This window comes from Pteropus medius, unplaced genomic scaffold, assembly GCF_902729225.1.
Source record: "Pteropus medius unplaced genomic scaffold, Ma_sr-lr_union100, whole genome shotgun sequence".
NCBI classification, from domain to species: Eukaryota; Metazoa; Chordata; class Mammalia; order Chiroptera; family Pteropodidae; genus Pteropus; species Pteropus medius.
Genome location: NW_024349800.1, coordinates 66,604,214 through 66,709,840, shown reverse-complemented (window position 1 = coordinate 66,709,840; position 105,627 = coordinate 66,604,214). Strand labels below are relative to the sequence as shown.

Sequence of the window (105,627 nt, the reverse complement as noted above, 5' to 3'; positions counted from 1 at the left end):
GGGGACCCAGGGCCAGCCACTTGGTGGCCTACTTCAGAAACAGTTATTCTGGAGACTCCCAAGATCAGAAGAGGGTTATAGGACAAAGGACTTATATTGGTGGGCCCTGCACCCACTAAGCAGCTAATCTAATCCATGGGCACTTTGATCCTCTAACGATGACAGGTCTGATTCTGAGATGCACCTAGTTTGTTGTTGGTGGTGGTGTTTCCCTTAGGCTTCTGTCCAGAAAGATTCCTTCCTCTCCACAATATTAGTAGTGAGGGGCTTGGGCTAGTTTAATCCAAATAACTTAGTGAAATGGAGTAGACATACTAGTGAATAAGTTTATTTAAAAAGGAACCTTCCTGCTTGGTAAGATGCTGTCAAACAGCACTCCCCAGCCCAGTGCCTTCAAAGGCCAGAGCCAGGAAGGTGAGAATTCCTGAACAGAGATCTCACATCTCAGCGTCTGCAAGTCAGGGCCACACAGAGGAAGGATTCTCTGCCTTCCCCTACTTCTGCTGCCTGAAGCCAAGGTCTTAGCTCAGGTATGACCATGCAGGTGTGATCAGTGGGAGTGAGGGGGTAAAATGCCAGAGACTGGGATTCTGGGACACAGAATAGTTACTGTGTACTAAGTGCCAGGTACCTTTCAGTTTTGCCATACTTGTTCGAATTTAATGCTTAAAACAATACAAATATATTATCTTACAATACAGTTCTGCAGGTCAAAAGTCCAAAATGGGTCACATGAGGCTAAAATCAGGGTGTCAGCAGAACTGCGTTTCTTCTGGAGGCTCTAGGGGGTCATCTGTTTCTTCGCTTCATCCAGCTTCAGAGGCTGCCCACATTCCTTGGCTCATGGCCTCCTTCCAGCAATCACATCACTCTGACCTCTGCTTCCAACCTCTCATCTTCTCTGACTGCCTCTCTTGCCTCCTTTTTGTATATTTAAGGATGTTTGTGATGACAATGGGCTCACCCAAATAACCCAGAATAACTACCCCATCTCAAGGTCCTTATAATCACATCTGCAAAGTCCCTTTTGCCATGTAAGTTTACAGGTTCCAAGGAGCAGGACATGGACATCTTTGGCGGACCATTATTCTGCCTGCCAGACATATAACCCTCGTGTACTTCTAGGAGTTGGCGTATTCTACAATTATCTTCATTTAACAGATAAGAAACTGATTTGTGGGGAGGTTCTGTAACTTGCCCAGGGTCACACAGATAATAAGTGGCAGAGCTGGGATTCAAACCTAAGGTTGTCTGGCTCTAAACCTTTCTTCACTGAGGTGAAAGGCATGAGACTGGCTACAATGGGAGAAGCCTGGAGCCCCACCATTCCAGAATCTGGCAGATAGTGGCACCAAGCTCATGAGGGAATTTCTTGGGCAGGTGGTGCACGGCACTTTTCTGCCTGGGGTCCCAAGTCCAGAGACCTAGGTTGTAAGTTCAGTCCTTCTTCCAATGCCCTGGAAATCAAAGACACTGGGCAAGTTCCTTTCGCTGTCTCCAGTTTCCTCATCTGTAAGACAGGGTGGGAGGAGGCTGGAGTAGTTGATCTCAAAGTTCCTCCAGCTTGGACATAAAGAAGTTCTGTGACTCAGGTCCTGTCAGTGACCTGGTGTTGGAGGTCCTGGACCTTTCAGGAGAAACCTTACAAAATGGTGCTGCAAATACCAACAAACACACAGCACTTTACATTTACAGGATCTCATGGGGGCCTCCAACAAACCTAGCCATTCTTGTCTCCACTTCACTGATAGAAAACCAAGGCTCAGAGAGATTACATAACTGGCTCACCATCCTCATCCAGGATTTTGCGAGTTGGAGGCAAAATAAAATGAGAAGGTAGTTCTCCTGCTACCTCTGGACCAAATGCATTTTTCCCACATCAGTGATCCCTCAGGGCTCACCCATGTGTGATCAAATATGAACCATACAAAGATATATGTATTCGATTTTAAGTGACTGTCCTTTATTCTGAGATTAAGTCCTATTTTGGTGTTAGCCAAAAAAAAGTTGGCAACTCTGTGTTGGTCTCTCTCTAGAATTTGGAAATATTAGAGGTCTCTGAAATCTCAAAGTCTGGGAGCCACTGAACACTCTCCACTCTCCCCAGGCAGCTCCCTAGCACCACAGGTTCCCTTTGGTTAAGGGTTTCAGAGTTCTGCAGGGGTCTGGAAGGAGATGTGGTGAACCTGTTGGGATTAGAGATTCAACAGAGTGCTGGTGGGAGAGCTGTCTTGCCCTTGTGGGGGCGGGAGAAGGGGGGAGGGAGGGGGAGATGTGAAATCATCTCCCTGGAATGTGAGGGGAGCATCTCCTAAGGAGTGCCTGCCTTGCCTGGCCAGTTTGTGGATTTTTCTTCCTTCCCTCCTCTCCCCAGCTGGGAAGCACAATGGACAATGGCTTGGAACACACTTCCCACCAGGGAGAAAGGGATGGGTTCAGCTGACCCCCCACCCTGGGGACCTGCAAGTCTGCAACCACCCTGTCTCACCCATTCTTGAACTCTTGATCCCTGGCCCTGCAGCCCCCGCAGCTTCCTGTTTGCGCACTCTATTTGCCCAGCCCCAGGGACAGAGCTGATCCTTGAACTCTAGGTTCCACATCTCAGCCGGGACCAGTGAGCAGTGGCAAAGCCTGGGCTGGACTTATCACCTTCCCAGCCCAGCCCCTGCTGGAGACATAAATAGGCCCAGGGAGAGCTACTGCTCAGCCACCGCTGAAAGTGCTCACTCCAGGTAAGTGCTGCTTCCTGCCCCAAGCTCCTCTGACTTCCCAAGCTCTAGCATTTGAATCTCAGACTCTGGGATAGTGGCTCCAGACTCTGCCTCATGCTGGAGCTCTGGGTACCTGAGGCCATCTCTCACTCCAAGACCTTCTTCCTCCTCTCCTGCCTGGAATGAGTGGGGGAATACAGAGTTCCTCCATGCCAGAGGCCCACCCACTCAGCCAGGCCCCTCTTCTCCTCCAGGTCACCAAGATGAAAGCTGTGGTACTGACCTTGGCCGTGCTCTTCCTCACGGGTAGGTGTCCCCCAACCTAGGAAGCCAACCATCGGGAGGTCCTTCTCCCTAAACCCCTGCAGTCTACCTGCCTGGGCACAAGGAGCAGGATCTCTCACTAGCCCCTGCCCCCTCTCCTGCCTTCAAGCCTGGCCTTTCAGCTCCAATCTTGCCCAGAGCTGGCCTGATCTGAGTCTCCCTTCTCACCCCTAGGGAGCCAGGCAGGGCATTTCTGGCAGCGAGATGAACCTCAGACACAGTGGGATCGAGTGAAGGATTTAGCCACCGTGTATGTGGACTCACTGAAAGACAGCGGCAGAGACTATGTGGCCCAGTTTGAAGCCTCCGCCTTGGGAAAACAGCTAAAGTAAGGACCCAGCCCGGACCCAGTCTGGGGTGTCTGGGGTCTGGGGTCTGGGGCCGGGGGCCGGGGCAGGGACTGCTGGTCTAAAGGACAGTATGGCCTGTAGGAAGATGTAGCCAGATCGATCGAATCCCCACTTGCTATTTGATGGGCCGTATAGAAGGCTGGGACGGGTAGCAAGCAACAGACCAGCACTGCCCAGTGAGTAATCACAGCTCCACGTTCTGCTTACGAGTGCAACGAGACCCTTGCCATTCTTAACTCCTTTCTCTGCTGCCCTCCAGCCACAGGGATGGCTGTCTTCAGGGCAGAGAATAGTCTGGAAGCATAGAGATGAGGTCCTTAAACGGCCCAGCTTTGGGGACAGATGAGACTGGATACCAGACCCAGCTGTCTCTCACTAGCTCTTCAGTCCACCTGTACAATGGGATGTGGTGGAGGGCGGGGTGGGGGGTGCATTAGGTGCCACAGTGTGTGGAAGAGGCCAGGCCCTGGTCTGACCCACAGCTACTGCATGTTCAGGGGCAGGTGTTGTCCAGGTCTCACCACAGGTAAGCTGCGGCGCTGGGTCTGCAGCTCCGGGGTGTCCAGGGTGCTTGGGAGGTCCCCTCTGAGGCCCTTTCTCTCCCCACCTCTAGCATGAAACTCCTGGAAAACTGGGACACCTTGAGCACCACGGTCACCAAGCTTCGTGAACAGCTGGGCCCGGTTAGCCAGGAGTTCTGGGATAACCTGGAAAAGGAGACAGAGGTGCTGAGGCAGGGGATGGACAAGGATCTGGAGGCGATGAAGGAGAAGGTGAAGCCCTACCTAGACGAATTTCGACAGAAGTGGCAGGAGGAGGTGGATCTCTACCGCCAGAAGGTGGAGCCGCTGGGCAAGGAGCTCCACGAGGGCGCGAGCCAGAAGCTCCAGGAGCTGCAGGAGAAGCTGAGCCCGCTGGGCGAGGAGTTCCGCGACCGCGCGCGCACTCACGTGGACGCGCTACGCCAGCAGCTGAACCCCTACAGCGAAGAGCTGCGCCAGCGCCTGGCCAGCCGGCTGCAGATGCTCAAGGACAGCGGCAGCGTCCTATCTGAGTACCAGAGCAAAGCCAGCGAGCAGCTGCGAGCGCTTGGAGAGAAGGCTAAGCCAGCCCTGGAGGACCTCCGCCAGGGCCTGCTGCCTGTGTGGGAGAGCTTCAAGGTCAGCGTCCTGACCGCCATCGATGAGGCCACCAAGAAGCTGACCACCCAGTGAGCCACCCGTCGCCCGCTGGGACTCCCCTTTGCATCATTCGGTTTCTTGGAATAAACGTTTCCAAAGCGGGACATATGTATTGGGTTGTATGTTTTTTGAAGCTTCAATTATGATTTTTAAGCAATAAAAAGTTCTCAAAAAAAAAAAAAATTCTCGGAAAAATGGGTATGGACTCAGAGCCCTTGGAGGAAACATCTGGGGAAGCCTGGGCAAGGGCCCTGTTTATTTTCTAGTCTGAGCTCAACTCTGAACATGGGCCTCTCAGGGTCTTAGTCAATGTTGGAGGAGCTGCTAGGATCTGGCTGCTTAGGAGTGAGGTAGTATGACTCTTTCCAAAGGGGTAACAGGAAGGAATAATAGAGTTCCAGGCAAAGCGACAGATAATCCAATGCTAAGTGTCCTGAAAGAGCCTTAAACAATAAATGCTGCAGCCCTGTCTGAGGAGAGTCCGGAGGCAGGGTTGGCTTTGCTGGGAGAAGTGGGTCCCCAGAGGTGTTCCCATAGACAGAAGGCAGGAGCTTCTCCCAGCTCTCTGCCTCTGGGGTGGCAGGGGTGGCCCTCAAGGAACCAGTGGAACTTGAAGGATTTGGGCAGATTTAAATGAAGACCGTGGCTCTTGCTCCTTCCTCCCTTATTAATTCAATAATGCTTAAACAAACACTTCCTTTTTATTTTTTCACACGGGCAGCCTGCCACTCACACTCCTACCCTACGCAGAAACAGCCTCTGTGTCCTTAGGCACAGCAGAAACAGCCTCTGTGTCCTTAGGCACAGCTGTGCGAGCCAGCCAGCCCACCCATGGAGCTCCAAGCCCTGCCCCCCCCTTCTTTCTGTGAGCGCTAGCCTGAGTCAGAAAAAATAATCACCACCTCTCACAGGGAAGTAGCACATTCTATTTTCAAGATGCTTTCAACATCCATCATTTCACTGCGTCCTTCCCAAAATTCTGGGTAGACAGCCGTTAAAACCATGGTACGGATGAATAAGCTGAAGCTTGGAGATGGGAAATCATTTGCCAAAGTTGAAGAGCAGGATGGGCTAGGTTGCCCTTTTCAGACCCATTTTTCCCCGGGCATTCAGGGTTATTTAAAACGAAACAAAACAAAACAAGTGTGTGGTCAGGCTCTCAAGTTTGTTGGGGTATGCACGTATGCACGCAAATACTTGTGTACATCCCTGTTCATAGCCAGTCCTTCTTCACACTCAGGTACTTATAGCCTCCTGTGCACGTGGCTTCACAGATCTTCAAAGACGTGGGCAGTGCCTTCACGGAACCTTCCCTACTCTGTCCCTTCAGGAGCTTTTGTCCCTTGGTGCAGGCCACTGATAATCACACCTCCTCCATCTCTAGTGTTTCTTAACAACTCTTGGATAAAGAAGCAGGCTTTTTAGCTGCTAACCATCCTGAGCTACAACAACAGGTATTAAGCCCAGATTTAGGTGAGAACATTTCACAGGTGTGGGTGCTGGGGTCCTTTGACAATTGGGCCAGAAGAGAAGCCCAAGTGGATTTCCAAAGAGAGAGCAGACATCTCTGAGTGGGGCTGGATGTGAGAACACCACCAAGCTCCGTCAGGTAGCTCTCCGACACCTGGCACAAGAGTAACTAAGCTTTATTTCTGTGTCAGCTGAGCAAAATAAAGACAGAGGTCCGGCTCTGCCGTTTGCTGACTCCGTGACATTGGGTAGGTGCTTTCACTTTTCTGAGCCTGGAATTCTCTGATGTGATCATCTGTTGGGTAGTGGGGACATGAGCGAAGCAGCCTCTGTGGGTAACCTTGCATTCCTTCTTAGTTCCCAGGACACTGGCTCCCCACTTCAATCCTGGTCCCAAGGGGACAGTCAGCTCAGCCTATAGCGATGATGACAACAATTTCCCAGGTACCTTTGATGTACCTGGGAAATTGTTGTCATCATCTTTGGTGCTACACTCTCATTTCATTCATTCATTCAACAAACCTATAATGAAGGGGGTATTATTGTGCCCACTTTACAGATAAGAAACAGGTTGCTATAACGTGATGGAGCCAAAACCAGAGCCTAGTTGTATCTTATTCCAACCACTATGCCAGAGGCCTCCTTCCCTTGAGTGTGGTTGAGATGACCAGATGACCCAGGTAGCTCAAGTCAGCCGCATAATTTTGATGAACACATATAATCACATCTCTCATGATGACATAAAAATGCCAGGCACAGTGCCTGGCACAGAATACATTCTCACATCATGTTGTACAGCGTTTGACAGTTTATCAAAATAGTGTCAAACCTATCATCCTGTTTGCTCCTCCACGTAAACCTGTCAAGGCAGGCAGGGTACGTGGTAGGGTTATTCCTGCCTTTTAGATGAAGAAACTCAGGCTCAGACACCACCCAGGCACTAAGAAGTGGGTAAGGCACTGGCCCCAGGCCTGCCCGAGTGGGAGTCAGTCCAGCGCACGCCCACAGAACAGCCCAAACATGCCCACGTCCAAACACACATGGCACCCATGGGATGTCCCACTCACAGCACGCTGCTTCTCGTCCAGCTTTATTGGGAGGACAGCATGCCTGGGAGCGGGGGGCCAGGTCTGGGGGTTGGAGTGGGAAGGCACTGAGAATGCTGTCTCTTTCAAGCGAACTTCGGGGGCAGCTCTGAAGGCTGCAGGACCCAAGGAGCCAGCAGGATGAATAGGCAGGCAGACCTGGACAGTCGAAGTCTCAGGCGACCAAAGAGGGTAAAACTGGTGTGGGTTCAGGGGTCGAATCCCAGAACTCGGAGAACTTGTCCTTAAGCGTGCTCCAGTAGTCTTTCAGGGAGCTGAAGCCATCAGTCATCCAGCCCCTAGGGGTTAAATCAATAAGGGAGAGCAACAGAGGTGGGGGTGAGAGCTCGTCTGTGAGCAGCAGCCACCACGGGGGCCCCCGACCATATCCACACTGCCTCTCGCCCACCCTCTCAACCTCACCCAGCAACACCCCTGAGACCTCAGGCAGGGTCCCCTATAGCTCCACCCAGGCAGAAGAGAGGCAGAAGGTGGTGATGGGGCCCTAGCTCAAGTCTAGCCCTTGTTTCTTCAGATTGGGGCAGACGTTTGTGTCCCCACTGGTTTGAGGCAAGCTGGAGAGGACTGACTGGGCAGGGCTGTCATTCTATTCTAGGCAAATGATGCCCACTAGAGTTTCACAACTTGGTGGCTCTTGAGTGGGTTGGAGCAGAGGGAAGCAGTCTCTCATTTGGAAAATCATCAGAAGATTGATTAGCTGTGTGATCGCGGCAGGTCACTTAACCTCTCTGAGTCTTGATTTTCCCAGAACTAGCTACCCCATAGCTAGTTCTGAGGACTAAGAATGTTTGTGAATGCCCCTGCTACGTAAATGCCGGCCAGTGCCAGTGGAGTGGAGGTGGCGAGAGGACTAGTGGGCAGGGGCAGGGTGGTAGAGGAAGGACAGACTCCTGCTCACGTGGAGCCCAGGGCTTAGAACGAGGCAGAAACACACACACACAAACACCATGGAGACTCCCGGCCAAACCTCTAGCCAGATTACTAGTAAAGGAAGATGGGAGTAAGGGCTAAAGTGGCCTTCCTTAGAGCCACGCAGGGCACCGGAGGGAAAAGGGAGGTACGACGAAGGGAGAAGAGGTCAGGAGGAAATAGATACCTCTGGCATCTCTCCAAGGCAGCCTGAAAAAGCCCTGGGAGGGACCCTTGTTTTGTAGACCAGAACATGGAGGCTCAGAGAGGCACAGGTCCTGGCTGGGTACAGGAGAGCCACAGCCCCACTACCGGGGCGGTCACCAAGTCTGGGGCAGGTAGGAGCTGAGGGAGCTGGAGCCCGGGATGGGGAAGTGAGAGTAGTGTACCTGGCCTGCTGGGCCACCTGAGACTCCTGTATGCTGGTCAGCGCGGCCTGGGCTGTCTTGCTGGCTTGCTGCACGTAGTCCTGCATGAAGCCCAGAAGGGAGGCATCCTCGGCCTCCAAGGCTCCTGAGAAGACAGCAGGGCTGAGTGGGGTGGATCAGCCTCTGGGAAGCCCGTGGCTCCTGCTCAGCCTCCGTCAGTGTCCAGGATCACCAAGCCACCTCCCAAGGTTCCCCCAGCCCAGTCTCCGCGAGCTGCTTACGGGCAGAGGCCAGGAGCACCAGGAGGGCAGCAACAAGGAGGACCCGGGGCTGCATGGCACCTTTGTTCCTGCAGGGAAGCGTCCTGTGAGTGGTGCCCCAAATCCTCCCACCTTTAGGCCCTCCCCAGGTAAGTGGTATGGCCCCTAAGGTGGAACCTGAGTCGTCAAGCCAGGCCGAGAGGACTGTACCCACGCTGGCACAGGGGTGAAGGGCTTTCAGATGGAGGCTCAGGGGGATCTGGACGGAGTGAGAGGAGTGGGATGAATGGAGAAGAAAACCCACCAGACTAGGAATCAGGACACTTGGGTTCTGGTCTGGTTTCTGCCACTAACATGCTGCATGACTTTGGGTGAATTTCTGCCCCTCTCCAGGCATTTTTTTTTTTTTTTTTGGTCTGGGATAGATTGGGGTGTCTAAAGGTTTCTTCCAGTCCTAAACATGCAGAACGGGGGGAAAGCGAACAGAACTGGAGCCAGTTTCAGTCCCAGGTCTGCAACCACACTCCACGTAGCTGTGGGTGGTTGACCTCCTCTCCACGGGACACAGTTTCCCCCGTGTGCAATCGGGGGTCAGGGTTACTCATCGAGCCCTAAGTCTTCCTTGGCTCTAGCCAACTCCTCTCCAGGCTTTGCTGGCTGGGCCAGCAGAGACCCTCCTCAGGCCCTCTCTATCCTGCTCTCCTGTCCCCCACCTCCCCCTGCGCAGGGGCATTACCTGGAGCAGCTGCTTCTTGGAAGGAACTGAGTAGGCAGACAAGAGGGTTCTGACCTGTTTTATATTATCCCCAGAGCGGCATGCAAGTCGGGCAAAGGTCACCTGCCGATCAGTTTAGAATAGGGCCTGAGGCAGGGTGGCCAGATGCAGCCAGGCCTGCTGGGAGAGTTGGGAAATCTCTGGAAGGCTGTGAGTGCCCATGCCACTTCCTACCATAACCGTAGCCCAGAAGGCTCAGGAACTGGGGATGTGTGGAGCCTGGGGAGACCCTGTTCCTTCTGAGCAGCCTGGCTCCTTGGGAAGAAGCTGGTGACATAGGAGAGGGGCTTAGGGGACAAACCAGAGGCCTCTGGTCCCACGTTAGCCCTTCACATTGATCCCTCCTCCCCCCACCCCCAAGTCCTGAAAACAGCCTGGACTGGGGTGGGAGTAGGGTTGAAAGGATAATGGGCTTCTTTAGACTTGGGAGCAACTCAGGGCATTGGGATTGGGGCGTCTAGAGTGAAATCACAAAAGGCAGAGGCTTGTGTGGGGAGAGTGACACAGTTGAGTTCACAGTCACCCTCCTCAGCTTCTCCATCTCTGGCTTCAATATGGTGCTGCTTACCCAGAGGCCTCCCTGAGCTGCCCCAGGTGAGAGGGTGGTGGGAGAACAGGCCAAGGCCACTCTGAGCCCAAGGCCTTTGTCCTGTCCCTCCTCCCCTCTCTTCACCTTGCCCTCTGGACCCACTGATAACATTCCCTAGAGTGGGAGCTGGGCTAGTGGCTGGGGCCTTCCCCAAACTGGCAGCTGTGATTGATTCACAGCGCTGAGTATCTCTCACCGCGGGCAGCAGTTTCTTCAGCTTGAAAATAGCAGCCCTCATAGCCTCCCTGGCTGGGTGGGCAACTGGAAGGAACCACGGCTGTGGAGAGGCCAATCTGGTGGGAAGAGGGCACAGAGGAGCTCTGCAGGGGGCATTGGCTGTTCAGGGAGACCTCAGGTCCTTTTCGGGAGAAGATATCCACTGGACCCACACTGGGAGCCATGGCTTGGATGGCAAGTTCAAGGGACTTTGTCTTCTGGGTGCTAAGACATCAGAACCAAGAAATTCAAGGCTTAAATGATGCCTTTGGCATTTACTCATATGACCCAGCGCCAGAGATTTAACACCTCAGAGCCTCAATTTTCTCCTCAATAAAATAAAGATAGAATACTGATATGCCAGAGCTATGGTGAAAAGTACAGGAGATATATAGAAAGCTAGTGGTCCACGAAGAGGGCTCGCTGAACCTCTCTCTCTTCCTCTCAAATACCTTGCCCTTCCCCTGACAGTAGAGTCAACAGGTAGAGGGAGCTTCCAACGTAGAAATTGAGATTTTGGCAGTCAGCCACCCTTTCAGGAAGAAGTAACTAACCCCGCAGTGTGAACTCAGAGGCCTGAGAAAATGGCCTGGCCCTACCCTCAGAATTCTTTATCCATGGCTGAGTCTTGAAATTCCTCTAATAGAGATTCATTGCTTTGGCTTAGACCTTGTTTTCTGTTAAAATTCAATTATTCAGATTCCTATGAAGTAGACATTAACTCTACTTTATAGATAAGAAACCTAAGGCTTAAGGGGTAAAGATGTACCCAAGTGCACACGGTCCATCGGTGGTAGAGACAAAACAAGAATCCAGGTCTTCAAACACCTGCTCTGGTACTAAACAGCTTGGAGACTTATCAGCCACTCATACATCAGAGAAAATCCTTTTTATATTTCTTTCTGAGCGTGGATTTTCGTGATGGGTAGGAAGGGAAGGAAAGTGATTAGAAGGTCACTGAAGGATTTGGGCATTGGGGAAGGTAGAAGGCAACTGTGCCCACTTTCCTTTTCTATTCTGGCCTGTTCCTCAGCCTCAGAGGTGAGGGCCACAGTGGGAATCCAGAGTCCAGGCTGGGCTGGTGGACAAATTCCTCCCCCCTGGGCATACTAGAATAAGATGGCTGGATCCTTTAACCCTGATACCTCCAACTCCTTTTCCATGTATGTGGAGGTCTAGAGGAGCCCGTGCTCTTTCTCCTGCATGGCAGTGTGCCCATGGAGTCCAGGGAGGCCAGCAGAGAAACACAGTAGGGTGTTCCCGAGCTGGGTAGAGAAACCAGGTGTGTGGGCCCATGCAGGTGGATCATGGCATGCCCTGAGGCCTGGGACCTCATCTCTTTCAAGTGCCTGTGTCCCTCCTAGCAGCTCCAGCCTGGATCTCTGCAGGGTAGGAGCCCTCTCAGTGGCCAGACTAAGCTGCCTCTCCTTCCTTTCTCCTCTCCCTCCCTCCTACCCGGCTCCCCTGGAACAAGAGACTGAGGAGACTGCTCGACGCTTGGTCCACAGATCCATTCTAGGGAGTAACCAGTAGGGACAGGGGGAAGCTTGACCAGCTGGGGCCATAAATGGTCCTCTGGGGTTGAGGTGACTCTCTTGGCTTCTGCTTGCATCCAAGTGAGGCTTTGTACATGAATTTCTGTGATCCTTGCCCCTGCCACTAGGCTGGATGGGGGCAGTTCTGATTCAGCCCTCCCAGCCAGAGGCCCCGATTCACCATGTCACTCCACGCTGGAAGTTCCTCCTAGTTTTTAGCCAGATCCTTCCTATCATAACATGAACAACCCCCTGTAATTCTGCCCTGGTACAAGGTTCGGTGTGGAGCATGTGGGGAGACATGTGTCCATGTGACTTGCCTGTCCCTGGCTGAGCCTGTCTCCGACTGGGCCTGAGCTGTCCCCTCCTGACTCCAATCTCTGGGCTAACCCCTGGTTTGACGCTTGTTGGGGGACGAGAGGGGGGCTGTAGGTGATGCAAGACTATCAGCCTGATTGCCTCACTGACCTTTAGGTCTATCTGTTGTACAAACAAGGAGATGAAACTCAAAGAGGGACGCAACTCACCCAACATTACACAGGCCCTTTGTGCTTACCAGTGTGGCCATCCCTTGACTCATAGGGCCCGGCCCGAAGAGAACCAGAGGCCCAGCAAAGGCAGAATCTGCTCTTTCTGTCAGCACTTGCCCCCTCTGAGACTGGGCATGGAGCTCTCATTCTCCTGACCTCCCCGTACCGCACCCTCCGCCCGCCAGCACTAATCTGTTCACAGACTGATACAAAACATGCCCACAGACTGTGGGAAATACATGCATCATTAATGGTATCCCACCCACCCAATATCAGGAGGCAGGCAGCACAGCCTCCCCACGGCTACAGGTACATGCACTGCCTGCACCAGTCCTTTCGCTCCAGGCCTTAGCTTTGTGCCTGCAGACGGCTAATATATCTGCACACTTATAGGAATCTGTTCACATCCTGCAGACACTCTCAGATACGCTCAAACGGGCACAGACACTCCCAGTGCATGTACTTCCTTGTGAGGGAGACGGGCAAACTCAACGTGTCACATGCTGGCGTCACCTGCTGCTCAGATTGTAAGTCCAGGAGGTCAGACTGCAGCTGAGGTGACTCACTGTCCTCCTCACCTCTGGCCTGGGGGCAGCAGGGAAAGGGATGGTGGCATTGAGCACCAAACTTTTGCTCACCCAAGCTGGACTGTGCCTGATTTGGGAGCAGGACTAAGGCCAATGGGTCTGTACCACAGGGAGTCAGTCTTTCAGTGGTAGCACATGGCTAATGCTCGATGGGCACTGACGACGCACCAGACACTGTTCCCAGCATCACACAGATTATCGCATGGAATCTTCATAGCCCAGGAGGCAACTGAGGCTGAGAGGTTAAAAGACTTGCCCGAGGTTACAGACAGTAAGTGGGGAGTCCAGATGCAAAACCAGGGAGTCTAACTCCAGAATCGGAACCCCTAACTACTGCAAAACAGTGTGGGCCGCTCCAGGGAGGAGGCTCTCCCTGACACTGGAGGTGACCATGGGTGGTGTGGGGACCCTGCAGAAGGGGTGCAAATAACAGAAGCCTTTTAGCTGTCTTCATCCCAAGAGACATCAAGCCTCTTCTGCTATACGAAAAAATGGAGACTTGGTAAATCAGTGTTAGCGCAATGTGTTCTATTCTAACGGCAGATAATTGGAATCCCATCGACCCAACAGTGCAGTGCAGTGGATTTTCATCTCATAGTCATGCAACGTGGCACAGTCCAGCACAGGGTGGATGTCTTTTTGTGATTGTGTATGTGACTTTATTTGGAGAAAACGTTCAAAGTCCAAGTAGAAGACCTCTTGGACACCCCCACCATCACCCCACCCCCAGCTGAGAGGCCCCCCGACAGCCTCAGGTCCTGTGATTCATCACAAGCTGACTACTCCTGCCCAGGGAGTGTGGCTGGGGGAAGTGGACAGGACTCAGGCCTCAGGCCCATCCATCACCCTGCATCATGTCCTGCAGAGGGTTGGGTCTAACTCTGCCACACTCACTGGAGGGGTGAACAATCTACTGTACTCCCTGCTTTAGTCCAAATCAGAAAAACAATGTTATTAACAACAACAACAACAACAACAACAACAACAATAACAATAACTTTTTAGTGCTTACTCTGTGCCGGGTACTGTACAACTCACTTCGCAGGAAACATCTCATTTAATATACCCAACAACTCCATTTTTCAAAAGAGATACAGGCTCAGAGCTAAGCTAAGTTGAATCACTAGACCAGGTGGCACAGTTGGCAGTGGTGAGACATGAAACACACTACAATTAACCCTTTCAATACAGGGCCCTGCCCAAGAGCTCACAAGTTCCCTTCTTCCTGGCTGCACCCTGACCAGAACTCTGGATTTTACCTTGCTAACTCCACCTGTGGCCTTGGGTGTCCCAGCCTGGTACTCGGAGATGAAGTCAGGATTGGGGGTTTTGGGAGTGGGGGTGCTCTCTCCTCTGGGGTAAACAGAGAAGGTGTGAACTTTGTCTGCTGAAGCCTGGCACAGACCCAGAGCTGCCAACAAGTTCTCTGGGGCATCAGTCCTGGGCTCAGGGGTTCTCTGGGCCTTGTCTCTCCCACAGCTTATGGCTCCCTCACTCTCCCTTTCATACTGGGTGGAGCAGAGAACAGCTGCTTCTGACTGCTGCCCAAGCCCCAGTCTGTTGTCAGCTTCCACATCTTAGTGTCATGAAAGTCCAAGAGGCCTCCTGGGAACGTGTCACCTTCCAGCGTGGAGTCACATGGGGAGGCGAAGCGGGGAGGGCAGCCTGGAGTGTGTTTAAATGTCTGGCTGGCTCTGAGCTTCAGTCAGTTCAGAGAGAAGCACAGGTGAGCCACCTGAGAACCTCTCCTCCTGCTCCCTCTGATTCCAGGAAGGATCCAGTGTGGTGACTCTTCCAGCTCAGCGAGGAGCCCAGAATGTCCCTGAAGGCTGTGGTCCTGACCCTGGCCCTGGTGGCTTTCACTGGTGAGTAGGCGCTGCCTTTGGATAGGGCTCTCACGCAGGATATGTCTGCTGCATTGAGTGGGTTAGGGTGAAGAGGCCAGGGCCAAGGCCAGAGGACAGTTCCGAGTGCCTGTCTGTCCCTAGCTGGATGCACGGGGTGGCCCAGTTGCCACCCAGCTCACAGGAGAGCTGGCCCATCCACAACAGTAGGCCTACTAGCATGGGTGCCATACATGTTTCATATGCCCCTGTGGTCTCTAACTAGACAAGCTGAAAGGGGAATTGGTGGTTGGGCTCCCCCACCATCATCCAGTCTGCAGTGCAGGGCTGGTGCAGGGGGTCAAGGAAGGATACGGGTCCTCATGAATTGCTCTGTTTCCTACCCAGGTGCTCAGGCGGAAGTCAATGCTGACCAGGTTGCTACTGTGGTGTGGGACTATTTCAGCCAGCTGAGCAACAATGCCAAGGAGGCTGTGGAACGACTCCAGAAGTCCGAACTCACCCAACGGCTCAAGTAAGAGGGGCACAGCTTGCAGGGTGGGGCTTCTTAAAAGCCATGCAACGTGTTGGCAAGGGCTGAGCTCAGAGGCAGGAGACCTGAACTTAGGATACCCACGGCTCTGCCACCAACTCACCGGGTGTCCCTGAGGTCTCCAGACATGGGATCCACATATGTAAACAGGGAGGTTGGACTGAATAATCCCTAAGGTGTCTTCCTGTTTGAGTTTTCTAGCATGTGACAAATAGCCTCACCTTAGCACTGAGGATCATGGAAGAAAAGGAAGGAGGGAATTGTCGAGCGAGCTGGGTTCTAATACATTCCAGAAGGACAGGCCCTTGAAGTCATGGGAAGGGAAGTTGGGATATTTGGGAAGCCTCTGAGGGTGGGCACATGCAAGGAAACCAGCACTTTGTATCACTAGAAGACACTGGAAGATGTCCAGAAAGTAACATTCTATTAGAGAATGTGATCAATGTCACAGCACACCTCAGCAAGGAAGGACCTTAAAGTCCATTCTTTACAGATAGAGAGAGGAAAGCAATCTGCTCGAGGTCACGTGATAACTGTGACTTGAACTCAGGGGGAAATCCAGAGATACAAATTCAATGTAATAATTTGGTTTATTACATTCAGTCTCTCAAATCATGATCCACCACAGGGAAAGCGACAGGAAAAAGATGGGTGAACCCTGAGCACTCCACCTGTCCTAAGCAGGTGTGCGTATAACGTGAGTGCTATGGCAGGAGACGAGGTCCTGGCATGTAATTACAAGTGTAATCGTGGTCCCCTTGTGCCCTTTCCCGGCAGCGCCCTTTTCCAGGACAAACTTGGGGAAGTGAATACCTACACGGTTGACTTACAGAAGAAGGTGGTGCCCTTCGCCACGCAGCTGCATGAACGCCTGACCAAGGACTCGGAGAAGCTGAAGGAGGACATTCAGAAGGAGCTGGAGGACCTGCGGGCCCAGCTGCTGCCCCACGCCAATGAGGTGAGCCAGAAGATCGGGGACAACGTGCGCGAGCTGCAGCAGCGCCTGGGACCCTACGCGGTTGAGTTGCGCACCCAGGTCAACACACAGGTGGAGCAATTGCGGCGCCAGCTTGCTTCCTACGCTCAGCGCATGGAGACCATGCTGCGTGAGAACGTGGACAACCTTCAAGACTCGCTGACGCCTTACGCCGATGAGCTCAAAGCCCAAATCGACCAGAATGTAGAGGAGCTCAAGGGGCGCCTCACTCCCTATGCCGACGAGCTCAAGGTCAAGATCGACCAGAACGTGGAGGAGCTGCGCCGCAGCCTGTCTCCCTTTGCACAGGACGTCCAGGAGAAGCTCAACCACCAGCTTGAGGGGCTGGCCTTCCAGATGAAGAAGAACGCTGAGGAGCTGAAGGCCAAGCTCTCGGGCAACGCTGAGGAGCTGCGGCAGAGGCTGGCGCCCGTGGCCGAGAATGTGCGTGGCAACCTGAGGAGCAACACCGAGGGGTTGCAGAAGTCTCTGGCCGAGCTGAGCAGCCACCTGGACCGGCAGGTGGAGGAGTTCCGCCGCAACGTGCAGCCCTACGGCGAGACCTTCAACAAAGCCTTGGTGCAGCAGGTGGAGGAGCTCAAGCAGAAACTGGGCCCCTATACGGGGGACGTGGGAGGCCACTTGAGCTTCCTGGAGAAGGACCTGAGGGACAAGGTCAACTCCTTCTTCAGTACCCTCAAGGAGAAAGAGAGTCAGGACAAGCCCTTGGCCCTCCCGGAACAGGAGCTGACACAGGCCGCCCTGGAGAGCTGAGCTGCCCTTGATGCTCACACCCCTCCCCTAACACCTGTCCTGTCCTGCCCCCTGTCTGTCGTTCTGTCCCAAAGCAATTCTTGTATGAGGTAGAGGACACGTGTCCTGTGGAAAATGACACTTCCTCTAGCTACTCAATAAAACTGCTGAGAAACTAGCCCAGGCGGGTTGCAGTGTGACTTCTCAGCATTGCTGGGCCTGAGGTGGGGACGAGATTGCTGCTTGGCAAAGCTTAGCAGGGGCCAGCGGGGGATACTTTAAGGGATATCAGGGCTGGGGAGATGAAACTGTGGGAGGGCCAAGGACAGGGTATGCTGGGAGGGGTGTGGGAAGTGCACTGAGGGGGAGATAAAAAAAGATGCCACACATTATTCAAAGACGAAATAGGCAAACCACTTGTAATCACTTAGCTAACAGGTATTTGTTGAGTGCCCTCAGTGTGTGGGTTACTACTGTTCTAGGCACTCAACAATGACCAAAACAGCTTTTGTGGATCATGGGTCTGACACTGTGCTTCACTATGATGGGGCCACCAAAGCAAGTAGGACATGGTCCCTGGCTTTGGAGAGCCCGTGGCACAGTGGGAGGGACCGTCTCTTTTTGAATTAGCTCTTCTGTGCCTTTAACTTGACATATTTATGTGAATTTTGGGTTAGTCCACCCCACCCGACTCCCATTACAAAATCTATTTGTGCTTATTTCAGAAATTTCTTGGCTGCTAAACCCATGGTTTCCAAAGTTGAGGAATGAGGCCTAGAGACATGGATGAGTCCTGGGAGGAGGGGTAAAGCAGGTGCCTGGGGCCTACGGGGCCCTTGTGTGCTCTGCCTAGGTGCCTCCTGCAAAAGGGCCTGCCTGTCTGGGGCTGAGGTTGCCAATCGCTGGGGTAGAAGGCAGAGAAAGGGGAGTTGGACGCAAGCAGTCTCATCAGCACATCCAGCTGTGGGCAGCTCCAGCCTCTGGAGTAGACTCTCCCACTACCCTCGGTCACTCACAGACTCCTCAGGGAGAAAGCCTCAGAGAAGAGCCCTTCCAAGCCTTTGTCCCGGATGACTTATATCCTGGCTGTTGCCTCTGACTCCAGGTCTGCAAGCGCAGCCCGACAAACCTTTCCTTCCCAGAGTGGGGTGCAGGCTTTCAAACACATCCAGAATGCACCCTGGGGGCAGGGCCCCGGGGAAAGTGTTCTGGGGTCTTCTCTCTCCATCCCTCCCTCCCAAGGAGCTCTCAGGACAGTGGCCCCCACAGGTACGGTCTGGCTCAGACCTGTCTTCTGCTGCCCTGCTGCCAGCCTGAGCATCTGTTGGGAAGGATTCTACTTGGGAATCAGGGAAACCTGAGTTTGAATCCTGGCTTTTTCACTGACCATGGAGTGATTTGAGACAGATTTTTCGACTTCTTTTGGAAGATAGGAATGATAATATTCAGCTCACAGAGTTGCTTTGAGGGTTTGGTGAAATGGCGCATGTTAAAACCACTTAGCACAATATTGGGCAGAATAAATGTGCAATAACTGTTTCCATGTTGATGCCGCCGCTGCTGCTGTACCACAACGGATGCCCAATAAATGTGACTTCTTTTCCTCACTCACTTCTTATCCTCTCTGATGCCAGGTCACATGCTCTATAACATGAGGCCACCAGAGCTGGCTAAGGTCTCTCTGGCCCCAGCTACTCTCACTCCCACATTCTGGGTCAGCAAGGCTGCTGCTGCCACCTACACACCTGGCCCACTAGGAAGTCCGGAACCCACCTGTGAAAACACTTTGACAAACCACCAGGTACCTAGAGGTTTACGGCTGGCCTTAGGAAAGGGCCAAACAGAACCAGGCACTAAAAGGGAATGGGACAGAAGGTGAGCAGGTTTCTGAGTGGGCCTGGAAGCTTCAGAGATGTTCTCAGACCTCACCTGAGGACTGCCTGTTTGAGTGCTGCCTCCAGGATGCCTGAGGCCTCAGAGTCTCCCAGGGCCTGGTCCTGAACATGAATCTTTGATAGTCTCCCCCACAGACTCCCCAGAGCCCTCCTGCAAGTCTCCGAGGGTCCTGCCATGGCCCTGGTTCCACCGCATAAGGAATGCCTCTCCTACACGTGGATTTTCTCAGTCTCCTGGGTACCTGACCTGGAAGATGTCTGCTCGTAGCGGCATCATCCTTGGCTGCCCAGCTTCTGAACCTCTATTGGTTTAGGGAGAATTTCTTGCTTATGAGTCTGGTGGATGGCAAAGTCTGCCTCCCATGAGACGTTAAAAATGCCAGCCTCTTGCCTTCCAGGCTCCCCTTCTCTAGGTTGTGGCACGGGGCTTACGCTCAGCGAATCAGATGTAGTGACCCAGACTCGGAATAAGGAGCTGGTGTAAAGAAACAGGGAGAGTGGAGAATCCTGGCTGCGATGAGTGGGGCAGTGGAGCAGCAGCAGCCAGTTTGCAGCTGGGCTATCTAGGCGTACTGGGCTATCCATGTTCAACACTGGCAGAGTGTTGTTCTCACAGATCTAGTTCTGTGGAGTGATGATCATGGCCATGTTTCTTCCTTAGCTCCCCTTATTCTTGTCTGTTTTCCAAACCAAGTACTCCAGCTTTCCTTTCCAAGTACTCCTCTCCTTTCTGAACTTTCGAGAAATATTTGAATAAATGCATTTTCTACTCTTATCTTCCAGAGTAGGTTTTTGTAGCTAGCAATTCAGAACCTTGATTGACATATCCCTTCTCTCTTGGTGATTTCTCCTGTTATGACCTTTGGAAGCTATACTCGATCCCTGACCTGTTCTAGTCATTTCTGTTGATTTGTCTGAGATATACATAGTAGTCTTCAGTAGGGCCGGCTCCATCTTTCAAGAAAGGCAGTCTTCCTCTTTTGTGCTAAGCTAGCATGTGGGCGGTTTCCTGTTCCTCAGTCAACCCAAGGGATGTCTCTAGCAACCAAGCATATTGGACAGCTGAGATGAGGAAAGGACCGTGCTGAGCCCAGCTTGGGCGGCCAACTCTATCCACCCTTCTCAAAGGTGCTCTGACAACCATGCTCAGGTCTCCCATGAGGTCCTTCGTTCAAGAAAAACACTCTGATTTGATTTGAGGAATCTGTATATGAGATGATGTCCGAGCTATATTAGGGGGGACAAAAGCAAGGTCCTGACTATTATGCATTATACCACCCCATTAAGAAACACACATGCATATTTGTATGTAAACATGTAAGGAGGTGAAAAGTTAGTTAATTCAACAGCCAGACCTAGAATTCCACTTAGAGAGAGAATTGTATCTGGTGGTCCACGCTGGCTGCTGAAGTGGAGGCTGAGGAACTGTCTTGAAGGAGACTATGAAACAGAGATGGCTTCAACTGTTCTGTGCCTTCCCTGTACAGGCATCTGTGTGGTAATAAATAGTGGGAAACGAGGAGAGGTTACAGAAGGGAAAACAGGGAATAGAAGAGGAGGCTGAGGTCTTCCCCACCTCCAAATGATGACCAATGAGGAACTTCTAGTGGCAGAAAGCTGTAGAACTTTTAAATGCAGGGATGGCAATAAAATTGACACTGGGCTTAACTAGTGCTAAGAGATTTTAAAAATCATGGTATGGGTACCACATCCACTCATGTAATCCTGACAACAGACGGTGACATCTAAGATACAGTAGGTAAGGAAAAGGTCATTCAGAATGGTGAGGCACATTATCTAGCAAGTGGTGGAATTGAAATTGGAACCTGGGCCATCCAACTACAAAACTTGAACTACCAGGCTCTGGTGCCTCTAGTCGGATGGGTGCAGCTTAATGGGGAGAGGTGTAAGTCTTACCAAGAACCCCATGGAGAAAGGGTGATGCCCACTATTGAAGGGCAGGTGGTTTCTGCCCAAACACATTTGAACCCCAATATATGGCTTACATAGATACCAACTTTAAGATAATGTTTCAGTATTACTTTTTGGTGTGGGAAAATATGTGTAACATACAAATGCCATTTTAACTATTTTTAAGTGTATAATTCAGTGGCACTAATTACATTCACAATGTTGTACAACCATTATCACTATCTGCAAAATTTCTTCATTACTCCAAACAGAAACTCTGTATCCGTTAGGTGATTCCCCATTACCACTCCCCCATGGTAATCTTTAATCTACTTTCTGTCTCTATGAGTTCGTCTCTTCTAGACAGTTCAGGTAAGTGGAATCAGACAATATTTGTCTTTTTGTGTCTGGCTTCTTTCACTTAGCATGTTTTTAAGGTTTATCCATGTTGTAGCATGTACTAGAATTTCCGTTCTTTTTGAGGCTGAATAATATCCCATTGTGTGTACATACCACATTCTGTTTATCCATTCATCTGTCCATGGACACTTGGGTTGCTTCCACATTTTGGCTATTATGAATAATGCTGCTATGCATATTGGTGTAGAAATATCTCTTCAGGTCCCTGCTTTCACTTCTTCTGTGTATATATAGCCAGGAGTGGAATTGCTGGATTGCATGGTCACTTCATGTTTGATTTTTTTGAGGAACCACCATATTGTTTTTTTACAGCAGCTGCACCATTTTACATTCCTACCAATAGCGCAAAAGGATTTATTTCTCCCCATCCTCCCCAACACTTGTTATTTTCCATTTTTTAAAAAATCATAGCTATCCTAATAGCATTACTTTAAAAATTGGAACTATAAATAAATAAATAAATAAATAAATAAATAAATAAATAAATAAATAAATCTTCACCAGAGCTTCTCTAAGATTCAGTCTATACTACCTGGCAAGAATAAAGCACTAGCATCCTGGAGAGTCACGCATAGAGTCCTCCACGAGTGCCAGGGAAGGGCGTTTTCTGGACTCTGGCACAGCCCACATCAATATTTCCCAACAGTTCCACCAGAGCTCAGCACAATTTCAGGCCTGAAGCTCCCCTGCTACCTCTGTCTCCTAAGGTGACCTGGAGATAACAGACTCCTCTGTGGGCAGGGGTTAGTGCCCCAAAGGAGTGTCAGCCAGCACCGGTGTGGGCCAGGCTGAAATGCCAGCCACCTCCTGCTAAAAGTCAGAGTCATCTGAGAACATCAGAGGGGTCACTACCTCTGACATGTGTGGTGTACGGAATGGCTCTGATTAGGGAGAGGAGAGCACAACAGGGCAAAAGGAGGGATCTGGGGCCCACCCTTCTCTTGTTTCCACAGAGTCTAGCTGCTATGGAGGGTTGGTCTTGGTTGGGTCAAATGCGGGTCCTGCAATGGGACGCTGTGTCCTCCTGGTGTTATCATCGGATACCCTGTGTTCTCAGGATGGGGCTCACAGGCAGTGGTATGTTCTGGAGAGAAAAACAACAGAGTAGGGCTGTCTATATACTTTGTGTCTGAAGGCACAAAGGGCGAGACCATGGTTATCTTGCTGTGTGATGACAAGTAGCTGATTATGGAGGGGCACAATTGGAGACCCCAGAACGCCCATGTCAGAGGAGTAAGAATTTGAACTGCTGGTTCTGAAATGGTGGCTTGATGATATAGTGATTAAAGAGCTAGTGCCTAGAAATACAAAATCAGAGACATTAAGATTGGAGGGAACTGCCTTGACTCTCGGTCCAATTCTTTTGACATCATCGCTAACAAATGATCATAACTCTGCACTAACAGCCTCTTGAAGTCAGGCACCCCATTTGTTCATTCATCATTGTATTTTCAGAGTGTGGTAGCCAGCCTCCAAGATGGCTCCAGTATTGATCTTCATTTCTGGTATTCACACCCTTGTGTGGTCTCTCTCATATTAAAGAGGGTTGACCTATGTGATTAATGGACTGTTGTGGAAGTCATGGTATGTGACTCTTAAGCATAGATCATTAAGAGCATTGTGGCTTCCACCTTGCTTTCTCTTGGGTCCTTGACTCTGAGGTACCACGTGTGATGACACTCAAGTAGCCCTGTGGAGGAGTCCACATAGGGACTGCAATTCTTTTTCAATTGCTAGCACCAATTTGCTGGCCATATGAGTGAGCCACCTTGAAAACACATTCTCCAGCTTCGATCAAGCTTTCGGATGACTATAGCCCCAGGGAACATCACGCTTGCAACCTCATGACAGACTGTGAATGAGAACCACACAGCCAAGCCACTGACACAAAGAATTTTAAGATATCATATGACACTAAGTTTTGAGTGGTTTGTTATGCAGCAACAGCTAATACACAGCCTCTAGCACAGTGCCTGGTACATGATCACCACTCAGTCGTTGAGTGAATGAACCCAGCTTTGTATTGGACACTTCTGTTGACGGCCAACTAACCATCTCCCCAAATAATTGGTTCTATCTTTGGACAGCGCTGTTAAAGATTATTAAAATTAAACTTTTTCTTTCTCAATACAGCTTTTGTCTTATTTTTACTCTTCTTTTGAAGCACGGAATATATATATATATACATATATATATATATATACACATATATACACACACACACATATATAATTATAATGTATATATATACACACATACACATATATATAATTATAATGTTCTTATATAATTACATATATACGTGTATGTGTGTATGTGTGTATATATTATATATATATATATATATATATATATATATATATATATACACATATCTATTTAACGGTGCAGATTTTAAAGCCTATTTAAAGCTCTAAGGTCATGAGTATTACTTGCTGACTGAGCTTCACTGCTGGGTGATCCACTGAAGTGTTTAGTTGTAATGTAAAAATATTTAGATTTTTTCTTTTCAGCTAGTCCTGTTTCCCTATGTATATATATATGTTCTGCCCGCAGGAAATATACCCAGATACTCCTTGCAAGGAACCTCAAATCTTGACAAAATTGAGCCAGGAAGGTGCCATACTTCACAGCTGCCTTGGGATGTAGAATCTTAGTGGTTTCTGAGAGGGCAGAGGTCTTGTCTAATCTTGTTTATTCTTGTATAGTCAGTGCCTAGCGCAATGACTAGAATGTAGTAAGTGTCCAATAAATATTTGTTTAAAAAGCGAATGAATTTAATGAATCTTTTTTTCTTGTTTGTTGTACAGTGTATGTATATTCATCTTTCTCAGGTAATGCTGAATGGTTTCCCAAGGTGATTGCACCACTTTCTCTTTATCTCTTTCAATAAGAGGACCTTCTTGGACAGGTTTTCTAATTTTCTTATTTTTTCTCTCATTTCTCCCATCTTTGCATGCTCTCCTTTCTGGGAGACTTCTTCACTTTCTATTCAGTTTTTTGTTTCTGCAATCATGTTTCTAATTTGCAAGAGCTTTTTTAAAAAAAATTCTGTGAATTTTTTTTTTTTTACAGTGTCCTGTTCTTATTTCATCAGTGTTTTACATTCTTTTAGCTCTCTGATGATATCAATGGTATTTTTAAGTGTTCCTTCAGTATAGTCTCAGTTTTCTTCAAGTTCCTTTTTATTTGTGTTTGCTTATTTTGGTCTCTATCTTTCATGTTAAAATCTTTCCTCAAATGACTGGTAATCTTTGCTTGTCTGCTTAAATTTAACAGTGCAGATTTTAAAGCCTATTTAAAGCTCTAAGGTCATGAGTATTACTTGCTGACTGAGCTTCACTGCTGGGTGATCCACTGAAGTGTTTAGTTGTAATGTAAAAATATTTAGATTTTTTTCTTTTCAGCTAGTCCTGTTTCCCTAGTAAGTTTCTCCCACCCTCCAGCTTGGAGAGTAAAGGCCCAGGCCCAGATCCCGGTGTTCTTGGGGCCAAGTGGAAGAAGCAGGATAAGTCTCAGCAGTCAGAGTATACTCTGATTTAATCCCTCTGTTTCTAGTACAGTACCCCTATCCTCAACTTGCATGGCATTTTCCTTCCATGGATCTTTGGTTTTTCCCTTTTCAGAGAATAAACCTCCTGTCTTCTGCCAAGGTGAGAAAGAGGAGCTAAAGCTTTACCAGCTTTTTAAATAATTTCAAACAGTCTTTCATATTTTACTACAGCCTCCTCGTTCACCACTACTTTCAGTGGTACCTCGTCTCTCCAGGTCAGGGATGTTATGTATGGTTGCACAGGCTCTGCACCGCCCAGTTCTGAGGGTACGTTTCTCACATTGTAGATGTTATAGAATTGCATATTTATTATGACAAATTTCTGGCAGAGTTTTTTTTTAAATAACTATTTTGTTATTCTCTTAAATATCACAAAAACCATCATTGTTTTCTTTGTAAAAAAATGAAGATAAACAACAAAAATTAAAACCAGCATCAGCTATAACTAGTATTAAAACCTATTGAAAATCATTTCAAACTTTTTAAAAATTAATAAATGTATGTAGGACTATTTGTAAAAAAATTATTAATAGACATTTTTCTTAGACCAATTTTAAGTTTACAGAAAAATTGAGCAGAAAGTACAGAGTTCCACCTCTCCACACACACACAGTTTCCCCTATTAACATTTTGCTTTCCTGTGGTAACTTTGTTATGATTGATGAATTAATGTTGATACACTGTTATTAACTAAAGTCCATAGTTTATATTTGTGCTAGCTCTTTGTGTTGTAGAGTTATACAGGTTTTGACAAATGCATGTCAAGTATCCGTGTGTGTATGTCAGTATCATACAGAATAGCTTCACCGACTTAAAAATCCCGGGCTCCACTTTTCCATCCCTTCCTCTCTTCCCGCAGAATCTCTGGCAATCACTAATTTTTTGTCTCCATAGTTTTATCTGGCAGAATGTTTTGAGAAAGGGGAGGCTATTTCTAATTCACAGACAGGTGCAACATGAGCTAACAGCAGATTTACTGCAGTTCCTTAGCCTTTTGCAAGTTTAGTGCAGCGAATCAGGTTGGAGCTCATATTTGCCTGCTGTCAAGTTATGATCAGCTTTCTCAAGCCTGCTAAATTAATTGCAACTGGTCTGTCTGCTTTCTAGCTTTCAAAATTTTGCTGTGATCTTTCTTCCATTCTTCTTGTCTCTACGTGTCTACATCTTTTCTAAAAAGACTCTTCACTATAGTTTGAGGGAGATTTCAGAAAAAAGTGCAATCAGATATATCCACTCAATTTGCCATGTGTATTTAGAAGTCCACAAAAGTAATATAGACAGAAGATCCCTGAAGCCTTTGTGGTACATTCTTCTCTCTAGAGTCTAAGCCAGCGGTCCCCAATCTTTTTGGCACCAGGGACCGGTGCTCCTATAAGAATCTAATGCCTGATGATCTGAGGTGGAGCTGAGGCAGTGATGCTAGTGCAGGGGAGTGGCTGCAAACGCAGATGAAGCTTTGCTTGCTTGCCTGCCTGCCACTCACCTCCTGCTGTGCGGCCCGGTTCCTAATAGGCCACAGACTGGTACTGGTCCACGGCCCAGAGGTTGGAGACTCTTGGTAAGCCATTGGTTCCGACATACCTGGGAGATCTTCAGTATTACTGCAAAGGGTTTGTGAATAGGAATGTACCTGTCTAAAAAATGTTCTTCCATTTAAAAATTCATGTTAAGTAAATAACCATGGAGCGTAGGTATTTAGCTATAAAGATGTTCATTGCAGTGCTGTTTATAATTTAAAAAATTAAAAACAAAACAATGTACAACAGGAAGAGATTGTTAAATTATGATATATCTATATTAATCTCCATTAAAAATCATATTGTGAATGAACATTTACTGATTCCATAAAAATAAATTTGGAAAAAATTTATGTAAAAATATGTAAATATATGCCTAGATTAAAAAAAATATGGAAGAATATATAAGTGCTGATGGTGGATTTATAGGTGATTATATATATTTTTGCTTATCTGTTTTTTATACTTTTTCTGCCTCGTACCCTTTTAAATATTAACAAAATAAAAAACTTTGTTAATGTTAGTTAATATTTTAATAGACAGTACTTCCTACTCAAAAATGTCAGGCATGCTTAATTCTATCCATAGACCTTGTCAGGTCACCAGAAACTTAGATATTTGGGCTACTTCACCTTGGTCTCAAGCAAAATTGCCATTCCTCAGTGAATTTTTAATACAATTCAAAGGTCCCTGTATTTAAAGTCTCACAGAGATATTTATTTTGAAATTCAATATTTGGAAAAACTTTATTTTCCTTATGAGTCTGGTGTGCTTTCTGTTGCTGATTATGACAATTATGGAACTGACTGAATTTCCCTCTTCATGGGCTTCCAGGAAACCCAAAGCAAATGTGAAGGTCAACTATTGCAACTTTGTCATCTATTATTTGCCTCTGTGGTTTTGTCCTTCAGGTCTTGTGCTTTGTCAGGTCATGATTTTCTGCTCTTATTTTTATTTGTACTGGTCTTGAGGCATCTTCTCTCTTTCTCTCTCTCTCTCCCCCCTCCCCCATCCCTTTCATCATCGTCATAATTATCATCACCATTTTGATTTTCATTTCCTCAAATCTGTGGTGATGAAGAACAGTACATGTAAGCAAAACTCAAAATAAATAAACAACTGAAATCATTATCTTTGTTGGCACATCACTGTATTGACTCAGAATGTGCTCAGTACATTTCGTGGTACTAGAGTTCATGTCGCTGGTCCCGCCTAGCTGTTGCACCACCAGCAGGTATTTTTTGACACAAACATCTAGCTGTGGGGCATTTCTCAGGCACGATGGATCATGGTCTGTGGAGGGTAAACAGGCCATAGTAACACAGCTAAAGACCTAAGGACCTGGTATTCTGGACATAGTTTGAGCTAGTTCTACCTCTGTAGGAGAAAGGAGAGGAAAGGAACTGAGAGGATCACATTTAAGTGTGAGATGGGACAGGGAGGGAGAGGTAGATTCTAGTCCCCGTGATGACTTGGCACCTGCCCTGGGCTTGGCTGTTCTTTCTCTGGATGGCCCTAAATTGTTGTTTTTGTGCTCAGATCAGATTACACATGGACCCTGGCTTCCCTGCATTTCAACAGCCCTCTTTCTCCCAAATCATAAATCTCTTGGCTTTCCACTGAGCACAGTGGGTCCCTGGCTTCTCTTAATAAGGAGTGTAGAGGCTCTTTTTTGGTTTTGGTCCCAGGAGCAGGGTTCTCTTATCCTGAGCATGACATTGTGTACTGGGCATGGATTTTAGAGTCAGACAGACCTGGGACTTGCCCAGGGAAAGACTTGAACATGTTACCAAATCTCTCTGAGTCTCATTTTCTCTTTAAGTAAAATGAGAATAACAATACCTACCTTGGAATATTACCTGAGCATTATAGATAATAAAGATAAATACTGGGCACATGGTAGATCCTCAATAGAGGGGTGATTGTTGTCGAGTCTTTTCAAATCCTTTTGGGCCAGATTCTGAGTGGCAGAGAGACTTGTAGGTATGCCCAGGCTACCTTCCCAGCCTTCTTCCTACCACTACTCTCTGGCCATACTGAGCTCCTCATTGTTTTCTCAATATGCTATGGATTGCATAGCTTCCTGCCTTCCTGCCTCATGCATACTGCTTCTTCTCTTCATCGCCTGGAGAACCCTACGTTTGCTACGTGTATAGCATTTGGAACATTCCTGGGCTTACAGTGTAAACTAGTTGGTTGCTAAGTGTTGCCAACTTCATCTGCAGGAACTGGCGGGGTGTCTGGCACACAGTAAGTGACCCCACCCTTCCAGGTTCCACTTACGTTGATCTCAGTATCAATTGCTACCTTCATCTAAGCTTTGGATTTTTTGATGAAATGTTAATTTCTCTCCTAAACCCTCCATGCCTCACATTTCTCATTCTTGGTCATAGCCCAGACGTAATGCTCTCTGCCAAGGTAAACTTTCCTGCTCTCTTTTCCACATTGTTCTTTGGTTATTCTCCCTATCCAACACCCGAAAATTCTATACCCTCTCAATTCTCCCACTGCCCTCTGGAACAAACTCCTCTGTGTCTTCAGCCTTGCCTAGAACACTCCTTCCACTTCCTGACCTTCACTGGAACCTGGCTTTTGCTCAGGACGCCTGTTCCCTGGTTTCTCCTGCAGCCTTTTTTCATGGCAGCCGATCATTCTCAGGTAGGTTGCCAATCCAGACAACCTAGCATATAAAATCTGGCTAGCTCACCACCCTTGCAAAGCTTCCTCCCACTATTCCCCTAGTCAACACTTCTAAGAAATGTAACAGCTAGGCTGGTGTGACTGCAAGAGGTGAGCAGGAAGGGAAATCTGGGAGATAAGCATTTGTGTTGCAAAGTTTAGTGCCCCCTCCCTATATGGAGAGTCGCAATGCTGGAAGATTAATTCTACTAAGAAAGATGGCAGTTTCTTAAAATGTATCAAACAATGTCAATTTTTGGCAAGACTTTTGGACATTATGCAGGGAAATAACATATATTTCCAATGAAGGCATCTGGTAATCACTACCTTGCAAAGTGATAAAACATAGGATCACTAATAGGGGACAACTGGACATTGCATGTCTCCTATGTGATGTAACATGAAGTTCCTACTTCACCTGTTAAGTATCCTTGCCAGAAATACTTTAAACTTAACTTGAACATAACTGAGCCTTTAGACCTAGATTCCAGTTTATGGGAAACATAGAAGATAGAGAAACAAGGTAAATGGCATTCCAAAGAAACAATCAGACAATTTAAGATGTGAGACATTCTACATGACAACTGGTTTGATATTTTTTAAAAAGTTAATGTTATTTAAAAGTTGAAACACTTTAGTAAAGATGAAAGAGTACTTAACGATTAGGGCAATGCATGAACCATGACTGGTTCTTGATAGAAAAACGTAATAAAACAATAATAAAAAGATTTTTAAAGGATAAATGGGGAAATCTAAGCATCGACTTTATATTTGATGATATTATGGAATTATTGTTGATTTTCCTAGGTGAAATAAGAATATCGTGATTTTGTAGAGGAGTGTCCTCATTTTTTAGGATATAAAACTGAAATTATTTAGAGGAAAAGTGCATGCTATCTGCCACTTACAAATGGTTAAGCACACATATAAAACATATATAGAGAGAGAGGAAGCAAATATGGCAAAATATTAACAATTACTGAAACCTAGATGGTGAGTACAAGGGTGATCATTGTATTGTTCTTTCAATATTTTTGTATGTCTGTAAATTTTCATAGTAAATTAGAAGGAAAAAAAGACTCCGATGTGAAACCTTGAGTCCATGGGTCACTTTAGGATGGACCATCTCAACCACAGAGAACTCCTAAAAGTGTTTCTTTAGGTCTACTTTTTTGGATTGGTCAAATTTCTCAGAGAAAATGTTCCAGTCTCCTTCCTGGACAACATTTTAGCCAAAGGGAAAGATCGAGGAAGGTGCCTCATAATTCAATTTATAAAGTTTTACTTAAATACTCCTTTTTTTGAGTACAAAAACCCTGGCCCCAAGCAACACCTTGTTTTCCCCAGGCCAGAGACCCATTCTTTTCCTCTCTCCAGAGAATAAACTTCTGGTTTCCTGCTCCTTTGGGGGATGGACAACAACCAGCCAGGTGCAGTTGGAGAGGACATCTACTTCTCAAACAGATGCTCAGACAGTTGACATTTTTAGCCCCACTGTCACCCGAACTTCCAGAAGAATCTGTTGCTGCTAATGTCTGAGCTTCTGAGGAGTTCAACTGTACAAATCAGGAGGGTTATTGGCTTTCTCCATTGCTGCTTCAAAATTCATCTTCTCAGGTGTGTCCATATGGGTGCTTTCCAGCTTCCAAAATGTCTTTTGTCTCCTCTTTGTGTGTTTACGTGTTTTCTTTTTAAACTGCACTTTAATGCTATTTTATTGGGATTTCAGAAAAGAGCAGAGGCTAATGCTTGCAATCAATCCACCATTCTTTACTAGAAGTCAGTCTGATGTTCTTTAGTCTTTTTTCCCCATATACTAATTTGAAAGTTATTCATTCTTTATACTCTTTTAATGGGTTATCCTTAACGATTGGCTTAACAAAGTCTAAAGATAATCAATACTCTCATTTCTTTCCGAATAATGCAAATTCTGCAGAATGCTTTAACTTTAATCTCTCCTTTCCCATCCTACTTTGGTCTAATATCTTAGTTCCTTCTTGTTTATAAAACTTATTACAAAGTGGTCCCTTCATCAGTATATACTTATTGAGGCCCTCTACCATGTGACAAACAATGTTTTAAGCACTGGAAATACAGCAGTGAATAAGACAGACCAAACTACATATAAAAATATTTTACGTGAGGTTGAATTATATGAAATTGCCATTATTTGACCAATTTTTAGTTATAAAAACTAATCTCATGTGGTTTAAATATATGTATATTTAAATATATAGACACACATATTTATATAAATACATATAAAATCACTAATGCTTTTTCAATCTACCCAAATGCTTACTAATTTTATTGTTTGTTGCTTCACATCTGTTTGTATCCCACTCCTTTCTGGGTTCTGTTTCCTTTTCAGAGCCTTAGTAGTTCTTTCAGTGAGTGTCTATGAGTGATACACTCTCTCAGCCTCTCAGTCCTTCTTTGAAATTAACTTGTTACTGTCGAATAATAGTTTACCCAAACATAATTCTTGGTTGGCCATTAATTTATCTTCAGTCTTTTGAAGATATATTGCTGTTAAGTCAGCTGTCGGTTTAATTATTTTCATTTGTAGATAATTAATATTTTCTCTTTGATTGACTTCATGATACTCTGTCTGATGTTCTACAGATTCACAATGATGGGTCTTGATTTGAATTTGTTTTAATTTAGCCTACGCAAGACTCAGGATACTTCCTGCAATGGAGGATTCAGGTCACATCTTTCTTCAATTTGCAAAATTTCTCAGCCATCATCTTTTGAATATTGCCTCTTTCAAAATCTCTTTTCTTTGCAGAAACTCTAGTAGATATATATTGGACCTTCCCATTTTATGCTCCATGTCTCTTACCTTCCATTTTATATTTTTCTTATTTTTTATTTCTATGACTCTTTCTGGGTGATTTTCTCAGACTGACCTTCTAGTTTACTAATTCTCCAACTATAGCTAAATGAGTTTTTATTTCAATGACTATATTTTTCACCTCTAGATTTTCTATTTAATTACTTTTTCTTTTTGACAAGTAATGCAAATAGTTTTTCAAAACAAACAGAAATGATTACATAGGTCACTACTTAACTTGCCTGGCTATTTTAATGCTGTGTTAAGCATAAATACCTTTCTTTTTGAAGTATATTTGAAATGTACATTTGTTTTTTTTTTTAATGGACTTCCATGAAGGCCTGGTGATAGAAGTATAAACAACGTAGAATAGATCCACAATAAATAGTTATTACATTCTACCAATGTCGCTGGTGTGTTCTGAGACGGAATCCAAGAACTGCTGCCACACCCAGTAAAGACTGGTGCATCACTGTTTACACTTGAGTTATTGGCAGGTAAGAATGAAGGAGAACAATTTGCAACAAGTTTTACTTACTATTTAGAATGAGGAGTCACTAATGTTCCTTTAAAGAATATTCACAAGAGAAGACTGTCTAGGAGGTCTTCTCGTTTGGTGCATACTGAGTTTTTATTTGAGATCCATATACTTGTTTAATTCATGTGTTTATAGCAAAACTGCTGCTACCTTTTCATTAGAGTATGGTATCTTTTAATTTTTACAAATACACCTTTTAAAATTCTTTTTACTCTACATCCAGATTATATCATCAATTCTTGGATTAAAAAAAACTTGAATGGGTAAATCTCTTCTAAAAAATGCAGCTGTCTGTGAAAACCATGATACTGAGCAACAGAGAAACAGTGAAGAAAAGGGAAGCACAAATAAGTACATGTGGAAATAATCTGGTTCAAAGCACTTCATAGGTGTTAGTTAGCCCTTCATATTGCACCACATCTAGAGGTACAAAATATCAGGTTGTCCCTCTATTTGGTGATGCTAAGTTTGATCACTTGGTTAAAATGATCCACCAGATTTCTCCATTGTTTTTACTTTTGAATGGTTTCGTAATTGATAAGTAATCTGTGGGGTGATACTTTGAAGGCATTTGCCCATCTTTTTCCAATATTTTTCACCTAATGATTTTAGCATTCATTGATGATCTTTGCCTGAATCAAATATTACCTTAGGGTTGCAAAATAGTGATTAAAAATTATATCATTCCTTTTACAGATATAGGCTGATTTCTTTCGTAAGTATGAGCTTTTAGGGAATTTGTTTTTTAATCCAAAGACTTGAATCAAAAATCTTTAACCTGAATCTAATGATGAAGAAACTGTCAAATTTAGAACATTTTACAAACTTCTCCCTGGACTCTTCAAAAGAAGTCAGTTTCAAGGGTTGGGGAGTACTGTTTTAACTGAAAAGAGATGACAGAGGTATAACAACCAAATGAAAAATGTTGGATCCCGAATTTAAAAAGAAAATAACAAGAAGAAAACATCTATAAAAGGCATTTTGGGAAAATGGGGCAATTTGAATATGTAGTACATATTAGATGATATTAAAGAATTATATTAATTTTCATAGGTGTGATAAATGGTATTATGTTTATGTAAAAATGTCCTTATTCTTAGGAGGTGTATGTTGAAGTATTTAGGATGAAATGTCATGCTGTCTACAATTATTTCAAATGATTCCACACACAAAGCACATAACACATACACATATACAAATACCTCCAACCAACTCAAACATTTAAAAAACAAAACCTATAAGATATCAACTAGTAAAGCATGAGTGTCTTGCATCTTCCTATTGTATTAATCTAGGTTCAGTCAGAAAAATAGAAGCCACTCTATGTATTTCAAATGTGAAAGGCTTTAATGTAGAAAATTAAAGGTTTATAAAACTGTTGGGAGGACTAGAAGACTGACATCTCAGCTTGCACTTGAAGGCCTGATTTTCCAAAGCTCACTTGTAAGGGGCTAAAAATGGGAAGCTCACCTAATTACAATAGTCACATGGCCCCAACCTAATTGTAAAGAAGACTGTGATTAATATGGAATCGGTCTGTCTCTAGAGCAGAAAAGGGTGAAGGCAGTAGAGGGCATTCGAAGTGATATTGGAATCGTGCAGCAGATCCTACAATTTTCCGCCCCGCCATTTGGGGGGACATTTTCTTCTTCTTCTTCCTGAGTAACACAGCTCTTTTCAAGCTGGGAATAAAACTATCCCAAATAAAGACTACATTTTCCAGCATCCTTTCAAACTAAGTGTATCCATGTGACTATGTCCTGGTCAATGGGATGTCAGTAAAAGTGGTAAGAAAATTTTCTGGAATGTGTCTTCGAAGGGAGTGAACATGCCCTTCTTTTCCTTCTTCCTGCTGGCTTGGAGGTAGACTTGACGGCTGGAGTTGGAACGGCTGAAACTTGAACATGAGTGTCTTATTGAAGCCGACAGTGCAATAAGACAGAAGGAATCCTGGTTGGCTTATGTTTACATGAGCGAGAGAGAGAAGGGGGATGGGGTGGGGTGGGGGGGGCGGAGTTCCATTTTGTTTAAGCTATTTTTCCTTTTTTTCTTTTTTTGGTCACTTGCAGCTGAGCCTAATCCTAACTAATATAAATTAAGTCTGAGAAAAAATGAATATAAGTTCCTCAAGGAATAGGATACTTTAAACAGAGAGAACTGCATGCACAAAGGCTCAGAGTTCTGAAAGAGGTGGTATGCTCAGGGAATACCAAGGGTTTGTGTGGCAGGTGGAGACTGGAAGTGGATGGAGATGAGCTACAGCAGAGGATGGACTGAATAGGCAGGGCTGCAGCAGAGAAAGTGGCTGGAAGCCATGGATGTGATCAAGGTGAGAAACAAATGGGGCTGTGATGTGACCTGTGGTGGAAATAGGGAGAGGGGATCAATTTTAGATACGTTTAAGGACAAAAATCAAGACATATATAAATGTGTGTGTTCAAGTATACGGAGTGGGCATGTCATCAGAGAAAAGTCTGGGCTTTTTGGCTTCCCCTCTTTAGAGGCCCTCTGTAGGTGGAGCTCAGCCTTTCCCCATGAGGAGACTCCTCCTCTTGCCCCAATTCTTTGGGTCCAGACTTCCTGGTCTATATTCTGCCTCACACCTTCTCATCTTCACCCGCTCTGACTTCCTGCTTGTTCCAGGATTATTTCATGAAGGGGAGGTGGGAGGGTCTTTAACCCTATAAATGCTGGCTCCCCAATGTTGCCTGAGTATCCTGTGGTAGAGCTCTCAAGGGATGATCAGGTTCTGGCTGGCAACTGGACATTGTCCTTGTCTGATTGGGGCATGGTGCCTCTGTGCAGCTGAGTAAGAGTGGGGCTCTCAGCAAACAAACAGACTTGATTCTGTTGGTTGGCAAGCCAGCAGGTCATGGGAAGGCTGAAGGTCATGGGGCTTGGGGGGAACAGGGGGAGGAGTTCAGCCTAGCTCCTTGTAAAACTTTCTAGGAAGCCCTTTTCTACTGGAGCAGTCTTCTGTTAGGAGGGCACTCATTAACTCTATGGGTGCCAGGAAAGGGCAGAGGTGAGCATTGGGAGGCAGCTGAGGTCATCCTTCTTTGAACCTCCACGTGGTATTTACTCAGGGCAATTGTCGCCAGTGGCCCAGGCCTCTGGAGTATAAAGTGGAATGTTTGTTCTCTGTGCCCAGAACTGAGCAGGTGAGCAGCTGGGGCAGAGGGATGTGGGTCAGAGTCCTAAAGGAGGGAATTGCAGGGGTCTCAGGAAAGAGCTGGGGTGGGAACTAAGGACATTGTCTTAGAGCACTTCAGCAGAATTGCTTCTTCTCCCTTGGGGTATCTCAGTTTTCCCAGCCATGAAATGGGAGGCAGACATGGCCTAGGGAGCATTCTCCTGCAGTCTGGGGAGAGTGATAGTGGGGGAAATTTTACAAAGCAGTTTGAGCTCCACACTCCATATTACGTAATCGACGTGAAAAAGGAGGCCCCTGGCCTTCCAGGAAGACATCCTTTTCCTCCCAGCCACACTCAGCTAGGTCAGTCCTCTTGAGCCTCAACAGCTCTGTGCTCCCTGCAACTCAGGGAAGATTTCACAGATTTTGGGCAGGTTGTCCCTGGAGCAGGGCCCCCTGGGGCAAATCCCTTGGGAAATGTCCCTTCCTTTGCTTTTTTCACCTTACCCAGGCCTCCATTTACCTTCTTTCTCAGAGTAGGTAATGGCAAGCATGGCTGCAGTTCTGACCTGGGCTCTGGCTCTCCTTTCAGGTGGGTCTTCAATTTGGAAGTGAGGGTGCAGGCTGGATTGCGAGGCCCATCCACCTTCGGGGAGGAACGCAGCCCCTAATCACCCATCCCTCTCCACAGCATTTTCAATCTCCCAGGCACAGAAAGGCTTATGGGACGACTTCAGCCAGAGCAGTGGGGACAAAGTCAGGGTGGAGCAGACCCAGCAGCAGAAGCTGGCACAGGAGCCCACGTGAGTGGCCCGGGCAAGGGGTGCAGGGGAAGGGAAGAGACAGCCCGGCAGTGGGATGATGCGCTGCCTCCGATTCCTCTGTCCCTCTCACTGGGACAGAGGGACAGAACAGTGCTAGTTCTGCCCTTTGTCCTGGTCTTCCTGGACTGTTCCGCGCCCTCTGCCGGCAGCAGCCCCCGCCTTGGCCTCGCCATAGCTGCCTTCCCCTTACCCACTGAGGAGTAAGACCTGAGATGACCCCACCGCGGCTCCCAGAATGAAAGGATCGTGTGAGAGTCCACGTGCATCTGTGATTCCGTGGGCAGTGTCGATCTGGATTTGCATACGCTATGTGTTTGTACTTCCCATATGAGGAAGTGCAGTTGGCCTGAGGCTAGGACTAGAGTCCCTACATCCTTGGTTTCCCCAGAGAATCAGTGAGCGATGTCTCGAGGTCAAAGCAGATGAAGGGCGCTAGCATTCTGACGAACTGGAGATCTGTTCACCTCCCCAGGAACCCGAAAGACAGCTTTGAACAAGACTTCAAACATATGGACAGGTTCTTGGAAAAGCTGGGCTCTCTGAGTGAGCAGGGAAGAGAGCCTCCCAGACTCCTACAAGACCAGGTGGGCATGCGGCAGCAGCTGCAAGAGGAGCTGGAGGAGGTGAGGGCGCGCCTGGAGCCCTACAGGGCGGAAGTGCACGAGCGCGTGGGTTGGAACCTGGAGGGGCTGCGGCGGCAGCTGATGCCCTACACCACGGACCTGATGGAACAGGTGGCCCTGCGCGTACAGGAGCTGCAGGAGCAGTTGCGCTTAGTTGGAGAGGACACCAAGGCCCAGGTGCTGGGAGGCGTGGATGAGGCGCGGGGCTTGCTGCAGCAACTGCAGAAACGCGTAGCGCACCACGCCGGCCGTATGAAGGCGTTGTTCCACCCTTACGCCGCGCGCCTGGTGACCGGCATCCGGCACCACGTGCAGGAGCTGCACCGCAGCGTGGCGCCGCACGCTGCAGCCAGCCCCGCGCGCCTCAGCCGCTGCGTGCAAGTGCTCTCACGCAAGCTCACGCTCAAGGCCAAGGCCCTGCATGCGAGCATCCAGCAGAACCTAGACCAGCTGCGCGAAGGGCTCAGCGCCTTTGCCCGCGCGGGCACGGACGGCGCGGAGGAAAGGGCCGACCCGGACCCCCACGTCCTGTCCCAGGAGGTGCGCCAGCGACTCCAGGCTTTCCGCCACGACGCCTTCCTGCAGATTGCGTCTTTCACCCGCGCCATCGACCAGGAGACCGAGGAGGTCCAGTTGCAGCTGGCACCGCCCCCTCCAGGCCTCAGCGCCTTTGCCCCAGAGTTCCTCCAAGAGGAGAGCAGTAAGGTCCGGAGCAAACTGCAGGCCCGTCTTGATGACCTATGGGAAGACATAAACTACAGCCTTCATGACCATGACCATGACCATGACCTTGGCCATCTGGAGGAGCCCTGAGGGTCTATATGCCCAGGCCCACTTCCCAGCTATTTGTCTGGGGAGGCCAGGACCCGATCCCCTAACATGGCTCAGTCCTTGACAACGGCCTATTGGGCAGGGGGTGGAGGTTCTCGCACAGGATAGCTGAGGCCACCGAAGAGGCTGTTGTCCACTGCATCTCCAGCCTCCTGCGATTCCCCAATCTGGATTCATTACACTTACCAGGCTTTGCAAACCCCCGCTTCCCGTGCTCATTTGGGAATCCTCATGGGTTGCTCCATTTCAGGATGATGGGAGTGGGAAGGGAGAGAGGCATTTTATGAGCAGGTAGTTGAGTGCAAGCCTGTTGTCATGGTGCTGGAAGCCTGTGCTTCTTCATGCCAGGGCCTGACTCTGATCACTTTTGGCCCTCTGATGGCTACTGCTATAGCAAGTCCACAGAGAGGAGCTCTTTCCTCCCCAGGGATGCCATGACGGCTTCTGTTGGGGAAAGAGAAAGGAGAAAGGAAGAAAATATGAGGAGAGCATGTGATGGGGTGTGTGTGTGTGTGTGTGTGTGTGTGTGTGTGTGTGTGTGTGTGTCCCTGCTGGCTCTGATGCTGGTGGGTACAAATGGTGGGAATTGTGATGGGAAAGAGCAGAGCTCATATTTCCTTACATAGCTCTACATTTAAACAGCTGACCAAACCCTCCAAACTGTGGGGCTTCTTAAACCCTCTGGGGAACATACTATGTACCCTTACATCTCTGGCCCCTCCCTCCTGACTCCAAGGCTGAAGTCTAGACTTCTGACTCAAATTAAATAGATGCTTACAATGGAAGCATATTTTTTCTGGTGTGACTGTTATTTAAACCATGTCTGAAAGCAGAGCCTCACCACTATCCCCAAAACACATCCATCAGCCACTTCAATCCCTCACTGTTCTTTCTCATTGATCCCCTCCCAATCCAGGTGTGTCAAAGGGGTCTGGCGCTGGCAGTGCTCTGCTTTAGATGAGAGCTGTCTGTCAAGCCTGGGAGTGCGTCTGGGTTAGAGACCCTTATCTGCACCTGCATTGTTCACCTGCCTGCTCATCATGGGACGGTATGCATGAAGTTCAGGCTCCTGAGATGGCCTCTCCCCTTTGTTCCTGCTGTTTCAGAGTTTGAATGTTCCTTTTTGTGACACTGACCCTCTTCTTGGGACCCCCAAACTCTTAAACCCCCATTCCTCACATACAGATTCACTTGGGGGCAATGAAGCTACTCTTAGATCCCCTGGGAACTCTGACATTGGGAGTGAGTGAAGTGAGGGGAAGAGGAAAAGGTAAACACACCCTGCACAGAACCATTAGAATGTCCTGTCCTGCACCCTTTCTTCCCAGCTCAGCTAGCCCTGCACAGGGTTCTCAGCACCTCCACACTCCCTGATAACACAGACCTCCACATGAATCTGGCTTTATCATGCCCCTCAGGCTGGACCTTTTCCCTAATACTTCAGACTTAGCAACAAAACTGGGAGAGAAGTGACCATGGAGAAGAGGTGCTGAAAGGTTTATTCCCCCAAAGAGGTGTTTTTGTTGTTGTTGTTAGGAAATTAAGAGGGGGTGAGTCAGTTGGGGTCGAATGTGGTAGAGATGAAGTAAAACCGAGGGTTGTGCATTTGAGGCTGGAATTTGGGAAGGTATTTTATGAAGACAGAAATAGGGAGTGAGAAGAACCCGAGTGATTGAGAGACTGAGGGACTAGAGCCGAAGCAGCATCTGGTCCAATCGTGGATTGAAGGAAGCCCAGGTCAGGGCGCACTCCTCAGTGATGCTGAGGGACAAGCCTGGCGCCTTGCTGTCAAGGCTTTTGTACTCAGACTTATGGCCAATAGTTAGAACCCTGTGCGATGGTGCTATTGCAAAGGAGCAAAGCAATGCCCTGGGTCTGGGAGGACGTCCTGGGAGAAGTGACGCCTGAACTGAGGTGGAGGCAAAGCCTCAATCCGGCTGGCTATCGAAGTCTAGGGTGTATAATCCTAGCAACAGGTAAACTCTTCATGGTTAGGGACCCAAAGTCTGCGGCCTCTTTAAGAAAGGGCAGTGAGGCAGCTACCGGAAGTGCCCGAGGAAGAGGTGGTGCCACGAGAGTAGTGGAAGCCGGAAGTTGCGGCCTGAACTGCGCGTGGCTGAGATGTCGGCCAGCGGGGCTGTGGAGCCCGGGCCCTCGGGGGTTGCTGCTGCCCCCTCGTCCGCCCCGGCCCGGGCTCCCGCCCCGGGACGCTTGTTCCGGCCTATCAGCGCCGAGGACGAGGAGCAGCAGCCCACCGAAATCGAGTCGCTATGCATGAATTGTTATCGCAACGTGAGGCGGGGGCGCGGCCGCGGGCAGCGGGAGAGTTGGGCTGAGGCGGCGAGGGGCGGGGGTCGGCGCCCGTCTAGGTAGGCCTAGTTGGGGACCCGGAGGCGAGGCACTCCTGGAGGGTCATTAGACAGGGAATTGGAGATTCGTTGGTTTTTATTTGGCTCTTTTCTTTTTCTCTAGGGTGTGACGCGCCTCCTGCTCACCAGGATACCCTTTTTCAGAGAAATAATCGTGAGCTCTTTTTCCTGTGAGCACTGTGGCTGGAACAACACGGAGATCCAGTCGGCAGGCAGGATCCAGGACCAAGGAGTGCGCTACTCCTTGAATGTCAGGGCCCCGGAGGTGAGAGGATCGCAGAGCAGGTACCCTGGTGTCTTAGAGAAAGCTTGAGGATTGGAGCCAGAGCTCTGGTCCAGGCAGTGGGACCTTGAATAGATCTCCCTAAGTGTCCAAGTCTCAGTTTTTCTCTTTGTAAAATGATGTTGGTGCTGTCGTCTGCTCAGGTGAGATAAGACTTGTGAAAGTGCTTTGTAAATTTTGTCAGGGTATCAAATGAGCAAGTAGATGTTATGAAGAGTACTCTCACCATTTGGGCAGCCTGGCTCACACGCCATATGTAGTATTCTGCAGTATTCCGTTTCCCCAGAGTGGAGAGAGGAAGAAATAGCTGCGCTGGCGTCTGATGGAGGGAGAGGGACAGGCTTGTATTTCCAGAGGAGAAGCGGTACTGCTGACTTCTCTGGCCTGAAAGTTTTTCTTTCTGCATAGGACATGAACAGAGAAGTAGTGAAGACTGACTCTGCTACTACAAGGATCCCAGAGCTGGATTTTGAAATTCCTGCCTTCAGCCAGAAGGGAGGTAAGTTTAAGATCATGGTATATGGGTTTTTCATGCCTAGCTGGAATCTTACTTTCTTGCAAGATCCCTGGTGCCAGGTCTACTGGCTGTGTATGGGTTTGGCCATGTAATCATTATGATCTACTTTGGTTTAATATTAGCAGAAAGCCTAAGAAAAACAGCTTGAGATAGTAGACAGTGATAGTAAGACTGTGATATGTTTATTACAGAGTTTTAGCATCACTCTTATTAGAGCTGAATGGAACCTTGTTCCCAGCCATCTCATTTTACAGATGAAATCAAGGCCCAGAGAGTCAAGTAAATTGCCCAGGGTTATACAGGCACTTGATAACAGAGCCAAGACTCACCTGTCTTTTGTTCTTATTCACCAGCTCTGACCACTGTTGAAGGATTGATCAGCCGAGCTATTTCTGGCCTGGAACAGGATCAGCCCACACGAAGGGTGAGCTAGCGTTTTCTGATTGCAGCAGCTCAAGGAATAATTATTTACATGTGTCTGAATAGAATATTCAGCTTTCCATGTAGCTGACTGTCTCCGACTGAATGTTGGAGAACTTTTAGGGGAAGCACATGGTGATGCTATAGCTTCCAGGATGTTGCATATGTGTGACTACTGTCCTTTCCACTTTCCTTCCCCCAACCTCTCTTCAGGCCTCATCTCAGACAAAGGAATGTTACTTCTGAAGAGCCTTTTATAATCCTCTTGGGTTTATGCTTTTAGAGTGTTCCATTTTCCTTACATTTATTATGACAAATAACATAATTGCATATTTAGTCATCTGTCTTCCTAACTGGCTGGAGAGCCCCATGAGAGGACTCCGATTTATTTAACATGGCAAGAGTGCCAGAGCTAAATGAATGAGAGAAAATGAGGCCCACCTGGCAGCACCCTAAATTTCATACTATTTGCTACATCTTATTGTGAGTGAAGTATGAGACTTTTCAGTACCTACTCATCCTTAGACTGGTAGTGACTTCCTGATGGAGATGATGTGGGCATGACAAGAAATGGGAGCATAAAGTCTGTCAGCAGGGCTGATGCTTTCACTCCGTGTTCATGTCAGGTAAATGAAGAAGCTATAGCGGAAAGAATTGATGAGTTTATTGTCAAATTGAGAGAGCTAAAGCACGTGGCCTCTCCTTTCACTCTGGTGAGTATTGAGGGAATCTAGGTGTCCTAAATTTACGGGAGAGATTAAGACTGCCTGGGATTTTTCTACTGTAGTGTCTGGTCTGATGGTAGGTGGAGGATCATACATGATTTCTTGTAATTACTCTGCACCCACTGTTAGATTATTGATGACCCCTCGGGGAACAGCTTTGTGGAAAACCCACATGCTCCCCAGAAGGATGATGCCCTGGTGATCACACACTATAACCGGACTCCACAGCAGGAAGAGATGTTGGGGCTCCAGGTAAGTGAACTGAAGAAGCCAGAAGAATGCTTGGAGTTAGTGAAAACTTATTTTGCTGCTGTTGCTCTTTGTACCCTATCTCAGCATGCTTGTGCTTCTCATCTAAGTCACGTCAAGGATTTAGGGTAAACTTTACAATAAAGATCGGCAGTGGCTGTGATTTTAAATTCTGTTTTTCTTTTGACTGGGGCTTTGCTTTCTAGCTTCTTGTTAAACTCATGAGGTGGCAGATAACAGAAGCAAGCCAGAGGATTTTCTTTTGCTCCAGGGCAGGGTGTTGGGGAGGCTGAGGTATATGTGCCAACATGTGATTTGCTTCTCTGCTGCTTTAGGCAGAAGCACCAGAAAAGAAGCCAGAAGAGGACGATCTCAGAAATGAAGTGAGTCAACTTGGCTTCTTTGGAGGAAGGAGCAGAGTTGTGGTCTGAGACTGATGCTTGTTCAGTGGCTCTCTTCCTTCCCACCACCAACATATCACCTGAATGTCTTTAGCCTGACGGGGCTCATCTCCCTGGGAGAGCTCATCCTACATCTCCATGTTGTGTTCCAGGTGCTACAATTCAACACAAACTGCCCGGAATGCAATGCTCCGGCTCAGACCAACATGAAGCTAGTTCGTATCTTTTGTCAGGCAGTTGGGTTGTTCTTCATCTGACTCAGGCACGAAGAATATATTCAAGCTGAGGAGTACTCCGTTCATGGAAAGCACATATTTTATTCCAAGTGATAAGGAAGATGTTGCCATTGATGAGACTATACACCTTGGCTTTTGGGTTCAAAGAATTAGGCCATGGTCTCTAGGCTCCTGTGTGTGGCCTGAACCATGTCTGCAAACATTTATGAACAGGGATCACCATGGGTTGTGACATTGCCCTCTTCCGGAGGACTAAATTAGGCTGCTGCTTGTGGTCTATTTCCTGCAGTCCTGTGTGTTTTGGGTTTGGATTTGTTTTTCCCCAGAAGGTGATCTTGCTATCCTGGAAGCAGATTTCCTTAACTTCATCTTACAGAAATTCCCCACTTTAAGGAGGTTATCATCATGGCTACCAGCTGCGAGAACTGCGGCCATCGGACCAATGAGGTGAGTGGGCTCTATTTGGGACGAAGACTAGCTTGAGGGTAACGTCTGTTTAATGTTCATCTTTCCTAAATCTGCTTTGGGATTGGGGGGTGGGGATTGGGTCTTAGGTTTAATACAGGGTGAGGAACCCTTTCAGGAACTGGGAATTAGGGAAGAAAAATTAGAAGAAAATGTCTTGTTTAAGAGATTTTGAAGCTTGATTATACGGAATGGGGAGACCCACTTTTTGACCCACCCGTCTGAGGGGTGAGAGTACATGAAGGCAGATTTTGACTCGATAATAAAAATTTTCTAGATCTATCTGAAAATAGAATAGGCTGTCTTGGAAAGTTGTAAATTCCCTTTCTTTGAGTGTATTTTTCAAGCATAAGCTGTTTATCTTAAACCAGAATATTATAAAGGGGATCCACATGTTGGATGCAGTTGAAAGTTCCTTTCAACCCCAACAATTATTTTTTTAAAGGTAAATTCAGAGTTTCTTGGTAACTTGCAGTGAGTTTTGGCAGGCTGCTGGTACTGGGCACTCTATTCCTGGCCAGGTCTTGGTGTACTTGGTTTGGGTGATTGCTGCTACTATTGGTTTAGAAGGCTCTGTAGCCGTTAATGGACCTGATCGGATGTCCAAGCCTACCCTCTGAGGTTTCCGAGGCACCAAGTGAGTCTTCTCTGCTGCTCCTGACTTCTGTCGTCTGTGCAGGTGAAGTCTGGAGGAGCAGTAGAGCCCTTGGGCACTAGGATCAGCCTGCACATCACAGATCCCTCAGATATGACCAGAGATTTGCTCAAGGTAACAACCTGCTTGGGAAAGTGACTGTCCTTACATGACTTGTCTCTATCTAGGAAAAATTGTCTTTTTAAATTATGTCCTGGGACTATGTGATAGGTACCTCCTTACTTCCATGAGTTTGATGATCCCTGAGCAAAGTTAATCCTTGGTAGGACATGCAGATTCAGAAGGCAACCCATAAGCTCTTTCTGATGACTGGGCAGTTTTTTGCCTGCAGTGTCTGAAAGTGCTCTTGTCTCTTGCCTCTGATGACACGATACCTGACAGCTTGGAGCCATGACTCATTGTCCCTTTATTCGATTCCATTCCTGCGGTTCACATGGGTAGGAGTGAGTCTAGCTTTAACTGGAGAGTCAGAAAACTGGGATAGCTGACTTTATCCCCAAACTTTCATTGATGGTATTAATTTGGCAAAAGAACTCTGTTTAACTTTCTCTAGTGGCTCCTGATTTAAATCTCTCATCTCACAGTCTGAGACATGTAGTGTGGAGATCCCAGAACTGGAATTTGAACTGGGAATGGCTGTCCTTGGGGGCAAATTCACCACACTGGAGGGGCTGCTGAAAGACATCCGGGAACTGGTGAGTCACTTGAGTATAGTGCATGGCTGCTTCAGTGCAGCTGTGGGGGAAAAGGCTGGAAGACATCGATGTCGTAGTTTTTGGAGCTGATAACTAGGGGTTTCTTTGCCTTAAAGCTGATTTAAGAGACTTAAATATTATTTTGGATTGTGATGATAGACTTATGGGAAATTCTGAATGGGAATTCCCAGGCCTTAACTCTCAGACAATGTGGATAGATTGTGTGGTTTTCATGTTCACTATAAAATGAGGGATGAGGATCCTTTTAGCACCTAAAACTCCCCAACATAGACATACGTATATTGACTTAGCCCTTATATTTAGCCTCCTGATGAATCATTTTGCTTAATTGATTCTCAATTGTCAGGCGTCTTTTTTTGTAAATTATACTTTGCATTTCTTCTTAAAATTATGACTAGAGGTCATGTTGTAAGAACACTTTTTTTATAGTTTGTTTCACATTACCTATTGTCTTGGGAGATCAGTCCATACGCTCTTAGGAGTAGCCGCGTAGGTTAGAAAAGTGGTGTGGGATAAATGGAGACCAAGCTTCCCTGACTGGACACCCCCTTCTGTCCCCACGAGGTTTATGGTCAGACCTATCAAACACAGAGCCAGTATTCTAGTAGTTTGGATGACATTTATTGCAGGTGACCAAGAATCCTTTTACACTGGGTGACAGTTCCAATCCTGGCCAGACGGAGAAACTGCTGGAATTTAGCCATAAGTTGGACCAGGTGAGAGGGCTCTGGCTGGTCATTACCTGTGTGGCCCTGGGGCTCTGGTGAACAAGAGGCTACATACCCTTTCTTACCATCTTTTAAACATTTAAACATGTTGGGTATTCTCTTGGTTTTTGATATCCCATGTTATCTTTCTTGGTTTTCTTTGTTGGAGCATCTTTTTCAGTAGCTTCCTGAAAAAGTGTATGGGACCTTACATGCCTGAAAATGTCTTTATTCTGCCTTCACACTAGATTAATGGCTGGGGATAGAATTCTAGGATGGAAATATTTTTCATCAGAATTCCAAAGACATTGCACTGATGTCCTCCACGTTCCAGTTTGGCTATTGAGAAGTCTTAAAGCATTTTGATTCCTAATCTTTTGTACGTGACCTATTCTTAACATACTTTTTTGTCCCCTGTGATGTGAAATTTCGGGATATGCTTTGGTGTGGGGTCACTTTTCAACTACCCAACCACTTGGTGGGTCCTTTGAATCTGGAAGCTCATGTGGCTCATTTCTAGGAAGATTTTTTAAATTATTCTTTTGAGAATTGCTTCCTCTCTGTTTTCTCTTTCTGAAACCCCTGTGTTTTAGAATATTAGACTGACTCTCTGGTCTTCTATAATTTACTTATTCTTTGTCCAGTTTTCAATTTCTTTGTGTTTGCTCTACTTTAGATTACCTCAACTTTATTTTCCAACCCTTCAATTGAGCTTTTTATTTCCACTAACATATTTTCATTTTCCAAGAGTTTTGGTCTTTGAATACTCTCCCTCTGCCTTAAAAAAAAAAAAAAAGCACCTGTTGTTTTAAGGATATAGTATTTTTTTTCTTCAGAATTTTAATGTTGGTTTTTGGGGTTTTTGTACTTTATTTTCGTTGCATTGTTTTTATTTCCTCTTTTTTTTTTTTCCTTTCAATGTTAGGGGCTTTGCTCAGATGTCTGGTAATCATTGATTTTCTATTTAAAAGTGGAGGGCTACAAAACCTGAGTGGGGGGTGAGTCTTGTTGATATTGGGCTTATTGTAGGGGGATTTAGCTTAGTCATTTTGTTAAGGTAGCACCAATGCCAGAGACTTTTTTTTTTTTCAGTATGAATAAATCTTTATTTTCCCAGGGAAAAGGGGAAGGGAAAGGGTCAGCTTGTCTGTGTTACAAAATGATAGCAAATGGAAGTACCCGGCACAGCAAAATCAACCATCAAACAGTCCCTATTGATGGGGGTCACCAAAGCCCAAGGGGGCTGAGTCTTTTCAATGCCAGAGTCTTTAGGTCTGTTGTCTTGGGCCAGTCAGCTTCCCATCAGTGGGTGGTCTGTTTCCTGGCCTGAGCATGAAGGCTTGGCTGGCAGTGTTCTGAGAGCTGAGTGTGGGAAGAGGACTGGAGTATGTCTGTCTCTTTCCAACAAGGGTACTTCTTTTATTCTGCTATCTTGATTCCTTTACCTGTACTCTCAACTGGGTGAGTGGCCCTCAGTCCATAATGTGTCGCGGTAACCTCCACAGAATCCTTCAGTCTTTTGCTTCGATGGAGGAACGGCATTTGTTGGCCTATTTGGAGTGGGAGATGAGATTGGGGATGTCACACTGCTTCTTAAATAGATTTCAGACAGTTCTTATTTTAGGTCCTCTCTACTCCACTTTTAAAGTTACCTCATTTAACTAGTTCATGAAACTTTGGGCATATTGTGATGTAAAATGTCTTGTCTGGCAGACATAGCCTCTTCTTACTATGTAAAATTTACATATTCTGTCTTCTTTAGATCCTGGAGGGTAAAATGAAGGCCCACTTTATTATGAATGATCCAGCAGGAAACAGCTACTTGCAGGTATAGTAGACCTTCCCTGATATTTCATGGAGATATATTTTCTGACCTTCCTTGAATATCATTTCTCCAGAAACTGAGAGACATGGTTCTAAATGAACTGGTCTTTATCAGGGAATTTCTTAGCCGAAGTGGGAACATAAGGGAGAACTGTGTATCAAGAGGGAAAAAAGGGAACACCTAAGTTCCTTCTTGTAGTTTAGTTCTTGTCCCCAGTTCTAAGTCCAGCAATAGAGTTTTCATTCTGCACATCTGATTGTGGAGTGAGGATAAATGGTGCCTTGTCCAGAGGCCTAGATAGGGAAACTTAAAAGGCTTTAATCTGATTCGGGGAGATATTCTGGTGATTGACAGTAACATCAGCATTTACTGTGGGTCAGGCAAAACTTTTTAAGGTTTCTCCACGATTAAGGCTATTGCTATACACTTCATAAGAAGGTGCAGATAGAAAGTATTTTAGGCAAGCTGTTCCCTAATTCTGCCTGGGGCTGGTCGATCCCACTCCTGGCCCATGTGGGCTCTATTGCTTCCCACTAGTTGAGCTGAGTCCTGGGGAATTGGCAGTGCTTAGAGAATCAAGAACTCATTGAGTTCTTGGGAAAGTAGGAGCTGCCTGGGGGAGAAAGGATAGCAGGATGGCACAGGTACTGATTATCTGTCCTTGGCCTTGCAGAATGTGTACGCACCTGAAGATGATCCTGAGATGAAGGTGGAACATTATAAGCGCACATTTGACCAAAATGAGGAGCTAGGGCTCAATGACATGAGGACAGAGGGTTATGAGACAGGCCTGGCCCCACAACGGTAGCAGTGGGCAGAGCACTGCTCAGACTGAAGAGGTTATTTATAACTACTGGAAAAGGCTGGGAGTATCCTCCCTACCAGGCCTTGCTTATGTGGGGAGGGCACCTGGTCTGAGTCAGATCTAGGCACACTTTCTAAACAGTTTGTGATGCAAGTGCAAGCCTGTTGGGTTATTTGACCTTACTTAGGTTTCGAATCAGCTTGTAAAGAGACCGGAAACGAACCATGGGGAATGTTATCACTTTTTTTCCAACAATTCCTTACCCTCCATCCACGCATTGCTCTCCTCTAAGGTGAGAACTCTGAAGTTGAAGAAGATGGGAGACAGCTACAGCTGGAGTTTGGGTGTTGGTTTGGGGTGTATAAAACATTCTCACCAAGAAAGGAGACTTCTGATAGGAGGGCGAAGTTCTCATTAAAATGATAGCTTTCAAATAGCACTGGCCTCTGAATTCACTGTCCTTGTTCAATATGCCGGTAAAATTTCAGCCTCCTGAAGAAAGTTTTCTCCAGTGTGGCCACTGTACTTTGGAGATTGGAGCTGGTATTTCATTCATTCCTTCATAAATGTGTGAGTGCTTGCTTTCTGCCAAGCACACCACTGAACAGTGAACGAAACAAAGCTCTACTTTCATGAAGCTTCAAGTCTAGTGGGGGAAACTGATTGATAATGAACCCACAAGCAAAGTCATGTCAAACTGATTAGTGTTATGGAGGAAGGTGAAAGCATGGAAGGGGGATGAATCACCTGGGGGCAGGTGTTTCAAGTAGAGTGGTCAGGGAAGATCTTAAGAAGGTGATAATTTGACACTTGGGCAAAGCCGAAAAGGAGGTAAGGGAATAAGCCATGTGGATGGATAGCTGGGGGAAGAGATTTCCAGGCAGAGGGGACTGCAAATGCAAAAGCTCTGAGGCTGGAAAACGGGGGTATTTGAGATCATCAAGTCCTCCTCTCTCAGTTACAAATGGGGAAATAACCAGAGGGGGAGAGGTCTGCTTATAGTTGCATGACCCAGTCAGTATTTCAGCCCAGGGCCCTGGACTCCCCAGCTAGTGCTCTTTGCACTGCATTAACCACTGGTGATTTCTGCAGTGCTGGCTGCACGGATTTGTTCAGTAAACACCTGTTGATTGAGATACTATGGCAAACCTCAGTGCTTTGTGCTGCAAACTGAACTCGATGCTAGGAGATGACTTAGTATATCACACTCATCCACTCTCACTGCTCTATTAAACTATTCTCAAAGATCACAGGTGGGATTTTCTACTTGGAAAATGTTCTCATTCTCTGTTCTTTATTTCTGTCACATTTGACAGTGGACCATCTCTTTGAACCCTGTACTACTGCACCCCTGCTTCCCCCATGACTGCACATTCCTTATTTGGAATCTGTCTTCTCCCTCTTAAATGCATTTGTTTTCAAGGTTCTGTTTTCAGATACCTCTCCATACTGAATTCTTTGGCATCTTAACTACTTTCATGTGGGACTGACTCCCATACCTGTTTCTCTAATTTCTGTGAAGGCAAGAGTACGGTGTTTTAAGTTGGAGACTAAAGTTAGCAAATGACTGACAAACTATAAAGCTGCAACATTTTGAAGACTTTTAACCAAGTGTTCTACTCTAATAGATTGTCCATAGATCTACTTCCAATTGACTTGAGGATCTGAGTTCACCAGGCAACCTGTTGATCTATCATTTGGTCTCTTGAATGACTTTCCATATGGGTTGGCTGTGCTTGGAAAGTGGGCCCTGGTGTCAGGTTCATCTCCCATTGCGAAGGGAAAAAATAGCACTCGTTTATTACAGAGTCTTGTAAGTTTGGTGTGAGGCAATCATCTAGACTTCAACCAGTTATTGGGAAATGATAACCTGGGTTTCTGAACCTGCAAAGACAGGAGGAGGTACCAGACTGGGGTAACTCAGCTAAGGTACTTTCTGCTGATAGGGCCAAGTCCTGGCAGCCTTGTTTTACACTTAACTCCAACTCCAGTCTCACTTCATACAGCCTGACGGGGACGGAGTTTTCATCTAACTGCGTCTTACCCCACAGCCTCTAGCATACAGCATGTGGTTAAAATCTGTTACATGATAATCCTCAGCAGATGCTCATGATTCTTCTTTTCTGGACTGAGCCTTGTTAGGGCATTGGAGGTAGCACGGAGGTAACAAAGTATGGTGGGAAGGGCCCTGCTCTAAGGCCAGGGAAGGTGAAACAGTCAAAGCACCAGCCCAAGAATGTAGATTCAGTTTCACAAACAGGAGAAAATTTAAGTGGGAAGTTTTGCGATTATATTAAGGGAAAGAAAAGTTCATTTGTGAGGGTACTTCTACTTCATATTTCAATCATGTTAAATATATCCGTATTTAGCCATTAGAGCTGTGAACACACAGACATTGAATGTACATCTGTCATGATGAGGTGAACACTGGGAATAAGTGTGAAGGGCAATTGACTTTGCTAGCTGAAAGTATTAATGGTAGGTTCAGTAAGATAACGTTCTTTTTACATCTGTGGCATGTTAGTTGCCTATTGCACATTGGAAGGAATGGTGCTTCTTAAATTTAGAGCAGTGATGTTTAAGACACTTGGCTTTATTTTTATTTCCTCTACAGGAAAATAGCAGTGTTTTCAATTGTGAAGAGAAAAGAACCAGTGCTGGTTCCGTGTGTTCACCTCGGGATTCAGGAAGCACCTCTAATGCTTCAGTTTCCTGGTCTGTAAAATGGGGATAATCATGGTATATAGGGTTTTTATGAGGATTTGTGAGTTAATTGTGAAGTGCTTTTAGACTTAGGTTCTCTCATATCACAAAAATTCTAAAGTGTCTGTTTCTGCTTTAAACCATTTCTGGGAAAAAGCAGCTATCAATAATATCCCCATTTTATAGGTGAAGAAACAGCTTCAGATAAGTTAGGTAACTTCCAGAAGAAATTAAAGCTCGAATAGGCAGGCTTCAAACCCGGGCCAATCAAAAACCTGAGTTCCTAAGCATTTTGAGGTCAAGTCCATAATTATTGCACTTACTTTATTAGATGCAACTGCAGGGAGAGGGCAATACTGCTTAACTGTCCTGTAAGGTAGACAGGGTTGGGACATGAGCTTAAGGTTGGGTACTGAGTAGCGGGTGGAACTGAAGACAGAAATGGGCAGGAGATGGGCACATGGGGGCCGAGAGGACTATACTGCTAATGTTCACTGGAGCAGAAATGTGAGACTTTTCTAAAGGCTACTGACACCAGGCTGGAGAAGCAAGGCTGTGGACTTCATTTTGAGATATATCAAAGTGGACTAGCAGCCAAGGTAGGGTTGTATAAGGCCCTCCAGCTAGTAAAGCCCTCTGTTGATCCAGTGTCCCCTTCTCGCAAGCCCTCAGAAACCCACCACCTTTTTTTTTTCTTTCTTTTTTCCCCTGGGCATGTGCTGTGACCATTCAGCATACCCTAGTGGTTAAAAGTTCAAGCTACAGGGCAGTAATCACCAAACCTGTTTTGTATATTTTTGAACATGTATCCCAACATATGTATATGAGGTATAACAATACCTTCTTGACTAACATACTTTAAAACAGTGACAAAAATTTAACTTCTACATGATTTGGTAAAAATATCTGATTTAAAAAAATTTGGATTGCCTCCTGCAACCCACTCTGCTAGCCTCTGCTCTCAAGGGTCGGTCATGTTCTGGCTGTGTGAAGTTGGGCAACTTCCTTAACCTTTCCAAGCTTGTTTTCTCATTTGTAAAATAAAGATAATAAAACTATGTGAGGAGTGTAAGGGTTAAATGAGATAATTCAAGTAAAGCTCTTAATGCCCACAAGAAGAAAAGTCTTTTTTTCCTCCCACTAAATGTATTAGAATTAAATCTCTCTAGCATCCGTCTTTTGCTATGCTGAAAATAGATGGTCTTTTTCACTGGAAAGGTTCTATACAAGAGATAGCTACAGACTATCAATATCATCAAATGTAGGGAAGTTACACAGGTTAGAGGCCTCCACATTTTCCATAGTACGTATATTTGGTTTGGAATTTCTGACTTCCTCTTTTTCGAATAGTGCTTGGAAGCCTATTAGGGCTGATTCCTCCCCACTTAAACACGAAAAAAAAAAAATAACCTACATTAACGCTATGTGCCAGATACTGTTCTAAGCACCTTACACAGTATTATCTCAGTCCTCTCAACCATTGAGTTACATGCCATTATTATCCCCAATTTGTTAGATAACTTGCCCAAGGTCGTGGAGCTAGGAAGTCATGCAACTCCAGAGCCTATGTTTTTTAACCACTACATTACGGTCCTCTTGAAGGTGCTGGGGGATCTTTGGGTCGTAGCTGTAGCCCCACGGCTTGCGGCATAGTCTGCTGAATGAGCAGGTGGATGAACAAACAAGAAACGTGGTTGCACCGTCAGAAGACTGAATAGGTGATTAGGCGGGGCGGATGCACATTCCCTGCAAGCCTGCAAACGCTCTCACCCGTCAGCCCCCGCAGTTCTGAGCGCACTCCGTCACTTCCGGTTCTGGCCCCACCTCCCCACCATCGTCCGTTTTGCGTTCGAGAATTTTGTCTTCCGCGCCGATCCGTCGCCCCGCCCTCGCCGCTGCCATGGCGGCAGCTCCGCCGCTCTCCAAGGCCGAATATTTGAAGCGCTACTTGTCTGGGGCAGATGCCGGCGTTACTGGGGGTACCGAGTCTTGTCGCAAACGTCGCAAAAAGCGGCCGAAGCCTAGCGGGGCCGGCGGCAAGGGGTGAGTTGGTCCTGGCAGGGGCAGGGTCTGCGGCGGCTTGCCGCCCCTTACCATCCCAACTCCGCCCTCGCCCGGCTCTTCCAGTATCAACGCCCGTTGGGCCTCGTCCTCTGAAGGCTGTTGGAACTCTTCATGAGTTTAGAGCCCGTGTTAGTCGCTCCTCGCGCCCCTGAGCCCTGTCTTCGATGTGTTCAAACCGGGCTGTAACTTTCCTTACTCTTTTCCCGCCTTTGTAGACTTTCGTCCTCTCCCATAGAGAATGAATATTGTGCCCCGAGAATAGTGGTGGAACTAATTCAAAGCCTCGGTGCTTACGTGTTATAGGACCCAGAACCTGTCCGTGGACCTTCTCCAATCCCAAGGACTCTGGTCCTGAGTCAGAGACCGATACTCACTTTCTATTACTCTTACTACTATTACTACTGCTACTACTACTACTACTAACAATAACAACTAGCACTTATACGGTTCTTGTCATGTGCCAGTCCCTGTTCTAAGTACATATACGAATTTATTTAAGCTTCGCAATACCATGAAGTAAGTGTTGTTATCCCCATTTTTCAGATGAAAAAATTTTTGTGGCCCAGTGTACTGAATTGAATAGTGCCCCTTCCCCCCAATTCATGCCCACCCAGAAGCTCAGGATGTGACATTATTTAGAAATATATATATATATATATATATATATATATATATATATATGTATGTATGTATGTAATAGGGGGCTAAGTCCTGTATGACTGATGTCCTTTTAAGAAGGGGGAAATTTGGACACAGAAACAGGTATACAAGGAGAATGACCACATGATGATGGAGGCTGGGATTGGACTGGCTGCCACTAGCTAAGATATGCCTGGGGTTACCAGAATTTGGAAGAATTAAGGAAGGATTCTCCCCTAGAGCCCAGTGGGCATTGCCTTTCAGATACCTTGATTTCAGACTCCAAGCCTCCAGAACTGTGAGAGAAATACATTTCTGTTGTTTTAAGCCACCCAGTTTGTCTTAGGAAACTGATATACCCAGTAAAGTCAAGTAGTTCCAAAGAACCAATCCATATCCTTTCCTGGTTGGGTTCTTGCCTTCTGTCTTCCTACCCCTTTTACTTGTGTGGATTCTTTGGAAGTAGTGCCATGTAGTGAAAATAGCTTGAGCTTTGGAGCAGCACTCCTTACAGTTTGAGTCCTAGCTGTGCCACTTTATGGGCTGTGCGGCTTTGGGCAAGACAGTTCATCTATCTAAGCTTCAGTTTCTTTATCTTTAAAATGAGAGTAATACTGAATGATAGCACTTATATTAAATAATTATTGTTTTATTATGTGATTAGAAATGTATAACGTGATCTTGGCTTTTTAGATCACTGTTCATATCATGGTAGTAATTGTTATTTTTTGGGACTCATCCACAGTTTATCTGTGCAACAAACATTTCTTGAATACTTATGCCGGTTACTGCAGTGTTGAGCATACTGCTCTGAATGAGAAAGTCGTAGTTTCTATTCTGAGGGAGCTTATAGTTTACAGGCTTTAAACAACTAAGTATGCAGCTAATTGATTTATATCCTGTGTGATAAATGCAATGAAAGTATTCCAAGAATATGTAACAGGGCTTCTTAGTTAAGATACTTAAGGGAGAATAGTCAGGAAGGTGTGCTCAAGGAAGTTGCTACAATCTTAAGAATGAGAGTAAGTAAAGAAAGAGAAGAGTAGGTCAGTCTGAGGGAAGGAACTGAGTATGGGGAAACTGATATCGGATGGAATTTGGCTCATGCTAGGTACCAAAAGATGACCAGTGAGGTAGTGAACTGAAGAGGCAGTGGTTCAGGATGAAGTTTGCCATATAGGCAAAGACTGGATTGAGCTTTATCCTAAAACCAATAGTCTTCGTAGACTGTTATAAGAATGTGTCTTTCTTTTCGATCTTTTTATTTTTCACATTTAGAATGCGAATTGTGGATGATGATGTGAGCTGGACATCTATCTCCACCACTAAACCAGAAAAGGAGGAAGAGGAAGATGATGGAGATTTGCCTGTGGTATGTATATTTTGAGGCTGCGAGGACTTTGAAATTCAAGCCTCTCAGTCTCTACTCCCAGTGCAGGGTAGATTTGTAAGAGGGAAAGTTGAAGGCAGAGAAGTGGTGACACTTTCCAAAGAGCTGTTTTAAAATAGTCCTCTTTGATGATGCCTGTACACTGTCTTCTTTTTTTTTGTAAGGCCTCATCAGCCTAGAAATGGGAACTAATCATAGAGGCAGGACTCCTCAACATCAGTGATAGAGCCATGACTAGAATTAGCAGGGTTCAATTTGTTGGAATTTACCTTAAAAACAATGTTCAGTTTCAATTATAGGAAACTTTTTCTTTGTTCCTTTTATTCATTGATTGAACTAAAAAATTTATATATTGTTGCCTAAGTACTGGAGATATGTAGATTAATAGAACATAGCGTCTGTACACTAGAGTTCATACCCTAAAATGGGAGACCGAGTTTCAAATAATTTCAACAATATAATGTCGAAGCTATATTTCATTTATGTACCAAATGTTATTAGAGCACAGAGGAGGTTGCATACTTTTTATTCCATTCCATTGGGAAATTCCATGAAGAATGTAAATATCTGAAATGAGTTTTGAAGGATAAGAGCCAGTTGGGCAAAAGCCAGTTAGGCAGATAACCTAGCATTAGTATAATCATGGAACCTTTGCTGAGAATAACTGAGAAACAGATGAAAAGGAAAACTGTTGATAGGTTGTATTGTGGTAAAAAATTGTAAAGATGAGTTCCAGATAAATATAGTTAATGTTAATCCCCAGCATATTCTACAATAGATTATTTGAAAGATAGTCTGTTATTAATTATAAGGGAAATAATGATCATGAGGAACCAGTTTCAGTCAGAATCAAACATAATTAATGTTTACAACATTTGTTTTTATTTTTTTATTTTTTTATTTTATAAAAGCAATACATATTTATTATGGAATATTTGGTAATTATATAAGAGTTTAAAGTTTTAAAAAGAATATAAAAATCACTTATACAGTGACCATCCAGTGGTAACAACTGCTACCATTTGGATGCATATTTCTTTAATTAATAGATTATACATACTTTTAATTATTTTTTCAAATATAATTGTGATCATACTGTACCTATGGTTTTCGAGCCTGCTCTTTCACTTAATATGTTGCCAATACTTTAGTAAGACTTTAAAGTATTCTTTGAGAATGTGATCTTGAATGGTTGCATAGTAGTTCATATATATATTAATTTAACATATCTTATTACTGGACATACAAGTTGTTTCTTGTACTGAAATATCATAATGCTTTGATAAAGATACATAAATTATTATAAGAATCCGTTATTTCTTTATTCCTATAATACGAAATTATAGCCCTTTTGAGCTGTAGTTCCATATTGCTTTCCAAAAGATAGTACCAATTTATACTGTCACTAGATATGTATAAGAATTCCAGTTTTTTCATTTCTTCATCAATACCAGAACATTATTAACTATAACAAAAACCATGGCAGACCTATGCCAATTTGGCAGGTAAACAGTGGTATCCAGTTTCTTTGAAAAATAGTGAAATAATTTTTCATGTTGGGCATTTGTATTTTAATGAATTTCTTGGTATTTTGTCCATTTTGTAGAAAATTTGCAATTTTAATTTTTTAAATTGATTTGTTTGATATTTATATAAGGATGTATAATTTATTTTATATGTTATAGGTATATTTTGTCATTTGCCTTTTCATTTATAATAGTTTTGGCATTAAAAATTTTTAATTTTTATGTAGTTGTCTATTAATTTTCCTTTATAATATTGTCTTTTGCTCCTGTGTTTGCCCCAAAACCTAAACAAGGAAGATCCACTTTTCTCTACACTAGTTAAAACAGATCTCAGAATTGAATTCATTTTTGTTACTGGAAGACCATCACTAGGACAACCACAATAGCAGTGGCAGCACAAGAATAATAGGTATAATTTATTGAGCGTTTACCATGTACCAAGTACTGCTGAGCTTACATGAACTATCTCATTGAGTTATAGCAATCCTTTGAAACCTACTTTTACAAATGAGGAAGTTGGGGCCTAGAGAGAATAATTTGCCAAAAGTTACGCAAATATTAACTGGCAGAGCTGGGGATTTAGGTCTCAATTTATATTGCTTGAAAGCCTGTGCTTTTAATGCCCAGTGAGAGATCTCAAAACTAGGTTATGTGAGAATGATGGTAGGATCTTGGGAGAAGAGAAGTAGAGAGGAATTATGACCTAATTTGAATTCCAGTTCTGCCACTTGCTAGCTCGTGACATTGAGAAAGTTATTTAACTTTGAGTCATAGTTTGCTCTTTAGTATTGTAGAACATTTCTTTGCAGTGCTATTGTAAGGACCCAGTGAGACCGTAAAATACAAAACACAGTGCCTTGCACATAGTTGCTACTCTGTAACTAGAATTTATTATGCCAGTCATCTTGAAAGTCTGTCATGTGGAAAGACGATCAGTTACATCAGAAGTCAGAACTAGAGTCAATGGAAAGAAGTTGTAGAAAGGTAGATATGAGTCTGATAAAACTAAGCACTTTCTAGCACTGCCCAAAAAATTGCGGTGGACTGCCTTGTAACATAATGAGTTTCCTGAATTGATTTCCTGACAGGGAGGGACTGGATGAGTGATCATTTATCAAGGATGCTATAGAGAAAATTCCACATTTGGGAGTTTGGATGATATGTGATTTTCTCTCAAAGATTCTATGATTCTGTGTATATCTTAATGACATCTTTTGGTTGGATTCAAGAATACCTGTCATTGTGACTACCTATAGTAAGGAAAGTTTCTCAAGGAACCCGAAGCCCTTGATGAGTGATAAGCATGGGATTCCACCTGTGTTTTCACTCTGAATACAATATAATAAAAATAAAGAGGTAAAAATAAAAAGGTAGAAGGAATTTAGCTTATATCTTACAAGTGGCAGTTGTGTACCTGGCAGGTTAATAAAAAGGTTTGTAATGAAAAAAATTAACTTTTGGAGAGAAATTGATTAGTCAGAGAAAGATCTAGAATTAAACCATCCAGCGATAATCAGATGTTTATGGAGCAAGTATAACTGAGGACCACTGTGTGGTTCTTCATGGCTATTTTGAGGCTGTGTGTGCCATGTATATTAGGAATGGGAATGATCATAGCTTCAGGTTCTTGAGACAACAGTGCTTCTTGGCTGGATCCGGTGTATTTCCTCGATACCATGTCCTCACTTCCTCAGGTGGCCGAATTTGTGGATGAGCGGCCAGAAGAGGTAAAGCAAATGGAAACCTTTCGTTCTAGTGCCAAATGGAAGCTTCTCGGAGGTGAGTTCCAATAATAGATAAATCTAAATTAACCATTTATAGGGGAAGCCTTTTTTTCTTTTATATACTTTTTTTAGAGGAGTGCATAGTTTGTTTAGTGTGTCAGTGATCCTGAAAAATATAGTGTGAAATAGAATTCAGAACTTCTTCAGAAGTAGTAAGATGTGGGAACTGCGAGACCAGGTATCCCACTTTCTCTTACGTTTTGGTATTAGTGTTACTGAGGTCAAGAAGTGACTCATTTGGGAGCCTTTCAGGACCCACTCCTCACAAACACTTGGTACACAGATATGACTTTGGAGAAGTATACAGGCATATGAGGAAGAGTTTAGAGACTTGAGCAACATCTGTCCTCTCAAAATGAAGCAATTCATGTATAGTTCAAGGATTAATGTTTTCTGTCCTTTGTATTAGTAAATCTTTATTTGTTCTTCCCTTAAATATTGGTATTTTACAGTGCATTATCCTCCACTAGCCCATTCATCACCTTCTCCTTAGGCTAATACTTTAACTTCCTATTTTAAAAAAGTTTCAGTTTTTGGTTTGGACAAAGGGCATTTGTCATCATGTCTGAACAGAGACCAGACCTAGTCTTATTTGTCTTGGTATTCCCCCAGGCTATTACAAGGAGGTGCCATTACTAAATATTTGATGAGTTATTGAATTGCTAAAAGGTATTTGATTCCTGCAGCCTACTGCTCTTTGGTAAATCATCACTTGTCTTAATAGTCATTTCCCCTCTTCCAAAAACTTGATAGGTACATACTTAGTAAGACACAGAGACTATGAAATACTTACTCCCAGTGAGTCACAGCTGTGGTTCCAGCAGTCATTCGAGCTCTGTGTGGCCAGTGGAAGTGTTCTGGTTTTTTACTGCCTGTTTTCATTCCTTCATAAACAAGAATCTTGCTGCTTGATAGTTATTTAACTCTAGTTTACCCTTGATGCTTGTTCCTTTTTCACACATGGAGGGTTGAAGAGTTAACTCCTAAAGAAGATTTGTCTTTTTCTCTGTTATGCTCTGTGCCTTTAGGTTAATTAACCTGCAATTCTGATTAGGAAAAAAATCCATAACAAAAGTGACAGTTGGCTATAGGATAGTGATCACCATTTTCTCAGTTAATTTTTAGTGTATTATTGTTTGATAAATGAAAAGTTGATTATTCTTTTATCAGAATCCAGTTTTACTTAAAAATTAAAAAAATTTTTTTATTAGTTGACATTCTATTACATTAGTTTCAGATGTTATGGAATAGTGGTTAGACTCTTAAGTTATTTTCTGCCTTGTCCTGTAATTGTGTTTCAGTCTTTCCCATAATCCTTTTTTCAGAGATAATCTTTTGGTTTCTGTATCTGTAGGTCTAGGAAGTGATAAACACACACACGCACGTGCGTGCGCGCGCACACACACACACACACACACAAATAGTTCTTTCTGATTTGCCTCATTCTCACTGCTGTATCCCCATTTGTTACTGGAAATATCCTCACTAATCTCTGACTCTTCCTTTCTTTTTAATAAATATGGAATTTATTAACTTCCTGGAGTAGATTTACTGTCAGGGCCCCTACAGATATCAGTACTTTTCTGAAGAGTGGATTCTAATCAGATAGGCCTATTCCTCAAAGTAAAGGATTTGACTTGGTTTAATTTAACAAGTATTCATTGGATTCTACCCAGCTTTTGTTTGTATTTAGGCCATAGAGCTCAATGACATGAAACAGAGGAAGAGGAGAAACTGTATTTTGGAAATGTTCCGAGTTGCTATAAACATTTTTTTCTGTTAGCTCTTTGAAAATTGAAAGTTTCCAGCTTTTTCCTCAACTACATATTTTTAAAGATTGCACGTGGACTCTGGAGTCAAACAGATACAGATTTGGATATTTACTCCACCACTTATTAGCAGTATGACTCTGTCAAATTACTTAATCTTTCTGAGTATCAACTTTCTTATCTGTAAAATGGGGGATAATATTTATCTCCTAGGCTTGTTGTAGGAATTAAATGAGGTAATCTATATAAAGCATTGGCATGTAGAGATGGTGAGTAAATGCTCACTCTTCTCTTTTTTTGGTGATCTCTCCCCCTCTAAGAAGGAGCATAGCGACATGGGGTTAAGTAATAGACAGCATTCATTTTGATTTGGCACAGATTTAGTCAATTTGCCTTTTGAAAGAAGAGCGAGTACAAACTATAAATTACCTAGGCTAAATATCATAGGAGCCTCTGACTGGGAACTCTGGACAAATAGGTTTTGGGAAGAGCATTGGGTTGGGAATTAGAAGACTGGGATTTTGGTCTGGCTCTTCATTTTGGTAGCTGTGACCTTAGGTAAGAAACCATTCAGCTCCTTAGTCTCTAGTTTCATGTCTGTAAAACAAGATACCTCTTCTGCTTACCTTTTAAAGTATAATATGAAAGTGTATTTAAAATACTTTGCAAATTTATGACTTGTTAGGCAAATAAGAGAGATTATTTTAAAGATGTTTATGAGTGCTATTTGCTGCCCCTAAGCAAAGAAGCTGTGCTCTGAGTAGTTTTGAGATGTATGCTCCTGGGACATCTTTTGAAACTTTGAGTACCAGTGGTGAACATAGTATTTGTGGGAATCTGACTCTTTGCTATTTGTGTTTAGGTCACAGTGAAGATCTGCCTTCACACAGGCATTTCCATCACGACACCCCAGATCCTTCACCTCCTAGGAGGGTCCGTCACGACACCCCGGATCCTTCACCTCCTAGGAGGGTCCGTCACGACACCCCGGATCCTTCACCTCCTAGGAGGATCCGTCACGACACCCGGATCCTTCACCTCCTAGGAGGGTCGTCCACGACACCCGGATCATTCACCTCTAGGAGGGTCGTCCACGCGACACCCTGGATCCTTTACCTCCTAGGAGGGTCCGTCACGACACCCCGGACCCTTCTCCTCCTAGGAGGGTCCGTCATGATACCCCAGACCCTTCTCCTCCTAGGAGGGTCCGTCATGATACCCCGGATCCTTCTCTCCCCAGGAGGGCCCATCATGAGTCACCAGATCCCTCTCCTCTCAGGAAGCCTCATCGTCATTCTTCAGCTGTACCTCCTAGGAGGGCCCAGTATGATACACCAGATTCATCTCCTAGGAGAGCCCTTCACAGTTCCTCAGATATCTCTCCCCACAGAAGGGCCCGTAACAACTCCCCTGAAGCATCTCAATCTAGAAGGACTCTTGATTCTTTGGACACATCACAGGTCAGGAGGGCCCATCGTGACTCCCCCAATTTGCCTCCTAATGTTCCTCATTCACGGCCTAGAACCAAAAGCAGTAAAGCCCCAGAAAGAGCCTCTAGCAAAACTTCTCCATCACTCCCGAAGAACAGCAAATATGAATATGACTTGGACCTCTCTCCTCCACGAAAAAGGCAGTCAAAATCCCATTTTGGAAATAAACAGCATGATTCTAAAGGTGAGCATTGATTGTCTATGAGAGAGACTTATTTTCTAGGTGCTTTTCTTTGGACTTTTTACTTGTTTTATTAGGTATTTATGTCATTAGAAATGAGAATGGAGTTTTAGTCTTTTCTGTATTCATTTTTGATGTAGTCGAGCCCTGGCTATGCAGTATATACATTTTACATGTATGGTCTTGCCTGATTTTTTCACTAAACTCTGTCTTCCTCAGTGTTAAATGAAAAAATCAGGCAAGACCATACATGTAAAATGTATATAAATAAAAACATTTCATAAAAACATTTCTTTGTTAATGTAATTTTTATTGGTGTCATATTTCCTAAATATTAGGGAAATTTACTTAACCATTTCCCTAATATTGTATATTTTAGGTTATTTCTAAATTTTGCCTTCATGATTCTGTGGTGAACATCTGTATACATAAACTTCCTATACTAGATTATTTCTTTCTCTACTTCTAGAGAGATTTCTTGGAACTTAAGTACTTCTAGATATGTTTCTTAGAAAACTAAGTAGAAATTGATTTACTGGGTCAGAGGGTAGTATGTTTTAAAGACTTGATACCTATTGCAGATTGCTTTTTTGGAAGGTGATCTGTGATGCATATGTCTACAATGCAGGCCTGTTTGGTGAAATTTACTTCATCTTTTTGTCCCTAGTTACTGTTTTAATTTTTAAATTCGAATAAAATTATTTTCCATTAGTCTGAAGACATCAGAATATATTCTAGGTAGTTATATCTTTTAACCACACTACTGAGATTTGAGTGCAAGTTGTTTTGCCCATTCTGTGTGTAGATAAATATGGCACAGGTGAGAGTATGTTGAGCTCTCACATACTAGTCACAGTCACTAGTAACTTGGAAATAGAACCCTGCATTCTGACTGTTGGTTTTAAAAGTTGACTCTGATTTTGCTTTTCTTCCTTGTTATCTGTGCTTGTATTTAGCTTAGTGATACAGGAGGACTCAGTGAATGTTGGACATTAGCCTGGTATGTTCTTTTTTTAGATTCTGACAAGGGGATTAAAGATTTTATTCTTTAATTTCTAGGCTGTTCACTCAACCGTAGGAAATTTCATATAAACTCTTCACCTGGAAGACATCTGAGTCACATGTTGGACTTTTCTTCCTACCCAGGTGGCAGTCTGAAAGCCTCTGATTCAGATCTCTCCCCTCCACGGAAGAAACAAAGTCCAGGGCATCAGGACTCTGATTCAGATCTGTCCCCTCCACGGGACAGACTTAGACACCAGAGCTCTAGTTCTGACCTCTCTCCACCGAGGAGGAAACAGGGGGCCAAATCTTCAGATTCCGATCTGTCTCCACCTCGAAGGACTCAGCCTCCGGGAAAGAAGGTGGGAATTTTTAGGAGCCATATTCTCTCAGAGAGACTCCTGTCTTCTGTACAAGTACCAGAGGTTCAAGCCAGAGGAGGAGGAGGAGGAGGAGGGAGATCTTGCCAATTTAGTAAATCTAGCACAAAGGACCTCTAGAGGTCTTTCCTTTTCTCTGAAGGCAGGACTGCCTATAACCCAACCCAGGTGAACTTGCAAATACCAGATTTTCTAAGTAGCTTCTGCCTTTTTATCCTCTTAATCTCACAAATCTCATTTTAATAGGTCCAGAAAAACTTCCTATTTCCTTAGGAGTAAACAGACCTATAGTTTACAGAGTGGAGTTAGGAGCACAGACTTTGTGTCACATAGATCACATATTCAAATCCTACTTCTTCCACTTGTAATCTGTAAAATTTGAGCAAGATACATAGTATCTTTGAGCCTCAGCTCCTTAATTTGTAAAATGTGGGTAATAATAGTGCATACTTTTAAGGTTATTGTGAGAATAAAATGAGTTAGCATAAGTAAAACTCTTGGCACAGTGCCTGGGACAAAGTAAGTATTTAGTGTAAGTACTTATTATTTTAAATTGGACTGCAGGTCTCTGTCTCCAGAGCTTAAAAAGAGATACTTAAAATATAAAACTACTTTAGAAATCATATCACCTGAGAAGTCAGTGTTTTATTTTAAAACTATGTTGAAACCTGAATTAACAACAACAAGTCCACATGAACCCTGAGTAATTGTGTTTTAAAGAACACCAGTACTAGTGAAGGAATCTTATTCCAGTGAATTGGTTACGAAATAGATGATAGAGCCTGTGGTGTGTACATCTCTCTGCTGTACATCTCTCTGCAACACAGACTTTTCAGGTAAGTCTTCTCCATAGTTCACGTGGTTCTGGTAGAGTAGAGCGGTCTGTCCCTAACCTAGGGATTAGGACCTTGACATTTTATGTATCTTTTTGGGAACGAAATGAGGTGTGTGTATCAACTGGACCTCCACATTTTATGTATCAGTTTAGTCCATGACAATTTAATATTTGTCCTAATCAAATTTATCACATTGCTTAAGGATATCAGGATATGGTGTATATTCCATTTGTGGGTTGGTTTGTTATCTTGATACAAGGTGGAGCTTAGTAAAAAGTTCTGATTTGGTCTTATCTTTTTATTATCCTGAAATATATCTACAACTTAAGGATCTTATGTTTGATTGAGTTTGTATTTTAAATGGAATGTTTTATCAGTGTGGGTCTACTGGAGAGCTTAGAGTTTGATACAGGTTTCTGGTCAGGTAACTGGAGAGTGAGTCTTCATGTGTGCAGTTTATATGCTGAAAAGTCAGGAATATAGATGCTTAGCCTTCCCTTTAATATCTTGTTGGTTTGTGTTTACTCTTAACCTTGATAGTATAATTAATTTTCCATGAAATTCAATTTTATTCTTTTCTATTTTGTGAATCCTGTGGCTGATAATAAGAATATAAAGCTAGAGTTTCTGGTTTGGTTATTGCTGATCATCAAACAAAAATGCACCTAACTGTGTATATCCATGGAGCCTACTGCTACATTGTCTCATTAATGTTGGATGCTCCCTTTTCCATTGCATAGGCTGCACACATGTATTCTGGGGCTAGAACTGGGTTGGTGTTAACTGACATACAGCGAGAGCAGGAGGAACTCAAGAAACGGGACCAAGAAACCATGGCATTTGAAGGTAAAAATGTAAAAGTGCAGAGACCAATTGAGGCTCATGTAGCTTTTATTTTATTTTTTCAATGTAGCTTATTGAACCTGATATTTTAATTGCTATCAAATTTCAGCTCTGGTTTTATGCATTATTTTAACTTCTTAGTGGGTCCAGCTGGTTCTTTTCCTTCTTGAAAAATGTTAGTTTTTAGGATCATCATCAATATACACTTAGACATTAGTAGGAACTACTTTTAGTATGGCTGCAAAAGTTCTTAATTAGCATCAGGATCCCAAGTGGTTGATTTCAGGTATTAAAATATTATTTCTGATTTTGATACCTAGTATTTATCTTTAAAAGTATAATTTTCTTTTGCAGCTGAATTTCAATATGCTGAAACCATATTTCGAGATAAGTCTGGTCGTAAGAGGAATTTGAAACTGGAACGTTTAGAGCAAAGGAGAAAAGCAGAGAAGGACTTGAAGAGAGATGAGATGTATGCCAAGTGGGGAAAAGGGTAAGGGAACTACTGAAACATAAAACAAGACTGTGGTGACTGGAGAAAGTCATTTTCTCTACTCTTCTGATCATTTAGTTCATGTTCTGTTTTAAAACTCTTTTCAGGAATGGGAAATTCAGTGTGCTCAGTCTTCCTAAATGTTGATATCATCTACACTTCCAGTTGGTAGTCTAGGAATTTTTGCCCTTTTCAATATTTGACCTAGGCTGCTAGAAAGTGGAGATTCTCCAAATGTAGCAGTGTGGTCCATGTTAGCGTAAGAATAGAAATGTTAAACAGGATAGCAAATAGCCTTGGTTCTTTTTGCCTAGGCTTGCCCAGAGCCGACAGCAGCAACAAAATGTGGAGGATGCAATAAAGGAAATGCAAAAGCCTCTGGCTCGCTATATTGATGATGAAGATCTGGATCGGATGCTGAGAGAACAAGAAAGAGAAGGGGACCCCATGGCCAACTTTATCAAGAAGAGTAAGGCCAAAGAGAACAAGAATAAGAAAGGTGAGCCTTTTGGGAATCATCAGCGTTGGAGGTGACTTATGCAAAGAGAGAATCTTTAGGGCGATGATAACATAGCTATGTGCAAAGAAGGCTTTCTCATACAATCTATGTTTCTTGTATTTGGGAGTTTAGGTTCAACCCAATAGAGAGTTCTAAATAAAAATTTTTTCCACTGCCAGCTAGCTCTGTATTGAATTGTATAGATAACTGACTTGTTTTCTCTCTCTCCTCTCATTAGTGAGACCTCGCTACACTGGCCCAGCACCACCTCCCAACAGATTTAATATTTGGCCTGGATATCGCTGGGATGGTGTGGACAGGTAAGCCTTAATATTTCCTACACTTGTTTTCTCTTATACCTGACCCTAACTCCCTAACTGTAAATCACTCTATACTCTGCCTCATTCTCTGCTCTAATCACAGTGTTAGTAATACGTAGTTTGCTTGCTTCTATTTCTGAGGTCCTCAAATCCCATTTCCTGTGCTTAGAACACTCCTCTTTCTTTTTTCCTTTTCAAAGCTTAGAAGACTCTGGACAAACAACTCAGGTGGTCCAGAAAGGACAGACACCCTTTGTTTTTGATGCTGGTCACTTCTAATGATATTTTCTAAGGTTTAGAGGGGATGAGTGATGGATGGTAGTCTGGAGCCTTTTGTATGTTGTATCTAAAATGTAGCCCTTGAATCATCTTAAGAGTGAGTTACTTGTAATGTCTCACTGACCTCCTACCACCTTACCTATTCATCTGCCTGCATCTGTATTCACATACTCTTAACTTCTTACCTGTTATCATGGATGAACTATATGTGCTCCTATCCAAAGTCAGCGCCCCCTACTTACATGTTGGATCCCATCTCCTCTTGCCTACTAAGGGACATTGTTCTAGCATCTAGCACAATGATTCTCAAACGTTTTGATCTCAAGACCCCTTTACTCTCTTAAAAATTATTGAGGATCCCCCAAAACTTTTATTTATGTGGGTTATATCTTAATACTTACCATATTAGAAATTAAACTGATGAGTTTAAAAAGCATTTACTAATTCATTAAAAATAATAAAGCCATTACATTATCATAGTTACCATATTTTAAAAGAAAAATAATTATATTTTCCAAACCAAAAAAAAATAGAATAGAATTTACATTTTTGAAAATCTCAATATCTGACTTACTAGTAGATAGCAGGATTCTGCATTTAGTCTGTTGCAATATATTTAGTTGAAGAATAGGCAGAAAATTCAACTTTATATAGGTAGTTAGAAAAGGAAGGTGTATTATATTTTTTGATACGGGACAAGAACTCAACAAGTGGTAGTTTCTTAAAGGTTATTTATAATATGGAATGTGAAACTATATCAAAAAACTTTCGTACTGTTACATTAAAATCCATTGGTGATTTTTTTTTCTACTTTGGATGGATCTTTTACCACTGCGTGATTTTATAATATTGCACACTAGTCATTTAGAAGATATTTTGCTGAGTTTTTCAGACCTTCCAAATGTTGACATATTTCATTATACAATATCAGATAATCCTGTAGTTGTTAACAGTACCTGTGATCTCATCACAAAAGTCTTTAACAGGAAGTTAAAGAATTCATGGTGATGGATACACATTTTTCAAAATTCTAATTAATACTTGGAAGCTCAAATTTTTGTCAGCTCTTTAAAGATGTTTCATCATTTTCTGGCCTCCATTGTTTATAATTAGAAGTCAACCCTCAGTCCTCATTTGTTTTATTATTAACCCCACCCCCACCTCTACATTGTAATGTATTGTTTTTCTCTGGTAGCATTCAAGATTTTCTTCTTGTCTTCGGTTTTCAGCAGTTTGAATATTATGTACCTAGGTGTTGTTTTCTTTGACTTTATCCTACTTTGGGCTTATTGAGCTTTCTGGATCTGTGAGTTTATGTTTTTTACATTTGGGAAGTATTTGGCTATTTTTTCTTCAATTATTTTTTTCCGAACCACTCTTCTCATCCAATTACACTATTTTCTACCACTTGGTAATCATCCCTCAGATCTCTGAAGTCCTATTCGTTTTTCTCTCACTGTTTTTCTCTCAATTCTTTTTCTCTCCCCTGTCGCCAGTTTTATTGAATTAGACAATTAGTTGCTCATATTTACATTGTACAATTCAATGATTTTTTTTCAGTTATAGTTGGCATACAATAATATATTAGTTTCAATTGTACAGCATAGTGATTAGAGATTTATAGAACTCACAAAGTGGTCACCCCACTAAACCAAGTACCCCTCTTCCTCCTTACATATTTTTTTACATTGTTGACTATTTTCCTTATGCTGCACTTTATATATATCTCCATGACTGTTTTGTATGTGTCCGTTTGTACTTCTTAATCCCTTTGCCCTTTTTCACCATACCCCACCTCCCCCAACCCTTCTTATGGTCTAGTATCCCTGAAAATATTCTCTGTATCTATGAATTTGTTTTCGTTCTTGTTGTTGTTATTTTGTTCTGTACGTGAAATGGTGGTATTTGTCTTTCTCTGTCTGACTTCATTGAGCACAATACCCTCTAGGCAGTTTCTTTTTCCATCCCTTTCCTTTTAGTCTGTGGGTTTCTTAATCTGAAGTGAGTTTCTTGTAGACAGCATATGTAGGGGTCTCGTTTTCTTATCCATGCAGCTTCTCTTTCTTTTGGTTGGAGCACTTAATTCTTTTCCATTTGAGATACTTGTTGATAGGAATGTAGTTATTACCATTCTTTATTCATGTTTCTGATACATGTTTTTTCTTCTTAAAGAAGTCCCTCCAACAATTCCTGTAATACTGGCTTGGCGTTGATGAATTCCTTTAGCTTGTTTTGGTCTGGGAAGCTCATTATTTGTCCTTTGACTGTAAATGATAGCTTTGCTGGATAAAGTATTCTTGGTTGTAGATCCTGGGTTTTGAACACTTTGAATATTTTGTGCCAAGCCCTTCTATCCTGCAAAGTTTCTTTTGAGAAATCGGCCACCAGACTTATGGGAGCTCTCTTGTAGGTAACTAACTGCTTTTCTCTTGCTGCTTATAAGATTCTTTGTATTTAACCTTTGGCATTTGAATTATGATGTGTCTTGGTGTGGGCCTCTTTGGGTCCCTCTATCTTGATACTCTCTGAGCTTCCTGGAGTTGTATGTTTATTTCCTTCACCAGGTTAGGGAAGTTTTCCATCGTTATTTCTTCAAATATATATTCAACTTCTTGTTCTCCCTCTTCAGGTACCCCTGTGACATGGATGTTGTTAACTGTAATTTTGTCCCATGGGCTCCTTAAATTATTATTATAATCTTGGTTACTTTTTTTCTCGCCATTCTGATTGAGTGTCCTTGGTTTCCCCATCCTCTATATCCGTGTTTTGATTCTCTTCTTCCTCCATTCTGTTGATTCTTTCTAATATACTCTTCGTCTCAGATAATGTTTTCTTCATTTCTGACTGGTTCCCTTTCATAATTTCCATTTCCATTTTTATGGTTTTTATCTCTTTGTGAAAGTTCTCACTGAGTTCATCAACACTTCCCTCAATTTCACGGAGCATCTTTATAACCAGTGTTTTGAACTCCACCTCTGTTAGATTGTTTGACTCCATTATTCCCGGATCTCTGTTCTGTTCTCATATGGTTTCTGCTTCTTTGTCTTCCCATTTTGGCTGCCTTTCTGTGTCTGTTTCTATGTACTAATCAAAGCTCCCAAGTCTCCAGGTCTTATTAGCGTGGCTTTGTGTGGTAGGTGTCCAGTGGCACAGTCCTGAGAGAGGTTCAGCTACAGGCCAAGTTTGGCCCCAGCCTGTGTCCCTCTGGGGCCATCTGTTAAGATTCAGCAAGCGTTACACAGATGCTGTGCTTATAGTTGCTTCAAGAAGTCACACTAGAAACCGAGGTCAGCTGCTACCAGTGTGAGGTTTGGTGCTGCTCAGCAAGTGGCACAGGTGTCACTGAGGACACAACTGAATGTGCCTTGGGTAGGGCCATGAGTTGGGGGAGGCAGAGTTTCATTCCCACCCAGTTCTTCTGGGTGCGAATGACCTCTATAATCTAGTTTGATGACGTCTCAGCTATGGCAGTGCTGTGTCTGCACAATGGGAGGCAGGGTAGAGCTCAATGGATACCGCCAGCACTTATGCTTGGGAGAAAGCCTTGCCTCTGGCCCTTGCTCCGACAACTCAGTGTCCCCCTGTAAGTCTCTGGTGTCACCTGAGCAGCCCACTCAGCGCTGGTGCTCAGAGCGATCAGGTCGGTCACCACGAAAGTCTGCTCACAGACATGGCCCCTTTAAGAGGCGGCTGCTGTAGCCTCTGTCCCACTCAGCCAGTCTTGCATCTTCTTCTGCTCCTACCTCCAACCATTGCGGGGTGATTTCTTATTTCTGTCCCTAGTTGTAGGGCTTCTGTTCCTCTAGATCCCCAGGGCAACAGTGCTTGCTGTTTTGCACTGTGTTTCTGTCTCAACTTCGATGTGGTCGCAAGAGGGGATGAACGAAGCATCTATCACCTCCGCCACTTTGCCCGGGTCCTTGATCTCTCTTTTTTTCTCCGTGTTCTTAAAATGGGATAATTTCTCTTGATATGTTTTCAAGTTCATTGACTCTTTGCCATCTCCAATCCTTTAGGCCCATAAATGAATTTTTCATTTAAGCTATTTTATTGTATTTCCAACTCTAGAATTTCTATTTGATAGTTTACATTTCTCTGATGAATTTCTCAACTGTTTATTCATTGAGACCTTTTCTTTTTCCTTGAGAATATTTATAATTAGCGCTTTGAAATCCTGTCTGTTAATTGCAACATTTGGTCACCTCAGGATTAGTTTTCTATTAATAACTTTTTCTTGAGTTCGATCACATTTTAGTGTTTCTTTGGATATCTGGTCATTTTTAAATGTATACTGGACATTATAAATGATTCGTTGTAGAGACTTTGAATTCTGTCATATTCCTCTGAAGTATGTTGACTTTTATTCCAGTAGACAGTTAACTTGGCTGTTTTTGAACTCCAAACTCTGTCTCCTTTGCAGTGGGCAGCAGCTAAAAATTCTAGTTAGTTTTTTAATTTCTAGCTGTTGCTTTTTCATCGGCCTAATGGCGTTTCCCTTGTACAAGCACAGTTTAGCAGTTAGCTGAGGATTTGGGAGCAGTTTATATACAGACTTGGAGCTTCATCCCTTTTGCGGCTCTGTCCCCTTTGCACTGATGCCTCAAGCCAATAAGCTTGTGTCTTTCTGTCTTCCTTAGCTATGTAGAGTGGCAAGTGTCCCCCTGCAAAAAGCCACACAAATCTCTCTTCATGTATAGACTCCCATCTTGATTCTGTCTGCTTTTGGTCACCCTCCAAGCCTTCAAGTACTTTCAAATGCTTGTATTTTTATATTTTGTCTAGATCTTGTAATTGCTGTCTGAGGGTACATTAGTCTATTAAGTTCCTCTGCTGTGATTGGAATCCACTGCTTTACCTTGTATGGGTGTAAGGCATTGTCTTCTGTCTCTGAAGCTGCCATCAAAATTCAAGGCTCTGGTTCCTCATAGTGACAGGTGTTCTTAGGATGGTTGTCCTCTCAGGCTAGCATCCTGCTTTGGTTTGCAGCTCACTATATATAGGCTCTTTGGTAGCAAGAAGATTTTTCAGAAAACTAATTTACCATATAACCAGAAGTAGATATTTTTGTATCCACAATCCTAAAGATGTTCCCTGCTCTACTGAGTATTCTTTTTTAATTCCTGGACCCAAAACTTAGAACTCTCCCTGACCTAGTTTTTTACTGATGTCTAATTTTTCTCCATCTCTCCCAGAAATTTTCCTCCACTTCTCGTTCTTATTTTTTCCTAGATTTTTCCTTTTGGTTCCCTTTTTCATCCTTGCTTTCTTCCTGATCATTTATTCTTTTGTCATCTTTTCTAGTTTTGTTTTTGGCCCACTGCAAATGAATATTTCTAGAATAAATCTATAGTATGTTACAGTTGGAAAAACCCATAAGGTTAATTAAGCTAACTCCCATTATTTAAAAGAGAAACTGAGGCCTAGATAAATTTAACAACTTACCCAGAGTCATTCAGCTCACGCGATAAAGCTGGAAATAGAATCCTGGGCTCATGATTCTCTGGTCCAAAGCTCTTTCTACTGTGGGTTTGGTGTATTATTCATATGTCTTTTATCTGTGTGATCAAACTAGGGCTGATTCTCTTAAGTACTTATTCCCAAAGGTGAAAAACAGTAGTTTCCTTGGTGCTCTAGAATACCACGCATGCTTTTAAGGATGGAGATGGTGCCATTCACAATAAACTTTCCTTCTTCCCAGCGCCTTCCATTACTCATCCCTTAGGGAAAGCTTTAGGAAAGAGGGAAGCCTGTTATTCCAAGTGACACTTAGCATACATGTTATAACTTTAAGCAGCTAGGTAGTAGGTGCCAGGGTCTCACAACTAGTGAGATATAGTCCCTGAGCCCAGGAACTCACTTTCTATCTAGAGGAGAAGACAAGCAGTAAAGAATTGCAATGCTACTTGATAAGTATTACTATAGAGGATTTTCAGGGTGCTTTGAGGGCATACAAAGGAAGAATTTGTCCAGGGAATGCTTCCTAGAGGAGGTGATACAGGAGCTTAGTCTCAAGGGATGTCAGTTACCAGCCAAGATAAGAAGGAAAGGAAGGACATGTAAGGGGAGGGAGTAGTCATAAGCAGTTTGCTGTTGTTGTGTAGCATTAGTGTGGAGTTCTATGAGATGGACTGGAAAGGTAATCATGGCCTGGTACAGAAGGCCTTGGAAGCATTTCTGAGGAGCTTGGTCTTCATCCTAGAGACAAAGGGAAGCCATTGAAGAATTAACAGCATTTTTCCACTTTAGTTAGAGGAATCGTTATGGCAGTAATATGAAGCATTGAAAGGCACAGGTTTGGAAGTAGGCAGACAACATACAAGGCTGTTGCAGTAGACCAGGATAAAGGTGATGAAGATCTGTACTGTGACATGGAGAAGAGTAGGTTGAGAAGTGTTTACAGATAAGATGGCAGGACTTGGTACTGATTTCTGGAGAGGGAGAAATCACTAAATTTGACAATAAGGAAGGTTATTGATGACCTGAAAGAGAGCTAACTCTGTGGCATAGTGAAACAAAAGCCAGGCTCTAATGTGTTAAGGAGTGAATGAAAAGTAAGTACAGTGAGTGCAAGCTCTTTCAAGAAGTTTATATGAGACAGAGAGATGGACAGTTTTAGAAGGGAGTTGACATCCACTCCTTGATACTCATCCCTGTATTGACTTTTATGACACTCTATTCCTGGTTTTTTTCTCTTATCATTTCTTCTTGGCCACCTTTAAAAGCTTCTCTTCCTCTGCGTACCCCTTAAATGTTTCAGGGTTCCATCTGTAACCCTTAGCTGTTCAACTCCATCTGCTCTCTCTGGCCGAATATCATCTAGTTACTTTCATTTACCATCTGTATGTACATGATTCCCAAATCTGTGTTTGTAATTCAATCTGATGTTATCTAGCTGTGCATTGTTTCTCTATTGATATGTACTTAAGGCACCTTAAGTGCAATGTATTCAAAACTGAACTCATCAACTTTCTCTAAGCCTACTCCTACTTTTTTGTTCTATCCTAGTTAGTAGTAGCTTCATTCATTTAGTAGTCACTAAAATTATTAACTTGGGGGTCAAACTTACCTTTTTCTCCTTTGCATTTATATATTTAATCAGTCACTAATTCCTACTATGTCTTCTCTCTTTCTGTCTATCTTCTTTATCATTGTTTTCATCATCTGTTGGCTGGACCATTGCAGTAACTTTCCTGTCCCATCCCCAGAGTGATCTCTTTGAAATGCAGTTTATGCTCCTGCTTTAAATCTATCCCCACAAGATGAAATCTAAGCTTTTTACTATGACCTACAAAGTTCATTATGATTTTGCCTCTGCCTAATCTTTCTGACTTTTTCTTGTGCTAGTCCTTTTGTCATACTTTAGGCTCCATACCAGTTTGCTTTGGGTTCCCTGCATGTAGCAGGCTATTTCTTATTTTTGTGCCTTTGCTGTAGTTGCTCATGCTGTGCTCTGTCTGGAAATACCCTCCCAATTCCTCCAGCCCTCCCCACCTCCAACTCTCTAGTTAATTCTGTTTTTCAGACTTAGCTTAGGGGCCACCTCCATGAAGCCTTTTCTGACTATTGTCCATCTCCCACCCAAGCTGAGTAAGATCTCCATTCTGTTTCTGTGCCTCCCGATGCATACTTCTGTCATGGCTTATGCATTTTATTTGAATTATCTATTTAAATGTCAGTTTCCTTTACTAATTTTTGAGTTCATCAGGACAGATGCTTTGTCATACTCATTTTCATGACACAGTGCCTACTGTGTAATAGAATTCTCTCAATGTTTATGTAATGAATGGATAAAATATAAGATGTAGACATTGACTGAGAGTGAGTTGGGCTTTTAGAGAGTGGTAAATTCTTGAAACAGTTGTCAAAGACTGAGAAAAAGATCTGAACAAGGGCTAATAAGAGGATGAATTATATATTTTGCCCCTTTGATTCTATTGCATATTCCTTAAATATTTTCACAGGACTCCCTTTTTTTCTTCCTTATTCATTAGATTGTAAACTCTTCTCTTTTTTTCAAAAATAAGTGTCCAGTTTATGATTCTGGCTGATTATTATCTCTTGATTGCAGATCCAACGGATTTGAACAGAAGCGCTTTGCCAGGCTTGCCAGCAAGAAGGCAGTGGAGGAACTTGCCTACAAGTGGAGTGTGGAGGATATGTAACTTTTCTGAGGCTGTGAGGGTGGCTGTGGTTGTGGTAGTGGACATAGGGTAGCCACATATCCAGCTGTAACAGTTGTTTATGCTAATATTCAGGGCCCACACAGACCAGCAACTTGTTGAATGCCAGTTTTGACTACTAGCATTTGAGAAGAAGATTTGACACCTGATGTTTGGACAGAGGCACCTGTAACTTCTCAGGTGTTAATGCTGGCCGTTGCCGGCTTTCAAAGAAAACATTGATTCTTAGTCTCCCAGGATTTGTTCTTGGTTAAGTTTTTTTTAAATAAACATACATTTATTTTTTTAAAATCACTTTATTAACTGGGTATTCTGTTTTTGGGAAGAATGCAAGCTAGTGTTGAACCCTCATGGATCATGGATGGTGATAGCTGGATTTTTCATTAATCCAGAAAGCACTATATAGTAGTACCTCATCTGCAGTTTTGCTTTCTTTGGTTTCAGTTACCCATTTTCAAACCCTGTGGTTTGAAAATATTAAATGGAAAATTCCAGAAATAATTCATAAGTTTTAAATTGCCCATTGTTCTGAGTAGCGTAATGAAATCTTGCTCTGTCCTGATCCATCCCTCCCAGAATGTGAATCATCCCTGTGTCCAGCATTTCTGTGCTATAATGTTACCCGCCCATTAGTCACTTAGTAGCCATCTAGGTTACCAGATCGACTGTTGTAATATCGCAGTGCTTGTGGTTTAAGTAACCCTTATTTTACCTAATAATGGCTCCAAAGCACAAGAAAAGGGATGCTGGCTGGCAGTTTGGATGTGCCAAAGTGAAGCTGTGAAGTGCTTCCTTTAAGTGAAACGGTATTTATATATAGGAAAAATCATAGTGTTTGTAAGGTTCAGTACTATCCATGGTTTTAGGTATCCACTGGAGGATCCCCTGCAGATGAGGGGGGACTACTGGATCAGTGAAGCCTTTACCGTAATAGATCTGTCTTCTTAGAAAATAAAAGTTAGTGCTAAACTGGACTTGGAAATAGACATGGCTACTTAGACCTGATAAAGGTAGTATCACAGATTAGTGGAGAAGATATGGATGATGGTGCTCAGAAAATTGGCTTATTATATGGACAAAAATAAGGTTGGATCCCTGCCTCAAACCATATAAAACAAAGACATTCCAAAGTGATTAAAGACCTAAATGAAAGGTGAAATGCTAAAGCTAGTAAGAAAAATGGATTATGTCTTTGTGACCTTGGGGTGAGGAGAAAGATCCCCAAAGCACAATTCATAAGATGTGATAACTTTGATGACTTCATAATTAAAGATTTCTAGTCAATAAAGCATCCTGTAGTCAAGGCTACAGATGGATATAGTTTAGGAGAAATGTTTGCAGTGTCTAAACTGACAAGGGGATTGCATTATATAAGGGATCGAATATAAAACAACTGCAAATTGGGAAAAAACAAAATAAAAAAAGGGCAAAGTATGAGTAGGTAAAATCTAAAGGTAAAACCAGAATGGCTAACGAGTATGTTACCTCACCAGTAATTAGAGAAATGCAAATGAAAATACTAATGAGTTTCTACTTTATTAGTTTGGAAAAAATAAGCAGGAGACTGAATTCTCATGGTGAATGAAAACTCATGAGAGTTCCAGCTGGTGCATCCATTCTAGAGAACAAACGGGCAGCACTTAATTGAAATAAAGAAATATCTGGGTTGTGGTATTACATAGTTTTTAAGAGTATGTTTTGGTGTGCTACTGCCTAAGTTTGAATCCTAGCTAGGTCTTTTACTAAGTGTGTGACCTTGATAAGCCACTTAATTTCTCTGTGCCTTAGTTTCTTCATCTGTGAAATGGAGATAATACTTACATCATAGGTTTATTGTGAGCTTAGAATAGTGCCTGGAACATAGTACTTGTCACAGAATTGTTAGCTGTTATTATCATCTTCCTTATTGAGTGTTCATAGCCAGCTGCCAAGATGGCCCCCAGTGATCCCTGACTCCTGATATTCAAGCCCTGTGTAGTCCTCTTCTACAGGTGTGTAACTAATAGGGTGTACTGGACATGTGTGACTTCTGAGGCTAGGTCATAAAAGACATTCAAGCAGCCCTCTGGAGAGGCCCATGTGGAGAAGAACTGAGGCCTCTCACCAGTAGACAACATCAAGTTACCAACCACATAAGTGAACTACCTTGGAAGTGGATTTTCTAGCTCCATTCAAGCCTTAAGATGTGTGTGGCTCTGATCAACAGTGTGACCACAGCCTCATGAGAGATCCTGAGCCAGAATCACCCAACTCCAAATTCTTAATCCAAAGAAACCGTGAGATAATAGGTGTTTATTATTTAAAAAAAAAAAAGTTTTATTGAGATATAATTCATTTACTAAACTGTTTACTCATTTAAAGTGTATAATTCAGTGGTTTTGAGGTATCAGAATTGTGCAGCCATCACCACAATTTTAAAACATATTGATCACCCTAGGGATATAAGAAACTTTGTATCCAGTCACTCTCAACTTTTCCCCAACTCCCCAGCCCTAGTCAACCACTCTTTTTTTTCTGTCGCTATAGATTTGCCTGTTCTAGACATTTCATGTAATATGTGAGTAGGACTGTCATATACTATATAGCATTTTGTGTCTGGCTCCTTTCACTGAGCATAGTGTTTTCAAGGTTCATCCATGTTGTAGTATGTATCGATACTTCCTTTTTATGGCTGAATAGTATTCCCTTGTATGGATATACCACATTTTATTCATGTATCAATTAATGGATATTTGAGTAGCTTCCAATTTTGGGCTCTTGTGAATAATGCTGTGAACCTTCATGGACAAGTTTTTGTATGGACGTAGGTTTTCATTTTTCCTGAAATAGAACTGCTGCTCAGTCATATGGAACTCCACATTTAACTTTTTGAGGAACGACCACACTTCCAAACCAGTACATAAGAGTTCCAATTTCTTCATATCCTTGTCAACACTTATTATCTCTCTTGATTTTAACCATTCCAGTGGGTATGAAATGGTATCTCATTGTGATTTTGATTTGCATTTTCCTAATGACTAATGATGTTGAATATCTCTATGTATCTTTTTTGGAGAAATGTTTATTCAAATCCTTTGCCCATTTTTTAATTGGGTTGGTTTTCATATATACACATTTATATACACATACGGACAAACATGTATACACTTATATAGAATCGTTTATTCTGGATTACAGGTCTCTTATCAGTTATATGATTTGTAAATATTTTCTCTCATTCTGTGGGTATTATTGTTTTAAGCTGCTGATTTGAGGTAATTTGTTACATAGCAATAGATAACGAATTTGTTAAGTACATACATACCTTACCTCAAAGCAGTTGCACTCCTTTCAGAGAACTTGCACAAATCTGCGAGGAGTTATGTATGAGGATCTTTATCTATGTATATAGTTTGGGGAGCAAGATACTGGAAGCAACTTAAATGTCTCTCTCTACAGGAAATGATAAATACAACGGTATATGCCTATGATGGAATAGTATAAAAAGCAGTCAGATGCAGGCAATTAGGAACTTAGTGACACTAGACTCCAGGTGAGGAAGATAGGAACAATGAAATTTACAGCAAAAATAGGCTAAGTAAGTGAAACACACAGAGCAGCATCATTTTTAAGGAAGATATGTGTGTGTGTGTGTGTGTGTGTGTGTGTGTGTGTATACATATACATATACATATATATATACATCTTTACATCTTATATATATATACCTTAACTCACTAGACTAGGGTCTGTGGGAAGGAACAGAATGGGACTAGAATGGGAAATGAAGGAGGGAAAGGAAAACGATAGAGGCCTTGTATGGTTAAATATGGTAGTGTGCCCTGAACTCAGGCATGTGTGATCACCTCACCTGTCAGCACCTGAGGCCCTAAGCATAGCTGCAGAAGCAAGATCTTGCACTAACAAAATTGACATTTAGTTCCTGCGTTAGGATGACCTAAGCTGGTGTGATAGCCTCCAAATGGACTGGCTTACCACAACAGCAGGTGTTTTACTCCCTCCTCACTCATAATGTCCAGGGTAGTTTCAGGTTGGGGCAGTGGGAGTGGGGAAACTCTACTCCATGCAGTTATTTAGGGACAAGGCTGGTGCCAACATTAACATGACCTCCCATGGTACTTGGGCTTTGCCATTTTAGTGAGTTGAGCAGAGCTTGGAGGATTGCTTGGCAGGTGTTATGGGCCAGCTCTAAAAGTGGCACACACTTCCACTCACTTTCTGTTGGCTACAACTTAGTTGCATGGCTGTCCCTTAATGCAAGGGAGCCTGAGAAATGTAATGCACACCTAGGAAAAAGGGAAAAATGGATGTTGTTGGATAGCTATCGTCTCTGCTGCAGAATGCACTTTGATTCCTGAAGAAAGGCTGCCCATCCCCCAGCCACTTGAGACATACATAGATTTTGAAATAATTTTGAGATCTAAAAATCTCAAAGGGACTGTATTCTCTAGACAGTCTTGGAGTCACTACCAAGTCAGGGACGTCTTCCCTAACTCTTGATGGTTGTCAGAGAGGAGCTTAGACAGAGATGAAGGGTAAATTGGAATCATGTCTAGAGTCAGCATTTGTGAGACAGAAGTACTTTTAGGGAGAAAACAAGCTCAGGAAATAACCTCTATGGTTCTACGTTAGCATGTCGCAGAGTTGAGACTAAGACCCAGTGTTCTACAGGGTTCCGCACCACCTGTCTCATCCTTTGGTTTCTTGCTGTAAACATTTTTTTTTAAAAGGCCCAAGGTTAGAACATTAGTGGTGAAACTGGTGAAATCTGAATAAAATGTAGAGTTTAGTTCATAGAAATATGCCAGTGTTAATCTCTTAGTTTTAACAAACGTACCATTGTTATGTAAGAAGTTAACAGTTGAGGAATTTGGGTGAATAGTAACAAGATTCTCTGTATTATCTTCATGACTTTATGTAAATCTAAAAATTTTCCAAAAGATAAAAAATTATTTTTAAAAGGTCTCCAGGGAATATAGGCTCTGGACACTGGATCCTAGTCTAAGTTACTAGTTTTGAATTTATACTTTCGTAAGCTTATTTTGTAAGCCAGTCTCTTTCCTTGGCCAGAGGTGGCAGTGAGTCCATTCAACTACTAGCCCATTGTCATACATCTCATACACAGCTGGGTTTTATTTCCATATGAGTTCAGTTTTCAACTTCATTTTTTTGTGGGCTCCACACTGTTTCTTAGGAACAACTCACTTTAAGAGGCTGTTATAGACTGACTGTTGTATCCCCACAAAATTTTTGTTGAAATCTAGCCCTCAATGTGATGGTATTGGTGCCTTATAAAAGGACCCATAGAACTCTCTTGCTCTTTTTCCGTCATGTGAAGACACAGCAAGAAGTTGGACACTAAATTTGCTGGTGCCTTGATCTTGGACTTCCCAGCCTTCAGAACTGTGAAAATAAATATTTGTTGTTTAAGCCACGCAGTCTATGGTATTTTTGTTATCAGCAATGCAAATGGAATAAGATGCCCAGATGCTTTGGAAATCAAACCACAATATATTTTTTTAACAATTTATTTTTTGTTTTCAAGCAGAGACTGTGGCAAAGGGGAAGCATTCTATTTCCAGTGAGCTTTGTGTTTAGTAGGTATTGGTGAAAAGTCATAAATTCCTCCTCCCTCTGATTATTTCTCTTTATGTGTGTGAGCACAGCACATCCTATAGGGCAGAGCTGACTGTTATTTCCTAGGCTGGCTCCTAGAGGGCAGTGTAATATGCCTTTTCTGGACTGGGCAAAGCAGGGTCCTGGGTCTATGCACATTTTTCAAAATCATAAGACTTAAAATCTCTCAAGAATATAGGTGGCTAAATTCAGTTGCATGTCTTTCCATTTCTTATCCCTCCTTTATATCCAGAAACATAATTCTGTCTTCAATATGGTAAAGATTTTCAAGACAGAGATGTATTTAAATTTTGATCATAATCTCTTTTACTTGGGCTTTGGAAACCTCTTTCTACGTGGAAGGTTTTTTTTCCCTTTAATCAAATTCAGACTATCTTGCTCTCCTTCCTTTCCTATACCTTCTCCATGCTGAGGTTAAACTTACTAAGCAGAGCACAATAGTAAAAACAACTGTACACTTAAGAGGGGTGAATTTTATGGTATATAAATTCTATCTCAATTTAAAAATAAAGAAAAAAAGCAGTGAGCAGATACTGTAGCTCAAATAGAAAATAATTGATGGTATTGACTCAAAAAGCTTTGATGCTTTGCCATTCATTAGTAAGAGGGAAATACTCTGACCTCTTTTTCCCTCAGGTTTGCTGGAACACAGACATTCTAGGACACAGTATCACTCCTTTCTAAAGAGATTACTTACCCTTGCTCAATTGTGTCAAAGAGCTAGATTAGTATTAGGGGGTGGCCAGGAAATCCCAGTGAGAAAGCTAAATCTAGGCTGTGAGGTAGCTATTCTGAGAACCGGGTTTTAAATTAGAGCTGGTTAGGAAATGTATGTCCTGAACTATACACTTAAGCTTAAGTTGTTTGGTCCATTTCTCCTGACTTTTTTTCTTTATTTTAGTTTTGACGCCTATTGTTGGCATAAGTACTTCTGGAGCTGGCTTTCAGGCAGCTGGACTGGCCTGTAAAAATAGGCAGAGAGATTATGGGATCAGGCTGGACTTGAGTCATCTCTCTCCTATGATACTGGCTTTTCTTGCCATATGAAAATGACATTACTGTATCTGGGAATGACTCAGTCTCTCTTTTGTACTTGTGTTCCTTTTCTCAGTAGAGAAATTGTGTTTGCCTCAAATTTGATACTGTTGACCTTGGGCTTATACAGTTATACCCTTTCAGAAAAGAAGGCATGTAGGAGGGCCTGGTAGTTTGATCTTCAGCGGGTGCCTGTGAACCTAAACCCATGAGAGGGGACAGAGAGCAGTCAGCTGAAAAAGGAGTAAATCTTCCCCTCCCTGCCTATTACTTTGGCACCCTCTGTCAGCTAAGGAATTACAAGGAGTCACAGGTAAACTAGAGCTCAGTAAGCAGGACCTCTTTTTTCTTTTTCTTTTGGCAGGAGAGAAAACATTTATGCAAAGAGGTTAACTTGCTCAGAACACTTTGAGTTGGAAAAGAGCAAGGATTTAAACATCAGACTTTTATCCTCACAGTTCTCCCCCTACCCACCCTCACCCTGGTAGGAAGGTGAGAAGTGAAGGGAGAGTTCAGGGGACTGACTGTTCCTTGCCCACAGCAGGAGTTCATACCAAGAGCTTCTCATAGCCTCTGTAATGAGGGTCTCCATAGTGCACTTGGGGCTGAGTTCTGCAGTCCTAGAAGAATTGCTTGCTGGGAGTTTCAGTTTGGAACTTGGCTTTGAAGCCCCTGAGTATGCTAGAGGGTCACTTACCCTTGACTCTTTTTACCAGGAATTTGGGAGGAGGGAGATAATACATCTGGGAAGAGAGGAATGCATGTCTGGGGAAATAATGATTTTAATTGCTATCTTTCGTTATGTACTTACCATGTATCAAGCATATGTTAAGTCCATACATACCTCACCTCTGTGGTCAGGGAGACATCATAAGTGGCTGCAGATTCGGGAAAGCCAAATTTCTGAATTTCCCAAGAAAAGCGGGGTTGGGGTGTCCTGGCAGGGTAAACTCTCTTGTTCCCTGCCTTCACTGTTGGGTTGAAGAAGTAGTTAGGACCCTCGTGCTGATGACTTCCTGACAAAGAGCTTGGGCACTTTACCCTGGTCACTGTCTCCATCAGACTTGGGAGTGTTCTTCCTGCCCAAGACGGTCACCTGCTCCAGCCAGTTTGGCTTCTGATGCTGATGCACAGCGGGCTGCCTGCCAGGGTCAGTGTCCTGGATATATTTGCTGCATGAGGTAAAAATATTTCTTCAAGTTGGAATCGATACCTGTGAACCAACCCAGGCATGTGAAATGGAAGGGCACTGTGCCATCTGCACACCTACTTTGCTTTTAATTTGTGTTTCTGCCTAAACTAGACAGTGTATTTCAGATAATTTCAAATGAAAATGTTTCTTTTTCTCTGAAAATGAAAATTTATTTATCTCTGCTGCTTTTCACACTCCCCAGTTATGCTAAGACCCAGCAGAGAAGTTGTGATATCTGCAGCTAAAGGCTAGGGCAATGGAGAGAATTTCTTAAACACCTTGTTAGGCAGCTAGGGGCTATGGCCTAAAAAATGTGGTTACAGGAAACAGGAGCTTGAATGTGTGTTTGCTGTGAGGAGAAGAGCTGTTCTTTTTGCTCTGCTGGTGTCTCTGGTCACTTAGCGGTGAAGGTTATTTTTTAACTACCACTTTAGGACTGTGGATTTTGTAACCTTTGTGTAACACTGTATACATGTGACTGGTTTTGGGTAGTAGCTGGGCCTTCTAACCTTTCAGGGATGAGTCGTAGGGGTGTGGGGGGCCATTCTGAGCCTCAAGGGAAGCAGGCTTTAAAGGGGAGAAGCCAGGACAAGGACCAGTAAGCAGATTGCTTGATTCTCCATAGTTTCATGGGTAGGAGAGAAACGTGGCTCCTGTACCTCCTGGCCTGCAATTAGAGTTCATGTCTCCCAGGGATGCACAGGGGAAGAGGCGGACTCCCAGTTATGAACAGCACGTAGTTTGTCCTTGCTTAAAGCTTAGGTGAGGGGAGAGGGCTAAGTAAATCTGAATTAGACAGAGATCCAAGATTCTAAAACAATCAGTCCTTTGCTCTGTTACCTTCTATTGCTATGTCTCTGAAATGGGTGGAAGACTGAGTTCCAAAGTTATTACCTTGGGAAATACATAGGGCCCTTCTCTGGCATCTTCCCTCACGGTTACCCTGAAGCTTGCTGACAGTTCTGGTTACTCACTCGATCCTCTGGTTGCTCTTATCTGGGTCAGGTTCGAGGACTTGACTCCGTCCTGGAGCTTGGAAGTCCCTCTGATACTGGCTGATAACACTCCGTGTGGCCCGGACACACTACTGGTGCTATTTGTCTGCCCTGACTGTGAACTGGGAACATTGACCGACCAAGAGGAGGGTTCTGGAAGAAAATCTGATGAGTAGTGGTCATGTAGTCGTCACCTAAGGGAAGTGAGACAGTACGCGGAGAGCCGCCTCTCTGGGAAAGTCATGAGATCAAAGGTGTGCTTTAGGGCCCTGGCTTTGGCTCCTGCATGGCCAGCTCTACTCAACTGAGCCTTTTATAATGGGAATAGCAGACCCAAAATATATCGGCATTGCCTCTTCCACCACTCTGACCTTTAGGGTTGTTTCCCCAAGACCAGAACGAACGAGTCCTTAGTGTGGAATCCCAATATGGCCTCCCAGCCCTTTTTGGATCACCTGAGCTCTGAAAGCCTGGAATACAGGGCTGATAGCTGGTTCAGCCCAAATGAGGGAGGATAGTCTGGGATGGGGTGGTTGGTATGATTTCCTGCCCATGGGGTCCTGGCTGACCATGTAGCCAGTTATTGCCTGAAGGGCTCTTGAAGAGAGGGCCAAGGTCTTGCTTCTTATTGTATTCTCCTGTGTTGGTGGTTCCTGCCCCCGGGATTGTCCTGGGGGACAGGAGTGCCCCTGGGTAGGGTGAAGTAGGTTGGTTGGGAGCAGAGGGTTCAGTTCTGCTTTGTGCAGAGTGCTACTCCTCTATCCCCTGTTACCCCTGCACCCTGATTGGGAGTACTTCTCCCCATGGTAAGTCACAGGCTCTATCTTCCAGGGCTTGTAACATCCTCCATAGGTTGTACTGAAGGGGAGCCGTCGGGGCCTGTGGCGCTGGCTGAAGTAGTTTGGGGGTTGCATCAGAAGTGGAGCCTTGGGAAGGAGCTCCAGGCAGTACTTGACATCTCCTGGGGCTATTTCCTCCTGTGCTTCTGAGCCCTGCAAAGCAACCCCTGCTGTTGCTTCCCCATAGTTGGAAGCTCACTTTTGCCTCTTTGTTCAGAGGGATCCTTCTTATCTTCCCCTCATTAATAGGGGAAGTCAGTGGGAGTCAGTCCTCCAGAGTGAGGTCATCGAAATGAGGCAGGTGCTACCTTCTAGCAAGTTACTTCTCTGAGCCACCATTTCCTTATTTGTAAAATCAGGATACTACATCCCTTCCTGGGTTATTGAGAGGATCCGAAAAAAAGTAGCATAGTGTCTGGCATGTAGTAGATGCTTAATAAATAGTTTCTGCTCTTAGATTGTTAATATTAAGATATTTCAAGAGCACATCTGCTGCATCAGTGGCATGTTTCCCCATTGATACCACTCACTCCTGACCTTACTTGAACACCAGGATGGCTGTTCTCTGGCTGGGTTTGGAGAGCTGGTGTTTCTTGCTGGGTAGGATTGAGGGCTGTGCTGTTTGAAGAAGGGTAGTCAAGTGGGCAGGGTCCTCTGTCCTTAGGAGATAGGGTGTCTAGAGCAGGAGGAATAGTGATTGGCCTATTCCAGTGATGCTTCCCCATCCACCTCATGACAGCCTTCACTTGCCCATTACCTCACTGAGGGGAGATGTGGGGTGCTGCTGCTGGTGGTGTCCAAACAGAATCAAAACTGAGTTTATCTGGATCAGTAAGAACTGGGTGGGGGTGGGGAGGCTTTCTCTGAATTTAAAGGCATATAACATTTCAAAAGGAGGTATTTTTAATGAGCATTTCAGGTGGTTTTTTTTTTTTGTCCTTAAAAGCAGTGCCATTTGAGGGAGGAGTGGCTTATAAGGACGATGGTTAGTGGTGGACTCGCTGATAGAAAGGCTTGGGGCAGTTGCTCTGATGTCTGTGTTTCCTAAGGGGCAGAAGAAAGACTTGACTCTAGGAGCACAAGAGGGTTAGAGCATAGACAAGAGTTTTGTTCCTTCCCTGCTTCCAAAGCTGTAAGGACACACTCTACAGGACCTGCAGAAGCCCCTCTGGTTCCTCAGGGAGAGGGAAGAAGGGTGGCCCTCTGCACTTGTCAAACTTAGATTCAACATTTGAGGTTAAGGGGTGGGAGACTGGGAGATGATGGGCTGCTGCCCTTTTAGGAGCAGCTTTTTTGTCTAGTGAAGAAAGAACATTTTTGACCTGGCAGTGTAAAGTGGAAGAGGCAGAGTAGAGTATGTGGTGTCCTCCAGAATGGAGAGGAGAGTTGTCAAGGGCCATTTTACCTATGGTTGATTTGGAGTGGCTGTGGTTATAGTGGAGATTGAGTAATGAGAACTCTACAGAGGGGACTGCCCTTGAACCACTGAGGGCTGAACATTCCTGATCTGGAGCAGTACCCAGGGTAGGAGGTGTCCTGCATCCTCTGCTTGTCAACCTGTATTAGAGGGACAGAAGCAGACAACAGGAGCTTTGGGGACAGGCAGAGAAGTGAGAAGGGAGATGCCGGGTAGGGGGGTGACTAGAGGATACTCTCAGCCACAGAGCCCACAGAGATGGCTGAAGGCAGGCACTTTGGCGAAGTGGCTATCTGCGTCTGGTTGCAGTAGCTGCTCAGCCATGTCCTCTGTCCCCAGCTCCTGACTGAGTACCTGTGCTTTGACAGATTGGCATTGATTCTGAGATTTGATGACTCCTGTTGCCATGGTCCTGCTCATTAAATGTGAAAGTTACTGCCCTGGCTTTGGGAGAGGAGGTGGAGGCGCTATGTCCCCAACAACAGACTCTGTGACCAGCAGCTAGGGGAGGAGCGATTGTGGAATCACTCAGGCCTCAAGTTGTTAGGCCTTATTTCTGCCACCAACCTCAAGTCCAACTCTGGATCTTTGCTGTGCTTGTGGGGTGTGTGTGCATGTGTGTGTGTGTGTGTGTGTGCCCAAGATGTCTGTCTTTTCCTGCCCTCATCTCTACCCAAAACACACACACACACACACACACACACACACACACACACACCCAGGCATTGTACTGAGACAGAAGGCTGTTGTCAGCTGGATAGATTTGCCAGTAGCTGACACTCTTTCAGAACCTAGAATCACAAAAGAGGAATTTCAAAGTTGGAAGACACCTTAAAGGACTTCGATTCGCTATGCTTACCTCACACCAATTAATTCAAAAGTATTTTCCATCAGTTTACTAGCTCCAGCTACTAGCACCCACTCCGGTGCCGGAATCACCTCCAAATCACATTTTTGGGAAGTGCCACTCCCACCCATGCTCGAACATTTTCTACCCTGATACTGCCTCCTGGGCCATATGTACTCCAGTCTTGGGCTGCTCTAGTTATTTTCAGTTGTGTTTTCCCATGGCTTCACTATTTGTCTGAACTATTCATCACGGGGCTTACAAAAACAGACTAGTAGCTCCTCTTCTACCTGACAACATTTTAGATGTGTTGAGATAAATTTTTCTTCCCATGCCCTACTTGCTTTCCTTCCTGGAGCCACAAGGTTAAGATAATAGGAGGAAAGTTTTGTATTGAAACTTATTCCAGAAATGAAGTAGCCAGCTTTTGCCTAGTAAGGTATTAGGAAATTAATCTTCATACATAGAGGGTTTAATTGTGTTTATAGACACTTCACATAGGGTCTCTTTTTTTCCCTCTACCCCCAGTCCAGCAGCATAACCAAGTATGTCCAGCTAGAGGCTGACATGAGAGGAGGAGGCAGGATAAAAAGGATGAAAGACCATAGGAGAGGACTGAGGTGGTCAGTGGAGAGGGTCTGGAGGCATGCACATAGTGAACCTTGGAGGGTGGTCTCAAGCGTGGCCCTAGAGTCATAAATAAAGCCCAGGCACAGACTGGATAGGCCACAGGAACTATTTGTGAACTCTACCATCTTGTAGGTGCTGTGTTGGGATATGTCACATGAACCTGAAGCAGGGACTGAGAGACCAATCTCTGAGATACATTGTGTTTGAGTGGCTGACAGTAAGACATTTCCCCACTTTAATTGTGGCACCTCCTTTATGATCAAGATGTAATGTCACAGTTATGTTGACATCAGAAGAAAGCTGTTGAGTGCATCTGACATTTTTCTAGTTCCTTCAATCACCTTTTTTATGCATGATTTTGAGTCCCATACCATCTTCTCTGAACTGACTCCAGTTTGCTGCTGCCCATTTTAAAGTACAGCAGCTGTCTTGGGTCCTAATACTCATGATGTTCTGATCAGAGTACAATAGAACTGTCACTTCCCTCCAGCTCTGTATTGCATTGTAATCAACATATTTAGGATGAGATTAGCTTTCATGGTGACCACATCCCACCATTGATTCACATTGAGCTAACTATTGTCAAAAGTTCATATGGCTTCTTTATACGTATTATGAGACGGGATAGAGCCATGTTGCCTTTATCGCCTACTTGTCCAGTTGGGGTTTTGGACCTAATACAATTACCCTCGGCCTCTAGAAATCCCACTTTCTCGTTCTTCTATGCTGTCTCAACATGCGGGTGGTGAGATGGTGGGCCTGGCCCTGGCTTTTCTTGGTGCAGGTGAGGAGGAGGCTGGAATAGGACTATTTGGGCCCATTCCTTCTCCTGAGGTTCAGATTAGCCCGGCCAACAGGGTCTCATGCTAGAGAGGACTTCACTTCTGTGTCACAACTTGGAAAGTCTTTTGATGTAGACTAAAGAGAAAGTGTTGACAACCACCTGATGTGCTGGGAGCCCCCCAGGTTATGTGGCGGGGGCTAGAAGGGCCCTGTTTGTCCAATTCTACTTAGGAACTCAGATGGCAGACCTGTGCTATTGTTCCCAGTGACAGGTCTGCTTACAGATTCAGCCTTTCTCTGAGTTTTCATGGAACTTTGTACCCAACATTCATCATGCTATTGTGTGGACTGTGAGGTCCCATGGCTAGAACTCTTATTAATTTTCTTATTTAGGTCTCCTATTCATTTTCAAGTCCTCAGCTCCTAGCTCAAGGCATCACACAGAATAGCTGACATTTATTGAGAGCTACAATGAGTCAGGCACTCTTCATGCATTAATTTCATAAAACCCCAACAAATCTGATGCTAATATTCTCATTTGCAGGAGGGGAAACTGAGGCCAAAGACCCAAGAACTACCAAAGCCTATGCTTTTTATCCAAATGAATGAGTCTTGAGGGGTTATTCTAGGTAAGAGGAGGCCCAGGTGGGCGCAGTGCCTTCAGGATGCCCCCAAAGCTCCTTGGTGGAGGTCTCTAATTAGCCGGGCTAATTGATTGTCATGGCTTCAGTAATTAGCACATGGACCTCCTCTCAGATATTCATGCAGTGGCTCTGACAGTCGACCTAGGCCCAGTGACAGACAGGCTGTGGCTTTCATAGGAACAGGGCGGGGAAGCATGATTATGCTGGTATTGACGGGGGAGACTAAGGACAGGAACATCCTCCAGGGTCACATGGGGAAGCACACGGAGGACAAAGGCCTTGACTACAGGGTATGTCCAGTCTCCTCAGCATTCTACCAAGGTCCCTTTCAACTTGATCTATCTGCCCCTGCCCTGCACTCTCCAGACTTCTCACCTCCCTTGATCAAATGTTACTGGTTCAGGCCTCTGAGCTTGTCTAAGCTGCTGCTTCTGCCCTGTTCTTCCTCCCCGTAGCAGAGCTTTGATCATCCTTCGGGGCCCAGCTTCTTTGTGAAGTTTACTCTGGCTCTGTCGTTATTGGCAGAATGGCAAAATTAAATGCTTTCTCTCTGAGCTTGCTCCCATAATGCTTGTACATACCTGACTCTAGTGTCTCTTTGTATTGCAGTGAATTGTGGTGTGTACTCTCCCCCTGCCCGACTTAGAACTTATTAAAGGCACAGACCACAGTCTCCAGAATATAACATATAACCTGGCCTAAAGGAGACAATCAATAAATATTTGTTGAATTCACCTAAATGCTAGGTTGAGGTTCCATTGCAGGTAAGACCTGGGCTAGTGGGAACTTTCAAAACTCAGCAAGAGATGTGCATGTGTAGGTAGGGCATCTTTGAAATCTTTCTCAGGATTTTGTGATCCTTATTTTCCCTTTTCACAATAATCCTTTCCTGCATGGGCAAAACAAGGGATAAAAATCCCAGTTTGGCTCCAGCCACATAGCTGAGAAGTCTTGGCTTTCAGCTGGAGGAAAAATAGTGGAGGCATGAGACTGAGGCTGAAAGGCCAGCCAGCCAGACCCTGAGCTTCTTGAGTGCAGGGCGTGACTTCCTCTGCCTCCAGCAGGGCCTGGCCACACGCTTCACCTGGGAGGGGTACTCGGGAGTGGGAAGGCAGTGCAAGAAAACCTGTGTGCACCACTCCGGTTTCTTCCTTCCCCCTCACCAGATTCTGTGGGATGGGGCTGTGGCTGCTGTCCGAGTCCTCAAAATGCCACAACTGTGGGTAGCTGATGTAGATAGCATGCATTTGTATATTACTTTGCAACTAGTTTGCATTAACTCCTTCACATGACAAAATATATAGAAATTTCCTGATGTCTATGACTCCATTCTCACTGCACAAAGATACACAGTGGTTTCTAACCTCTATACTCAGGAATCCCAAACCAGATGGGTGGAGAAGAAGGAGTTCCCTAAGAGCCTTGCATCGACCAGGCAACAGTGAGAAAAGAAGGGATCCAGGAGTCCCCCTACCCTGGATCTGATTGCTCTGACCTCTCTTCCTTGTCTTTAGGTGGGGCGGGAGGTGGGCTGTGGAGGGAAGAAGGGGGAACTTGAGAAATGTCTTAATTTATTGATTTTATGATTCAGGCTTCAGTCAGCTGGAGGAAAGAGTTTGAAGAGTACTGTAAAAGAGAGACAGGCTTTGCAATCTATGTGAACTTTGCAGAAGGCAGAAGCCACACCCTAGAGCCATACAGGGAACAAGCTGGATACGGCTGCCCGGCCGCAATGGGCATGGGCCCAGGTGGACTGCTCCGTGTTGCCATCTGCTGGACACATGTAGAGCTAGCACTTTACTTCCTTCAGACTTCCTACCTTTTTGCTGGGTCAGCTCTTTTATCTTCTTTCTGTTCCTTCTGCCAGGTATCTCCCACCTTGGGAAAGACCTGCTTTCCCTCTCCCCCTGAGCAGTATTATCAAGATGCCTCTGTTCTGGCCCACAGCAAGGGGCTCTGAATTTCTTCCTGTGCTGACTAAAAGGGAGTAACTTCACCTTTGGTTGGGGGCAGAGAGAAGGTTACTTGTCTCCATGCTCAGTGTTTTTCCACCTTCTCCCTAGGCTCTCTGGGACTCTGAACTTGCCTGTGATTAGAGAGGCCATTTAGTTCATTGCCCCAAAGCAGGACACTTCTAAGAATGAATGGTGTGTGCGTGCGAGTGTGTGCGTGCCATTAATAATTATGCTGAGAAAACAGGTGTAAACCAGCACTGTCCCAGGTTAATTCTCGGAACGCCTGGCGACCATAGTTCTGAGGTCTCCTGCCTTCCTTTCATCCCTAAGTGAAGTGTGGAAGGTGAAGACGGCCAGCAGAGGCTGCTGCGGCACTAGCTATGTACACAGGTCTGTCTAAAGAGCTCCCTTTGCTATTCAGAGGCAGGGGAGCTGGGTGTGGTGGGTGAAGATGAGTAAAGGCTGGAGCCCCTGAATGAGGGTGCAGCAGGCAGTAGTCTGGGCTCATCAGGACCTGCTTTACCATGTGACAGGAAGACTGTGTGCTCCTTCTGGTTGGGGTTGGGGACACAGCCCAGCGCCCTGGGGCCCAGTTTCTCAAAGCTCCCTGTAATTCCTGGATTGGATTGTGCTCCAGAATCCTGGCGATTTTTGTCTTGCCCCTTCAGGCAAAGACTGGGCAAGCGGGTTCCTGGTCCTACCAGCTTCTGAGGCCGCTGCCTTCCTCGCTGGGTAGGCACTTGGCTGGAGGGCTCCTGAGTCAGCCCAGGGACACCTCTGTGGCCAGAGTGAACCCCAGGAATGCCCAGAACCTTCTCTGATTGACCTCGCTGACTGACTTGCAGACAAGAGATGCAGAGCAGCTGTGGAGGCCCATGGAGGAGAGGGCTCTCCTAGCAACTTCTAGCCCTCTTCCTCTCACCCAGCTCTGACTCTGGCAGCAAGACCTCATTTCCTTCTTTCCCATCCAGGAGACTTCCCTCCTTCACCCCTAAGTGCACAGTTGGAAGACTTTGCTCCCTGTGGAAGGAAGAGATTTCTGTAGTGGGAGGGGGTTTTCCCCTTGCTCTGGCCTGCAGTGGGGTTTGGTTCCCTGTTCCCCAGCTGGGATGGCCTGGCCTAGGGCTGCTGGCCCCTCCCTTCTTTTTCTACTCACCTGAAGGGAGAGGCCAGTATCTGACTTTGTGGACCACAAGTTAGTGATAATACCCTTTGTCCTCAGTATCCTAAGCAGGCTGCAAGGAGAGAGCTGCCCTGCCCAAGCAGAGGATTCTGGAGCAGCAGTGGGTATCCAGGGCAGCCACTAGGATTACCATGGCAACACTGAGGCAAGCGAAAGCTATGGGGAGGCGGGGCTGGAGCAGCCCCTCTTCTAGGCTGCAGCTGATTCTTGCGCTGGTCAGAGACTGGCTTGAGGGTAGGGGAGAGAGAAAGAGATACCCACTGCTGTCCTGATCGAGGGCAGTGTGCCTGTGGCCCCTTGTCAGTGGAAACCTGGTGTTCCAGGCAGGGTCTGCAAAGAGTCCAGACTGGGCAGACGGTCTGCTGGCGTGTGCAGACGTGGTCTCTCTGGATGCGGGGAGATTTGTTTTCTCAGTCCATCTGAGGGACGGCCATGGGTTTTAGACTGCTCCAGCCTGCTTCTCTACCTGGGGTACACTGAACTATCAAAGTTAACCTAGACTAGTAATCAGGGATCAATTACTGGTCTGTGATGTACTTTCCAACTTCTCCTTGCAAAGTGCAGTCTGTTTAGAAAAGAAATGTAAGTGATTTTCTTGATCTCTGGCCCACTGAGCCAGTGTGGTCCCTCCCTCCTCAGTTCTTCGCCCCCTCCTCACTCCATCACCTCTAATCATTAGGCAAGGCTGGGTTAACCCCTTGAGTGCTAGGTCTGGGTGGCTGGGAAGTGGATGTTGCTGTTGCCTCCTCCAGACAAGCCCTCCCCCCAGCACAGCTCTCAGGAGCACAGAGCCAGCCAAGTCCAGTGCCTGCCAGCCTCCTCCCACCCTCCCTCTGGTTGCCAAATCTGACTTTGATTAGTGTGTGGAGGGGGAAGAAAGCAGGAAAATAGAATATTAAAATCTTAATTCAATTTAAAACACTGTCATTCACAGGCATGCCAAACAGTGAGATGACTAATTATTATGCAAATGAGGCAGATAGAAAAGTGATTAATAATTGCACAAATTAAAAATTATTGTAAACATCCTGTGACGAGTGATAAGTCCGATGGAGAGGCGAGGGCGGTGGGCCGGGAAGGCCATGGTGGAGCTGGCTCTTGCATCCTCATTTCCTCATTAGGGGGATTTAATTAGCACCTGATGATGGGGCTCAGTGCTGCCAGGGGTGGAGGAGTGGGTGGCCAGGGCTGGGCCTGGTTGTGCTGATCCTCAGCCCCGATCCTGCTCCTCCTCATTGACCCATGGCCAGGGGGGAAGAGGGCTGGGGGAGGGGAGGCAGGCCAGCCCCCAGGAAGGAGTGGGTGCTGCGCAAACCTTCTCTGTTGCTCTCTGCTGCCCTATCCCAGCTGCCACCTTGGGTCTGGGCCAGTGGTGATGGTGAGGAGGCCTCTGGGTGGGCGTGTCCTGGTTCAGCCACTCAGATTCCTCAGGTCTAGTGAAGGGACACACAGAGCACACTGCAGTGGTGGAAGTTCACAGTGAGGGTGGACAGGTATATGATGCTGGCCTCGTGGTTACCCTAGGTCCAAGACTCCCTGACTCTGAGGGGCCACAGAGAAACTAAGTCAGTGTCCTGAGCCTAGTGGCTTGCCTTCTCCATGTCTAACCTGAGGCCAAGCTGCCCCCAGAGAGGGCATGCACAGGAGCTGCTTTGGCTTGGGTTGACTTGGTTGCTCAAGGCTCAGGGCAGAGGTTGCTGAGCTCCACTGGCCCAGCAACACCACGGGTGCTTTCTAGGGCATGCAGCCATCCCGGGTCCCATCTGCTGAAGAAGGGTGGCAGCTGACGGTGATCTCCTTAACAGAGCATGCCTGCTAGCTAGAGTACAACTGCCTCCTGCCAGGCCCTGGAGCCCTGAGCCCTGAGCCTTGAGCAGGTACGGGTAGGGCAGGGCCTGGCCTAGGGTGAGGTGGCTGGTCCATCCCACTGCTCTCTCTTCCCCGGTCACCTTAAGTCTTAGGAAAATGGACTTTCATAGCTAAAGAAGACCATAGAACATGTTGAGATGTCAATGACCCGGTGAAGAGCTCTTGCCATTCAAAGGAGCAGTGAGTATTCAAAATGCGGAAGGCTTTTGGAAAGGGCTAGGGTGGGGAGACTCAGAAAAGAGAGTAGGCGTGGAGAATAGGGACGACAGCATTATTCAAGTCTTTATCTTTTCCTCAAGGATCCCAGATTTCCTAACGGCATTACCACCAATAGTTAAGAAGCTGAGGTTTTCACAGGCCAAAGCTCAGCCTGTGTGTCCCTAATTTCTCTTCCTGAGACTTGGATACATAGTTGTATTTTCCCCCTGGTGGAGGTTTGGGAATGAGGAGGAGTTCTACTTCTGTTCTGGGACTTACCCTGTTAACATGCACACGGCCTTGTCACCATGGCCAGCACTGGCTAATGTCCCCGCGTCCTGGTGTCCTCTCTTCACTTCAGCTGCAGAATTTTCTTTAGTCCCATTCTGATTCCTAGAGGAGAATGATTTTCCCTGCTGAGACACCAGTGATGTCCGCCGGAAACCTCCCGGACTCTGAAGCTGCCTCCTTCGCTGTGAGCTGTTTGACCACAGGCACCGACCTTCCACAATCCTCATTTTCTATCTACCCTGCCCCGGCCATGCTGACTCCTGCCCTGTGCTTCCCTGGACCCATTCTGGGTTCTTACTCTGTTCTTTCTCTTATCTTGGATCTGAGGCAGCAGAGGGTGGTGGGATGGGCACCAATTCTGTGCGACCTTGTCAAACGGCTTCATGTCTCCAAACCTGTTTTCTTGTTATTATAATGGGGAAAATACTACAACCTTATGAGATTTTTCTCTTATCCTTTCCCATAGTCCTCCATTCATTCAATTGATACAACACTTTGTACCAAGTGCTGGGGATGCTAAGCTGTGGACAGACAGTCTTAAGGACTCATTGGGAGACAGACAAGGGAATAGCACGTGCAGAGGCCCAGAGGAATAGGAATTTAGAAAGGAGTTTGGGACGACCAGAGGATAGATTGTGTGGGGGAGTCATAGGGCTGACGGACCTTTTATTTCACGGAATTTTGATACTAATTTGTGGGCTCTGCGGAGGCAAGAGAGGGCTTTATGCAAGATGCAGGCATGATTAGAACTGTGTTTTAGAAAGACCATTTCTGCAGCAGTGCGGAGATGGGCAAGGCTGCAGGCAGGGTCCCAAGCCAGAGGCTGTTGCAGCAATCTGCATGAAAGATGACCAACTGTGGCCACAGAGTGTGGCCTGGGAGCCACGGGAGGAGAGGGATCTGCTGTGAGGCAGAAAAGGCAGGATCTGGCCTGTGAGGGGTGAGGGAGAGGGTGGGGTCCAGAATGACGCCCAGGTTTCTGGCATGGAGAGTGCTATTCCCTGAGAAGAGGCATCCAGGGAAGGAGAGATGTCGATATTGCCCGGGGACCCTGTGGGGGTGAGGGCCAACCTGGGTGGAGTCACTCAGTGTGTAGTAGGTGCTGAATGCTTGCTTGTTGATATTGAATATGCTCAAGTTCAGGCCTCTATCTGTCTTGCTTTTTTTTCTTCTCGCTCTGACCTATCCAGGTCTGGAAAAGGAGACTGGTGCTTTCCTGGAGCTTGACCCCGACCTTCCTCCTTTCAACCTTTCGGTTAATGGATATCTGCACTGCCTGGACCATGGAGGAGGCCTTGCTGTTGATGAGGCCCCTGCACAGCCCCATCGAGTCTTACTGCCTCAGCCCTGAGAGGGCCCTTCTGGCCAACAGTCCTGCCTGCCTAGTGCCCAGGCTGTCCCCCTCACCCTTGGTGCAGAGTTAGGGGCTGGGTCCTGATTTGGCGGGGGAACTGAGTTCAGACAGAGCTGTTCCTCTCTTCAGGGATGATCTTCCAAACCAGACTGCACATTTCCTAGAGCTGCCACCATGCCCGGGAGGGACAAATGGGTGGTTGCTGCTCAGTCAGGCCAGTTGCTTACCGCCTCTTCCAGGGCAGTGTGTCCCTGCTTCTGGCTTTTCTGGGCAGACTACACTCCTACCCACACATGCTCCTTGTCAAAAGTAGAGCAGCCTAGAGTGTGGCACTTAGCGAAACCTATGAGTGCCCCCACAGGGAGCCTTTAATGATCCCCAAAGGGCCCCAGTTGGCATTATGTCCTTTGCAATTCCAAAGTGCCCTAGGAATGCCCAGGCATGTTCTTCTGCTCCCAGTGACACACCAGAGAATTTCCCAGTAACCTTCCACTATGTCCTCAGCAACTCTCCCTGCATTCTCGTTGTGCCCCAGTGTCTCTCCAGTGGAATTCCTGTAAGGCCTCTGGGGCTTGCGGCCACTTCCATGGCACCCGGCAGCACTCTGAAACTGCCTGTGAGCTCCTGGTAGTGCCCAGGTTGCTCCAAATATGCCGCAGGGGACTTCTAGGGACATCTCAGTGTGTGCCCACGGCCTCCTGGTGTTCCCACAAGAACGTTCCAGCATGTTCCCAAGAACGCACCAGCACATGGCACCAACATCTCATTGTTCCTGCAGGATTTCCAAGAGATTCCATCATTTCCCAAAGTGCCCCCTCACCCCTTGCCAATGCCAGCTAGGGATGGTGCCTAGAGGAGGATCTGCTGTCCATCTGCTCCCTGGGCCCTGCTACCGGGAAGAGAAAGAGGTTCCCCAGTGGAAGGTGGTGGGGAAGGGAAAGAGAGTGGCAGCTACATTTGTTGAGTGGCAACTATGTCTCTGGCATTTTGTTTGTACAAAACCACAAGGTGGGTAGTATCCCCATGTTACAGAAACTCTTACTCAGAGAAGTGATTTTTCTGGGGTCAGTAAGTGACAAGGAACAACCTGAAGGCGGCTCTGTTGGCTCCCATTACATTCTGCCTGTCCAGGGCCTGCAGAGAACCAGGAAGGCAGATCCCAGCGGCCAGAGACACACAGGGTGGGGAAGGGAGGCAGTGGGCTCCGGGGGCCTTCCTTCCTCCACTACTTTGTTTCTTCAGTTCCCAGGAAAGAAAGGAAAGGAGTTAAGACTGCTTAAGCTTCCTTCGGAGTGAAGTGCCTGGTTCCTGGGAATGTCATGGCTCTCAGGTGGCTGCAGGTGTCGAGTCCAACCTCTAGTTTCACACGTTCATTCAGGTTCCAGATTTTACAACCAGTGGCCCACCAGACTCACAGACTGGTCCAGATGAACCCAGTTCCAGGGCTAGCCTAAGGTTCTGGGCTCATCCCTGGTCCTGCCCTTAGCCCTGGTCACAGCCACAAATACCAGGTTCCAGGTCGTGCATCAGCCTCCCTGCCCTCATCCCGAGCAAGCTGTATATGTTCCTGCCACGCTGCCCATGTCAGCCACCCATCTGCTTCTCTCCCACTGGCTGCTTTCCCTGGCACTCGGAACATTAGCAAGGTGACTTTGACAGTGCAGACTCAGTGAGAGGGGGGATGGGAACAGCCCAGTGGGGGTAGGGGTACTGGCGGTGAGGTGGAAAGGCAGACAGGGACTAGAATGGGTCTTTCCCTCCCTGACCCATCTGGGTCCCTCTGCCCTTAGGAGCATGGATGGGAGGGCAGAGAGCCAGAGGTTGAGGGTTCGATGTGGGGGAGTCTGTCCCCCCACCAAGAGCTCTGACCCCTTGCCCTTGCCTGGGGTGGGGAAGAAACCTGCTGAGACATAGGTTTCGCTAGGACACCTGGGGCTTCTCTGGTGTCCTCTCTATGCCTTCCCTCTTCATGAAGTCTTTAGCCCTGGCAGGGGCGGGAGAGCTGAGGGGGACGGAGATTATTCCCTACCACAGTGGTAGCTCTGGTGGCAGTGAAGTTGGGACTAGAAATCAATGATGTTGACATATGCCAGCCATGCTAAATTGAGGACAATCTGAGATAAAAATCACTAAAAATATTGACCTCGGACCTCAGATTTGTGCCTCCTTTCTGAAGGCCCTCAATGTGAAATAAATCTCTCCGTGTCTTTACGGCTTCAGCTGAGCATTTCTGAGCAACTCAGAAGTGTCTGTAGGGCAGGCAGCTTACTCTCATCGGGTCTGGTTTCCCCTACAAATATCCCTGTGAAAATGAGTGGAGCCTGCAGAAGAATACTGAGAGGAGGAAAAGCCAGTGGTCTGGGTCGGCCCAGTGAGAGGGAGGGGTCCTGCTCCCTTCCCCCACCTTCGACTTATCCCAGTGATGGAGGAGAGAACGGGCAGCTAAGAATGTTTATGAGCCTCTTTTCTCTTCTTTTCAATTACAATGATACATCAGGTAATTAACTACTAATAATCTTGTTCATTTAAAATAGGTCCTCTCCCTTCTGGTCATCCCGAGGAAGACTTAAGTCACAAAGAATAAATAGATCTGGAGGAAAGGTGAAGTGGGGCAGGCAGAAGGGAGGGCAAGAGGACCCACGTGTAGAGCAGAGAGCTGCTGCTGTTTGGTCCCACCTGCTTCCCCGCCAGAGCTCCAGGCCTACAGGAGAAGCTCCCGATGGTGGGGGCTCTCCTGGAAGTCCAGGAGCGCTGGAACCCCTTCAGCCCCACCACATTCCTGGGCAACACCCCATGTCACATGGAGTCCCTCGGTTTAGGACGAGAGTGCTGTGGCTTCTGGCCCAGCACACTAGGCCTTCACTGTAGTCCGGAGCTCAGCCTGAGGCATCTTATCTATTAGGACCTGTCGCTTGTCCTTGGTTATGATCCTGGAAACCCAACCTCCTATGTGAGGGTCACTTCTCCCACTCCTACCCCTTGCAATCTCAGGGATTTGACATATATTCAGGAAGAGAATAAACTTCTCATTCAAAATAATTTAGACATTTTTCAAGAGTCAGGCTTCTAGATGAGGTAAATATCTGTGATCTTTTCAGTTCAAAAGATTTATTCAATTGGCAAACTTTTAAAGTGTAGCCCAGGTCTTAGTGATATAAAAATGCAGAAAGATATGGTCCCTGTCTTCCAGGAGCTCATTGTTTCATGGCCAGAGTCTGTCAAGTAAACAAATAATTACAACACAAATTACACAGAGCCCAGGGAAGAAAGTATCTAACTTCGTAGGGTATGGGAGTCACGGAAGGCTTTCAGAGGAGGTGACATTCGAACCGGGCATTGACAGATAGATGAGGAGGCGTTCATTAGGCAGGTAACACCAAGAGGATGAAGGCCATTTCAGCTGAAGGAAGGGCATGGAAGTATGAGAGGCCCGGCTACTGGGAGAATGGAAAGTGCTTTGCTATGGATAGAACACAGGGTGAATATAGGGACAAGAAGGTGGCTGGAAAGAGAAGCAGAGCCAGACTGTGAAGAGTTGGTAGCATTTCTTCTGAGAGGTGACTTCCCATGGGAGCTTAGCCAGGGCAAGTGGGGCTGCACTCCACAGCTCCGTGCCTAGGGAGGCTCCAGCCCTGTGGTATTAGCTACCAGAAGGCTTGGCAGGGAGCTCCCCATTCCCCGGCCCTCCTCTTTCTGTTTTAGAGTACATGAAGGGGTGTGGGGCATGGGGTGGGGATTTAAGGGTAGAGGTTTAGGGAAAAATATGTCCCCTGTTTCAGTGTCTCCAAGTGGCTTCTCTCAGTCCCACGTGCTTTGAGACCACTTTGGAGACTTTGGGCAATGAGTCCTGGTGTGTGTAGGGCTTCTGCTTTTTCCTCGGAAAGCCCTTGCTCAGAAGCCAGGAGTCTCTGTTTCCAGGAAGCAGCACACTCTGCCGCTCTGGGATTGGTCCCTGAACTCAGCCCGGCAATGCCTACCTTCCTTCTCCAAATCCCAGTTCCTGGAAGGAAGGGGAGGTGGCTGGCGCGGTTCTTAGTGGGCTGATAGCTGAGGGACACCATCCCTGTTCAGGAGAGATAAGATGACCTCCAGGGAGCCCAAGATGAAGATTTGGGGCTAAAGCCATCCCGGAGCCATCGGCCTCCTCTCCCAACAGTTCTTGTCGCCATCCCCAGATGCTTGGTCTCCTCCAGCAGGCAGAATCATTAGCTTCTGAGTTGGAACTAAACAGTCGGAGCCTCCCTTCTCTTGTCCCCTTCCTGCTGTTTCAGTTTTTCTTTTTTTAAGACAAACAGCGGCAAAGCTCCATCTCTTAATGAAACTGTTTGATGTTGATTAATTATGCAGCTGCCTCATTTGCATGCACAGGCTGTGGCTTCCCAGCTTCTCTCTCACCCTCCTCTGCCAGGAGCCCTCTATGGGCCTCAGGCAAAACAGAGACCTGATAACTCTAGTGTCTGTCCACTCCCAGGCAGCCCTCCCAGTCACTTGCCACATCTACAGTAGGAGGCAGAGACTGACCTGCTGAGTCACATTTGGGGCCACTGGACGTGAGTGTGTGCCGTGAACTCTTGAACCAAACTAAGAAGACAAGGCGCTTGGGTCTTACCTAGTTCCCTTCCTTTGCTCACCAGCTGTTTGACCTTAAACAAGCCATTAACCCCTCTGACATCAGCTGGGAATCACAAATATACTACCTCAGTGGGCTGCGTCCATCTGTCCGTCTGTCACCAGTGCCAGGCACAGTGGAGGTACTACTGAAATGGTTTTTTGAATGACTAGCTAAATAAAACAGTCTCATGGGATCTTTTTTAAAGATGTTATCTCCAGGATTCTATAGTACCCCCACTTTCACCACGGTTCCCCGTTCCAGCTGCTGTAACCAGAGGCTCTCCTCTAACCTCTAATGGTCACAGCATGCATGCGGCATCCACTGTGTACAGAATCCTAGAGCCTGGCAGGCCATGCACTAGAAGGCCCTCTTTTGAAAGAGAGAAGGTGGGAAGGATGCTGGCTGCTCGTAGCTTGCACTATAAACCCCTGGTGGACCGATGAGGCCACATCTTGTACTAAGGCCAGGGCCAGGGGAAGGGAACTACAAGTCTACAATACTGAGGTGATTTAGGGGGCAAAGCCCCATGTTCCTGAAATTCATGTAGGTATTGGGGTAGGCAGGAGGAATCTTGTCAAGTGGGCTTTGAAAGGGCAAAATTCACACTGAGTTACAGAGCACTGAACTTGAGCTGTCTGTCATGAGTGGGGTGGAAGGGCGAATGGAGCCTCCAGATAGTAAATCTCAAGCTTTCTGGGGTCAGGAAACATTCTAGCTGTGGACCCTTTTCTTATAAAATGTGCATGTGTTCCCATAAACCCAAAAGTGCATTGAGGGCCTTCTTAGGGCTCCTGGACCTGAGATAAAGGACCCCTTGTCTGGTCTGGGGTTTTTAGAAAACCACAATTGAAAGCAGGGACAGCAGGCACAGTGGAGCCGGATGGCCGGCCCAGGGTCTATGTGGGAAGTCTGAGGGTGTCTTCCTTGGATGGGGTGGAATTCACCTCGAAGAGAAATTTTATCTGAAGTCTAAGGAGTGACCCTGGGACCAGACCAGAGGGCAAGTAGGCTCTGAAGCTGAAACACAGGACCTGAAGGGGAAAGGGCCCTGACTTGGCTTGGGACGGAGGTAGGCTGGGAACCTGGTGTGAAGGAGGAATGCCCTACCCTGAGGATGTGGGGGCGAGCGAGGTGGAGCCATGAGGCTGCAGTGAGAAGACCTTTAGGCCGGGATGTAGAAGACCCAGAAAGGTGTCTTGCGATGCCCAGGCTTTGGGGTTCTATGCGGGGAGTCTAGGTAAGGCCTGGACCTCAAGTCATCATTGATTTAACAGAGAAACATGTGTTAGGTATTTATCGGATATGGACTCGAAGAGGTTAGACCCAGCTTCACTGAGAAGGAGGGGAGGGAAGGCTTTGCAATAGGGGAGGGCTGCCTCCTGGTGGGAAAAAGTTAACAGATGCTTGTGGAGGGGATGGAGCTGGGATTTTAACAAAAGTCTATGTGATTCTGAGTCCCACGCTATTCACCCTACATCGTGGGTACCCAGATCTTCTGTGGGGGCTTATGCTCTGGATGCCACTCACCTTTCCCCCACCAGTCCGCAGTCAGGTTTTTCTTCAGAATGATGATAAGAGAGGATCCCCCTGTCTTTAGTCCACGGTCACCGAACTTTGAGGATCTTGCCGTTTTTGTGGAAGCCAAGTTGGCAGCAGCTTGATTTCTAATAAACCGCCAGAGGAAGGATTGGAATCAGAACTTCGGGAGGATGGCCTTTCTTGGCTGAGCATGTTCAAGAAACTAAAGAAGAGAGACAATTTTGAGTGTTGGGAAGCATGACAGATTGGGGGTGGTGGTGGTGGTGCTGACCTGCTGTTAGCTGTCTGATTGGTCTCGGTAAGTCACTTTTCCTCTCTAGGCCTCAGTTTCTTAATCTGTAAAATGGGATAATTCATCATCCACTCATCTGCCTGCCTCGTCCATCCATTATTCCTCCCTCCTTCCTTCCTCCTTCCCTCCCCTTCTTCCTCCCTCCCTCGCTCCCTCCATACTTTCATCCATCCATCCAGCCAGCCACTATTTGTTTGATGCCAGCTTTGCTGGGCACTGTATGTAGCAGTGACAAGGCTGACATAATCCCTTCCCTTGTGGATCTTAGAGTGCACCAAGGGAAAAAATACATAAAAAAAATACCTGTCTCCCAGGGTTATTTGGAGTCTGGACCAATGAGACATTATGGGAAAGGGCTTTGCACCGTGAAGCATTTTCTTGCTTGGAGTTCTTGTTGTCACAGAGAGTCAATCCAGGCTGGAGCCCGAGAGGCCTTCAGCTCATTGAACCTATGAGTCAATGTTTAGTCCCCCAAACCCTGCATTCTTTCCCTCTTATCCACCTCAGCTACTTCTCCCCTTTCATTCCCCCTCTCTTCAGCCTGCTTTGCCTTCCCTGCAGGAGGCAAAGGAAGCCTCAGTGCTCAGACACATCCCAGCCCTGGCAGGGGTGGGGGGACAGCTGAGCTGATTGCTACTAATTAACAGCACTGAACCTTGGCCAAGCTGGAGAGGCAGATAAAGGGAGGTGGTGGTGTGGATGGTCCTGCTGAGGGTTTCATAGATTCTCCAGGGATAGGTCCTGAGTAGCCGCTTCCCCATGTCACCCCTGGCTGTATCCAGCCAATGTCACCACGAATGCACAGTGGAGAGGGTAGGGCTATGGTGGAAGAGGAAATGGATGGTCTAGAAGCGGGGGACCCTTCTAACTGAGGTCTTCTCCGGATTCAGGAGAGGGAGACTACACACGCTTAGTACTGTAGTCTTCAGATCTCTGCTTGGGCCATCTCCTCTGCAGGGAATACCACCCTACTCATCACCGCATTTCATCATCTTTGCAGGCCAGAGACAACATCTTCTCCTCCACCTAATCTGCCCTCCCCTCAGCTGGAAGCAGTACCTTCTTCCTCTTAAATGCCCATAGCACTTGCTTCATGCCTCTCTTATGACATGTATCCCATTCCCCTTTGAATCAAACATGTTGGGTGTGTGTCTTCTCTTCCCATCTTTATTAGGGAGACCTCCATATAAACCCCCTCTTCATCCACAGAATCTCACACTTAGTAAGTGCTCAACATAGCTTACCAAAAGATGCAAGGAGGTCTCTGAGCCAGTTGGGTGCTCAGAGACCATTTCTGAAGGTGCATTTTACAGAGGAAGAAAATTTTACAGAGGGGACCAGAGAAGCCAAAGTGCTCAAAGCCAAACAGCTGGTCAGAAGTAGAAATAGATTTCATAGTGAGGTCTGTTTTGGGCAGTTTATTATTTTGGGGGACTTCTGTAGACAATGGGTTTAAACGTTAAATACTAAGTGATAAAAATAACCAAACCGGCACCCCTTAAGGGAAGGATGTCTTGACTGTACTTCTGATCCATTAATTGGACAAGACAGAGGTGTGCTGACTCTGCGGGGCTAAGGGGAGGCCATTTTGCCTAGGAGTCCAGCATTCTGGAAATGTATTTAGGCTGACTTGGTTGGGTTTTCATGAGGTCTTTGGGACCCTGGGGAGTTCCTTCTGGAGAGCAATTGCTGTCTGCTGACCTTACATTTACAGTCCCATGGCTATGAGAAATGTCTAGACTTACAACTTAGTTTTCAGTGCAGTATATCTGGAATGGATTGGAGGAGTCCAAAATATGTTTTGATGTCACAGATAGGCCCTGGGATATTCTGAAACAGCTCTCTTTAGCAATGAGGTTGCTAAGAGCCCACATTAGCATCTCACTGCTATGGTTAAAGTAATGGAACTTTCTTCTGTGTAAATCCTGAGTGATTGACATGGCAAAATGGTCTTTAACATTTTCTGGTGGCTCAGTATTTGACTCAGTAGTTCCCAAGACTTTCAGAAAGGAGTTTTTAGGTTGCAGTGGACTGACTTTAAAAATTTTTTTAATTTGCCATGAATATCTGCTTTTTGGTCTTCTTGGCACCCCTACCCCTCTTTTTTGGTTACCATATCCCTACTTCCTTTAAGGCATTGATCTTTCCCTGTTCTAGTAGGGCAGAAGGACAATACTTTTACCTGGGCCTTAAGAGTAATCCCATGACTCAAGCCTGGCCAGCATGGTGTCCCTGCCCACAGCGATTGGCCTTAGAATGAATGTGTGTGTGTGTGTGTGTGTGTGTGTGTGTGTGTGTGTGTCCCAAAGTGGGACAGAGTCCTGTCCTGGATTTCATATGTGGGTGCTGAGAATGAAGACCTCTCTCCTTTGAGATCCTAAGCAAGAATAATGTGAGCTCTGGGCAGCCTTTGGCCATACCAATGGAGGGTCATTCCTCTCATGAACCTGACAGGGAGGAAGCTCAAATTTAGTAAGAGAGAACAAGGGCAGTGCAAAGAGGGATGGAGAGAGGGAGAGGGACCTGACAATACCATCTGCCTTTTCAGTTTCACCCTTGTTCTTCCTTGTTACATTATCCAATACGTCTCCAATGTTGCATTATCAGTTTAAATCTATCCCTTGCAACTGAAAGAATCCTGAGTAATTACCAAGTAAGGTTATAGACATAACACACATACTCACACAAACACACACAAACAAATACACACACATGTATGTAAAGCCACAAACAAAATAGGAAGGGCAATTTCAGAATTGAAAACATCTTTAAAATTGAGTACATTTAGATTTATGAAAAACTTACTACATTAACTTTCTCTTTACTAGCGGAAACCTCATCAAGAGTTGGCAGCTGATTGTGTACCTGTGTTTGGGAACCCTAGATTTAGCCAACCCTTTTTAGAGAACGGGATCTGAGGGGCAAAGGGCTCAAGAGAAAATTGGGAGGACTTGGGCCCCAGAGCCAAACTCAGCTTTATGCTTCATTTAATGAGGGCTGTCTCTGCTTTTGCGATTATACTGGGGTGTGTGCGTGTGTTTGTGTGTGTGTGTGTATATGTGTGTGTGAGAGATACCTGGTCTCCCACTCCAGGCCCAGCACCCCTCTCATCCCATCAATATTTGGCTCCTTCTAGTGGTCAGACCTCCAAATTCCTGGGCTGCTGTGGAGAGCACCCTCTCTGGACAGTGGGTGTGCGGCAGTGGGAGCAGGGAACCAGCAGCAGGTTCCTTGGGCTTGGCTTGGTGCGAGCCATGGGGCTTTATCTTGCCATTAATGGTTTTCTAAATTGGTGGCAGTGGAGCAAAACACCCAATTTGCGCCTGGAGCATGCATGATTACTATTGTAATAACCTCGGCTAATAAGAATATGATGTGGGGCTAGGCTGAGAGAGAAAACACATTTCTCATTAGCTTTTGATTAATTACTCTACATAATTTCTTAGTTGTGGTGGCCAAGGGGGGTGGGTGTCGCCATCTCCTTGCCTCATCTTAACTGCGGCAGACTAGGGATATTCTAGGGTTCGCGGTATTTCCAAAGTGGCCATTGAGGGAGAGGTCCCTGCCTCTTCTCCCACTTCCCTTCCCCCTCTCCTCCTCACATCCTTTCCCTGTCTTCTCTTCCTCTCTCCTCTCCAGCCCTCCTTCTCCCTTCCTTCTTAATTTTTTCTTTTCTCCTTTCTCTCCCTCTTCAGCCACTTTCGAGTCTTTGTGGGTGTCTGACTGGCACTTAGTGACAGCCCACACGGTCCCCTCACACTGCTAGGTAAGTAGGTAGTGACTAGTTT

General features: G+C 45.1%; 6 protein-coding genes across 9 annotated transcripts; 5 read left to right on the top strand and 1 right to left on the bottom strand.

The window, feature by feature from the left end:
• The first annotated feature begins 2,527 nt into the window (after positions 1 to 2,527).
• On the top strand, positions 2,528 to 4,674 carry APOA1 (apolipoprotein A1). The gene is made up of 4 exons (XM_039887968.1): positions 2,528 to 2,732; positions 2,966 to 3,017; positions 3,210 to 3,363; positions 3,999 to 4,674. Exons 2-4 carry the CDS (start codon positions 2,975 to 2,977, stop codon positions 4,597 to 4,599), a joined length of 798 nt encoding a protein of 265 aa, XP_039743902.1. The 5' UTR covers positions 2,528 to 2,732; positions 2,966 to 2,974; the 3' UTR covers positions 4,600 to 4,674.
• A 2,155-nt stretch (positions 4,675 to 6,829) lies between these two features.
• APOC3 (apolipoprotein C3) lies at positions 6,830 to 9,497 on the bottom strand. 3 transcript variants are annotated; one of them, XM_039887965.1, is made up of 5 exons: positions 9,416 to 9,491; positions 8,857 to 8,938; positions 8,701 to 8,768; positions 8,441 to 8,564; positions 6,830 to 7,420 (listed from the first exon to the last, which is right to left on the bottom strand). In XM_039887965.1, exons 3-5 carry the CDS (start codon positions 8,753 to 8,755, stop codon positions 7,297 to 7,299), a joined length of 303 nt encoding a protein of 100 aa, XP_039743899.1. In that variant the 5' UTR covers positions 8,756 to 8,768; positions 8,857 to 8,938; positions 9,416 to 9,491; the 3' UTR covers positions 6,830 to 7,296. The 3 variants fall into 3 exon arrangements, with proteins under 3 accessions (XP_039743899.1, XP_039743900.1, XP_039743901.1); XM_039887966.1 differs by lacking the exon at positions 8,857 to 8,938 and having other exon boundaries at positions 9,416 to 9,497; XM_039887967.1 differs by lacking the exons at positions 8,857 to 8,938; positions 9,416 to 9,491 and adding an exon at positions 8,984 to 9,007.
• A 5,111-nt stretch (positions 9,498 to 14,608) lies between these two features.
• On the top strand, positions 14,609 to 17,195 carry APOA4 (apolipoprotein A4). Its single transcript, XM_039887964.1, has 3 exons — positions 14,609 to 14,776; positions 15,143 to 15,269; positions 16,065 to 17,195. Exons 1-3 carry the CDS (start codon positions 14,728 to 14,730, stop codon positions 17,035 to 17,037), a joined length of 1,149 nt encoding a protein of 382 aa, XP_039743898.1. The 5' UTR covers positions 14,609 to 14,727; the 3' UTR covers positions 17,038 to 17,195.
• An 18,231-nt stretch (positions 17,196 to 35,426) lies between these two features.
• APOA5 (apolipoprotein A5) lies at positions 35,427 to 39,725 on the top strand. 2 transcript variants are annotated; one of them, XM_039887960.1, is made up of 4 exons: positions 35,427 to 35,526; positions 36,034 to 36,090; positions 36,190 to 36,301; positions 36,795 to 39,725. In XM_039887960.1, exons 2-4 carry the CDS (start codon positions 36,042 to 36,044, stop codon positions 37,756 to 37,758), a joined length of 1,125 nt encoding a protein of 374 aa, XP_039743894.1. In that variant the 5' UTR covers positions 35,427 to 35,526; positions 36,034 to 36,041; the 3' UTR covers positions 37,759 to 39,725. The 2 variants fall into 2 exon arrangements, with proteins under 2 accessions (XP_039743894.1, XP_039743895.1); XM_039887961.1 differs by lacking the exon at positions 35,427 to 35,526 and adding an exon at positions 35,532 to 35,553.
• A 126-nt stretch (positions 39,726 to 39,851) lies between these two features.
• Positions 39,852 to 48,588, top strand: ZPR1 (ZPR1 zinc finger). The gene is made up of 14 exons (XM_039887959.1): positions 39,852 to 40,068; positions 40,249 to 40,410; positions 40,837 to 40,927; positions 41,299 to 41,369; positions 41,992 to 42,078; positions 42,220 to 42,342; positions 42,675 to 42,722; positions 42,893 to 42,959; positions 43,353 to 43,423; positions 44,121 to 44,210; positions 44,681 to 44,791; positions 45,442 to 45,528; positions 47,282 to 47,347; positions 48,018 to 48,588. The coding sequence occupies exons 1-14, from the start codon at positions 39,898 to 39,900 to the stop codon at positions 48,150 to 48,152; spliced, it is 1,380 nt and encodes a 459-aa protein (XP_039743893.1). The 5' UTR covers positions 39,852 to 39,897; the 3' UTR covers positions 48,153 to 48,588.
• Positions 48,589 to 52,680: 4,092 nt separating this feature from the next.
• Positions 52,681 to 74,821, top strand: BUD13 (BUD13 spliceosome associated protein). Its single transcript, XM_039887963.1, has 11 exons — positions 52,681 to 52,895; positions 54,834 to 54,927; positions 58,166 to 58,250; positions 60,887 to 61,021; positions 61,141 to 61,698; positions 62,842 to 63,059; positions 64,654 to 64,759; positions 65,111 to 65,249; positions 65,564 to 65,748; positions 65,987 to 66,068; positions 74,416 to 74,821. The coding sequence occupies exons 1-11, from the start codon at positions 52,753 to 52,755 to the stop codon at positions 74,507 to 74,509; spliced, it is 1,839 nt and encodes a 612-aa protein (XP_039743897.1). The 5' UTR covers positions 52,681 to 52,752; the 3' UTR covers positions 74,510 to 74,821.
• The last annotated feature ends 30,806 nt before the right edge of the window (positions 74,822 to 105,627 follow it).

What these genes read in the sequence shown, in the direction of transcription:
- ZPR1 (XM_039887959.1), top strand. Translation starts at nt 39,898, where the DNA reads ATGTCGGCCAGCGGGGCTGTGGAGCCCGGGCCCTCGGGGGTTGCTGCT. An exon ending in AGGACGATCTCAGAAATGAA is followed by an intron (nt 42,723 to 42,892) that starts GTGAGTCAACTT and finishes GTTGTGTTCCAG; the next exon opens with GTGCTACAATTCAACACAAA. An exon ending in GCGGCCATCGGACCAATGAG is followed by an intron (nt 43,424 to 44,120) that starts GTGAGTGGGCTC and finishes TCGTCTGTGCAG; the next exon opens with GTGAAGTCTGGAGGAGCAGT.
- BUD13 (XM_039887963.1), top strand. Translation starts at nt 52,753, where the DNA reads ATGGCGGCAGCTCCGCCGCTCTCCAAGGCCGAATATTTGAAGCGCTAC. An exon ending in AGCGGGGCCGGCGGCAAGGG is followed by an intron (nt 52,896 to 54,833) that starts GTGAGTTGGTCC and finishes TTTCACATTTAG; the next exon opens with AATGCGAATTGTGGATGATG. An exon ending in ATGATGGAGATTTGCCTGTG is followed by an intron (nt 54,928 to 58,165) that starts GTATGTATATTT and finishes TCACTTCCTCAG; the next exon opens with GTGGCCGAATTTGTGGATGA.
- APOA4 (XM_039887964.1), top strand. Translation starts at nt 14,728, where the DNA reads ATGTCCCTGAAGGCTGTGGTCCTGACCCTGGCCCTGGTGGCTTTCACT. An exon ending in GGCCCTGGTGGCTTTCACTG is followed by an intron (nt 14,777 to 15,142) that starts GTGAGTAGGCGC and finishes TTTCCTACCCAG; the next exon opens with GTGCTCAGGCGGAAGTCAAT. An exon ending in GAACTCACCCAACGGCTCAA is followed by an intron (nt 15,270 to 16,064) that starts GTAAGAGGGGCA and finishes CTTTCCCGGCAG; the next exon opens with CGCCCTTTTCCAGGACAAAC.
- APOA5 (XM_039887960.1), top strand. Translation starts at nt 36,042, where the DNA reads ATGGCAAGCATGGCTGCAGTTCTGACCTGGGCTCTGGCTCTCCTTTCA. An exon ending in GGCTCTGGCTCTCCTTTCAG is followed by an intron (nt 36,091 to 36,189) that starts GTGGGTCTTCAA and finishes CCCTCTCCACAG; the next exon opens with CATTTTCAATCTCCCAGGCA. An exon ending in AAGCTGGCACAGGAGCCCAC is followed by an intron (nt 36,302 to 36,794) that starts GTGAGTGGCCCG and finishes TCACCTCCCCAG; the next exon opens with GAACCCGAAAGACAGCTTTG.
- APOC3 (XM_039887966.1), bottom strand. Translation starts at nt 8,755, where the DNA reads ATGCAGCCCCGGGTCCTCCTTGTTGCTGCCCTCCTGGTGCTCCTGGCC. An exon ending in GGTGCTCCTGGCCTCTGCCC is followed by an intron (nt 8,565 to 8,700) that starts GTAAGCAGCTCG and finishes CTGTCTTCTCAG; the next exon opens with GAGCCTTGGAGGCCGAGGAT. An exon ending in CAGGTGGCCCAGCAGGCCAG is followed by an intron (nt 7,421 to 8,440) that starts GTACACTACTCT and finishes TTTAACCCCTAG; the next exon opens with GGGCTGGATGACTGATGGCT.
- APOA1 (XM_039887968.1), top strand. Translation starts at nt 2,975, where the DNA reads ATGAAAGCTGTGGTACTGACCTTGGCCGTGCTCTTCCTCACGG. An exon ending in GGCCGTGCTCTTCCTCACGG is followed by an intron (nt 3,018 to 3,209) that starts GTAGGTGTCCCC and finishes TCTCACCCCTAG; the next exon opens with GGAGCCAGGCAGGGCATTTC. An exon ending in GCCTTGGGAAAACAGCTAAA is followed by an intron (nt 3,364 to 3,998) that starts GTAAGGACCCAG and finishes CCCCACCTCTAG; the next exon opens with CATGAAACTCCTGGAAAACT.